This window comes from Triturus cristatus, chromosome 7, assembly GCF_964204655.1.
Source record: "Triturus cristatus chromosome 7, aTriCri1.1, whole genome shotgun sequence".
NCBI classification, from domain to species: domain Eukaryota; kingdom Metazoa; phylum Chordata; class Amphibia; order Caudata; family Salamandridae; genus Triturus; species Triturus cristatus.
Genome location: NC_140590.1, coordinates 274980799 through 275124977, shown reverse-complemented (window position 1 = coordinate 275124977; position 144179 = coordinate 274980799). Strand labels below are relative to the sequence as shown.

General features: G+C 49.0%; 1 protein-coding gene and 1 pseudogene across 3 annotated transcripts; one reads left to right on the top strand and one right to left on the bottom strand.

Moving 5' to 3' along the window:
• The first annotated feature begins 39423 nt into the window (after positions 1-39423).
• On the top strand, positions 39424-139667 carry LOC146809399 (MOB kinase activator 2-like). Of its 3 annotated transcripts, none has more exons than XM_085616240.1 (6): positions 39424-39488; positions 101459-101679; positions 111092-111252; positions 122091-122184; positions 124301-124425; positions 136938-139667. In XM_085616240.1, exons 2-6 carry the CDS (start codon positions 101636-101638, stop codon positions 137213-137215), a joined length of 702 nt encoding a protein of 233 aa, XP_085472366.1. In that variant the 5' UTR covers positions 39424-39488; positions 101459-101635; the 3' UTR covers positions 137216-139667. The 3 variants fall into 3 exon arrangements, with proteins under 3 accessions (XP_085472366.1, XP_085472367.1, XP_085472365.1); XM_085616241.1 differs by lacking the exon at positions 39424-39488 and adding an exon at positions 61321-61475 and having other exon boundaries at positions 111095-111252; XM_085616239.1 differs by lacking the exon at positions 39424-39488 and adding an exon at positions 61321-61475.
• LOC146809400 (large ribosomal subunit protein uL23 pseudogene) lies at positions 84941-85475 on the bottom strand (annotated as a pseudogene).
• Positions 139668-144179: the final 4512 nt, after the last annotated feature.

Genomic DNA, 144179 nt, shown 5'->3' with positions numbered 1-144179 from the left:
GTGCCCTGATACAGGAGGGGTGTAACACATGTGTGTGAGGCCAGAATTATCCACATGCATACTGGCTACAAGGGAACATGTCCCCATGAACTCATGTCAACAGACTCCACACACAAGTACAGTGATCACCAAGGATGCCACGATTGTCGCAGGTGGAGACATGGCCCTGCATGCATGGCCAAAGTAGAAGGGCTCCGTCACACACACAGCTCATGTAGACACAGCTCTGCGCTAAACATTGGGAACACCCTGCAGGGAAGAAAGCTGGGTACACAGAGGAAGGAATACACCCTGGGACAAGTGCACCATGCAGTAACTGCTTACATGAACAAAGAAAGTTAGCCAACACCTTGTGATGGCACACAGATCACAGGGTCCCACCAATGAGCAGTACACTACTACACATCCCACACACCCAAACCCTTACACACCACCCAAAACCATGTAGCAGCCCCACCAACACCAATACCAGCATAGCAGTAGTGTGATAATGAAAACAAAATTAAGCTTTATTCAGCATGAGCACAATGTCCGTGGATCGCAGGCAGTTCAATCTTCACAAAGCCCATAGGGCAGTCAATGATTCTCAGCTGGATGGGGGACACAGTGGGATGCGTGTCCCCTACATTGCCTGCACAGTCAAATGGCATCGTCTTCCACACTGGTGAGGGCATCAGGGGGGGGGGGAAGCAACAGGCACCGCAGGGACATCAGGGCAAAGGGGCGGCGTTGTGGGTGCAGGGATGGAGGACTCCACCACAGGGGGTGGGTCAGTGCCAAAGGCGGAGGCCAGGATGGCACTACACACCTTTGCAAGGTCCTCCAGGGAGTCCCCTGCACCCGAAGGGACCTCAGGCCCCAAGGAGGGGGGGGGGTCAGAGGGATGGGTCGCAGCGCCACCGGGGGAGGGTGGAGACAGGGGGGGAGACTCAACCACCCTGACCGGGGACCTCCTTGACCGCTTGCGTGGTGGTGTAACTGTGGGGCTCAGGGACAGAGCGGCCATGAAGGTGTCCTTGGGGGAGATGTGGCCAGGAGAGCTGAGGGGAGGGGATTTGGAGGGAGTGGACTGGGTGGAATGCGGACTCCCACTATGGCTGCGTGTCACACGTTTGCCCCCCGACCCAGTGGGTGTGCCTACCTCACCCTGTGTGTGCGTGTCAGGAGGAGTGCGGTGGACCTTCCCTGCTGGTGTGGTGCCCGTGTCCGTTGATGTGGGTGCATGCCGACGTCTGGGTGTACGTGTGACAGGCATGGGAGTGGGAAGTGTGGATGGGGCAGGGGTAGGTGGGGGGAGGTCGCGCTGCAGGAGACCCACTGCTGCAGTCAGTGTGGAGTCGATGGACCTCAGCAAGTTGCGTTGGTCAGCCTGCGATGAATGAATGCCCTCCAAGAAAGCCTCGATGTTGGTGAGGGTTTTGCCGTGGGCATGGAGGACATTAAGGATCGCAGCCTGACCAACCTGCAGTTGCCGCTGGATGTCCACAGACTCTGCATTGGCGGCAGCAGTGGAGACAGGGGCAGGGGGTGCGGTGCCTGGCAGGAAGGAGACATGCTGTGACCGGGCACGCTGGGAAGGGACACGAGCAAGTGGGAGGCGGCTGGTGGAAACTGAGGGGGCGGTGCGAGGTGTTGTTTCGCTGTCAGCTGCTGGTGCAGCCTCCGCCCACTCGGAGACATCGTCCCCGGACCTGTCAGCTTCGTAGTCTGATGTGCCAGTCGACAGGTCCTCGGCCACACTCTCCTCCGCCTCTGTACCACTCGATGTGCCAGACCCGATGTCACGGCTGGCACTGGTGCTCGGTCCCTCCGCCTGGTCTGTGTCCATGTCTCCCTCCGTGTCCCCCGACGATGCTGTGGGCAGGGTGGAGAGACAGAAATAATCAGACATCTGTACACATCTGTCACATGAGTCCAATCCACATAGGTAACATTGCATGGCCTGAAAAGGAAGATCCCTAACATCTACTGAACAGGGTACCGATGTAGGGCATGAAACACACAGTTGGTTGAGCCACCATGCCACTGAAATACCATGGAGAGCATGAGACAATAGCTAAACACAGGAAAAGGAGTCTGACATAGCACCCAGGCCCTGGGGACAATCCAGCACTGCATCTGCACCACACAGCGTTGGCGAAAATACCGATGACCAGGGACCATATCCATGAACTTGAGACACATGCTGCATAGGTAATGCTGAAAACATGCACAACATCACTGCACATTGCGTGTGTGTCCAGACACATCACACACTGCCCAGACCCAGCAAGTGGTAATCAGGATTTAACACATAGGCATTGCCCGCCCCAACAAGACCCTACACGAGGCAAATTGTTGAGACACAGGTGGCACCAACATCTCATAGTCTGGGTGATACACACAGGGGCAGGCAAAAAGCGAGATTGAACGCCAAACAGCCAAGGTGCGCCTGTACAAATAATGTGGTACCAGTGCCCATCCTCAGATGAGTATAGCAAGACACACAGGCACTGGCAACTGTGAGTATGAAGAAGGACAATCAGGTCAGGCTGCACAGTGGACACCTGTACAAAATAGCACGTCTATATACATGGTGACAGGGGACAATGGCAGAGAGCACAACTTACGCTGTAGACACTGACAGTGGCCACGTTTATGATGACACATACACCACTGAGGAAAAGGTGCCCCAGGGGACAGTAGTGGGCACGCAACTACATGCTACTGAATGGTAATGACTGCAACACACGTCACCATCCCTGCACTATGTGTATCGCACACTCATGCACATCATGTCACAGGCCACTACATGGGACATGCGCGCTGTAAGGCATGACACATGAGAGACCAACTCCCATGTCTGGAGTCAGCATCAGTGCCAACTGATATGGAACCCACATGCAGTGAACTTGACAGTGCACAGGCAATGTCCCACAACCTGTTACACACCACCCCCACACATGATGCTACAGACATTGTTCCCGTGAACAAAGCGCCAGCCTACATTACCCTGTGAAGGAGTGACTACACACAGACCAGGGAACACATTGCAAGGAGGGGAAGGGTGGCAGGGGCACAGCGCTATACTGGGGCAAACAGGATCTGCACAGCACCTTTAAACCCTGCCAGTGAATTCATGCTACTGTGCCCTTACAAATGCCGGTGACACACAACAAACACACATGTACCTACCCCCTTCCGGCTGCTGCATCGCCTGTAAGCGCCTCTCCAGGTCTGGAAAGACCACCGGCAGCACACGCCTGTGGAGGTGGCTCAGACGGCGGCGGCCGCGGTTCTTGTGGCTCTCAGGTGAGTCCCCCAGCAGGAGCCGTGCAATCCTCCGCGTCCAGCACCGGATATCCTGCCAGCGTTTCCTCACCTGGGGCAGGCTCCGCCTCCGACCATCCACACGCCTCACGGCACTGACGGCGGTCAGCCAGATCTGCTCCTTGGCAGTGGCGCCTACCTGTGAGGAAGAACAAGTGACACCACATCAATACACCAGCCACATGTCACAGAGAGACATATGGGTACAAATTAGCTGGTTACAACACGGCATGTCATGCAGCCAACGCATTGCACCTTTGTCATAGGGACATCATCCCCTGGTGAGGGGAAAAAGCACTACGTGCCACAGTGGGTACACAGGTGGAATGATGGCAATGTCACAATCAATGATCAAGGCTCACACTGTGCATCACACCCACCCCTCCTGTCTCAGGGCACTGCTGTTAGTGATAGGCACACACCCCTCCTGTCTCAGGGCACTGCTGGGAGCACACTGTTCCCACCCCTCCTGTCTCAGGGCACTGCTGGGAGCACTCTGTACCCACCCCTCCTGTCTCAGGGCACTGCTGTTAGTGATAGGCACACACCCCTCCTGTCTCAGGGCACTGCTGGGAGCACACTGTACCCACCCCTCCTGTCTCAGGGCACTGCTGGGAGCACTCTGTACCCACCCCTCCTGTCTCAGGGCACTGCTGTTAGTGATAGGCACACACCCCTCCTGTCTCAGGGCACTGCTGGGAGCACACTGTACCCACCCCTCCTGTCTCAGGGCACTGCTGTTAGTGATAGGCACACACCCCTCCTGTCTCAGGGCACTGCTGGGAGCACACTGCACCCACCCCTCCTGTCTCAGGGCACTGCTGGGAGCACTCTGTACCCACCCCTCCTGTCTCAGGGCACTGCTGTTAGTGATAGGCACACACCCCTCCTGTCTCAGGGCACTGCTGGGAGCACACTGTACCCACCCCTCCTGTCTCAGGGCACTGCTGGGAGCACTCTGTACCCACCCCTCCTGTCTCAGGGCACTGCTGTTAGTGATAGGCACACACCCCTCCTGTCTCAGGGCACTGCTGGGAGCACACTGTACCCACCCCTCCTGTCTCAGGGCACTGCTGTTAGTGATAGGCACACACCCCTCCTGTCTCAGGGCACTGCTGGGAGCACACTGCACCCACCCCTCCTGTCTCAGGGCACTGCTGGGAGCACTCTGTACCCACCCCTCCTGTCTCAGGGCACTGCTGTTAGTGATAGGCACACACCCCTCCTGTCTCAGGGCACTGCTGGGAGCACACTGTACCCACCCCTCCTGTCTCAGGGCACTGCTGGGAGCACTCTGTACCCACCCCTCCTGTCTCAGGGCACTGCTGTGAGTGATAGGCCCCCACCCCTCCTGTCTCAGGGCACTGCTGGGAGACATCAGGCACCCCCCCCCCCTGGGACCCCCCCGACAGTACATGGCATGTGTGTTACACCTGGACGCAATGGCAGGAGTCACAGTCACAACATAGGGACAGTCTGTGGCAGTGGCCTATGCACTCACCTGATACCCTGGTCGCCCATACAGCATGGGGTACTGTGGGAGGATCACATCCAGCAGAGCCATGTTCTCCTCCAGGGTGAATGGCTGTGTCCTCTCCACAGCCCTTGACATGGTTCCAGAGAATCAGTAGCAGCAGCTGGGTCGACGAATGCAAAGATGTGCAGGCAAGTGCTCCCTCATGGGACCTGGCTGCCTTATATGTGCCCTTCTGCCCAGTCTCATGCACAGGAGTACAGAGAGATTGGTCACTCACATTTGCATCCTATGTTTCCACCAATCCCTACAAACCTAGCAGTCTGTGTGTTCTCTATCGGTTTCATTCTCCTGCATGATGTCAGCCCCACAAACACATTGCAACAAAGTAGACAAATTCCAACTGACTTCTGCTGTGCACCTTCCAGAACAATTTCGAATTTTGAACTTGGTCTCCATGACAACCAGCATGCATGTAGGCCTTAATACTTGTCCCCTATGTAATTTGGAGCATCACACACAGGTACGGTGCGTGTGGGGGCCCTAGGGCACCCCAAATGCATGGCAACGGCCCGTACATGCATGCCTACCCTCTCCATCACTATGGGTCTGCACGCGTATGCGTACCCGTAGTGGTACGGACCGTACACTCGCATCTACGCTCACTATCACTATGGGTCTGCACGCGTATGCGTACCCGTAGTGGTACGGACCGTACACTCGCATCTACGCTCACTATCACTATGGGTCTGCACGCGTATGCGTACCCGTAGTGGTACGGACCGTACACTCGCATCTACGCTCACTATCACTATGGGTCTGTACGCGTATGCGTACCCGTAGTGGTACGGACCGTACACTCGCATCTACGCTCACTATCACTATGGGTCTGCACGCGTATGCGTACCCGTAGTGGTACGGACCGTACACTCGCATCTACGCTCACTATCACTATGTGTCTGCACGCGTATGCGTACCCGTAGTGGTACGGACCGTACACTCGCATCTACGCTCTCCATCACTATGGGTCTGTACGCGTATGCGTACTCGTAGTGATAGTGAGCGTAGATGCGAGTGTACGGTCCGTACCACTACGGGTACGCATACGCGTGCAGACCCATAGTGATAGTGAGCGTAGATGCGAGTGTACGGTCCGTACCACTACGGGTACGCATACGCGTGCAGACCCATAGTGATAGTGAGCGTAGATGCGAGTGTACGGTCCGTACCACTACGGGTACGCATACGCGTGCAGACCCGTAGTGATAGGGCCGTACACTCGCATCTACGCTCTCTATCACTATGGGTCTGCACGCGTATGCCTACTCGTAGTGGTACGGACAACACTCACATTTACGCTCTCCATCACTATGGGTCTGCACGCGTATGCGTACCCGTAGTGGCACGGACCGTACACTCGCATCTACGCTCGCCATCACGATGGGTACACATACGGCAGCACTCCCACAGTGATTTGGGAACATGCACAGGCCCTCTCAGCAGCAGTACGGCGGATTTTACACATCACTGTGGTGATAGGCGACACACATGTAGGAATAGGGCGGACATACTTGTCCATGGATGAACATACTTGTCCAGGAATGGACATCAAGGCATCGTCTGTGCATTACCACATGTGTGGGGCACAGGTGTCACAGGCTGTGATGTGGAACATGCCTCCTGAGTGGAGAAGGCACCAGATGTATGATGAGATGTGTACATGTGTACTGTGTGAGGGTGCAATGTGTGCCAGGCATGCCCTTGACTCCTTTGACATGTGTGCATGTGGGACTGCGCACTTGGGGTGAGCGTCACTGGCATGGCACCAACACCAACACACGGAAGTGTCCCATGATGCCAGGTACAGGGGTCATGACACATGACTTATCACTACCCACAGTGCACAATGTGACTATGCCATATATGTGTCCGGGATTTACATCAGGTTGATGTTGTAGCACCCTCAAAAGCTGCAGCCGTTGCAGCAACCAACATGTGGCTGTGTGTAGATTGTCATTGCACACTGTTCCCAACACCATGCCACATGTGTTCTCGGATGTGAGGTGCACATGTATGCAAGGGACACGGAGTAGCGTGACAAGGCCATGTCAGCAAACTCACAAGGAATGTGTGGTGAGTCATGACATGTGCACCTTCATGGCAAGGTGTGTGGGCTGGACTAGTGTAATGTCATGTGACCTGTGGCTCAAGTGTTCCGCTGCCAGTCTCTGCAATCGGCATCACACTTCTGCTGATGTGTGGGTGTATGTCACTCCTGTCTTGCGTCGGGCAGTGCACTTGCACTGGGACACAGCTATTTCCATGGCGTGGCATGGGGAGGTTCTCAATCACCGTGTGTAGCTGGGTCTTGGAAGGAGTGTCACCTTGCATCCATACGTGTCCTGGGCATGTAGCACATGCCTGACTCCCTATGTGGCATGTGTGTATTGCCAGATTTACATGTGCTCAGTAGACATGAGTTGTTCTCGTAGTGCACTCACTCTTCCTTGTCACTTCCAAATTACTGCAGAGCGCCTCCTGTTGCCCGAAGAATTCCAGACTTGGCCACCATGCAGGAGAATGACAGGATCCGGCTCTACCGCTTCACCCAACCGTTGATTCTGGAGCTGACGGCGAGACTGGCACCACACCTGCAACCGCAGCACAGGTATCCTACGGCACTGACACCCCAGCTGAAGGTAATGGCTGCCCTACATTTCCTTGCCACGGGTACCTTCCAAAATACCATAGCTCATGTTGGTGGCATGTCCCAGAGCATGTTCAGCGGTGTGCTGCATGATTTCTTGGAGGCCATGTTGATTCACCTGGATGACTTCATCAAGTTCCCAACCCCTGAACAGATGACTGAGGTCAAGCGTGGTTTCTATGCCCTGGGAGGGATGCCCCATGTCATTGGGTCCATAGATGGGACACATGTAGGTTTGGTACCACCACACGCACGGGAGGTGGCGTACCGCAATCGGAAGCACTACCACTCCATCAATGCCCTTGTGGTGTGTCTGTCCAACATGGTGATTTCACATGTCTGTGCTCGTTTCCCAGGATCAGCACACGATGCCTACATCATGAGGCGTAGCGGGATGCCTGATATGATGATGCAGCTGCGCAACGAACGAGCATGTGTTGTTGGTGGGTACAGTCTGTCTGTCCTGTATTCTGTTTGGCCGAGCAGCACTACCGCTTCGCCAGTTCTAACGATATCCATGTGCTTTCCATTTAGGGGACGCTGGCTATCCCAACATGCCTTGGCTGCTGACACCTCTCCGCAACCCCATCACGCCGGCCCAGCTCCGCTACAACACCGCCCATGGCCGGACAAGGCGAGTGATAGAGAGGACGTTTGGCATGCTGAAGAGCCGATTCCGGTGCCTCCACAAGACCGGCGGCGCACTCCCATATGCCCCGGCAAAGGTTTGCAAGATCTTCATGGTCTGCTGCATGCTGCACAACATGGCAGTTGAAAGAGCTGTGCCACTCATCCTGAATCAACATGACGAGGACCATCCACCCGTGGAGGACGAAGGGCTTGGCAATGGGGCTAGTGATGTGGAGGATGTGGAGCCGCAAGAGGACATCCGGACTCGGCTCATACGCGACTTCTTTGCTTAGTGGTGAGTACCAGTGTCTGAGTGTGCACGCCTTGGTCCCCGTGTGGCATGTGTTGTGATGCGTGTCTCCACCTGCATGTATGGCATGTGAGTCAGAGGTGTGCGTGGGTGTGTCACTGGAGTGATGGTGGCAGTGATGGTAGTATTTCCCCACTCATAATTGTGACCTAGCATTTTTTCATCCATACATGTGTCGAGTCAATGCACATGCAAGTGGCTGTGCTCTTTGTGGCTGACTTCTTGTGTGTCTCTCTTCCCCAGGTACCTGCGCATGCCGTCTTCTGGTTGCATTGTTGTGGCACTGCTATTCCTCATGGACATGGCATCGTGGGCTGACTCAGCGTTACAGGCACGGACACGTTTGGAAGTCTCCATGGGGTAAGGGATGCATCTGGGGTGTATTGGGTGTGGCAGTTGTTCACGATGTGTGCACACTGGCCAGGTCGGGGTTTGGTTCCTCTGCAGACATGTGGCATCCCCATGGGACACAACATGCAGCTGGGTACACCTGAATAGATGGGCTGCCTGGTTGTCAGTCATCAGTGATGGGATAGTGGATTGTGATGAAGGCATCAATGTGTGTGACACTGCCCTCGGACACATACGGTTAACATTGTCTTGACATGGCGTGGGACTTCCACATCAGCGGATGTATGGTGTATGGCAGTCTCTCCGTGAGCAGCTGTGGGTATTTAGCTGTTAGCCGACACTTGTGTGCCAGTTCCATGGCTATCACGCATTTGTGCTGCAGAAGGGGGGTGCCAGTGTTTGAGCCACATGTTACTCCACATGATGTGTTCATGTGTACTTCAAGTTGCCTCTGCAATCCCAAAAACATGACTATTAAAGGTGTCCCTATGCCTCCAAGGTGCCTCTTCTCAGTCAATGCTGGTGTGTTGGCACGGTGCATCCTGCATGTCTGGCATGGTATTCCCAGATTGTGGCTATGTGTCAATGTGTCGAGTGGCAAGATGCAAGCTGTGTGTGTGTGCTGAGACTGTGTATTGGGCATGATGTCCATGACTGTGTGGGTAGTGTGACATGTGCCATCCCCATGCATCCAACGTTGTCCAGGCCCCCATTCTCTGCATCCACCGGACTCAAGCTTGCAGGACATGGTTCTGCCACCTGTCTACACGTACCTGGGTGCCCCCCAGGACACGGGCCAGGATCCCTGACCTCTGCGCATGACTGTTGCTGTACTCAATGTGTCTGTCAGCACGGTTGTTCGGCCACCCCCTCAGCTGGTTCTGACCATCACGGGTGTGTATGGTGCTCCATGTCTGTCTTGCCTAATAAACTGTGACCCATGTGTCCTGTGCCAGACTCAGGCCCCAGGGTGTGGATGGTTGAAGTGAACAGATGACTCAGGCATGTTTAGACTGTACAAGACACATGTTAGGTAATAATGCTACCAGCAGGCATCTACTCTTAATAGTGTGATTTATTATGGGGGGGGGGGGGACAAAGTGAGGGGCTTTCCGGGATTAGGGAATCCAAAGTTCAGTAGGGGAGTTGGTGTCCTTGCCATTGGAAATCCTCAGAGTCCATGCCACAGTCTTTGTCAACATTGGTCAGCCAGTGACCAGCAGGGCCATGTGGCAGAGAATGTCTCTTGATGCTGTGATGCTGTTGCTCCAGTGGGCCAGGTGCCAGGCCAGGTGTCCTGGGAGATGGTGATGTAGCAGCCACCCTCACGGTCCTTTCCGTGGACGACCCGGCTTCCTGCGGGGAACCTCAGCAGCAGGCCGTGACGACGTCTGGGATGCTCCGTCGGATGTTTCCTCCTCCTCATGATCCCTCCCTGTGGGTGGTGATGTTCTCCGCCTTCTGGCACAGGGAGGGTCGGCCATGGTGTCGGCCATCCGACGGAGTTCAGCGTGAATCCCCTGGGACGCCGTCACTTGCTCAGCCTGTCTGTCCTCCATCCTCCGTTGGTGTAGCTGTAGACAGGCTATTAGCTCCGCATGTTGCTGGGCCTGCTGGACCTTGATCCCCTCGAGGACGGACACAACCTGGGCCATGCCCGTGGTGTCCTGCCGGTATGAGTCCAGGATGTTACGGACATGTGAAAATACCGGATCCCCAGCCAACTGGTCAGGCTCGCGCCTCCGCCGTCCTCCACTCCCACCACCCCTGCCCACTTGCGCCTGGCCTGCACTTGTGGGCACATCGGGTCTCCGGGACCCCTGAGGGGTGGCATTGGCGTTGTCGCCTGCCTCCTCCTGGGTGCCCGGGACACCGTGTCCCTCCTGGCGAGCCTGGCTGCATTGTGGTGTTGGGGCAGGGATCCTGGGTGTCTCCTGGGATGTGGCAGGAGTGGGGGTGGTGGTTGGCACGGTTGTACCTGACGCAGGTGCTGCAGGTGGTTGGACACCAGAGGGGCCAGGTCGGTCGGGGTCATCCGCAGAGTGGTGAGAGTGGTCGCTGCCGGTGGGATCGGTCTCCTGCAGATCCGGGTCCTGTGAGTGTTCCCCCCCAGTGTTGGGGGGTGCAGCACGACGTTGACCTGTGTGTGAGAGAGAAAATGTTAATTTTGATCCATGCAACATCCATGTTTCATCCGTTACAAAGTTGGCACATTTCCTCTTGGAATTAGGATCTGTCTTGCATTCCACTCACAGTGCACTTGTGCATGTGTGTGTCCCTTGGGCACCAATTTGGCCCCTTTAACTATGTGTGGCACAGTCTTACTTGCTGCGTCAAGTGTGACTGCAGTCAGCAGTGGAGTGTGCATGTGTGCCGAGCTATGCATTTGCGCCTTCCTTGTAGCACTGTACATGTGCACATGGAGTGGATCCACACACTCATATGATGCAGGTGGCTGTCCTTGTGCTCGTGTACAGGTTGTGACATGGCCCTGCGTTTTGCCATGATGAAGAGGGGGGGTTCTGGCACTGGCCACCCTTGTCTACATGCACGCAGTCCACCTGCTGACGAGCAGACATTCCCACACACCACAAGACTGATTTGCTCTCCCTGTGTCTCCCTCCTTCTCTGTCCCCCTCTCCCTCCCTCTCTGTCCCCCTCTCCCTCCCTCTGTGTGTCAGCCTCCTCCCTCTGTCCATCTTCCTGTGTCTCCCTCCCTCTCTGTCCCCCTCTCCCTCCCTCTCTGTCCCCCTCTCCCTCCCTCTGTGTGTCAGCCTCCTCCCTCTGTCCATCTTCCTGTGTCTCCCTCCCTCTCTGTCCCCCTCTCCCTCCCTCTCTGTCCCCCTCTCCCTCCCTCTGTGTGTCAGCCTCCTCCCTCTGTCCGTCTCCCTCCCTCTCAGTCCCCCTCTCCCTCCCTCTCTGTCCCCCTCTCCCTCCCTCTCTGTCCCCCTCTCCCTCCCTCTGTGTCCCCCTCTCCCTCCCTCTCTGTCCCCCTCTCCCTCCCTCTGTGTGTCAGCCTCCTCCCTCTGTCCATCTTCCTGTGGCTCCCTCCCTCTCTGTCCCCCTCTCCCTCCCTCTCTGTCCCCCTCTCCCTCCCTCTGTGTGTCAGCCTCCTCCCTCTGTCCATCTTCCTGTGTCTCCCTCCCTCTCTGTCCCCCTCTCCCTCCCTCTCTGTCCCCCTCTCCCTCCCTCTGTGTGTCAGCCTCCTCCCTCTGTCCGTCTCCCTCCCTCTCAGTCCCCCTCTCCCTCCCTCTGTGTCCCCCTCTCCCTCCCTCCGTGTGTCACCCTCTGTCACCTTGGCCCAGCTTCCTGGGCACACACTGTTAGCAGATCTTTGAGTGGCCCTTGGCCTGTTGATGTGAGTTTGTTTCTGATCTCCAGGCACCCATTTTGTCTGCTGTGTGTCTGTGCGCTGCTGCTGTGGTGGTGTGTGCTGCCACTCTTTCACACTGTTGGCTGTTCATTAGCTGCTGGCATGTGCAAAACAGTGCCTTCACCCCCATGTGTTGATGCAAGGCGTCCGCCATTTGCTGGCAAGTCATTCCTGTGTTGGGACACAGTGTTTGTCTGGCTGTGACCTAGGCCATATGGGCAGAGGGCATTGTTGTCTGCTTTGGAGTCGCACTATGTGATTCTTGGTGCCCAGCCTCCCGACATCCGGGTTACCGTGTCATGTGTTGTTGTCTTCTGTGGCCTGTGACTTGACATTGTCCAGCTGGGTGCATGGGGCATGGTGGCAGCAGTGGCATGTGCCTGCTCATGGAGTGTGGTTGAGTAATGCGATGGCTTGTGGTGGTTGCGTGCCTGTTATTAATTTTGGTTGTGGTTGCAGTTCCCCCATGTGAGGTGCGTTGTTTGTGTACTCACCCGGGTCTCGGAGTCCTTCTACTCCTTCAACTGCCTCCACCGGCAGTATGGCCATCACCCTCTCCTCCCAGGGATGGTACTGTACGGGTCTGCGGGAGGGCCCTCCTCCGGTGGCGTTGGCCTGGTCGTGTTCCTCCTGTCTCTTGGCTCTGACCCTCCTCCGCAGATCGTACCACCTGTTCTGGCAATCCTGCTTGGTCCTCCTGGTGTCCGCAACAGCATTCACAGCATCGACGATGGTCTGCCACATGGCTGTTTTGGCTGCCTGGCTGGTGCTTCTGACCAATGTTCCAAAGATCTGTGGCTCGACTCTGAGGATTTGATCAACAAGGACCTCCAACTCTCGGTGACTGAACTTTGGATTCTTGGTAGTGGGCATGGTGAGGGGTGTGGGTGGGGATGGTGTGGGTGTGGGGGGTGTGTGGATGTTGGGGGGGGGGATGTGGATGGTTGTGTGTGTGTGTGAATGTGATGAGAGGGTGTTTGTGAGGGTGGTCGTGTGAAGGTGTGCAAGTGTAAGATGTGGTGTCGCTTGTAGTCTGGTTCTGTGGTGTCTGGCAGCAGTGGGTCTGTTGCAAAGGCTCATGGTTTGTGTGTGTGGGCCCTTTTTATTGGTCCATGGGTGGGTGTGGCAGTGTTTGAATTTTGGGTGGGTGTGTTATAAGGAGTGGTGGTGTATTGGGCCTCTGTTTGTTTTTGACAGTTGCAGGTCAGTGATTGTGTTATTTTAGTGGTTGTTGGCCATGTTTAGTGGCTGTGTGCCTTTCGAATGGTGTATTGTTGAGTTGTTTTGTTTTGTCCTTGTTGTGTACGTGCGTTTTGAGCGTGTGTACGGTGTGTACATGGGCCATTTGGTTGTACGATTTGGTCCTTGTGTGTGGCTTTGTACGACGCGTACATGCGGTTGTGATGTTGGGGCATGGGGTGCGCTCCGTACTTAGGAGGTTGTGTTGGGGGTGCGCCAGGAACGTACTGGGGTGGGGGTACGACTGGAACGTACTGGGGTGTGGGTAGACGGGGCTATGACACGTCCTGGGGTGGGGGTGTGGCTCGCACGTACTGGGGTGTAGGTACACGGGGGGTACGACACGTACTGGGGTGGGGGTACGACTGGAACGTACTGGGGTGTGGGTGGACGGGGCTATGACACGTCCTGGGGTGGGGGTGTGGCTCGCACGTACTGGGGTGTAGGTACACGGGGGGGTACGACACGTACAGGGGGGGGGTGTACATGGACGGTGGTACGACACGTACTGGGGTGGGGGGGTGTACATTGACGGTGGTACGACACGTACTGGGGTGGGGGTACGACTGGAACGTACTGGGGTGTGGGTAGACGGGGCTATGACACGTCCTGGGGTGGGGGTGTGGCTCGCACGTACTGGGGTGTAGGTACACGGGGGGTACGACACGTACTGGGGTGGGGGTACGACTGGAACGTACTGGGGTGTGGGTGGACGGGGCTATGACACTTCCTGGGGTGGGGGTGTGGCTCGCACGTACTGGGGTGTAGGTACACGGGGGTACGACACGTACTGGGGTGGGGGGGTGTACATTGACGGTGGTACGACACGTACTGGGGTGGGGGTACAACAGGAACGTACTGGGGTGTGGGTAGACGGGGCTATGACACGTCCTGGGGTGGGGGTGTGGCTCGCACGTACTGGGGTGTAGGTACACGGGGGGTACGACACGTACAGGGGGGGGGGGTGTACATGGACGGTGGTACGACACGTACTGGGGTGGGGGGGTGTACATTGACGGTGGTACGACACGTACTGGGGTGGGGGTACGACTGGAACATACTGGGGTGTGGGTAGACGGGGCTATGACACGTCCTGGGGTGGGGGTGTGGCTCGCACGTACTGGGGTGTAGGTACACGGGGGTACGACACGTACAGGGGTGGGGGGGTGTACATTGACGGTGGTACGACACGTACAGGGGTGGGGGGGTGTACATTGACGGTGGTACGACACGTACTGGGGTGGGGGTACGACTGGAACGTACTGGGGTGTGGGTAGACGGGGCTATGACACGTCCTGGGGTGGGGGTGTGGCTCGCACGTACTGGGGTGTAGGTACACGGGGGTACGACACGTACAGGGGTGGGGGGGTGTACATTGACGGTGGTACGACACGTACAGGGGTGGGGGGGTGTACATTGACGGTGGTACGACACGTACTGGGGTGGGGGTACGACTGGAACGTACTGGGGTGTACATAGACGGTGGTACGACACGTACAGGGGTGGGGGGGTGTACATTGACGGTGGTACGACACGTACAGGGGTGGGGGGGTGTACATTGACGGTGGTACGACACGTACTGGGGTGGGGGTACGACTGGAACGTACTGGGGTGTACATAGACGGTGGTACGACACGTACAGGGGTGGGGGGGTGTACATTGACGGTGGTACGACACGTACTGGGGTGGGGGTACGACTGGAACGTACTGGGGTGTACATAGACGGTGGTACGACACGTACAGGGGTGGGGGGGTGTACATAGACGGTGGTACGACACGTACAGGGGTGGGGGGGTGTACATTGACGGTGGTACGACACGTACAGGGGTGGGGGGTGTACATTGACGGTGGTACGACACGTACTGGGGTAGGGGTACGACTGGAACGTACTGGGGTGTAGGTACACGGTGGTACGACACGTACTGTGGTGGGGGTACTACTGGAACGTACTGGGGTGTGGGTAGACGGGGCTATGACACGTACTGGGGTGGGGGTGTGGCTCGAACGTACTGGGGTGTAGGTACACGGGGGGTACGACACGTACTGGGGTGGGGGTACAACTGGAACGTACTGGGGTGTAGGTAGACGGGGCTATGACACGTACTGGGGTGGGGGTGTGGCTCGAACGTACTGGGGTGTAGGTACACGGGGGGTACGACACGTACTGGGGTGGGGGTACGACTGGAACGTACTGGGGTGTAGGTAGACGGGGCTATGACACGTACTGGGGTGGGGGTGTGGCTCGAACGTACTGGGGTGTAGGTACACGGGGGGTACGACACGTACTGGGGTGGGGGTGCGACTGGAACGTACTGGGGTGTACATAGACGGTGGTACGACACGTACAGGGGTGGGGGGGTGTACATTGACGGTGGTACGACACGTACTGGGGTGGGGGTACGACTGGAACGTACTGGGGTGTACCTAGACGGGTGGGGGTATACATATACGGGGGGTACGTGTCGGACGTACGGGGGCTGGGGGGAGTGTTGGGCGCGTATGCGGGCACATGTCTCCATGGTTGCTATAGGTGTTCGGTGCGGACGGTGTTTTTTCCATACGGTTGTAGGCTCGGACGCACGGGATGGATCGTGATTCCTCGGTCGGACTTGGATTTTTACGTTTGTAAGGTAAATCGTCCGAGGACGTGTCGGACACATTTTCCGACCCGAGGACGTGTGGGGAATGATTCCCGGTGCGGTTCGTATGGACTTTTTACCATGCGAATCGTGATTGCCAGTTCGTACGGCACTTGTACGATTCGTACGGTAAAAAGATCCGATACGAGTCGCACGGGGGAATTTTTTACCGGATCATGATCGGCACCTCTTTGTTTGCTGTTATTATTTATTAAAAAGTGATTTAAAGTTCAAAATTTTAACTATTTAAATGTAAATTTACTAAATATGTTCCTTACCTCGACTCTTTTGTCTTTTCCCTTCAAAACTTCCTCTTTCTTCTCTTTCTGATCCTTCTTTTCTTGTTCCGCGGGTTGTATATTGTGAAGCTGCCAAAATAAATGAAGGACAAATAAGCTCATAGACTTCAATGCAAAACCGTGGGAATTTTTTTTTAAAAGTAAGTACTTTTTTTCCTTCTCTTTTTTTTAATATAATATTATTTTTAAAATGCATTTTTTATTACTCTTTAAATATTTTTTAAAAAATTATCTTTGTAAATTTTTTTAAAAAATTTCTCTTAATATTTTTATAAAAAGTCAAAAAGTAATAATTATACTTTATTTTAGAAACTTAAAAATACTCTAGTATTAATCATTCTTATTACTTATTATTTTTACAATACTCAAGTATTGTTAATTTTAGTAAGTACTCTTAATGTTTTTATTTTATTAAATTTATAATATACTTTTTTTATAAAAAAAATACTCAAGTACTAAATTAATGTAAAAAACACACTTTTAAATTTTAAAAATACTCAAGTATTAATATTTAGTTACTCACTCTTTTTTTTTATTTTAAATATTAAATACTCTTTCTATTTAGAATAATTCTCAAGTATTAATTTAACTTTAAAAAACTCACTATTAACTCTAATATGTATCAAATTAAATTTAAAAATACTCTTTCTATTTAGAGAAATACTCAAGTATTAATTTAACTATCCAAAAAAACATTTCTATTAGACAAAATACTCAAGAATTAATATTTTGTAAAACTACTCACTTTTTTAAAATTATATTTTATTTAATAAAACTTAATTATACGATATATATATTTATTTTAAATAAAATACCAACATTAAAAAATGCGTTGTAATAGTATATGCGTTGTAAAAGTACTTACCATATAACATCATGCGTTGTAAATGCATGCGTTGTAAATGCATGCGTTGTAAAGGCATTTTCCAAGAATGCGTTGTAAAGGTATATGCGTTGTAAAAGTACTTACCATATAATAGCATGCGTTGTAAAAGCATGCGTTGTAAAAGTTTTTGCGTTGTAAAAAATGCGTTGTAATAGCATAGCGTTGTAAAAGTTGCGTTGTAAAGGTAGTTCCCCGTTGGACGGACCTCAAGCCACCACATGCAGCAAAAATGCCTGCATTTCCCCCGCCTTCTGCTGGGGCAACCGCGCCACCCATGCGACCGAGTCCAATTCAATCCCCAGAAACGACAGACAACAGCTAGGCCCAGCCGTCTTTTCCTGCGCCAAGGGAACCCCAAACTCACCAGCCATTCACTGAAAGTGCCTCAACGCGCCCCCGCACTCGTCCGACTGCCCGCGCCCGACGAACAAGAAGTCGTCCAAATAGTGGGACACCAGCCGGTGCCCCGATCTGTCTGTGAGAGCCCACTGCAGGAAGGAACTGAAAGTCTCGAACAACGCACAAGATACCGCACAACCCATGGGCAAAACCTTGTCCACAAAGATTGCCCCCCCAAACTGCATCCCCAGCAAAGGAAAATCCGCCGGGTGAATGGGCAGGAGGCGAAACGCAGACTTGATGTCACACTTAGCCAACTCAGCCCCCTGGCCACACGCCCTCACCAGCTCAATCGCATCATCTACCGACGCATACAGGACCCTGGAATCCTCCTCCGCGATGAAATCATTCACCGACGCCCCCTCCGGCCATGACAAGTGGTGAATCAGGCGAAACTCCCCTGGTTCCTTCTTTGGTACCACCCCCAAAGGGGATATGATAAGCTCAGGCAATGGTCACGTGTCAAACGGGCCCGCAACCCTCCCCTCAAGAACTTCCTTCCGCAATTTGGCCTCCACCACCCCCGGCAAATCTTTCGCTGACCTCAAATTCTCCGCCCATCTGCGCTCCCGCGGTCCTTGATACCCCACCCAAAACCCCTCAGTGAACCCCCAGTAAAGCTTCAGTGCCGCTTCCCCATCAGGATAATGGGAGAGCCATGGACCCATGGCCTCCACCTTAACCGGCGTAGGAGCCCTTTTGCCCAGCCTGGCCCCTGCCCATGGTAATCCGCCACTGCTCGGAGGGAGTGGCCAGCGTAAAACATTGTGCGACCGGGTGTCGCCCTCCACACTTAGAACACTCGTGTTTGAACTTACACGGGTAGCGGGTGCAGAAGCCCTTGTTAAAGTTCCAACAGGCCCCTGTGGTGGCTCCCCCGCTCTTGGCCGACTGGCCAGCTGCGCCTGCAGCGGCAGCCTGTCCTCCTGCACTCGCGACGCCACTTTGTCCTCCCCCCGCCCCAGTCGAGGCGGGACGGGACTGAAAAGGCCGATACGTCACCGGAAGCCCACTGGCCGTATGCGTGGACGCGGACGATTGTGTCGAAGACATCCACTGTACCCACAACTCCTGGTCCACCTCTCCCCAGGGCTTATCGGGATTCACACTGATCCAGGCCCGAAACTCCTCGTCATAGCTAAGCCAGGCGAAACCCCCAAAGTGCATCTGCTCTTTGCGAATAATATCCATGTATTTAAATAACGCGATAGCCCTGTCCTGATGTTTCTCGCAATAAATGCTCACGTAAATCAAAAAGGCTGACGTCCAATTCTCCATATTCACTGGCACACGCGACCATCTGGTCAATTCCCACTCCTCCTCCTTAGACCCCTCCTTAGCCTGTTTCTCCCTGTGCAACAACTTGAACACATCGACATACTCATGTTTCCAAATCCGTGTCCTCGTTTTTTCGGACAAATGCAACCCCAAAGGCATCGCCAGGCCCATGTAGGGCAGCTTCTTTTTGTGCTTCTCCCCCCCCTCATCTTTCCCATCCTTCTCCCACTCCTTGTCTGTCTGAACACCGGCCCCCACGAGCCGCTTCCCATCCCCCCCAGGTCCGTCGCCTTCGCCAGGTCCGTCCCCTTTGCCGTTGCTCCCGCCTCCCGCACCGATCCGTCACCTACCCCCACTGACCTGCATGTCTTCTTTCGCTCAACCTTGTCCCCCCCCCACACCCCCCACCACACGCCCTCACCTGCAACGTTGCCTGGCACCTCCTGCACCCTTGGCGCCTGTAAAACACCAACCTTTCGGGTTGCCGCCTTCTCCTTCACCTCATGCACCTCACGCAGCTCACCTTCCTCCAACTCCTCACCATCCGACGCATAATCCAGCTCCTCCTTGAAGTCATCCGTACACAAATCCGTCCGCACCTCACGCACCACTCGCTTCACACCCTTGCCTTGCGCACCCTGCACAAACTCATACTCCGGCGCCGACGATGCCCGCTCCCGCGATGGAGGGCAGGCCGCCGCGGACCCCCCTGCTGCTTCGCCCCGGCTTTTGGAGGCCGTCGTGCGCCCCGCCGGCCCACCCTGGCCTCTACCAGCAAACTGCGCTGGCTTGGATCCCCCCCCCCCCCTCGGGACCGGCATAGTCCGAGGGGGCCCCAGCGCCACCAGGTCTCTGAAACGTCAAGTCAGTCCTTGACTCATCCACCCATACCCACCGGCCGCGCCCCGCCGCCCGCCCCGCACTCCCCCCGCGCGCCGCCGCCCCGTCCTCCGACCGCGCCCCCCCGGCGACACGCCCCCCGCCACCCTCTCCCTGGCCGCGCACATCTCCCCCCACTTGCGCTCCGTCTCCTCAATCAACCTGCGCTGTTCCCGGATACGCTCCTCCAACGACATCCCCTCCCACCTGTCTTCCCACCTGACCTCGCCCATGCCCACTCCCGACGCCCCGCGACCGTGCCCCGCACCCCTGGACGGGCTGGGGGCCTCACGCCCCCCCAGACTCCCCGCCGCCTTTGCCGGGCCATTACCCTTGCCCCCCCGCCCCCCACCCTTCCCCTTGCCCCCACCCTGGACTCCCGGGGGCTGGTACCCCCACCCACCCCCCTCCCCCCCCGCCGACTCACTGCCAGAGAGATACAGTGCAAAATCCTCCCCTACCGGCTCCTCACTCTCCTCCCCCGGGTCGCTGTCCTCACTGTACTCAACCAGGCCCCCGCCCAAGCGCCACGGCCCCCCCCCGCTCCGCCCGCACCCCTCCCATGGACGCCCCCGTGTGACCCCCTGCTCCAGAATCGCCTGCCCCCCGCCCCCCCCGCTCCTCCCCCTCCCCCACCTCACAAACTTCTGTGGCCCCCAGCGCAGGGAGGCTCATACACCGATCCCCACGCTTCCCCCCGGATCCTGCTCTCCTGGCCCCCCCCCGCGCGGTCACCGCGTGCTTCTTTGGAGGCGGTTCCTCCATACATGCTACCACTGCCACCGCCACCCCCGCGGAGGCCGAGCGCGGCGTCCGGGTCATTCCGACCCATGCCTGGTCTAAAACCCCCGGCCGCAGGAGATCCGCTCTCTCAGCGCGGCCGAGGAGCTGCAGCGCTGCGCGCACCGCAGCGTCATCTGGCCTCTGCCCCGCGCCTACCTCCATCGTTGGTCAACCGCCTCCGCGTGCCAATATCCCCGCCTCCGACGATGTGTGCACCGCTCCCAGGCCGCCACCCGTCGCCAGACTGGGCCGCCTCGTGTCCGCCGCTCCGCCGCCAGAGGGCCCCGACACAACTCCAACCAATCCCAAAACCTCTCCCCAAAACAACCTAACTAACCCACCCTGAGGCGTTGGGGAAAGGAAGAGGAAGGACTTCCTCTCCCAGCCCCCTTTATCCTCCTAACGACCCCACCCCTTATCCCACCTCTTCCATACCCTGTCCCTCCCTTGCGCGAAATCCCCGGGGGAAGACTAGTCTGCTGACCTTTCTTCCCCCAGGGACCGCATTCGCCAGTGCACTCCACAAGGCCTCAGCATTTGCTTTGCATTCCATATATTGTTCTCGGTGCCACCTTTTTAAGGTCTCTGCTGCAGTGCACTGGTCTCTGCTCCTCTGTGGCCCGGTTCATGAGCATCAGGGGCCACTGGCTATTCGCTACCAGTTATTACAAGTTCTGCAGCCTACTGCCATGTGGACCTTCTATCCTATTCGACAGTACCGCGTCAGCGTATTAGTTGAAGCTTCTTTTGGGCATCAACTGCATGATCTCTTGGAATGACATGTAGAATGAAGACAAGCAGAATTCTTAGCAGCATGCATTATAACCTTGCTCTCTGGGTCCCATTAACCTGTGGCTCCAATGTGAGTTGGGATTGTGTTAAGGAGGTGATTCGTTGCAGCATTCTAGATTTACAACCCTCCCATTAGATTTTTTTAGTCTCCAACTAGCCAGTCTCAGCCTGTTTCCGCCAGGTTGTTTGGCACCTCAAAGACGCTTTAGCATGGGATGGCATAATGGGGTAAGTGTGTTATACTCACTCAGATGTCCCCCAGTCCCTTTTCACTGCTGCAACGTGGATCAGCTCGCCACTGCACCAATGCTTAATTCGTGAAAAAATATGTGCCGGGCCCTAGTCAGGAGGTCACTGAAGCTTGCACCACCCATTGCCCCTGCCAGCTCTGCCAATGACAGTACAAAAACAACTACTAAGCAACTCACTCCTCCAAGAGTGACAAATGAGACTATTCAAGGCTCCCAACGCTATAAGAATGGCTTGGAAGGTAGGCATTAGTCATTTTTAAAGTGTATTGAATTAATAAACAACCGTTGTTTTGCTAATCTCGATATTAGATGAACAGCGTCACCATGTGGCAGACTGTCATAAGTGCAGTGTTGACAATGAAGTACCAGTGCCGAGCACTGAAAACCACGGCTCAAATTAGGCACTCTTTTAGGGGCTGTGTGTGTCCCACATCCTCACACAGAAAGGAGACTGAAATACAGCATTGGTAAACTTCTCTGACATTAATGTCGCATTATATTATATTTGGCATTTATTTAGTGCCGACTACCCCTGACAAGGCGCTGCAGCGCTGATCAATAAAAAGACGCAAGAGGCAGGTCGACTCCCACCTGGCTCTTTGTTTAATTTCCTGTCTCTTTAGACGGGATGTCGAGACTGGACTCCATAGTTTCATTTTGTTCACTAGATCCACCCCCACTTATTCTGTCACTAGGTGGGATATCATTTAACAGCCACCACGTTCTCTGGCCGGTGACCGTAGGCACTGTACAGTCGAGGGCCCCCCACACAACGCCTTGATGACTAAAAGGAGATCAAAAATGAAGAAAGCAGAACGAATATTACAACCAGCAGAACTGAGGTCTGAGCCAACAGAAGTCACAATGAATGATTGCCCCACAACCCGACCCCGAGGTCACCATTTTTCAAGGGGCACACACCACTTCTCTCTGACAGACACACTGGCGCCCCAGTCTCACTGAATGACGCATTTCAGAGGCATGTGGTGTGGTTGCCACAGTGGTTAATTTGCAAAAAAATAAGTGCCGGGGTTCTCGCCTGGAGGATGCTTGCACCAGCCCATTACTCTTGTTAGCGCTGCCTAGAACAAAACCAACCACTAACCATGAAAGTGGGGAGAGGATGCGGCGTAATGGGCAGAGCCGCTGACTTCAGAGCTGAGGACCCAGGTTCGATAATCTCTCCATAAATTAACGTGTCTTTAACTGGTACTCATGAAAAGCGCTGGTGTTGATGATTGAGTGTGATGCTGAGCACCGAACACCACCAGCTCAAATTAAGCACTGCACTGCGCCTCTCAGCTTGGCCATAGAGGGCCAGATTGGAGTCATTAAGGTTTTTCTTGCTCACTAACTTGTTGCAAAGTAAGTTAGGTTGGCCTACCAAGCTTTTATATAGCAGCTGCAAATAGCAGTTCTCGCCATCAGCCTTCTCGTGGCTTTTCTGCAGGACAAATGGAAGAAGCTGTCATTGGTTTATGGACCAGCAGGCATATGGAGCTATTCCAAAGAAATCACAAGTAAATTAGAAGAGTTCGCACACACTTTCCTTGACTCCACAGGCTGCGGTGCGCCAATAGGACGGACGCCAGCCAATCAGAGGGGACAGTGACAATAACGTAACATCTTGACACAGATATGAGGTCATTCAGTGGTAACACTGGGGAAGGTGTTTATGGGGTGAAGAAAACACCAACTAGAGAACCAAGCACACCCCATCGGCACCAGGTAATAAAGGTAGCAAGGGTATATGAGTTCATTGAGTGGTAACACTTGGTGAAGCGATTATGGAACAAATAAAACACTAACTAGCGAACCAAGCACACCCCTTCAGCACCAAGGGGGGCACATTTAGTATAGCAGTGTTGAGTCTAGTTTGAGAACAGTTCTATGGAAGTAGAGATGCTGTTTTTATCAGTTTATTTTAAGGTGCATAAATAGCAACCACTAAGGCAGGGGCAAGTGTTTAGAAAAAAACCTCCTCAATTCCAAATGTAAATGTCAAGGTACTTATAGAGCGCACTGTCACCAGACGGCCACCTTGCAGTGTCGCCTTTTGTGGTTTCCTGGCGCTGATACTCATACCGCTGTGGAACCCCTCCTGGCTTTCCCTGTGAAGTGTCCACTCCTGGGCACCCCCAGGGTGAAGCCAGGCATCCTTAGCGCTGTTGGGGCCAGTGTGGAGGATAAGCAAGCTATTGCCCAGAGTTGCAGCGTGGGGCCCATGATTAGAATAGGCACCGAGGCGAGAATAGACAGGTCCGAGGAAATTGAGCCCAAGCCCCGCCGAGGCGGGAATCGAACCCTGGTCCCTGGCCAGAACTCTGCTTCAGGGTTTGCCGCTCTAACCATTGAGCCACACTCCTCCACGCTCTTCCAAAGCTACATATGCAGGCATGTTAAGCCCAAAGCAGAAGTCCTTGCCTTCAACAAGGCGGGGCACACTACATAGATCACAGCAGAGTGGATCGGGAATCTCAGTATTTGTAGAATTCACAGGGGGCAAAAGATGGTACGGATCAAAAGTACAGGAGTACAACATCTTAAAGCCCTTTTGTTAGAGTTCTGTCCACTTGTAAATGGTTACATGCCAAGGATTCATGCATGGATCCTGCTCTTAGCAACACTCAGTCTTAGTAAATTCAGAAAGCCAGATAACTTGTGCCTCATAGATTCCACCTTTTCATAAACAAATGAAATAAATCAGCCCCAAGAAAGGTCCAACCTTGATTAGACAATTAGACCTTTACGTTGCACAATAAGCTGTCACATATAATTCAGCAATTGGCACACAGCAGTGTAACCTTCAGATGAAACATCCCACGCACAGTTGCAATCATTGAAAGAGCGAGAGGACAGATTCACGTCCCTTCAAGAGAAAGCACATCTGATGTTTACTATTATTGTTTATCAATCAATCAGTAGATGTGTATAGCGCTACTTGTCTTTGTATGGCACTACTTGTCACCCGTGAGGGCAACCAGGCGCTGGGAAGCAGCCAAATCATTATGTATGTATCTAGCAAATACCAACACAGGGTGTTAACTTCATCATTGCTCCCCAACCCATAAGTTGGGCTGAAAGTCAGGTCACAACAGGAGCAGCTTCTCTCATACACAAGTGTTTCTTTTCAAAATACTGATTTTAATTGGCTGCAGGCCCAGAGGCAAGGTACTGTATTAGGAAAAGTCAGTTTGCTACAACATCCGATTGCAAAAAGGTAATCAGACAGAGAGGAAATGCATATATTTAGAACTTGGGTGAGCCACTTAATCCTAACTGAATACGGGGAGTTAATCTAAATATGAATCCTTAGCCAAGTATTAATTAGGCATAACATCACCCAAACATGATAATCAAGGGAATATAGTCGTTTACATCGCATACGTTGTAAACTCATGCGATAACAATGCCGTCGTTACAACGACCGAGTTGTTACATTGCAGTACCATTACAACGCAAGTCGTTACAACAACTTGCTCTAGGGGGCGCGCTGAATTTAGGAATAGTATAATTTACAATTCCAACTCCAGGGTGTGCAACAGTAACAACTTGCGTTGTAATGGTACTGCGATGTAACAACGCGGTCGCTGCAACGACCGCGTTGTAATCGCATTTGTTGTAACGCATGAGATGTGATGGCTGTTTCCCAATCAAGGACGCCTCTTCAACACCAGTTCTGGACAAGGCTCAGCAATGTTGTGAAATTGGTGTCTGGAAACCCAGAACATCATAACACACTTAAAACTTAATTAATCACATCCAGACAGTGCCATTAATATCCAGGCCCCTTTACCACTTGATACCAACATAGGACATGTCAATATGAGTAAATGTACAGTAGGCTTCTAAAGGAAGTAAAGTGGATTGGTGGCACAGACTGTCCTAACCTGCACGGTCATGTAGCTGGGCACTAGCAGGTGGAACACAGAACGATCAGAGAGGTACTGGACATCCAATAGTTATGGGACTGCAGTGAATTTTCTCAAATGTAAGACTCATTTAAAATTCCAAAGACATGCCAAATTAATGTAGCCATTGTACCTCATAGCTCTGACAAGAAGACAAAAAAAAATGAATATTTGCTTTGTAAATTTGATTTTTCAGCAATTGGGTAGCTGCACCTAGGGGGGTGCTGATTTGGTAACACTTGTTTGTTTCCTTGTCTTGTCTAGAGCAGGACCTCTGACCTCCTGGTCAGTAACCCAGCTCTACGGCCGTCGCAGCTCTGCTGATTGCGCCTCTGCTGTTGCCTTTCCACCCTTCTGCCTGGTAGGGGTTCGAGAATGCCCGGGTGCCCTATTTTCTGTTGACCTGTTTATCTTTGATTTTATTTGTCTGCTTTTATTCTTGCCTCAGTTCTGCCTTAGTTTAATTTTAATTCTCCTCTCTGCCCCTTGATCCTCTGCTACCTCCTTCTTTTCTGTGTCGCGCCCTCCGTGCATCCGTGCCCCCGCTGCCCCACTCCCCTGCTGGTTTTCCTGCTCCCGCCTCCCAGCTGCACTTCCCTCCCCCCTTCACTATTTAATGGTGGCCGCTGCTCGAAAGCCCCGCTGGTGCGCCAAAGGCAAGCCCGCCTGCACCTGTTAGCGACTCGGACCGCGACCAGCATCAGGTACCCTGATTCTCCGATCACCCACCGGTACGACTCAGCAGCCCTCCTCGCACTCAACCCGGAAGGACCAACAACTGCCAGCTGTTGACACCGAACACCACCCACGGCCAGTTCTCCTGCCGCCACTGCCGCCTTACCTTCACCACCCTCAACACCACCATGCCCGTCGCACCCACGCCGGATGCCAACACCACCGAAGCCCTGAAGTGTATCCTCCTCAATGTGCACTCCCTACACGGACATGACGTAGAGATCTGGGACTTCCTCGACACCCTCTCACCAGATGTCACCTTCTTCATAGAAACCTGGACAAACGCCGCCTCTGCCCTGACATCGCCACCGCCATCCCCGACAGATACAAGATTCAGAGGAAGGACCGCCTCCACCACTCAGGAGGGGGTCTCGCCATCGCAGACAAGAGCGCCCTCCGACTCTCCACCCCCATCACAAGTGACTCCCTCTCCAACACCTCCACCTCCACTTCCAGATCCAGACCTGCCCCAGGACCAAGCTTTGCGGCACCCTCGCTTACAGACCCCCAGGGCCTCGCGCTTCTGTCACCACCACCATAGCTGACTTCATTGCACCCCACGTCATCGCCTTCACAGACTGCATACTCATTGGAGACCTGAACTTCCACCTCGACAAATTCAGCTACGCCGACTCCACTGCCCACCTGGACAACCTTATCAACCTAAGATTGAGACAGCTCATCACTACCCCCACCCACAAGGCAGGACACATCCTGGACCCCATCTTCGAAGGAGGGACCAACATCCACTTAAGCCACACCACACAGCTCCTCTGGACAGACCACCACAGCGTGCACTTGTCCTTCAACACCACCACCGCACACAAGCCCGCCCAACATCCGTCACAAAGGAATTGGAGCAAAGTCACAGAGGAGCACCTCAACTCCAACCTCATCCTCCAACCACCCCCCTCTGCCACAACCGATGCCAACTCTGCAGCCAAGAAACTACACCACTGTATCACCAGCTGCGCAAACAAGCTCGCACCCCTCCGCCACCCCCACAGACAACGCCCCCTGAAGGCCGCCCGGTTCACCTCTGACCTCCAAGAAGCCAGACGCTCCTGCAGACATCTCAAAAACTATTGAGAAACTGAAAAACCACCGAAGACCAGACCACCTACAAGAATGCCGTGACAGAATAACACCAACGCATAAGAGCCACCAAGAGGACCTTCATCCGGAACAAAATCCTCACCAAGGCCAGCAACTCAAAGGAACTCCTCAACATCATCCAGCAGTTCACCAAAACCCCTGTGAAGCCACGGACGTCACACCGTCCCAGGACCTCTGCACCTGAAAATCAAGGCCCAATACGACAACTTCAGTGAAGAGACCCAGACACCACCCTCCCCTCTGGCAATGACAGCCAGCCCACCATCAACACCTGGACACCGGTCACCACGGAAGGTACTACCACGACCATGAAGAGCACCCACTCAGAAGCCCCCACGGACCCCTGCCCGATGCACATCTTCCACAGAGCCACCGCCCAACACCTGAAGTACGCTGCACCATTGAAGGAAGTGACCCGATTAGGGCCACCTTGGTCACTTGCAACCACCTCTCAGCCTTCCTAACAAATGAAGAGTCGGGCAGACAGTAGAGAATACAAACCAAATGTATTTATTAGAGGAACACTCGGGTGGAGTCGGTCTGACCAGCCTCCTTATATTGCTGCAGAGGGACTGACCTCTGCCAACGTGGTAACACATGATGTACATCTTCTGAACTACTAAAGATATGCCCAGACTGGAAATTTCCAGTTGGTAGCTGGAGAACAAAGGAGATACAGAAGGATGAGTTGCCATCCCGGGACCGGGTACATGCTATCTCAGCGTCAAGGTTACTCTGCCTGTGCCTGCCGCTCTAAGGGTGGGAGCAGGCCTATCTAGTGAGAAAGGTATGTGATGACAAAAACAGTCTATTCATTAGTATAGTGAACCTCAACCTTGGAGAAATACAAAAAAAAATATCGCAGCTGCTTTCTGCTAAGGCGGACAGCATGAGAAGAAGTTAGTTTCGAAAATGGCTCAAAATGGCAGCTGAATACAAAATGGTGCCGCGAATGCTAACTTAAGACATGCAATGCATGGAGAATTCAGCTAAACCATTTCTATTCCAACAGACCCTCCTTTTAGCATTTACAAACTCTTTCCACTACTGTCTAAGAGCAAATAACTTCTTACAGAATATATGGGCCACCACTACAAGATGATACATGTGTGATCAATATTTAAAAGTTCCTTCATCTATTGACATTAGATCTTGTATAACCTGCATCCTCACGACCGTGATCTTAGTGTCATGTAATGGAATCTTTGGTTTGGGTGTCAGAGTCTTTACACAAAAAGCCCAGCAAGCAGAGAAACAATGTATGCAACGGCAACAGGTGAATATATTACCAGCAATTGCAACCAGGAAGATAAGAATCTTCCAACCCCAGGATGTGACTAGACCCCAGAACCATCCAGATAGAGTCCAAGTACCATTCTCTTGATGTATGTCCGATGAGAGCCTGTGCAACTTCTGAATTGCAGCATACACATTCGGGGCGTGGTCTGGGATGTATACAAAATAGCTACTAGCAATGACGCGACAGGCCCCTCCCCGGTCATCAAGGATGACGTCTAACACCATCTGGTTTTGTAAGGCAACAAGCCTCGTAACCTAGAGCTCAGCTGTGATATTTGTCCGTATCCCTGCTGTTGTATTAATAACCTCTTCTACAACTCTTGACCCGACGAATATAAACACTATTGGACATGGGGCCCCAAAAGGGTACAATACCCTTCATGGCGTCTGTGAACTGTTGCAAAGTGGTATCTATCTGATCTATATCTTCTGTGTTAATAACTCTTCTGACTCGAGGCAGGTATGCACGTCTATGCTGCAATTGATGGTCCTTATGGTAATTGGACGGTGCTATATACACTGGGGGAAGAAGAAAAGAGGGGTAACATATACCTGACCACCTCCTAGGAAGCCAAATATAAACTTGGGATCCAAAAAATAAAATAGACATTATATAGTGGGAGCCCAGGCGGGCTACTAATCGTACTTAGCATATATGTGTAATTGCAATTACTCTCTCCCACTTTCACCTTTCCAATTCCCTGAACACAGAAACCAGCTGTTGTGTTGACTACTAACACTGGCATCGCTTTGTCCTTAGTAATATTGAGAGTTTGGAAAGATTGGAAATGTTCAATGGCATTGAACTCTTGAAAATCTAACATTTCATTTCAAAGCCATGTTTCGTTCCTTGCCTTCTCATATACATTCATACAAGCTGTTGGACACAATGTACCAGGGGTCCCTTGTTCGCCCAACCCTGTGGAAGTAAACCCTTGATGGAAACGTATATATTCTACCACAGTGCGAGAGTCAGCAGATGTCATATTTATAGCAGAGAACTGAAAGTGATAATGCACCATGGTAAACAGTTCAAACCACCCTTCACAACTTCTGAGATAGGATAATAGACTATCACTCTTATGTGTAACTGAGGGAAGCAATCCACAGATCCAACAATTCATTGTCTGCATACGTTTTTTGGTGTTCTCCTTTGTGAGGGGACTAAGTAACGAACATGAGTTCAGGGGGAGCAGGTGTTGTCCCAACCAAAGAGTGTACAGAATACCTTTCCTCCAAAAAGCAAGATATTCCCAACACAAATAGTAATGCAATTGCAATTATCGCTGCAAAAACTATTTTACTTTTTGGGGACCAACCCCGCTCTGGGCATGGAGGTGCAAATGGCTGTTCTTCCTCAGTAATGGGCCGACCAAACAGATACATTGTGGAAACAAGGGAAAATGGAATGCAACAAGACTAATGGCAAAGACAAGAGTTACCAGTGTCCGTTAGAGACTCACTGGTAGACTCCTATTGTTCATCAACATTGGCACTCTTGAGCACCGGCGATGGAGCTGTTCAATTCTAGCTCTTGATGAAATCCCACGGCGCACAATATAATGTACCCCCTCCAGGGGAGCATGTTCGATATATCCTGTCCAATGTCCGAACAATGCACCAATCTCTCCTCTCCCTAAACTACTGTTGGTTCCATAGGCAAGGTACGCCCTGACTTGCACAGTCCATCCCTACTAATCTGACTTCTCCTTTGGAGCACTGTTCCTCCGGCGGGGGAAAAAATTGTACCTAGCTACTCCAGGCAAAGAGGGGTCAGTAAAAAGGGGGTCAGACACAGAGGGGCCAGTGGAAGAAGACTCTTGAATTGCCTTAATCTCCGGGGGCACTGCTGCATTTACTATCTCATCGTTCTCAGCCTCAGTTTGGGTCCATGTGAGCTTGGCATTCGAAAAGGGGACAAATCGTGGGACTTGCTCCCACTCCGAGTCCCCTAATCCATCTTTGACCCACTGGTCATAGGGCAAGGGAAGAGGCACTCTGCAGCAATGCTGACAATGAATCCAGTTCTTTCAGCCGGTGACTTTGACTGCCATGCGGGTGGAAAGGAGCACCTGGACTGGCCCCTTCCATCTCGGCTCCAAGTTCTTCTTTCTCTGGAAATTCCGGATCAGCACATAATCACCATGCTGAATGTCATGTCCTGGCCCCTCAGGTACTGGTGGGAGAGAATCCTGGTTCTGTTGGTGAATAGAACGCAGACTTTTAGTTTACTCATACATATAACCCACCAACAGAGGATATTCAATTTCTGAAAACTGACGAGGACGCGGGACGCCCCAGACATTTGCCATGCGCCCAGACAAGACCTCGTAGGGTGACAGTTCTGTCCTAGAATGCGCTATTGTTCTTGTGGACAAAAGGGCTAAGGGTAAAGCCTCTAGCCACTGCAACCCTGTGCTCTCCTAATTCTTTGCCAATTTCAGTTTGAAAGTACCATTGTACTTCTCAACCAAACCTGCTGACTGGGGGTGATTCGCAGCATGAAATGTTTGTCTGATATGCAGTCCCTCACAAACCAACTGAATGACTCTCGCGTTAAAGTGACCTCCGTTATCACTCCAAGTCAAACGGGGCAAGCCGAAGCGAGCAAAGAACTCCTTCAGGAGTACTTTTGCAGTCGCTATGCTGTATTTTCTTTGGTGGGGTAAGCCTCAACCCATTTACTAAATGCACAAACAACCACTAACGCATATTTCAAATTGTTGACTCTGTCCATTTCTATATAATCTATCTGAAGGAACCTCAAAAGGGAAAGTGGGAGGTGCAACGTTACTAGGTGGTGTACCTTTTCCAGGATTGTGCATCATACACACAGTACAATATTTGACCAAATGGGTGGCAGTCTTTGGAATGTTAACATTTTGCCATTCAGGGTCTAACAACTTACAAATACCTTTAGCACTGATATGAGCTGGCCCATGCGCCATGGTAACTACAGGAAGGACATATGTATCTGGCAGAATCCACCTCTGTTTCCCTGATTTATCAGTCCAACACTCCTCCTCATCCAAAAGTGCTGTACTTTCCTGCCATACTGCTGATTCCTCAATCGTTGCCTCACTCTGTATCTCCTTGACGTTTTCCAGCATATACCAAACATGGTGACCTCGGGCACCCACCTAACGGGACCTCCTACAAACATCTTTATCATCTTTCTTCTGATGACATGCCATTAACTTGTCCCAATCTACCTTTCTCGGTGGATTAAGAGAGTGCATATAGGTAATAATTCGGCCAGGCAAAGCCAGTATCTCTGCCATAGGCCCCTCACCAGGCTTCCTCTCCTGGTCCCATGCTTTAATCTGATCCCAGGTACCACCCAATTCCACAACGTGGTCCTGTGTGTGTTCCTTCCCTCCAAATATTAACGGGCACCAGTAAACCAAGGAACATTCCAATATCCGCTAGCGTCATCACTGTCGTTGAAGCGGCCTCTGTCAATCCCTTATAAGATGCAGTAGGATTTTTCCTAGGGTCGGGTAACTGAGTCTTAAGGGACAAAACCTCACTCCTTTTTCATGGACTATAAACCCATTGTTCTTGAAAACTGGCCTCTACTGTTGGTCTAATAACAGTCTTCTGCTGATCCCGTAGCTCCGGTAGTTCAGGGTGATATATGGGATGGACTTCCCTCATCGGAAACTGGGATACTGTCTTCCGGCTCTACTCAAGCAGCCTACTTCGATAAGCGACCAGCGTTGCGACATTACCAAAAACCTCACCAGGTGCCATACCAGCAGCATATACATGGTCCCTAATAGCATAAATAATCTGGGGTGCTACATAATTGAAACACTGTTCCCACAGTCCAATCAAAGTAGCCGACATGTGCTTAAGGGCATGCTGCTGCACAAACGGCTCATAATCTTTCATCACATTCCACACATCTTCCACACTGTAAATGGGGTCACGAGTCCACTGACAGGCCTGATTGGCTACCACCTTTTTCTCTTCATCTCCCACATCAGATCGTTTAAATATCCGCCCCAGTCGCTCCCTAGCAGTCCCCCAGTCTCCGTCCCCTAGTCCACATATGGGCGTTCCGCTACTCAGTGTCGGGGAATGGAGGAACAGGGAAGGAGTAGTAACAGAAGGAACCGGCTCCAATGTCGCTAGTGACTGTATCGTAGGTGTGAGGGCTGGTGAGAGATATGCCGAAACAATAGGCATATCAGGGAGACTGGCAGTCATAGTAGCCACAAAAGGTGAAGTCAAAGAAAGGGCGGGAGGCGCTGTGGCTGCAACAGCTTGATCAACAGTAGAAGAAACAGAAGCAGCAGAGACAGAAGGATCTAATGACTGAGGCTGTGGGATAGCAGGATACATTTTCTGTGGGGCGTATGGGGTTGGAGGTCGACTATCTAACAATTCCTCCATGTATCATTTTCTTCTCTGGCAACATAAGACTTTTCACATTGTAACCGAAATTTCCTATCAGCACACTCTATTCTTTTTTCTATTTTCTCTCCATCATGCGCTACAGCTTTCTGAGTCACTGTCTGCATTCTCCCCTTCCGGGACTCTTTCTCTGCTTTCATTCGACTCTGTTTAGCTTCCTTTTGCCATGTTCTGAGGGAATCAAACATCGACTGCCTACTCCTTTTCGCAAACAATTTTTCCTGCAGAAAATGAATTTTCTGTTTATCAAAAGTGCCCGTCAAGGGCCACCTCAACTCTGCATTGTCCCTCGTATATTTGTGCCATAACGTACTAAACATAATAGGGCCAAGGCCATGTTTTACTACATGTCAAATTTTGGAGTGCTTTCTGAAGGCGCTGGCCAACTTTCTTCCAATCGAGCATCAGCAGAATAACAACGACAGCCCAAGCAAAACACTTTACTAAGACACAGCATTTTCAAAAGAAAACACATTTACTATGTCTATCTAGCAGATATTTACAAATATCCTCACCAAAGTCCGTTCACAAATCTCATCAAATACAAATCAAAAAATGGTACCATGTTCATAAGGAACTCAAACAAATTCAAGCGCTTGTCCAAAGACGGTCCACAGACCGTGTCAAATACAAACCCAAATGGCACCATATCTACAAAGAACCAAAGCAAACTCACCTGGTGCACACAGGTTAAACAAATTTATTCTCCACTGCCGACTCTTCCAACCAAACGGTCAGATCCAAGGGTTTCGCTGTTCAGGACCCCAGTTGGGATGATCACTGGACAAAATACCGCCTGGTCAGACAGACAGGGCAGCTGCGAGTTCAAGACTCTCTCGAGCAGGGATCCCCGATCCGCCCGTCCGACCCGATGTGGCCCTGACCCCCTCACCTGTCCGCAAGCAAGGATGGGTCACCTGATGGAGTCCCTGTTCAGGCGCCAAATGAAGGAAGTGACCCGATTAAAGCCACCCGGGTCACTCGTGACCACCTCTCAGCCTTCCTATCAAATGAAGAGCCGGTCAGACAGTAGAGAATACAAACCAAAGGTATTTATTAGAGGTACACTCGAGTGGAGTCCGGTCCGACCAACCTCCTTAGATTGCTGCAGAGGGACTGACCTCTGCCAATGTGGTAGCACATAATGTACATCTTCAGAACCACTAAAGACACGCCCAGACTGGAAATTTCCAGTTGATAGCTGGTGAACAAAGGAGATACAGAAGGATGAGTTGCCATCCCGGGACCGGGTCCTATACATGAGGGGATAGTATACCCATAAGCTCAGTGTACTACAGAAATCAGTTAAAAATATATCATTTCATTCATATAAAATTCAAAAATCTGACATATACAGCCATGATGGAGCATAAATAACATAACATACAATACAACATTATATACACTGAAATAATCAGTTGAGACACAATTTTGAGAAAATTACAAACATCTACAAAATCCCAGCCACACGTGGTTCATACCACTTGAATATATATCTTTGGTCATCTGTCCCATGGTTGTGTCGAAACTGATTATTTCAGTGTATATAATATTGTATTGTATGTTATGTTATTTATGCTCCATCATGGCTGTTTATGTCAGATTTTTAAATTTTATATGAATAAAATGATATATTTTTAACTGATTTCTGTAGAACACTGAGCTTATGTGGATACTATCCCCTCATGTATAGGACTTGATTTTCACATGGTCCCTAGTTGCTTAGGAATGTTACTTCAGTCAGAATTATTTCCCTGTCCTAGGAACTGCTAGAAATTTCAGGGGGTCCTTTATTTTTGTATTTAATCATCCCGGGACCGGGTACATGCTATCTCAGCGTCAAGGTTACTCTGCCTGTGCCCACCGCTCTAAGGGTGGGAGCAGGCCAATCTAGTGAGAAAGGTATGTGATGATAAAAACTGTCTATTCATTAGTAAAGCAAAGCTCAACTGTGGAGAAATAAAAAAATATATATTGTAGCTGCTTTCTGCCGAGGCGGACAGAAAGAGAGAGAAGTTAGTTTCGATCATGGCTCAAAGTGGTGGCTGAATACAAAATGGTGCTGCGAATGCTAACTTAAGACATGCAATGCATGGAGAATTTGCCTAAAACATTTCTATTCCAACACCATCAATGCCTCCTTTGAATCCGGCATTTCCCTCGACGAATGGAAGCGGGCAGAGGTCAAGCCCCTCCTCAAAAAACCCTTGGTGGACTCGACGGACCTGAAAAACTACCAGCCCGTCTCTCTCATTCCCTTCGCAGCCAAAGTCACAGAGCAAATAATCAACGCCCAGCTGACCACCATCATCGAAGAGAACGCCATCCTTGACTCCTCCCAGTCTGGATTCCGCAGGAACCACAGCACCGAGACAGCCTTCCTTGCTGCCACCGACGACATCCGTGTGCTTCTTGACCAGGGCCACACCGCGGCCCTCATCCTGCTAGACTTCTCCACAGCCTTCGACACCGTCTCCCACCGCACACTTGCAGCCAGACTCCACGACGCCGGCATATGGAGAACCGCCCTCGACTGGGTCCGTTCATTTCTCGCCGGCAGAACCCAGAGGATCAGACTCCCTCCCTTCCTCTCCGAACCCAGAGAGAGCAACTGAGGAGTACCCCAGGGATCATAACTCAGCCCCACACTCTTCAACAACTATAACAATATTTACAAATGGTAGTGGTGGTCTCATTGGTAGCACATCACTCTCTATGTGCATTATATATTGACATCGTAGTATTGGTGCCCCTCAAGGTTAAAAAAACATACACCCTACTACCTAAAGTGTTAGTCCACTGTGGCCCAAAGGACCCAGTAGTAGTATCAAAACAATTGGATAAACCTCAGCACTCAAATCAGTTCAATATTGTTTGATAACTCTTTTTCTATGCATGTAACTTAGAACATAGCAGCTAACAAAAAGAAGTTTTTACTTGCTGTACAGTTTAATACACATAAGGAACATACAACTTTGACCATATATTTGGAAGTAATGGCACTGTATTCCAAAATTGTAAGACTTGATACAATAATCCTCCCATCAGGCGTCAAACCAGCATCCGAAACGTGTTTCGTTATAAATAACTTTTTCAAGGCTTCAATATGTAGTAGATGAGTCCCAAAAGGTATTCCATAGAAATTCAGATCTTCTTGTAGAAATGATAAGACCCTATTTGAACGTGTATTCTGGTCCGGAACAAATTTCCGCCCCAACGTTTTCAAATTGAGCCAATATTAGTCATACTTTGGTAGGCAAAAGGTGTAGGGCTTTGATATGCCCCTAGTAGTGCGTAATCCGCCGCGTACAGGTACAGTTCCGATTTGCTGACCAAATCAGAACTGTCCCGGTACGTGGCGGATTACGCACTACTAGGGGCATATCATAGCCCTACGCCTTTTGCCTACCAAAGTATGACTAATATTGGATCAATTTGAAAACGTTGGGGCATAACTTTGTTCCGGACCAGAATACAAGTTCAAATAGAGTCTTATCATTTCTACAAGAAGATCTGAATGTATTTTTGTTTGCTGCTATGTTCTAAGTTACATGCATAGAAAAAGAGTTATCAAACTATATTGAACTGATTTGAGTGCCGAGGTTTATCCAATTGTTTTGACTCTTCAACAACTACATGGCCCCCTCGCCGCCATCGTCAGATAGCATGGGCTCAGCATAGTATCCTACGCCAACGACACCCAGCTCATCCTCTCCCTCACGAAGAACCGCGAAGACACCAGACTCAGCTTCCAGGAAGGAATGAAAAACGTTTCAGCCTGGATGAGCAACAGCTGCCTTAAGCACAACTCAGAGAAGACAGAAGTTCTCTTCCTTGGACTCTCCCTCACCGTCTAGGACAACACCTGGTGGCCCTCCGCCCTCGGAAGCCCACCCACCTGGATGGACCATGCCCGGAACCTCAGTCTCATTCTACACTCCTCCCTCACCGTGACTCACCAGGTCAACGCTGTCGCCTCCACCTGCTTCAACTACCTCCGCATCCTCCACAAGACCTTCAATTAGATCCCCCCGAAACCTAAAAAACCATCACCCACGCACTCATAACTAGCAGACTCGACTACGGAAACACCCTCTACGCTGGAATCAACAAATCCCTGCTACACAAACTGCAGACCATCCATAACACCGCAGCCAGACTTGTCCTCGGCACCCCACAACATGAGCACGTGACCCAACACCTGCAAGACCTCCACTGGCTCCCCGTCGAGAAAACAATAACCTTCAAACTACTCACCCATGCCTACAAATCCCTCCACCACATCGGACCCAAATACCTCAATGAAAGAATCTCTTTCCACGCACCCAAAAGGAACCTCCGCTCCGCCGACTTCCCCCTAGCAGAAACACCATGCACTCGTAGACCCAGAGCAGGGGAAAAAGCCTTATACCACATCACAGCCAGGGCCTGGACCGAGCTCGCAGTCAACATCAGATGCTCCCCTACCCTGTACAACTTCAAGAACAGTCCCAAGACCTGGCTTTTCGACTGACCCAGAACCCCCCCCCCCCACCTAGCGCCTTCAGACCCTCACTGGTGAGTTGCGAGCTTTAAAAGCTCCTGATTGATTGAATGATTGATTGAGTTGTTTAACACAAATACTCTCTCTGTCAGGTATGGCACTTCAACTCTGTACAATGGCTTTGAGTCAGCCTGCTCAAATAAACCAAGCTCCCGCTGTGGTGATCTGTGTTGACATCATAGGCAGATCACTATGCCTCCACTGAATGAACGATCCTCAGTTTGATCCTCTGAGGCCCCATTAGGATCACTTATATGGGAGACCAGTTTCACATTCCATGAGGAAGGTCAATAACATGGCGTGTAGGGGCTCGGTTCTGGAGGTACAGATGCCAGTCACAACAACTGTAATCAGTGTGCCAAGCCAACATGAGTTATGCTTACTGTACACAGCAGTAACATACTAGTGAACCAACGGCGAGCAAGAGTGCTTGGCGAATGCAACAAGAATTATTCAGCTCATATAAGGTTATAAGGTTACAAGTAATGTTGGGGGCCTCAGCACTGGCGGTTGCCACCCCTAAAACTTGACGGTGTTACAGGTTGACACAATGGACTTGGGTGCAAAATGCAAACACAAGAATGAACCCATAGGGGTCTTCGTGCCAATACCCCGGGAGTACATACGGCAGGGCTCCTGGGATGAAGGCGATGGCGCCCCATTATTCTCAAGGGCAGTTGTAAACCTGAGCAACTGGGGGCTTGCCGGGCAACGTTCCGCCTCTGCGCATGTGTTGCTTTCCAGATGTGGGATGAACACCCAAAGGTTTAGTAACAGATGTGTGTATTCCTGGTCCTCATTAGCTAATCAGGCGGGCAGCCAGCTTAGGTCACAACATCACTGGCTGCCCTTGGATCACCCGTAAGTTATACCATTACTCTACCAAATAAACCTACAACATAACTTGCTCTAAACAAAACTGCTGTGGTCTCAGTCATTCATGTGTGGACTTTTCCTTTGCATGCATTAATTTAGTGTACTTGCGTGCCTGTCTATGAGATATCTGTGCTATGTATCTGTGTGCAAATGATTTATTAGAAAATGTAAAGGCTGATTGGGAGCAAGTTTACGATTTAATTAATTGAGTCAGTTGAAGCTTCACAGTGACAAAGATGCATTCTTTTTGAGAGGTAATATAAGGGCTTTACCAGCGTGGTTCTGAAATGCTTCCTTTTAATGGGCGCTTACAAATAATGTTTGATCTAGGTACAGTCTTTGTATTACTTGTATATTTGGAAAAAGCCAGTTTTATCTTAAGCATTCTTTTGTACTATTGCAACAGCCTATCTTGTATTGTGGGCAACATCGTTTATGGCCTTCAACCTCTGCCGGGAACATCTGTGTTAATTCGTGGGGCGGGGGAGGGGCAGGTAGGGGAGACGATACAGGACACAGAACACAGAAAAAGTCTTGTAATCGCATGTACCTGCTATGCCAATGCGGATGGAGTCCGGGTACAGAGAAGGCCTGGCCACCGAAGAATGGGAGAACGAGCGAGAGACACTGAGGAAGTATAGAGAAAAAGAGAGACAATCGCCCGTGTCTGTTTGGCTGGGGGGTGGGGTGGGCAGAGCTGCCTGGTGATCACCTGCATGGAACGTAAGTGTAGGGAGGTGTACACAGCAGGCGTCGTCGCCTGAGCCTAATGTGCGGAGGGGAGTGGGGGCAAGTCTCTAAGCTGCCAGGAACTGGCTGGGTTTGGTCCTGGGCTGGAATGCAGGTCTCTCCGCCCCTGTCTGCTGCACAGCTCGTGAAAGGTAAAGCAAACAGAGGGGAGGAACAGTGGGAGGGAACGAGGGAGGGCGCGGGGAGCCAGAAGACACGCAGGAGGCACACATGCTACTGGGCGCCCTGAAGAGCCAGCAGGTAAGAAGGCGCTGGAGCTCCGGGGGCGTCACCCTCTGGCAGTGGAACTCTTAGGGCCATCCCCGTAACCTTCCGTTCCTCCGTACACTCACTGACTGCACTTCATTTCCCACCGTCCTCATAGGCTTTTTATCCCATCTTTGTTCTCCCTCCCACCCTTTTTTGTCTTCCCTCGCCTGTCCTCCATTCACCTTGTAGTCACTGCCCCAAGCAGTCTCCTCCACCGTACCCGCTCCGTTCCCCTTTTCACGTACTTATCTTCACCTGCTTTCTTTACCTCCTCATCTCCCTTAGCTCCTACTTTTGCCCTTCCCTTCTGCCTCGTCTCCACCTTTTCTCTTCTATCTCCCCACCCCCCCCCCGCGCTTTCCTGCCACCCTCCCTTCTCTCTCCTCCCTCAATCCTGTTCCTCTAGTTCGTGTTTTAACACGCTTTCCTCCCTGCGCGGCTGTAAAAACAAGCATGGCTCGTGCAGTTGCAGGTTGCATGGTATTCTGCGCGAGCTCACTCCTGCAGGCTGCGTTCCAAGCCTCCGTGTGAGGAAGGGTTGCGCTCCATACCTCGGTGTGACGGAGGTGTGCCTGACCGTGTAGTAATAACGCAGCCCCCTGCTGCGGAGGCGTGGGGGCAAGATCTGAAACACTGTAGTCCATGTGGTCCCTCACAACTCTCGGTAGGGGGGCATCCTATTACAATCCGTCACTTTGTGAATCTGTGGAATGACCAGAGTTGTGGTTCTGTTGGGTTTTTGTCCTTGCACCGTGGGGTAAAGCAAAGTGATAGCAGTGATGGAGGGGTAGAACCAGCCGCGGCCCGTGGAGGGAGTTCCGTGGGGCGGTAAGGCGGGGCGGGGGAGGGGCAGGGTGGGGGGGTTCTAAAAACCGGAATATGGATAATTGCAGGTAAGTAAACAATTAAATAAATAAAACGAATTATTTCGTAGAGCGCGCTGCTACGAAATTCGAGTTGGATTACACTATAGCTCCCAGCAGCTTTATGCTCTCTGCCCTGTCATGGCCGAGCTATATAGACATAGCATTGAGGTAGGGAGTAAGAGTGGGGAGTGCAGGCACTGCTCCTTCAGGTTGTGGGCTAGGGAGAAGGATCAGGAGGAGAGTCCATCTTTGAACCTCTTCTTAATGAATTGTAGGTCATTGAGGAAACACAGAGTAGAGATCGGTGACCTTCTGGCCGATGGTCAGGCCGATGTGTTGTTCCTTACTGAGACCTGGCTGGATGAGGACTCAGCGCCTGAAATCCTCGAGGCTCTCCCCAGTGGTTATGGGATTATGAGAGTAGATGGGCCTTCCGGTAGAGGGGGGGGATTGCGATTATTTTTAAGCACACTATTCAGTGCTCTCTTGAGCCGGCCGATATTGCTGAAAGTGAGGCGGGTCTTTTTACGATCAGAACGGCCACGAATTATATCGTGAAAGGGCTCCTGGTTTATAGACTCCCTGGCCCCCATACTCAGTTTTCACCCAGTCTGATCGAATGCCTTATTCAACCAGCACTTCGCTATGAGACATTTTTAGTGCTGGGTGGCCTAAATCTGCATTTGGACGACGCAAGTAATGTAGGGGCTCTAGAGGTACGCCAGGAATTGGCTACTCTACAACTTACCTTACAATTTGAATTTCCCATGCATCAGCTCGGTCATTTACTTGACCCTATTTTTGCCAACTAGGGAGTCTTAGTTGTGAAGCCCCCGCTTCCTGTCTTGTGGTCGGATCACTTTTTGATTCCTTTTTCAGTGAGGCTGCCCAGACCAAAGGTTCAGGTGAAACCCAAAACGAATATAGCACGCAGGAAGTGGCTTGGCTTCTCTCAGGAGGATTTTAATAATGCCCTTTTACAGGGTGGGCTGCCGGGTGGCCTGGATAGTGAGGGTGCCTGTGTTGCTTTGGACAGGTGGATTACGGAGGCATTGGACTGCACCGCTCCCTGGACATTTAAAAGGCCGGGAAGGGGTCAGAAGTCGGACCCCTGGTATAATGCTGCCTTGTGAACGGCTAAAGCAGATTGTAAACGCCTAGAAAGGCGATGGAGGAAAGATTTCTCTGCCCTACTGGAGAGAGAGTACAAAACCACTCTAAAGAGTTATTATGCGCTCATCAGAAGGGCTAAGGCATCCTACCATCAGGAAAGAATTGCGACGGCCGAGAATTCAGCGAAAGAACTGTTCAGGGTCTATAAAGAAATATCCTCCCTAGCGAAAACTGTAGCTCCAGTGGTTGGCTCAGAGGAGTCATGCAATCGTGTGGCTGTTTTTTTCGCAGAGAAGGTGGAGAAGATCTACTCTACCTTCCCTGTCTCTGCTCGAGTCGGACACGGGACCTCGGTCGAAGCGGGCTACACTCTGGATATAGAATGCATTGATAAATTCACCGTACCCCCCCACCCCCCAGAGATTCTAATTACAACTATTCTTAGTGTCAAGTCAGGCTCTCCCAGAGATCCTGCCTCCCCTAGGGTGCTTAGAGGGAGCATTGTGACTCTTGAGCCGTGCATCAGACATCTCTTGGAGATGTCTTTTATGGTGGGTACGGTGCCTAAAAGATGGAAGGAAGCAGTTGTTCTTCCATTACCTAAGAAACCTCACATCGCTCCAGACCAACTAGATAATCTGCGTCCTATTTCCCTGCTTTCTTAATTCGCAAAAGTTGCGGAGAGGGTAGTAAATTCTCAACTCACTGCGCATATCTGTAAACACAACCTTGTTCACCCCACTCAGTCCGGTTTTCGGGCCCTCTATTCCACCGAATCGGCTCTGTTATTCTCAATCAAGACCATCAGGAAATATGTGGATGCGGGACAGACAGCGGCTTTAATTCTTTGAGATTTAAGTGCCGCGTTCGATACGGTTGCCCATCATACCCTGCTGCATTGTTTGAGGAAAGGAGGTGTGGCAGGCAGTGCTCTGAGGTGGATGGAATCCTTCTTGTCTGAGCGCAACTTTCAGGTGGCGCAGGGATCCTATTACTCTAAAGGTATTAAATTGAAACAGGGGGTGCCTCAGGGGTCTACCCTGAGCCCTACCCTGTTTAATCTCTATGTCACGCCTCTAGCTGAGATTGCATAGGGTTTTGGAGTCACGGTTGTGTCCTATGCCGATGACACTCAACTGGTGGTTTCCCTTACACAGGCACAGGATGCGGCAGCCTTCAATGTCATGTTATGCCTGCAAGAACTGGCATCCTGGATGGCAATTCATTGCTTGAAACTGAATGGTAATAAGACCGAGGTGCTTGTGATAGGGAAGTCTCCATCAGTGTGGTCATCGGCGTGGTGGCCACAGACTCTGAGACCCACCCCCACACCCCGTGAACAGGCTAAGAACCTTGGGGTATGGCTGGATACCAAGCTATCGTTTGAGTATCATACCAGGCGGGTGGCAGGCGCCTGTTTTGGAGTCCTGCGGGGCCTACGGAAAACCCTGGATGTGCGGCCTACTGCAGCCAGGAAAACCATGGTGCATGCCCTGGTGACATCGCACCTGGACTATGGTAATGTACTGTACCTGGGTGCTACCGCTAAATGCGTGCAGAGACTCCAAGGTATCCAGAACGCAGCTGCTCGTTTGGTTCTTATCCTCCCGAGGAGAGCCTCTTCTAAGAGGGCGCTTGCTTCCCTCCACTGGTTGCCAATTAGGGAGAGAGTTCTGTTCAAGGCGCTGTGCGTCTGCCACCGGATCATACATAGGACGGGCCCCTCCTACTTGTTCGCTCTACTTACACCCTACTCACCGACCCGGCAACTCAGATCGAGCGGGACGGGTCAGGTGTGTGTTCCTACCATCAAGAGAGCAAGGATGGGTGGCCGCTCCTTTCGTTATGTGGCAGCACAGCAGTGGAACAAACTCCCTCTGAGCCTCTGGTGGGAGGTTTCGGAGGCTATTTTTTGTGAAAAACTGAAAACGTATCTCTTTCCCTCCGCATAGTCTCCCTTCCAGGGTAGGGCTTTCTGGCTGCCGAGGGCAGATTGCACCGCAGCGCGGGGACACACTAGTCCAGTGTAACCAGGCGCTTTATAAGTGGGATTATTATTATTATTATTAATATTTTTGCCCAGAGTCACATGGTGCTGGGCTAACCTGCCGCCAGAGCCGGGGATCGAACCGTGAACCCTGTGGTCCGGAGTCCGGCACCCTGGCCGCTGTGCCACACCTCTTCCTCTTATAGGCTCAAGGCCACTGCTGTGGCTGTATTGTGGACTTTGAGACTGGACACCTGGGCTGAAATCTTAGCTTCCACTTTAGGTCAAATGAAGAAAGAACTAGTTTCTTGTTCAACCTTTATGCGGCATTCCATATTTTTTCATGTTGTCTATTGTGTGATTAACATGGTGGGTTTATTGATAGTTCGGTTTGTGATTTGGCTCTTAGGGCCAAGTCCAGGCCAGAGCTTAGCTGCGGCTCAGCTCTCCTTATGAATCTGATGACGTTCCTTCCTCTAGGGTCAAAGGAGAGTGAGGTATAGCTGCACAAGTGACCTTTCTTACCCCCTTTTGGGGATTTGTTCCAGATTCAGATGAGTAAGATCCTGAGTTCTCTGTCATTCATGCCCTCCAAGGGGTGGTAAATAGATGGACTTGGTTGTATGGCCATTCATGGTTTGAAAAGAGCCATGTCTCCCCTGCCTCTCCGACCTCCTACAGTACTCTTCAGCAGAGCATCACTCGCCCATATTGCAATGTTCCTCAATGCAGCACTTATTATCCATGTCCCGCTGCTCATCTGTAGTGCAGTACTCTTCAGCAGAGCATCACTCGCCCATATTGCAATGTTCCTCAATGCAGCACTTATTATCCATGTCCCGCTGCTCATCTGTAGTGCAGTACTCTTCAGCAGAGCATCACTCGCCCATATTGCAATGTTCCTCAATGCAGCACTTATTATCCATGTCCCGCTGCTCATCTGTAGTGCAGTACTCTTCAGCAGGGCATCACTCGCCCATATTGCAATGTTCCTCAATGCAGCACTTATTATCCATGTCCCGCTGCTCATCTGTAGTGCAGTACTCTTCACTAGAGCATCACTCGCCCATATTGCAATGTTCCTCAATGCAGCACTTATTATCCATGTCCCGCTGCTCATCTGTAGTGCAGTACTCTTCAGTAGAGCATCACTCGCCCATATTGCAATGATCTTCAATATAGCAGTTGTCTATCTCGCGGTACTCTTCAGTAGAGCATCACTCGCACATATTGCAATATTCCTCAATGCAGCACTTATTATCCATGTCCTGCTGCTCATCTGTAGTGCAGTACTCTTCAGCAGAGCATCACTCGCCCATATCGCAATGTTCCTCAATGCAGCACTTATTATCCATGTCCTGCTGCTCATCTGTAGTGCAGTACTCTTCAGTAGAGCATCACTCGCACATATTGCAATATTCCTCAATGCAGCACTTATTATCCATGTCCTGCTGCTCATCTGTAGTGCAGTACTCTTCAGCAGAGCATCACTCGCCCATATTGCAATGTTCCTCAATGCAGCACTTATTATCCATGTCCTGCTGCTCATCTGTAGTGCAGTACTCTTCAGTAGAACATTACTCGCCCATATTGCAATGTACCTCAATGCAGCCCTTATTATCCATGTCCCGCTGCTCATCTGTAGTGCAGTACTCTTCAGCAGAGCATCACTCGCCCATATTGCAATGTTCTTCAATGCAGCACTTATTATCCATGTCCTGCTGCTCATCTGTAGTGCAGTACTCTTCAGTAGAGCATCACTCGCCCATATTGCAATGTTCCTCAATGCAGCACTTATTATCCATGTCCTGCTGCTCATCTGTAGTGCAGTACTCTTCAGTAGAGCATCACTCGCCCATATTGCAATGTTCTTCAATATAGCAGGTGTCTATCTTGCGGTACTCTTCAGCAGAGCATCACTCGCCCATATTGCAATGTTCCTCAATGCAGCACTCATTATCCATGTCCTGCTGCTCATCTGTAGTGCAGTACTCTTCAGTAGAGCATCACTCGCCCATATTGCAATGTTCTTCAATATAGCAGGTGTCTATCTTGCGGTACTCTTCAGCAGAGCATCACTCACCCATATTGCAATGTTCCTCAATGCAGCACTTATTATCCATGTCCCGCTGCTCATCTGTAGTGCAGTACTCTTCAGTAGAGCATCACTCGCCCATATTGCACAGTTCTTCAATATAGCAGGTGTCTATCTCGCGGTACTCTTCCGCAGAGCATCACTCACCCATATTGCAATGTTCCTCAATGCAGCACTTATTATCCATGTCCTGCTGCTCATCTGTAGTGCAGTACTCTTCAGTAGAGCATCACTCGCCCATTTTGCAATGTTCCTCAATGCAGCACTTATTATCCATGTCCCGCTGCTCATCTGTAGTGCAGTACTCTTCAGTAGAGCATCACTCACCCATATTGCAATATTTCTCAATGAAGCACTTATTATCCATGTCCCGCTGCTCATCTGTAGTGCAGTACTCTTCAGTAGAGCATCACTCGCCCATATTGCAATGTTCCTCAATGCAGCACTTATTATCCATGTCCTGCTGCTCATCTGTAGTGCAGTACTCTTCAGTAGAGCATCACTCACCCATATTGCAATGTTCCTCAATGCAGCACTCATTATCCATGTCCCGCTGCTCATCTGTAGTGCAGTACTCTTCAGTAGAGCATCACTCGCCCATATTGCAATGTACCTCAATGCAGCACTTATTATCCATGTCCCGCTGCTCATCTGTAGTGCAGTGCTCTTCAGCAGAGCATCACTCGCCCATATTGCAATGTTCCTCAATGCAGCACTTATTATCCATGTCCCGCTGCTCATCTGTAGTGCAGTACTCTTCAGTAGAGCATCACTCGCACATATTGCAATATTCCTCAATGCAGCACTTATTATCCATGTCCCGCTGCTCATCTGTAGTGCAGTACTCTTCAGCAGGGCATCACTCGCCCATATTGCAATATTCCTCAATGCAGCACTTATTATCCATGTCCCGCTGCTCATCTGTAGTGCAGTACTCTTCAGTAGAGCATCACTCGCCCATATTGCAATATTCCTCAATGCAGCACTTATTATCCATGTCCCGCTGCTCATCTGTAGTGCAGTACTCTTCAGCAGAGCATCACTCTCCCATATTGCAATGTTCCTCAATGCAGCACTTATTATCCATGTCCCGCTGCTCATCTGTAGTGCAGTACTCTTCAGTAGAGCATCACTCGCCCATATTGCAATATTCCTCAATGCAGCACTTATTATCCATGTCCCGCTGCTCATCTGTAGTGCAGTACTCTTCAGCAGAGCATCACTCTCCCATATTGCAATGTTCCTCAATGCAGCACTTATTATCCATGTCCCGCTGCTCATCTGTAGTGCAGTACTCTTCAGCAGAGCATCACTCGCCCATATTGCAATATTCCTCAATGCAGCACTTATTATCCATGTCCCGCTGCTCATCTGTAGTGCAGTACTCTTCAGCAGAGCATCACTCGCCCATATTGCAATGTACCTCAATGCAGCACTTATTATCCATGTCCTGCTGCTCATCTGTAGTGCAGTACTCTTCAGCAGAGCATCACTCGCCCATATTGCAATATTCCTCAATGCAGCACTTATTATCCATGTCCCGCTGCTCATCTGTAGTGCAGTACTCTTCAGTAGAGCATCACTCGCCCATATTGCAATGTTCCTCAATGCAGCACTTATTATCCATGTCCTGCTGCTCATCTGTAGTGCAGTACTCTTCAGCAGAGCATCACTCGCCCATATTGCAATGTTCCTCAATGCAGCACTTATTATCCATGTCCCGCTGCTCATCTGTAGTGCAGTACTCTTCAGTAGAGCATCACTCGCCCATATTGCAATGTTCCTCAATGCAGCACTTATTATCCATGTCCCGCTGCTCATCTGTAGTGCAGTACTCTTCAGTAGAGCATCACTCGCCCATATTGCAATATTCCTCAATGCAGCACTTATTATCCATGTCCCGCTGCTCATCTGTAGTGCAGTACTCTTCAGCAGAGCATCACTCGCCCATATTGCAATGTTCCTCAATGCAGCACTTATTATCCATGTCCCGCTGCTCATCTGTAGTGCAGTACTCTTCAGCAGAGCATCACTCGCCCATATTGCAATGTTCCTCAATGCAGCACTTATTATCCATGTCCCGCTGCTCATCTGTAGTGCAGTACTCTTCAGTAGAGCATCACTCGTCCATATTGCAATATTCCTCAATGCAGCACTTATTATCCATGTCCCGCTGCTCATCTGTAGTGCAGTACTCTTCAGCAGAGCATCACTCGCCCATATTGCAATATTCCTCAATGCAGCACTTATTATCCATGTCCCGCTTCTCATCTGTAGTGCAGTACTCTTCAGTAGAGCATCACTCGCCCATATTGCAATGTTCCTCAATGCAGCACTTATTATCCATGTCCCGCTGCTCATCTGTAGTGCAGTACTCTTCAGCAGAGCATCACTCGCCCATATTGCAATGTTCCTCAATGCAGCACTTATTATCCATGTCCCGCTGCTCATCTGTAGTGCAGTACTCTTCAGTAGAGCATCACTCGCCCATATTGCAATATTCCTCAATGCAGCACTTATTATCCATGTCCCGCTGCTCATCTGTAGTGCAGTACTCTTCAGCAGAGCATCACTCGCCCATATTGCAATATTCCTCAATGCAGCACTTATTATCCATGTCCCGCTTCTCATCTGTAGTGCAGTACTCTTCAGTAGAGCATCACTCGCCCATATTGCAATGTTCCTCAATGCAGCACTTATTATCCATGTCCCGCTGCTCATCTGTAGTGCAGTACTCTTCAGCAGAGCATCACTCGCCCATATTGCAATATTCCTCAATGCAGCACTTATTATCCATGTCCCGCTTCTCATCTGTAGTGCAGTACTCTTCAGTAGAGCATCACTCGCCCATATTGCAATGTTCCTCAATGCAGCACTTATTATCCATGTCCCGCTGCTCATCTGTAGTGCAGTACTCTTCAGCAGAGCATCACTCGCCCATATTGCAATGTTCCTCAATGCAGCACTTATTATCCATGTCCCGCTGCTCATCTGTAGTGCAGTACTCTTCAGCAGAGCATCACTCGCCCATATTGCAATATTCCTCAATGCAGCACTTATTATCCATGTCCCGCTGCTCATCTGTAGTGCAGTACTCTTCAGTAGAGCATCACTCGCCCATATTGCAATGTTCCTCAATGCAGCACTTATTATCCATGTCCCGCTTCTCATCTGTAGTGCAGTACTCTTCAGTAGAGCATCACTCGCCCATATTGCAATGTTCCTCAATGCAGCACTTATTATCCATGTCCCGCTGCTCATCTGTAGTGCAGTACTCTTCAGCAGAGCATCACTCGCCCATATTGCAATGTTCCTCAATGCAGCACTTATTATCCATGTCCCGCTGCTCATCTGTAGTGCAGTACTCTTCAGTAGAGCATCACTCGCCCATATTGCAATATTCCTCAATGCAGCACTTATTATCCATGTCCCGCTGCTCATCTGTAGTGCAGTACTCTTCAGCAGAGCATCACTCGCCCATATTGCAATATTCCTCAATGCAGCACTTATTATCCATGTCCCGCTTCTCATCTGTAGTGCAGTACTCTTCAGCAGAGCATCACTCGCCCATATTGCAATGTTCCTCAATGCAGCACTTATTATCCATGTCCCGCTGCTCATCTGTAGTGCGGTACTCTTCAGTAGAGCATCACTCGCCCATATTGCAATGTTCCTCAATGCAGCACTTATTATCCATGTCCCGCTGCTCATCTGTAGTGCAGTACTCTTCAGCAGAGCATCACTCGCCCATATTGCAATGTTCCTCAATGCAGCACTTATTATCCATGTCCCGCTGCTCATCTGTAGTGCAGTACTCTTCAGTAGAGCATCACTCGCCCATATTGCAATATTCCTCAATGCAGCACTTATTATCCATGTCCCGCTGCTCATCTGTAGTGCAGTACTCTTCAGCAGAGCATCACTCGCCCATATTGCAATATTCCTCAATGCAGCACTTATTATCCATGTCCCGCTTCTCATCTGTAGTGCAGTACTCTTCAGTAGAGCATCACTCGCCCATATTGCAATGTTCCTCAATGCAGCACTTATTATCCATGTCCCGCTGCTCATCTGTAGTGCGGTACTCTTCAGTAGAGCATCACTCGCCCATATTGCAATGTTCCTCAATGCAGCACTTATTATCCATGTCCCGCTGCTCATCTGTAGTGCGGTACTCTTCAGCAGAGCATCACTCGCCCATATTGCAATGTTCCTCAATGCAGCACTTATTATCCATGTCCCGCTGCTCATCTGTAGTGCGGTACTCTTCAGTAGAGCATCACTCGCCCATATTGCAATGTTCCTCAATGCAGCACTTATTATCCATGTCCCGCTGCTCATCTGTAGTGCAGTACTCTTCAGCAGAGCATCACTCGCCCATATTGCAATGTTCCTCAATGCAGCACTTATTATCCATGTCCCGCTGCTCATCTGTAGTGCAGTACTCTTCAGCAGAGCATCACTCGCCCATATTGCAATGTACCTCAATGCAGCACTTATTATCCATGTCCCGCTGCTCATCTGTAGTGCAGTGCTCTTCAGCAGAGCATCACTCGCCCATATTGCAATGTTCCTCAATGCAGCACCTATTATCCATGTCCCGCTGCTCATCTATAGTGCAGTACTCTTCAGCAGAGCATCACTCGCCCATATTGCAATGTTCCTCAATGCAGCACCTATTATCCATGTCCCGCTGCTCATCTATAGTGCAGTACTCTTCAGCAGAGCATCACTCGCCCATATTGCAATGTTCCTCAATGCAGCACCTATTATCCATGTCCCGCTGCTCATCTGTAGTGCAGTACTCTTCAGCAGAGCATCACTCGCCCATATTGCAATGTTCTTCTTTAACATAGCAGCTGTCTATCCAGCAGTGCGTGTCTGCATCATGTAATCTTCGTATGACCATGCCTCCACATTGCTGTATTCTTCATTATCTTCGGTACCACAGTACAGGTTTAATCAGCATCAGAACTGTATAGCTGCTTAGCAGATACGTGTATAAAATGGATTCTCTAGACACACTGGCACTTCCAACACCCCAACCACATGAGGAGAAACGGTGTTAAGAGCAGGAAAAGAAACAGATGTGGAAAACGTGCAGGAAATTAGATCGAAAATTAAACTCCTGCGCACAGGACTTTCCAAAGGTTAAGTGGTCAAATTTCGGTTGCTGATTGCTTTATTCGGGTATTAGGCTCGTAATATTAGCTCAGAAAATAAAATGTGTGTATTAACATGACAAATTAATACTGCTCAAAATGTGGCAATAAGCGATTATAATACGTATTTTCTTGCTGCGTAATTTAGTCATCCCTGCCCCATAATTTTGCCCTCCTGTGCTGCATAATTACAGCGGTTCTGAACATATGTAGAACTGGAGTAGAGAACCTCCCTGAATGTGGAGTCTGAAGAGGGGGGAGGGGTATATGGGACCTGTGTCCTAGTTCTCTTTGTCCTGCCTCCCTCTCCACCTGTGTACCCCACCAACACAGGTGCTGAAGAGGGGGGAGGGGTATATGGGACCTGTGTCCTAGTTCTCTTTGTCCTGCCTCCCTCTCCACCTGTGTACCCCACCAACACAGGTGCTGAAGAGGGGGGAGGGGTATATGGGACCTGTGTCCTAGTTCTCTTTGTCCTGCCTCCCTCTCCACCTGTGTACCCCACCAACACAGGTGCTGAATGTGCCAGAATCTGCACAATGAGCATTCTCAATGCAGAGATTGGGTCCCAATTGCGGAGACTCCCCCATGACTGTGGGGCTCTGCCACAAGTGCGGGACGTAGACTCTCCCATGACTGCAGGCCCTCTGCCACGACTGCGGGCCTCTGCCACGACTGCGGGGCCTCTGCCACGACTGCGGGGCCTCTGCCATGACTGCAGGGCCTTTGCCACGACTGTGGAGCCTCTCCCATGGCTGCGGGGCCTCTGCCATGATTGCGGGTCCTCTGCCATGACTGCGGGTCCTCTGCCATGACTGCAGGGCCTCTGCCACGACTGTGGGGCCTCTGCCACGACTGCGGGGCGTAGACTCCCGCACGTGTGCGGGGCCTCTGCCATGACTGCAGGGCCTCTGCCACGACTGCGGAGCCTCTCCCATGACTGCGGGGCCTCTGCCATGATTGCGGGTCCTCTGCCATGACTGCAGGGCCTCTGCCACGACGGTGGGGCCTCTGCCATGGCTGCGGGGCGTAGACTCCCGCACGAGTGCGGGGCCTCGGCCACGAGTGCGAAGGCCCTTTGTGAATCAGGCCCTGAATCTGGAAAGCCTTCAGCCCGCTGCGATCGGCAGTAAAACACTGACCTGGATCCTCTTCTTTTGATGGGGAGATGTCAGATCATCTTAATACCTCTTTTCAAATCAGCTCGACAGACGCGATATTTGACGTCGGGTCCGTAGTCGATGTTTGGATTAGAGCTGCCCCCATTTAAAGTGTGTACTTTATTTTGAATCCATGGTGTTAGTGGCTGCGAGTGACCCATCTACCTACTTTTGACTTGCACTGTAACTGGCAGTGCTGCCTGTAGTACTCGCTCTGTGGATAATGTTTGCATGATGCGGTAATGATCTACAATGAATTAAGAGTGGAACATACTATTTAATGACAAATTTGTGATGGTAACAAGAGCCTTTCTAGGATACAATTTTCTAGAACACAAAATATGATTAAGTAGGACTAGAGTCCATGCTTGTTTTTCTCTAGCTAATCACACCAATTAATTCTTTCAATGTAATGTATTGTTTACAAGTCCTGTTGTTATCATTAGAAACAAGTGAAGACCTGCAGTTCCCAGCCTGTTACAGCGCCATGCTGGTTTAGAAAATATGCAAGCATTCTCCCATCACTTTCTGTGTGTTTGATGTAACGCCCCAAGTGTCCAAAGGTATGCCCAGACATGGGTCCCTTTGTCGCTGCGCCATATGATCCAAGCCATACCTTACAGACGAGTCCTAAAAATGCTGACACTGGTCTGGGGCTGTTTGTCTTCCCTTCTGGGAGTGACATCATTTAGCAGTTCAGGGTGGACTGTTTCTATGAGGAGCAGGGTCCGTACTGATTTGGATAACGCGGGTTCTGTCTAGAGTGGAACAGGGGGTGAAAACAGTGGCTTGGAATGCCACCCACATGCATTGACAGTTGTTTTATCTATTTGCAAGCATTCACCCCACCAACTTTTCTGTGTTTGAAATTGTGGTACAGTGTCCTGTTACTTTAAAATCCCTGCAGACACCACCAGATGTTACACCCAGATCGGTCCCTTATCTGTTGCAGCGTCACAATGGTTGGATATTTTGTAGACACCACTATGGCTTAATCCTTCATCTCGCAAAGGCACTAAAAATGGGATGATAATAAAAATGCCCCTCTCAACAGATCTCCTCACTTCTCTCTCCTTCCAACCATGCCAGCTCAGGACCACAACAATACACAAAATCGCAGATTGGACAACCCAGTGCAGTAACCATCTAAGAAGACTGTTGTATGAAATACCATTAAGAGACCTGCAGAGCTGTTCAATAATACCAGCATACTGAAAACCATAAAACTAGGCATCTGTCGCTCACACTTCTTCATCCAATATACTGCTACCCGCTGCTTGCCATAAAACGATAACCGCACCTCGGTGGTCATTACGCATGACAAGGAAACGCTTCCCACGTAGGAATAAAACAAAGACAACGTGAATGAAATGCACCAGCTGTATTCTTTAGAGACAATCGCTGGCATGTGGAGTATCCCTGGGTGCTGCACTTCCTCCACTCTTCAGTGTGTTTCTTGTAATATTGATCCATGTCTTTGGGATCACCTTCTTCAGTTGTGCAGATGAGACACAGATGTTGTTCAAATGAGCAGCTAAAGCTGCATGAGATGATGTTCGTACAGCCGACCTATTACCTATCTACTCCTGGTTGTGTAACACACATCTATAGATTAGTCCAACCAAAGCGGAAATCTTGATTATGGTGACCCTAGGTGCGAGTTCTAGGCTGAAGCTCTGAGGGCATGCCTACCCTGAGGGCAACCCTTTAGGAACCTGGGAGTGATAACAAGTGCCATTGGTCGATAGGCACATAGAGATCAAAGATGGACAGCTACAGGTTTTCCTCCTAAAGTCACTGACTAAAGTCTTTCCCTTAGTAAGCTTCATACACCGAATACAGGCAGGTTCAGCTCTTGTTTTGTCAATGGTGAACTATTCAAACAGTACTTACTTGGCCCAATGTAAATACCTCCTGCTTCTCTCGCAGCGGCTGCAGAACATCTCCGCAAGATTGCTTATGATACTCAAGTGAAAGGGCTGTGTCCCCTGAGATTCACTTGTGTCACTGGTTATCTTGAACAACATAAGTACTAAATGGCCATTGCTCGTCTGGTGGACATTTAAACCCAAAGACTCCTGACTGCACATGTGCTTTAAACCTTTTATGCCTCGTGGAAGAGGCTCATTCTCGATGCTACACACTAAAGCCTGGAACGCTTTGCCGTAGACCTCAAGAACAGAGAAGCAAATTTACATCTCTGAGAAATTTTTCAAGACCCTGTAGATCCCAACTCCACTATGAATTGATTTCCACTGTACTAGTTCCACTCTCAGAACCCTGCATCCATTCAGCGCCAGGAGGCCATGGGTTGGCGATAGCTATACTTCACTAAATCCCATAAATAACTGCTGATACTAATCTGTAGCACCTGCGGGCAGGAAACGGGAGCACAATGGTAAACCCAAGGGATCACACCCTACAGCAGGTGAGAAGTCACATTCCAAAGTGACCATCCACCTGGGAACCACAGCAACACCTGAGATTGTAAGAGATGCAAGGAGAAAACGGCTGTAACCGACACACATATAGGTGACTATAAAGGTGGTACCAGGAGTGATAACACAGAATTTTATACAGGTGAACCTGTAGGCCTCACCCCAAGTTTCTAGAAACAGGATGACTCCTGTCTGTTATCTAAGCGGATGCCACAGCAGCAGCCACCCTATAGTCAGTCTGTGAGATTACTCCTTGAGCAGGAAAAGATGATCTTTTTGTATGCTCTTCGACGTAGTGGCAAATGAGAGTTTGCATCTGGAGATGGTCATATGTGTTCAGACATCACCAGGGAAAGAGGTTGCAATCGGGAGTTTTGAAGGGGAAAAGGCAGACTCGTGGCGGATGACGACCACTACACTGCGGGCCCGCCTGCAGTATTATGAGTTGGCGATCAGACCACCACAAGACCGCCGGCTCCGCCGGGATCAAGGATCCCAATGCACCGGCGGTCTGGAAATTGGCACTTATATGCTGGTGGTGCTCTGTGGCACCGCAAAGCATATTATGAGTTGCATTGCTCCGCTTATTTCATGGCGGTGAGCCCATCATGAAAAGGATAACAGGCAACTACAGGTGCCCTAACGGGGTGCACTGTCGCACCTGGGCCTGTGGGTGCCTGCAGGGGGGCACATGCATGCCACACCATGCAGGAACGTGCAGTTGGCACTCTCACAGCAGCAGTCTGCATGTTAGGTTCTCCTATGAGCCTAACATACCACCGCCGTGAGACTGCCACAGCACCGCCCGCCTGACCTGGACTCAATTCAAGGCCACAGCCTAGGTGGTTCTCCTGCAGATGGCGTGGTGACGGTGCCGCAGGAGAACCGCCAAAGTCGTAATAAGGCCTTTTTCATTTGTATTATAGTATTTGTGAGTGTTAGAACGTTTTGGTTTTTTTCTGAGTTTTATATAGCACAAGCTTGACCCAAAGGCATCAGAGTGCTTACGTGAGCACCAGTTGCGTTAAAGACGAACACATTCATTTTGTTTTGGCACAGGGAGATTACGTGATTTGCCCAGAATCACAAGATATTAACTGTCCCTGCCGAGACTCGAACCCAGTTCCCCAGCTTCGAGGTCGACCGCTCTAGCTGTTTAGACAACATCCTCTCCCCTAGGATTTTGATATGGTAGTATTGGAATCCCAGTGCCTCATAATCTGTCAGTACTTCTCATAATTACATTACCCTAGTCCGTATTTTAGAAGTGACAAGTACTTTTAACAGTACTTGTCAGTTCCACAGTCAGAGGTGTAATGCAAGCCCCTGCAGCGCAGCCCTCCGCCCTAATTGCAGGGCCTCCCCAACCCTTCAGAGGGCCACACTTAGCCCAAGGCTAATGAATATCTGTGAGATATGGGAGACTGAGGGCCCCTTTATCACATTCCGAGGGGGGGCCCATCATTTTGTTACGTCGCTGGACTCAGTGGCGATGGGAGTAGGGCTGCTGCGCCCCATAAATCCTTGATGGAGTTCAGACGGAGAATTAACAATGAAGACGTCTGCACTCAAGTACAAACGGCCTCAGTTGACCAACTGCTGCTACTTCTTGTAAAACAGAGCTGCATTTCCCTTGCCTTTCTCTAACTGCATGCCTGGGGAACTTGCTAATTTTAAGCAGTGGCATTCTGCTGTGGTATAGGTCAAAGGAGAATGGCTTAGCATTCTGGATGTTTGCTAACACATCCATAAAGATGTCGTTGCCGAGATCTCAACATGTATGTATATCAGCAGCAGGGAAAGAACACTCAAGGCACTTAAATCAAGTGATGGCGATGCCAGCACCCCCACTCTAAAAATTGTCCTGGCACCACTGACTTAACCCTCTGGGACTTCAGAGATCTCTGGGGTGCTTTGGAGGAGTATGGTTGGGGTGATGGCCTGACGATCAGTGCATTCAAAACAAAAGTGATGGTATTTGGGGGCATGAACCAGCAGAGCGTTTAGCATTTTAACAGTACTCACCTTAAGGGTTTGTCCATGTACGTGTATCCGAGCATCCTATTTGATGGAAAACATATATGGAGTTTATATCTATAGGGCTTTGGTTCAGCAATTGGCTTAATTGGCTCAGGAACACTCAGCAATTGGCTTGAGAAACTATCAATCACATCTTGGACCAACCAGTTAAGAGGATTTTATTCTCACCTTCTTTTCATTGGCTGCATCCTTTCGTTGGGTGTGAACGTTACATAGACGACAGTCCCCAGAATGTTGGCACACATGGTAAACATAACATTTTGACATGGTACTTATGAGTATGGGTTTATGCAGAAAAAAGGAACTCCAAGGATAACTAAGAGAATTGTGATTGTGCATTGGGGGAACTGCACAAAACGCAATGTGCTGCATTGTCGGCAGCCTAGTACCCCTGTTTAAGGCTTATGGCACATAGAACCATAGAGAAGCTGTGACATTATGCGATATATCTGATTGAACTTCTATTTACCGGCCTGTGGCATCGTATGTGTGGTCTGTAAGGTTGCTTACACGTCGGCCACCCACACTCCGTGTGGTACATGTGTGTTCCTCCGAGCCTTATGTTATTGCTGACCTGTTTAGGCCTCGAGCCTGCCTTGCTCTGCCTCTGGTTTTAGCTTTGGAATCCATTCCCCACCTGCTTGTTTTATGTATAGTTTTTCATAGAGCGCTATATCTACCTTTGGTTACTTCGGGGCACTGTGTGGCTAGAGTCTACGAGGTGAAAGAATTCAATCGTTGAAGGGATGGTTCCGGATCAATGTTCTTTAATTGCTACCCCTGGAGAGTGGGCCTTAGTTGAAAGCATGTTTGAACTGTTCAGGTTTTAGGCTTTTTCGGAGACGGGTGTAGTTTGATTTCGCCCTCTGGTCTTGGAGCGCACCTCTGCCCTGTGATTAAAGCCTGGCCCTGTCTTGTTTCAGAATATGAACCACAGACTCATGGGTGTCAAGTCACAAAAGTGCCAGGGATAGGGGAAGTGGCAGAGCGACTCTTGTGACCTCTTATGATATGGCAGGGATGGCCCTTTGTCCAGTCCTTATACCTTGTTATCAGGCTAAAAGAGCCAGGGGCTGCCATCAAAGGCCCTGAGACCAGAGGTGGGCAGGCAATGCCAGAGGTACCAAAGCCTGTCTGTCCCCCGTGGCTCCCCCGAATCGAGAGTCTGTCTCTATCCCTCCCTCTCTGAGGTTTTCAGCCCCGAGTCAGCCTCGCTCTGTGGTTTCAGCCTTGGAATCCGCCCACCTTTTGTCTGTTGTTTAACTGTTGGAGTCTGTCTCTGGCGCTGTGGTTTTTGCCTTGGAACACGTTCTCGTTGTGTCTGGGGTGTTAGCAGAGGAATGTGCCCCTCGCTGCGTCTCTTAGAGAACCTTTGTAGTCTGTTCGACACCCCTCCCTCCCCCTTCTCACTTTAGTGAATCGTGACTTTGAAGCCAATATACCTGTCTCTCTGAAAGTTCACTCCTGAAGTCTTTTGCTGTTACTATTAATACGCCTGCCTGCAGGGGCGTAACACAGGCCCCCGCATCCCCTGCGGTGCGGGGAGGCCCCCAAGCTCCAGCTCCAGGGGGCCTCCTCCACACAGTACTCCGTCCTGAGAGCTCCTGATTGAGCTCGGAGGGGGTCCCTCCACTTACCTTGCAGGGGGGCCCCTTCAAGTTTCGTTACGCCACTGCCTGCATGGAAACCACCTCGGGGTCTGTGTCCTGCCTCTCTGCTTGCAGCCCCTGGAGTCTCTGTGTCTGTAATATTAGCCTGTACTCTCTTTCTCGTACCCTGCTCTCTCTCGTTTCTTTCGCCTTGCAGCCTGTCACTGTCCTCTGAATGTCGACTGTTAGTGTGAAGTCCAAATGCACGTCTTTGTAACAAAAGAGGCCTGGGGTATTTTTGCCTGTTATGGCCCTATGTCTGCCTGTGTGTGTTTACCGAGGAGCCTTTCTCTGTTTCTAAACCCTCAGCCTGTCTCTCTGCACAGTGACCTTGAAGTCTGCATGTCTGGTTTTGCGTTGCAGCCTATTGTTGTCTGCATGTCTCGCCTCCCCCCGGGGCCCGATTCTTATCTCAAGGGGACAGGTTATCACTGGACAGAGTCTGGCCTCTTCTCCTGTGGTTGTCTTTCCTTCTCTGATTTCTACGGATTTCGCTTTCCTAATCCGATACATTTTCTTCTACTTTTTTCTCAGGGGTTTTGACGATTATTTTATTTCAAAATGCGCAGTATGCTGACACCAAGTCTCTTCAACGCGCAGTATTTCTTCGTTTTTCACATAGTTACTTTCATATTTTCACTATACTAATTCACCACTAATCCTTTATGTGTTCCTGAGTAGAGAGCTACTCACCGAAAAAGCCCTTCGACGCCTCGTCAGGGGTAGTAAGCGCTATATAATACAATTACTTGATACAATACGGGCGTGTAGTGCTCTCTACAGGAGTGTTTCGACCGAAAGAGGTCTTGGAAGCGCATAGGGGGCGCTCAGTAGTGCAGAGCTCACACACAGGCCTCACGTCTAGGACCAGTGACCAGGGCTGCTGTCTACTCACTTGCATGATGTGTCGTTACACGTGGGCTGGATGGTGTCTGAGCGTACCAGAGATGTGTACGGTGTCACAAGTTTACGACTTATCTCACAAACAGTGTATTGCGTAACTATGCGATACTTGCTCATCGTGCGGTGGCTTTAATGCACGACTTCCGGTGATGTGCTGGTCTATCAGCATTCTGCGCCCTGTATACGCATCGACAGAATGGCTCTTTAACCGGAAGTCCTGTTGAACAGTGCAGCTCCGGGACAGTTTATCCTATTAAGTAACAGAGTTGGCACTCACAGCGGATCACATCATAGAAGAACAGCACATCATAGGCCCATGTCAGAAGGGGGACTTTCTGCCAGTCTTTTCACAACCAATCGCCAGCTGACCACTGGGTGTGTGATGGGTCAGAATGTATTGTTTTGGAAGTGCATTTATATAGCGCCTACTACAGCTGACAAGGCATTGAAGCACTTTACACCGGTCAGGACGTTGCTCTGGAGCCCAAGGTAAGTGTCTTTCCATTGGTTATTGTTGGTTACTGGGTTTAGTCTTGTGCTCTAAGGAAACCATGCCATGGATTTTCTCCAACTTCTATGTGGTAAATTCAATTAATAGGCGTCAGGTGTGATATTTAATGGGAGGCACATTCATGCACATAACTGGCAGTATTAATAGATGAGCAACGGGAGATTAGGTATTTATTGTTAGGCTGTGGAGATATGTATGATCTTTAAAGGGGAAACTGTGACCTTTGAAATGAGGTGTGGGCAATTTGCAGAAATACAATAATGGGGATTAAGCAAACATACATGTGATTTAGAGCAGGCTGTGCTCGGAGAGGAGGTGCTCAGAGAGGAGGCGCGCAGAGCATGGAAAGTAAGAAGAGATTGATTTGAAAGGACAAAGAAAGGCAACAAGCATAAGTTTTAAGTCAAGATCATTTTTATGGGAAGACAGAGGAGGCTTGTTTGAGATGTCATGCAGTCTGAGGATTCAGAACTGTAGACGGAGACCGTGTTGTTGGCGTGTGAGATAGTACTATATTAGGTGCTATTGAAAATCACAACAGTCAGGCTAACAGTCTGTCTCCTAAAAGGCTACAGCTGGGCCAGTGTTTTTGCACAAAGCTGATCAGTACAAGAGCTGGAAGCATACCGTAGCTGGCGCATGCACATCTAACTATGGAGAGGATTAGGCTGCGCCTAAAGGCAGCAGCCACCTCATGATCATAGCAACATGAGAGGGTATAAGGGGTAAATAAAGCAAAGGGAGATTCTGTAAATCCCTGAGCAGCCTTCTTCTGATGTTCACTCTTAAGGTTTGCTGACTGTATTCATCACAGAGGCGAAATGTGGGTTATTTAACCGACTGACTCTGCCCCTACCCTACACCTATGCCTGTTGCATTGTCAGGTGTGGTGCTCTTCACTGTGTATAGCTACTTAGTGGTTACACACCTTCCACACAATTGTTCTTTTAATCTTCTTCTGTTTTTTTCCCACTTCATATCCACTTTGTTTGTTCTCTATCTTCTTTTGTGGTCCCCCTTCATCCTTTTTATCCCTATCGTCTGTTCTCTCTCAGTAGTTCCTCACTTCATTGCCTTTTTTTATTTCCCCTTTTATCATTTTCTTTCCTTCTACCCTTTTTATTTTCCTGTAGTGTCGTTTTGTTCGTCCTTTTTAAATCCTTCCCTTTCTCCTCTCATCTTCTTTTTATCTCCCTATTTCACCCCCATCCTGTTTTCGTTATTCTGTCACTCTATTCATCTTCCTTCTCTTTTACTCCCATGTTTTCTCGCACCTTCTGGTCCTCCATTCTCTCTTTTTTCCTTTCTAACCACGCACTCTTTACTTCTCACTTTTCTCTCCAGTGTCATATTTTTCATTTCCCCTCTCTCATTTCCCTTCTTTCCTTTATACTTGTATTGCTTTGCTACCTTTTCTCTCCCTTGTCCCTCGCTGTTACTATCCCTCCCCTCTTCTATTGTCTCCTACTTTCTTTGCTTCCTCTTTCTTTTACCTCTTCTTTATCCATATTTCCTCTTGGTTACATGGTTGTCCTTCTGTGATTCAACTCCCCTCTTCCGGGATATGTGCTTCCTTTCTTCCCTGTTCCCTGGCCTCGTATCTCCCAGCAGGATCGCCGGCGGTGGGGGTGCAGGATGGGGCGGTGTCATTCCCTAGAAGGCGGTGCAGCCAGGGCAGGAAGTAGCAGTGCTGCCCGCAGCTGGGGGTACAGTTAGGAGAGGGCCGGGTGCACCCCTGGTGGACAGCGTGCAGGGGGGGGGCGTCCTCCCCCAGCCTGTGTGTGAATTTGTGGGAGGTTATCTCTCCGGGAGGCGCGTCGCATCCTCGGTTGCCATGGGGACAGCCGACTCTGACTCCCTGCGATAGGCGGAGGACGGGGCGGGGGCAGGCTGGGGGCCGGCCCGGGGCGGCGCGAGCCTGTCTGAACTCGGCCCGGAGGATCCTCTGGCTCAGCAGGTTCTCCCTCTTTTGTCTGCTTCTGCACCCTGGGTCTCGGCGGAGAACGTGTGCTTCCCGACCTTGGCTGGTGGCCCCGCTGTTGCGACCCCCGGAGGTGAGTGAGGCCTAACCGCTCCGTCCCCGCGGCGATGAGACTACCCCTTCCCAGAGGGGAATGCTCCCATCGCCCATGAATGCTCCCATTGCTCTTTGTTTCGGTGGAATAGCTCGGGTTAATGCGCCTGCTGCCGAGCGCGTGAGGGAGACGCAACGTAGAGTTTGTGTGTGTGTTGGCGTGTGTGTATGTCGCAAGTAATAGTTGCGAGTGCGACCCCAGATGGTCCCATACAACTTTTTGACAACAAGAAGTGTGTTTCGTCATATGTTAGAACGTCCGGCGTGCTGTTTATGTTGTCTCTAACTGCTGCATGACAAACACTGTAGTACTGTCGGGCAGTAGTGGGTAACCCGTATGCAGAGGTGCCATGGGGGTCATGCACCTGAGGGCGTGGTTATTTCCTGAACAACATGTGATGAAGAACATGGACTCTCCACGGCCCCGGTATCTGTGTGATCTTGGGCTAGCAAGTTTCACCCAGTGACCTTGGGGCGGGGGGGGGTGGGGAGGGGGGGTTGAGGAGGCAGGGTTGAGGAGGCAGGCGGGGCACCCAAGCCCCCCTCCCCAGGCGTGTGACCTCTGTCGCATACAGTTACGGTGCACAACACCCAGGCGCCTCCCCCATGTATCTGTCCAGGGCTTGCTTTGTGTGCCATAACAGGTCCTAGTCCTGTACGTCACACCTGCAGACCACCCTTACTGTGCCCTCTGACCCCACCCGTGTGTGGCAGTGGACCACGCCATCTAAATAATTATGGGCTGTTCCCCTGTGTGTAAGGGTCATTCTTACCCGAGTTCTCTGACCTCAGCCCCCTAATATGAGTTGCCAGCACTTCCCGAGTCCTCTGGCCCCAGTCCCCTTGGAATGGATGACAGCTGGCCCCAGTCATCTGAACACAGCACCCTTCTAATTAGACGCCCTGCGATGTTACCCCCTTAGATTGTAGCGTTAGTCCTTCGTGCACATCTGACACGAGGTCCTTGAGATGTGGGGTCCGGAATGCTACACGCGCCCCCCGGCCTCAGCTCTCTTATAATTGTGCCCAGTCTCTCCTGCGCCCTCTGACCCCCGCCTCCGTATGGTAGTGCCCAGGCCTCCCTGCGCCCATCTCTCTGGGATGGTGGGCTAGCCCTTCCTGTACCCTCCGACCCCTGCTTTCTTTGAATGTTGGGCTAGTCAATTCTGTGCCCTCTGACCCCAGCCCCCTTAGGGTGGCCCTCCAATCCTTTCCTGCACCCTATGCCGCCATCCCACTTGGGTTATTTATTAATTGGGGATTGTTTAGTAGACGCGTGCCGCTTGCGATCTGCTTCGGTTAGTGAGCCGCCCTAACCCTGCTCTGACACACCACATGCGCCCTTGTGATATTTATTTCTTGCTTTCTTTCTTTGTCGGCGCTTGAAAGCCCTTTCAGTTAGTGGACTAGGCCTTCCTGTGCCCTTCGACCTCCCTTGTGAGAGTAGGCTTTTCCTACAGGGTGCCACCCGAACTACCTGCCCTGCCAATGTAAACCATGGCACTGTGTGCTCTCACTACAATACACAAAGAACTATCTTGGGTCTAAGAGTGAACAATGATCACAAGTGACAGAGGTTGGTTACGGTAAACTCCCACTAGGAAAAATCCCTTTATAGGACTGGAACCCTCACTCACCCTAGGTGACATGCTTCATCATTGAGTTCTTTCTCCCGATGGAAAACCCTAGTTCCACCGAGGGCTACAACCCCCTCACTGTGAGGGAGGAGTCCAGGGATGTTATATGTAAAGATGAGGCTGTATATAAAGGAGATCCTTTTTAGTCCCTTATGCGGTGAGTGGAGTGAGAAAACAGCAGCGCAAACAATAAGCTAATTTATGAAAAAGAGTGTGGTGAAGTTCAAACTAAGTGGTGAGAACCAAAATATTTTTATTTTGTAGGTTTCACCATCGGGGTTAAAAAGCAGTGCAAATAGAGCAGTATAGAGCTTTAAACTGCTCGATGTAAAAGGTCAACATGTTTCAGCCCCATTGATCTGTAGAGAAGTATCCGGGCTTTCTTCAGGACCGTGTGTAAACAATAAGCTGCTGCTATTTGGTGCTTAGACAAACGAAAAATAAATTTTGATACTACACCAGTAATCAGTTCATTTGTCTCCGGTTCCAGCTCAAGAACCGTCCTGGGTACCGACGTAGAGAGCGGGGGCCCCCTTCCCTGAGTTGTTACCAGGTTGAGGTGAGGCTGGATATCCAACTATTTGGATATACCCAGTAATACCGAAGACAAATGAACTGATTACTGGTGTAGTATCAAAATTAATTTTTCGTTTGTCTAAGCACCAAATAGCAGCAGCTTATTGTTTACACACGGTCCTGAAGAAAGACCGGATACGTCTCTATAGATCAATAGGGCTGAAACATGTTGACCTTTTACATCGAGCAGTTTAAAGCTCTATACTGCTCTATTTGCACTGCTCCATCGGGAGAAAGAACTCAATGATGAAGCATGTCACCTAGGGTGAGTGAGGGTTCCAGTCCTATAAAGGGATTTTTCCTAGTGGGAGTTTACCGTAACCAACCTCTGTCACTTGTGATCATTGTTCACTCTTAGACCCAAGATAGTTCTTTGTGTTTTGTAGTAAACTTGATTGGGGTATTACTATCTTGCAGGTCTATAAACTTTTCTCCCTTGGACCCTCCCCCATTGTTGTGTTTTCTACTGTGTGCTCTCACCCCAGCTCTCCAGGAGGACGCAGAACGGCCCTACATTCTCCCCCTCACACATAGTGCGTCAGCCAGTGCCCCTTCTATCGTGGGTACCCCTGAGCCCCCGACCGCCCGGGGAAGGGAGAACCATTCTTCCTAAGCCAGCTCCTCCTGTGCTGGAATAAAGGCTGCACCCCCGCCTCTGGGATATCACACACATCTCAAAATAGAGCTTTTAAGTTTTCAGTATGCATATGTGATATTTCTATGTTGCAGTCTGCGTACGCGTGACATTTGCATGTCTCATGTTTGACACTTTGAAGGACACTCGATCGCAAGCAGCTGAATAAAGAAAACGGGTGCAGAGCATAACGTTTAATTCCCGTTTTATTTTTGGAACAAAGGATATTCAGCGCTCAACACTAAGCAGTACAAGTACCAGAACTCATAGGAAGAAAAATGATTAGATTAAATACTCACACCTAATTTAGGATAATCTTGTATCACCAAAGTTGTCCCGGTTTAGGTCGCAGCCTACTTTACGCGTTGTGGCTTAGTTCACAGCCAGGGATGAAACCTCACTCCATGTCATTATTGTCACTTTCCAGGAGTGGGCTTGTGTGTGACGACCTACTGCATTCTGGGTATTGTAGTCTTGGGTATTGTCGGTGGACCTATTTTATCTAACCCTTGATAGCCCTTATTTTAGTGTGAGTAGCACAGGACTAGAAACATAGATTTTTGGGCTGGACAGGAGTCTGTGTTGTGTCTGGGTGGATACATCTTTGAGTGAACATCAAAAAATAACCTGTTTTTGTATAGTGCTTCATAACGAGTATCTTCAGTTTCTAAGCTCTGCAATAACAAGTATCACTATTAACCTAATGTTAGGACTCACTTTACTGACATCAAAAAGATGGAAGGCTAAACTAGTGTTGCTAAAATATGCACTGGCAACTTGTTGAGCACTGCCCATCATATGTTTATCCTACGAAGCCATCTTGCTGCAAACAAGGCTGTCCCTGTATCAGGACTATGTGTTTGCATCTAGAAAACGCTGCATATGGTATTGTCTGGTTTTCTGTGCCAAAAGATGCACGCACATCAACAATACTCGCCTTTCAACTATTGTGTTGCATTTCGAGTTGAGACAGATGCCGCTATTTTTAGGTCTTGCCTAAGAGCGCGTGTGCTGTCCTTTGCAATACATTTTGTTACCTTACCGTGCGTTTAGTACTCGTTAATTTCTTACCAATGGTTGGCTTCGTCGTTACACGCATTTGCTTGCTTCTCTTTGTTCATCGACTGTCAGCATCACTTCATTAGGCCCAAGTACTTGTGTCCTCGAACTGCTTGTGCTTTCGGAGCTACTTCTTTTTGTAGAAGCACCTCATGAGAGTGCATGTGTTTTCAGGCTGTCTCCCTCATGTGTTCGCCCCCTCCCTCCCAGGCCCTTATCTCTTACCTGTGTGCTTGTGCCACCCCTACCATGTTGATGCCCTTCCAGAGCAGAACTGCAACATCATTTTGTGGGCGCGTATGCATATTTAAAGCTTGCACACACCTACAAAATTACTCTGCCCAACGGTCGTACATTGTGATTTTTTTTTTTCTTTTTTAAATCTTTCCTTCAAGCTGTACAGAATCAACATTAATGCTGCATAACCTCAAGGAAAGACATTGACCGAGCCCTATTGGCTTTGTCAAAGCTTGTTTCCTGAGCCTCAAAGATAACCAGTGATCTTTCCTCGACCCCATATCACCTAGCAGAAAGAATATATGATGAATGGAATGCTGAACTAATCAAACATTCACCCCCAGTCACAGATCTGGGTTAAGTCCATGGTTTTTTTTGCTCATCCCACCATTACAGTTTGGGACCCAGCAATATGCAAATCAGTGTAGACCCTGCTCCTCATGGGAAGCCCGAACTGCCAGGACAGGTCCTCCCTGGACCGGAAACAAGCACCCTGGGACCGGTTTCGTGGTATCACATCTCATCAGCCAGGCTAGCTTGAATCGGGTGGCATAACGAGCACGGGTCCATGTCTGGGCATACCCATCCCACTTAGGGCGTCAAATGCAAAAAAGAACAGATGATGGACAGAATGTTGACTGAATCAAACATTCACCTCCAGTCGCAGATCTGGGTTGAATCTATAGTTTTTTTGCTTGCCACACCATTCCAGTTTGAACCCATCCATATGCAAATCAGTCTTGACACTGGTCCCCATGGATACAGTCCAGCCTGAAATGCCTGGCCAGGTCTTCCTTGGACAGGAAACAAGCATCCTGGGACCAGTTTTGGGGTAGCCTTTCTGGCAAAAAAAAAACGATGGATTAAACCTAGATCTGCGACTGGAGGTTAATGTTTGATTCAGTCAACATTCGAGCCTGGTGTGCACTTGCACAGAACTGGTGTCGCTCTCTGTGGCATACGCTCTGGCGAAGAGAGCGGAACTTTGGCCCTGTGGACACATTGTGGGAGGATAATGCGAACGGGACTGCGAGGACCAGCAGCCCCGTAACCACGCTCAGCTGTGCCCTCTTCCCGCCCCTGCTGACCTCTGAGCACTCTTAACGACTCACGGCCCCTGCTTCGCGGGAGCCGTTCGCAGTCGGAGGGAGCCTGGTGTGCACTTGCACAGAACTGGTGTCACTCTCTGTGGCATACGCTCTGGCGAAGAGAGCGGAACTTTGGCCCTGTGGACAGATTGTGGGAGGATAATCCGGACGGGGCTGCGAGGACTAGCAGCCCCGTAACCACGCTCAGCTGTGCCCTCTTCCCGCCCTTGCTGACCTCTGAGCACTCTGAACGACTCACGGCCCCCGCTTCGCGGGAGCCATTCGCAGTCGGAGGGAGCCTGGTGTGCACTTGCACAGAACTGGTGTCGCTCTCTGTGGCATACGCTCTGGCGAAGAGCGGAACTTTGGCCCTGTGGACAGATTGTGGGAGGATAATCCGGACGGGACTGCGAGGACCAGCATCCCCGTAACCACGCTCAGCTGTGCCCTCTTCCCGCCCCTGCTGTTCCCTGTATAAAAGCAACAAAGCAGCCCGCTACGCGGTCGCGTGCCGGGAGAACACCGGGACAAGGGCGGGACCGTTTGTGGCCGTTAGTGGCCGGGTGTGGCCGGGACGGGCCACCCCCATTGATTATTATTCACCCTGTGACACTTGTCTCTTCTGTGGCTTTGCTTCTCTACTGGTTTAATTGCAGATGGGTAAAATGGGCAGGGTAACTCCTGCAATATCTCCCCATGTCTCAAAACAAAGAAACGTCAAATCAATCATTGCCTAGTCTGACAGCAATTGATCGTATGCTGCAGAAAACTATTGGAGTGGTGACCACTGCCATAGAAAATACTGAACGCCGCCTCTCCCTCCCTGCTGGCACTTTTCCCCCTCCACTTTTGGTCAATACTTCATCTCTTACTATTTCACAGGATTCGATTTTGGCCGCATCTTTTGTTGCACTCCCAGGAGCTTATCCTATTTTTACAACCCAGGGTGCAGTTTCTACTTCAGATAATGTTCCCCCACAATCTTTATCAGCTCGATCTAGGTTATAGCTGACTCCCACCACCTTCTTGACTGCACCTCCCCCTGATTCCTCAGCTCAGATAGGGGAATCCTCTGATAATTCTATTTGCCAAATACCGACAACTCCAATCTTGGTCTCCCCTTTGTCGCTAAGTCCGGATACGCATATTCCGAGGGTAACAACAAGAGGGCAGAAGGCTAGAAGCAGTTTAAAACAAACCAACAGAGACGGAGAAAATGTAAAAAATGTAAAAAAATCAAAGCGCCTTAATGGTGGTTGTACTTATAAGAAAGCTGTTCCTAAACCTCCTCCTATAACAAGGAAAAACGTTGATAATAACTCACGTAAGTCAGCTTCTACATTAGTTCACGAAAATGGCCATCGTGTGTCACCAGTAGAGCAACCACCTAGTCTTTTGCCCACTTCTTTATCTAGTGATGGGCTTTCTGAAAAAATTGAACTTCTTATGAAGTCTCTACTGGCTCCACTACAAGAAAGGGTAAAACGCCTAGGAGAGAAAATAGACAACATGGAAACAGCCATGAAAGATTCCTTTACTATCCAAGGGGACCTGCTAAACAGAATACATTCACAATGTTTTCCTACATCTCCAACCCTCAAGCCTAAAATAATTGGATCTGATAACAACAGACAATTGCCAACTGCACCTAGGCCTGCAATAGCTATTACACCAGCGATTGCAGATCCTACTGTTAAGCCTCCTTTGGAGGCACCAGGGGTGCTTAAACTCTCGGAAAAAGTGGGGGGTGACTCATGTAGATACTCCAGCTCCCCCTAGGGATCGCCCTACGTTAGCCGCGTCAAAGATGCCACTCTCACATATTGATCTACCCCCACAATCACTACCATATACTATAGTCTTAGTTGATGTTCCAGAGCTACCATTAGGGAAAGTAGAGACCTTCCCCGAGCTAAGAAATAAAGTCGCATTTTGGTTGAACAAGAATAGGCCTCTCCCGCTAAACATTTCTGGGAAGATATTGTTTGCTAGAAGGATAAGCTGGCTGGGTCGGAGAAGAAAGGACACTATGGGGGATTGTATCGTTGTAAACTTTAGGGACAGGCGAGTTGTTCGTCATATACGTAATTGTCCTCCCTATAGTGCTAATACTGGTATTCAAGTCAGGGATTTGACCTTTTTTTACCCCCAACTTTTGTCTTGTCTGCTATCTAACCCTCCTAGGGCTTTACCAACTGTAGATCGGGCGATAGGGACTGAATTACGATACAATATCCCGACATTCAATCACTTTGAACAGCTTTCTGAACTGGAGAGAGTGGATTGACTCCAATCGGAGGTTTTGATACCAAAGTCTGAAAGTACCCTACTAATTCCTGGCATGCTTCTAGATGATTTGCCCCGGGATGGTCTTGTGATTGAAGATACCTTCTCACACGTCACCCAAATTCCCAGCCATGAGGTTTCCTCGGGAATAGCTTTGAAACCTTCGACTAACAAGGATGACCCTTTACTTAAAATACTTTTCTGGAACGTGGCCGGTCTCAGATCAAAGGTCAACAACGATGTCTGGCTTGCATTTATATGCAGTTTTGACATCTTGTGTTTCCAGGAAACATGGGCATCATCTGAAATTCACTTCGAGGGCTTTAAGACCTATTTTTCTCCAGCATTACCTTCTTCCGCTGGCAGGGCAAAGGGCGGTTTGTCTATTTTTGTATCAAATATTCCCCGATTTTCATCAATAGTCCCACTAAAATTGGCCACAAACTTTCAAATTCTTATTCTTCATCTGAACAATAATAAGGCTATAGTACTTGTGAATTTTTATAATAATCTTTCTGTGGACGAACTTATGAAGGCAATAAATGAAATATATCATTGCCTCCAAGAACTATCCATAAAAGCTCACAAGGAATTAGTTTTAATATGGGGTGGAGACTTTAACCAATACTTATGTACTGAGAGTGGGAAACTAGTCTGTGGAATCGAGGATGAAAATGGTGACCCAATAACCCACTTTTCTCATACTCTACCTGGGCAATCTCTGAATGAGATTCTGTGTGGCTTAGACCTTGCACTTGTAAATGATATGGTGAATCCTCCTATCCCTGTAGCTCCAACTTTTGTTGGTAGAGGCAGGCCAACCACAATTGATTTTATTTTTTCTTCCACGGCAGCGGCTAATGACTTATCCACTTGTAAAGCCCACGATATTGCCATCAGCGATCATTATCCTATTAGTCTCACACTAAAAATGCCCAAGAAATATGAGAGGCTTAACATTGAGGCAACGTTAGTTCAAAACAACTTAACAATAGATAGACTAAATGGATATTCTTTAAGGTGGGAAAAAGTGGATCCGAAGGGAATCACAGCATCTTTAGTTGCAAGAAAGACCCCAGCGTTTATTAATTGCCTTGATCCTGCTACTTCTCATGAGGGTATTATGGAAAACTTTGCTCTGTTGCTGGTAGCAATAAAGGAAACCTTATTTGTAGAACTCAAGAATAGTAAAACCAAACCAAGGGGATGGTTTGACTCTTCTTGTACCAAAGCCTATCAGAGCTTGAAAGTAGCCCTCCACAATAAGAGAAGAGATAGAAAGGAGATTGCAGTCCTTAGAAACCACTATAAGCAGGCTCTAAAGCGCCGAAGGACGATTTGAAAAAAGATCTCTGGGACCAATTGCACAAAACATGCGCCTTCAGAGATAGTGCTGCCTTCTGGAAGGTTGTGAAGTCCCCATTTTTAACGGAATCATCTTTAAAACCTAGTGTCGAGGTGGCGGTTGATGAACAAACATGGCTTGACTATTTTGAGCGAATTTTCAGCCTTTCTCCAACCACCACACTCTTAACTTCTCCTAGGTCAAATAAAGCTGCTTTCCCTTTGTCAATTAATATCTCTCATGAGGAGGTGGAGCACGCCCTAAAGGCCAGCAAAAATGGTAAAGCTCCGGGCCCTGACGGGGTCCTAATTGATTTTTTCAAATTTACTATGGACCTGTGGTCCCCAATTTTAACCAGGGTCCTTCAGGCATCCTGTGTATTGGGGCCTATAGATTCTTGGTCCCAATCAACTCTTGTCCCTATCTTCAAAAAAGGGGATCGCCATTTGCCTTCTTGCTACCGACCAATTTCCCTATTAGATTCGCTAGGGAAAGTCGCTGGGCGTGTCATTCTGGAGCGGCTTCAGCATTGGGCTCTTGATAATAAAGCTCTTTCCGACCTCCAGTTTGGGTTTCGTGAGGGTCTGGGTACCATCGAGCAAGCCCTCAATTTATCTTTAATAATAGGCAAATATGTCAGTGCAAAAGGGGGAGCACTTTATTTAGCATACGTGGACCTTTCTGCAGCATTCGACTGCGTCAACCACACCAAGCTGTGGGATATTTTAGAGAACATGGGTATAGAGGCGCCTCTTATAACTTTTTTGCGTGAACTATACTCAGACGCTACAGCTCGTGTGAGATATGGACTGGGGGGTGAGGTGACAAAGTCTTTTAGAGTGGAGCGCGGTGTAAGGCAGGGTTGTGTCCTGGCCCCTTTTTTATTTAACCTATATACCAACGGCTTGGAAAAAGCCATGTTAATAGGGGCACAGGACATTCCCTGTATAAACAACCGCCCTATACCGGCCCTACTCTATGCAGACGATGCTATAATCCTAGCACGCACTCCTAATGAATTACAGTGTGCTCTCACGAAATATCATACTTTTATGGCCAATCTTGACCTAAAGATCAATTTCAAAAAAACTTTTGGGATCTCTATAGGGTCAAGGAAAAAGAATAAAAATACCTTTATTGTCGATAACCAAAAAGTAGAGAGCACCTCTTTGTATCCATATTTGGGCATACTATTCAATCATAAATGCTCATGGAAAAGTGCTATTGAGTCTAGGAAACTCACCTTTGTAAGAACTATAGCTGCCCTAGTAAATTTTGCCAATAAGTTAGGCAGACGACCAACGGTCGAATTCCTGGAGATCTACAAGGCAAAATGTATAGGTAGTGTTATTTATGGGGCTCGTATATGGGGTTATGCTAAAGTCGATGAGGTCCAAAGGGTGGAAAATAGCTTTTTAAGATTTCTTCTGGCCGTCCCGCGGGCCACATCGCCCTAGGTTTGTCATTTAGAACTGGGTCTGCCCTATCTTACAGACCTGATTAGGATTCAACCCCTATTATTATGGCATCGCATTTGGACATCTAACGCCACTACTCTCTCTTAAGGGTTCATTAAGGACTGTATAGCCTTAGACCGTGCACATAAGATTGGATGGATCTCTTATATAAAGAGGTTCCTCGATGATTTGGGAATGGCACGTTTTTTTCATTCTCCCCTGACAATAGTAGAATTACCGAGGAAACAATTTAAAAAGTTGTGTATGGTTCACCTAGAATCCTTGAGAATGACTAATGAGTTCGTTAAACCAACTGTACAACACTCGTTGTTGGTCCAAACGACCCTGTCAATTCAACCCTATTTAACATTTAACTGTACGGATTTTGATTCGCGGAAATGTTGGCTTACCCCGATTTTAAAGATCTGGGGTTTCCGCAGATGTCGCCCCGCTTTTTTGGCCCTCCAATACCTGGATACTGAGCTATCTGCCAAACCGATAGTTACTTTTTTGAAACTAGTCCTGAGGCATAGGCAGAACTTGTAGATACTATTTATCCTGTCTACCCCAACAATGAAATCTTTGTTGATAAGTCTTTTTGTACTTTTATAAAATGGAAAGGTCTGCTAGTGATGTTTTTGTATTGTGGCAAGTTTGTTTATTTCTTGCTGTTTTTTAATATGTAATATGTAATATGTATGCGTGTGCACAGGAACTGGTCTCAGCAAAGTTCCGACCTTTGGGTCTCATAACAGAGGGTTTAGGGGTTTTCCCTCACCTGTAGCACCGCTAATACTGATCCTTTTGGTTTTGTTTACCTCACGTTAATTGGCGAACGACAAAGTATTTTTGTGTTAAATTATCCCCCATTTGGTTAGCATCATTTGGTCTTTTTGCATTTGCTGCCCTATTTGGGAAGGGTATGTCCAGACATCGTTCCCGTGCTCACTGGGCCACTGAATTCAAGCTAGCCTGGCTGATGAGGGGTGTTACCCCGAAAACAGTCCAATGCTTGTGTTCGGTCTAGGGAGGACCTGATTTGGCAGTTCGGTCTGGGCTGTTCCCATGGGAAACAGGGTCAAGACTGATTTGCATTTGGCTGGTCCAAACTGGGGTGCCATGGGGGGCAAAAAAAACACAATGGATTAAATTCAGATCTGTGACTGGCTGTGAATGTTTGATTGGTTCTACATTCCGTCCATCAGTTGTTTTTTTTGATCAGCAGGCACTGGCAGCACCCAAATGGCGAATATCAGAGTCCATGAGCACAATGTGGAATAACTAGTTAGTGGCACTGAACGAATCATTGCCTCTGAGGGGACCGCCCTTGCAGAATATGAAGAGGTGCGCTCCCGAGTTCCCCCAGCCTACCATAGTTCAAGATGTCCATTTTCCTTGGGCATAATGGGGGCCCCTGAGCAGGGCTGTCGCTAGGCATGGGCAGCGTGGGCAGCTGCCCAGGGGCTCACACTCAGCCGACCAGCATGGGGCCATGCACCAGTTCAATACATACCACCGGTCCTCATGTACCCCTGCTGATTCAAGTGAAAGGAAGGTATCTCCTTGCAATTGGGCCCATGAAAGGGAGGGGAGGGGGCCCTCCCTGGGCCTCTTAGGGATGGTGTCCCAGTTGCAAGGAGACGCATTTTGCAGGTTTGTCCTGTAATTAGGCCTCCTGCCCACCTGCCCATTCAGAGACTCTGTGGGATGCCCATTGTCCTGCACTTTAGAGCACCACACAGGTTTAATTCTCAGCTCCCAAGCAATTCTCTCACCTTCAGCCCGAAATGGGCTGTAGAGAGATGCTTGTAGGTGGCTGAGAGGAGGAGCTGTGGCCCAGGAGAAGTTTGAACAAAGTAGCTTCTGGAGCCCTGAATATGTCACGTATGCAAATTAGAGGGGCCTTGCACATTCCCTTTCAGCCCAGGGATCACATGACAGGTCCCCCTAATAGCCATCCTCTGTGGCAAAGAGGATGTTTCACCTGTTCACAAGAACAAGAGATTCCATCTTACTAGTACCCCATCGTGACAGCACCACATCTCTCATAAAGAAGTTAATTATGCATAATGCGGCACATTTGTGTGATAGGATAACCTCGTTATTTTGTCATTTTTACTCGTTGCCACTATCTGGGGAAAGGGTTGACCTCATTAGTACCACTTTGACACCCAAATACAGCAATAAAACCAGTCAACCTTTACGAAGGGCCTTCTGCGGGGCAACACCTGTCACCATTTAGTAACTTTTGATCCATTTTTAGCCAGAAATCGCTTTTGTTAAAATCTGCAGATTGTTCAGCAGATGATGGGTTGTGTAAAATTTTGCAAGCCACAATTATGCAGAAAACAGAGTTGCCTCAAAATTACATAATTCCACTGGTCTTAAATACAGGGCAATTAAATCAGCACCTCCCCCCTGCATGAATGTAAACCGTAGAAAGTGCTCACCTCCCCCCGTCCATATTGTAGGCTCTGCAATGCCAACTGGTACAGATCCGGAAAGAGTGGAGATAGTGCAATCAGAATCAGTGCAGATTCTGAAGGAGTGGATAGAGTGCAACGAGAACTGGTGCTGGTCTCGAAGGAGTGGATAGAGTGCAACGAGAACTGGTGCTGGTCTGAAAGGAGTGGATAGAGTGCAATGAGAACTGGTACAGATCCGGAAAGAGTGGATAGAGTGCGAACAGACTCGGTGCAGATTCAGAAGGAGTGGATAGAGTGCAACGAGAACTGGTGCTGGTCTCAAAGGAGTGGATAGAGTGCAATGAGAACTGGTACAGATCCGGAAAGAGTGGATAGAGTGCGAACAGACTCAGTGCAGATTCGGAAGAAGTGGATAGAGTGCAACGAGAACTGGTGCTGGTCTCGAAGGAGTGGATAGAGTGCAATGAGAACTGGTACAGATCCGGAAAGAGTGGATAGAGTGCGAACAGACTCGGTGCAGATTCAGAAGGAGTGGATAGAGTGCAACGAGAACTGGTGCTGGTCTGAAAGGAGTGGATAGAGTGCAATGAGAACTGGTACAGATCCGGAAAGAGTGGATGGAGTGCGAACAAACTCGGTGCAGATTCAGAAGGAGTGGATAGAGTGCAACGAGAACTGGTGCTGGTCTCAAAGGAGTGGATAGAGTGCAATGAGAACTGGTACAGATCCGGAAAGAGTGGATAGAGTGCGAACAGACTCAGTGCAGATTCAGAAGGAGTGGATAGAGTGCAACGAGAACTGGTGCTGGTCTCGAAGGAGTGGATAGAGTGCAATAAGAACTGGTACAGATCCGGAAAGAGTGGATAGAGTGCGAACAGACTCAGTGCAGATTCGGAAGGAGTGGATAGAGTGGAACGAGAACTGGTGCTGGTCTGAAAGGAGTGGCTAGAGTGCAATGAGAACTGGTACAGATCCGGAAAGAGTGGATAGAGTGCGAACAGACTCAGTGCAGATTCAGAAGGAGTGGATAGAGTGCAACGAGAACTGGTGCTGGTCTCAAAGGAGTGGATAGAGTGCAACGAGAACTGGTGCTGGTCTCGAAGGAGTGGATAGAGTGCAATGAGAACTGGTACAGATCCGGAAAGAGTGGATAGAGTGCGAACAGACTCAGTGCAGATTCAGAAGGAGTGGATTGAGAGCAATGAGAACTGGTGCTGGTCTGAAAGGAGTGGATAGAGTGCAATGAGAACTGGTACAGATCCGGAAAGAGTGGATAGAGTGCAAACAGACTCAGTGCAGATTCAGAAGGAGTGGATAGAGTGCAACGAGAACTGGTGCTGGTCTGAAAGGAGTGGATAGAGTGCAATGAGAACTGGTGCTGGTCTCGAAGGAGTGGATAGAGTGCAATGAGAACTGGTACAGATCCGGAAAGAGTGGATAGAGTGCGAACAGACTCAGTGCAGATTCAGAAGGAGTGGATAGAGTGCAACGAGAACTGGTGCTGGTCTCAAAGGAGTGGATAGAGTGCAACGAGAACTGGTGCTGGTCTCGAAGGAGTGGATAGAGTGCAATGAGAACTGGTACAGATCCGGAAAGAGTGGATAGAGTGCGAACAGACTCAGTGCAGATTCGGAAGGAGTGGATAGAGTGGAACGAGAACTGGTGCTGGTCTGAAAGGAGTGGCTAGAGTGCAATGAGAACTGGTACAGATCCGGAAAGAGTGGATAGAGTGCGAACAGACTCAGTGCAGATTCAGAAGGAGTGGATAGAGTGCAACGAGAACTGGTGCTGGTCTGAAAGGAGTGGATAGAGTGCAATGAGAACTGGTGCTGGTCTCGAAGGAGTGGATAGAGTGCAATGAGAACTGGTACAGATCCGGAAAGAGTGGATAGAGTGCGAACAGACTCAGTGCAGATTCAGAAGGAGTGGATTGAGAGCAATGAGAACTGGTGCTGGTCTGAAAGGAGTGGATAGAGTGCAATGAGAACTGGTACAGATCCGGAAAGAGTGGATAGAGTGCAAACAGACTCAGTGCAGATTCAGAAGGAGTGGATAGAGTGCAACGAGAACTGGTGCTGGTCTGAAAGGAGTGGATAGAGTGCAATGAGAACTGGTACAGATCCGGAAAGAGTGGATAGAGTGCGAACAGACTCAGTGCAGATTCAGAAGGAGTGGATTGAGAGCAATGAGAACTGGTGCTGGTCTGAAAGGAGTGGATAGAGTGCAATGAGAACTGGTACAGATCCGGAAAGAGTGGATAGAGTGCGAACAGACTCAGTGCAGATTCAGAAGGAGTGGATTGAGTGCAACGAGAACTGGTGCTGGTCTGAAAGGAGTGGATAGAGTGTAATGGGAACTGGTACAGATCCGGAAAGAGTGGATAAAGTGCGATCAGAATCAGTGCAGATTCAGAAGGAGTGGATAGAGTGCAATGGAGCCAGTGCAGATCTGGAAGAATTGGATAGAGTGCAATGTGAACGGGTGTGGATCCAGAAGGTGTGGATAGAGCACAGTGGAGCCAGTGCAGATCTGGAAGAAGTGTATAGAGTGCAATGAGAACCAGTGCTGTTCGGAAGGAGTGGATGGAGTGCAACAGAACCAGTTCGGCTTTGGAGGGAGTGGGTCGATTGCAACAGAACCAGTGCAGATCCGGAAGGAGTGGACCGAGTGCAATGCAACCAGTGCTGATGATGGAGCGGGCAGAGTGCAAAGGAACCAGTGCTGATCTGGAGGGAGTGGATAGAGTGCAATAGAACCAGTGTGGATCTGGAGGGAGTGGATAGAGTGCAATAGAACCAGTGCTGATCTGAAGGGAGTGGATAGAGTGCAATAGAACCAGTGTGGATCTGGAGGGAGTGGATTGAGTGCAATAGAACCAGTGCAGATCCGGAAGGAGTGGACCGAGTGCAATGCAACCAGTGCTGATGATGGAGCGGGCAGAGTGCAAAGGAACCAGTGTGGCTCTGGAGGGAGTGGATAGAGTGCAATAGAACCAGTGAGGATCTGGAGGGAGTGGATAGAGTGCAATAGAACCAGTGTGGCTCTGGAGGGAGTGGATAGAGTGCAATAGAACCAGTGAGGATCTGGAGGGAGTGGATAGAGTGCAATAGAACCAGTGCTGATCTGGAGGGAGTGGATAGAGTGCAATAGAACCAGTGTGGCTCTGGAGGGAGTGGATAGAGTGCAATAGAACCAGTGAGGATCTGGAGGGAGTGGATAGAGTGCAATAGAACCAGTGCTGATCTGAAGGGAGTGGATTGAGTGCAATAGAACCAGTGCAGATCCGGAAGGAGTGGACCGAGTGCAATGCAACCAGTGCTGATGATGGAGCGGGCAGAGTGCAAAGGAACCAGTGTGGCTCTGGAGGGAGTGGATAGAGTGCAATAGAACCAGTGAGGATCTGGAGGGAGTGGATAGAGTGCAATAGAACCAGTGCTGATCTGGAGGGAGTGGATAGAGTGCAATAGAACCACTGCAGATCCGGAAGGAGTGGACCGAGTGCAATGCAACCAGTGCTGATGATGGAGCGGGCAGAGTGCAAAGGAACCAGTGTGGCTCTGGAGGGAGTGGATAGAGTGCAATAGAACCAGTGAGGATCTGGAGGGAGTGGATAGAGTGCAATAGAACCAGTGCTGATCTGGAGGGAGTGGATAGAGTGCAATAGAACCACTGCAGATCCGGAAGGAGTGGACCGAGTGCAATGCAACCAGTGCTGATGATGGAGCGGGCAGAGTGCAAAGGAACCAGTGTGGATCTGGAGGGAGTGGACCGAGTGCAAGAGAACCAGTGTGGATCTGGAGGGAGTGGATTGAGTGCAATAGAACCAGTGTGGATCTGGAGGGAGTGGACCGAGTGCAATGCAACCAGTGCTGATGATGGAGCGGGCAGAGTGCAAAGGAACCAGTGCTGATCTGAAGGGAGTGGTTATGGTTCTCATTGCAGAGCCCACAACTGGAGGACCCACAGACATTGGCTGAAGAGGATTGCACGGCGTCACCTCCTCTACTGCTGCTGAGCTGGGATTAGATATCCCTAACCTCTGTTTGCATTCTCAAACAGGACCTCCTCCCTAACCCAGAGCAGGGCGGGGGAGGAAGCCGAGCATGATAATGTCAATGTGTTTTTCGGCGTGGATCTATGTATTGCGTGTGCTCTTCATGAGAATGTACAACAGGCATCAAGCTGCAGAACCAGTGCTACAGGAAAGTAACCACTTTTGTTTGATGCCAAATGAACGCACCGCTTGACGCTTGGCTCTTCTAGGAATCTCGGGACAGCAGGCCCAGGTCCCCACGAGTCACCAGTATGTTGATTGATCATGTGGGGATAGTGAATGCGAGCCCAATCACTCTTGAAGAGCCAGGCTTCAATCAGTATTGGCGCAAATGAACTAGAAGGGTGCAAGAATTCTATCCAGTCGTCTCCTATTTACTGACACCATTGACAGGCAATTAGTCAAAATCATATACAAGTAATACATTTGCTTAATGCTCCTCTTGAATTTAATTGCTTCAAGATTTAATTAAATTGAATGGACTTGAAGGTGATCAGGGAACGAAAATGGGGCACATACAAATATATTGATTTGCGTAGGATCACATAGTTTGCTCATGGGAGAGCTAGGAGCTTGGCCATGTTACCTGGCTGCAAACTGAATTGTACTATTCAGCCACTAGACAGGTGCCTTCTTCTTTCTCATATTTAACCCCAAAGACAAGATTTTGTTGTTCAATTATCTCAGGAGCCTTATTTAGTACTGTCTTGAATAGAGAAATGTCACATGTTCAGTCAAGTTTACCCTATGCAAGAAGTCCCTATAGGAAAGACACAAGGCTTTCAAGCTCTACTTCATGCAAAATGTATGTTAGTCACTCTCCATACTACAAGCAAGCGCAGGAGTAAATAGGGCGCTTTAGTGTGCTGGCAAAACCACCGCCTTCCCTGATCAAAAACTAATTTACAAGAGGCCTGTGCCCCAAATGGAGGCGATTAAACTAGCAAAACAAAGGCCACTGAGATCCCTCGGAGTTTGATCTGGGGTTTCGTGTCTTGAGAAAGATTCATTTAGGTCGGCTACAGAGAGACTTATCTGTTAGCTCTGCATTTCTCACATGACGCTGAACTCCCAGGTACCCTTCATTTGGCAGCGTTTTTTGCTTCGGAAAGTGTCTAATGGAGGGAGTGTACAGGGTTGAGGGGGTGATCTAATGACCAGCTCCACTGCCCCCAGGGGACTCAGAGCTGTGCTTGCCTCACCCAGCAATAATAAAGAGCCCCGTGCAAATCCCAGTTAACACTAACGTGCAATTTTATGTTAGGAACTAATCCCCAAATAAATGGATTTCACGACAAGGCCATGAGTTTAGCAATTAGCTAACTGGCCACAGACCTACCAAACCACCCAGCCCAGTTCCAGTCCTCCAAGAATGTCGCGTACATGCCGGATACTCGCCCGGGCTATTGTATCTTGTACCCGTGACGAACAATACTTGAGTATATGTGTGGGCACAAGATAAAACTATGCACGGTCATTGTCCTGCGACGAACAGGAAGCATCATCCAGTTTAGGGGAAGTGTCACACCGAGCGGAACAATAAGTCCAGGCTGTACCTATGGAAGTAAATACACCGATAGTGGTGGACGTAAAAGGCTCGCGCAGTCTAGAAACGCGTGGGCAGGGTTACGTTCTGCGGTTTTTGTGGGATCGTACGGTGGTTTAAGAGGTCCTGTCTGGTTTATCCAGTGACGTTGCTAGTCTTAAACTGCTTGTAGGTCGAACTCTCCTTGCGGACTCTTTCGGTTCAACCTTCCTGTGCGTCTTCTGCTACTATTGAAAATACTTCCTCATTCTGTGGCTGTCACAGCAGCATGAACCTCGCTGGAATGTGCTTAAACAAGTAAAAATGCGACTGCCTCTATGTGTGTGTTTACTGTTTTGTTTGAGTCCATTTTATAAAATGTAATGTATGAAAACGCAGTGCTAGGGACATGGTGTGGACCCGTTTCAGTTCAACAACAACGCACTCTCCCCACAACCGGGAAGTACCCCCTCCTTGAGGAAGCTCCGACTGTGGGTAGAAACTCGTTGTTGTTGGTTTCGGCCCTCTGCGTCTCTGGCAGAAGAGTATTTCTGTTTTTGTCAATAAATGAAAACAAAATGACACATTTAGTTTTGTTGCACTGGCCTCTGTGGGCCCAGGGCTGTCGCCCAAGTGACAGGTACACTTTGTGGTACGGTGTGTTCGTTGCTTGTCTGTCTGCTGCGAGCTCAGTCGGCTCCACGCGTGGCCTCGGGATGAGACCAGGGGCCAGGAAGAAAGAGGGAGAGGTGGCAGTAAAAGAAAAGATGTAAGGGCATGAGAGATGCTTCGGGAAGGAGAACGTGAGACTACAGACTAGTAATATGAGCAATATTGATAAAAGTGCATTCTTTCACACCACCACCTCCAGGCCTGTGAAGCCGTCTCTCCCCCCTCTCTCTCTCTCTCTCTCTCTCTCTCTCTCTGTCTCCCTCTTCCCCCCCCCCCGCCCCCCCCCCCCACCTCCTTCTCTCCCTCTCTCTCATAGGATTTGGGAATGTTATAGGGAGGCTGGATGCAGGTGGCTGCCTGGGATCCCTTCTCATTCCTCATTGGCTGGGGCGCGGGGGGAGGGGGGCCTGGGAGCAGTACGATTATGCTGTCTTGGGCACAGCTCTCTGGGGTGCCGAAGTGCAGGGATTTCCCGCTCTTTCTCGAGATGCAGCGGTAATCGTGCACATAGACCCTTTCTTCCTCTCTCTTCCTCCTTTTCTTGCCCCCCAGTAACCTTCCTGCTGGGCTAGCCCTTGTGCATCATCCCGATTTCTAGTGGCTGGTTCAGAAAACCGAGGAGCGAGCGGTGAGCGAGCCTTGGGGGTACGATTCAGAGAGGTGTGAACGTTGTCATTGTAGTGTAGCATTTCTACACCACTTTCCTGCCCTTGGTGGGGCTCCAACGAGCTTTATGGTTGGTTGAGTAATAATTCATTTGCTGTGTATGCTTGATAGCAGTACTTTATTTGGAAAATGAATAAGTGCTGTTGTTCAGAAGCCCGCAGCCAGTGCTGTCGAAGGTACCCCTGGTTCTTTTTTGCTTTTGCAGGTTCTTTTTCATCCCTGCTTTTTGCCATTGCCACAAGTTTTCCCATTTTTGTCTTCCTCCTTATTGTCCCCTTTGTTTTGTTCCCTCTCTCATGCCCTGGATCAAAGTTTGTTGAGAAAAATAAGTGCCGCCCCCAAAAATGAGTGACTGCGTGCCCCACCTGTAAGCACCGTCTCAAATTAAGCACAGCTTGGAAATAAGGTGTTTGTTGGGGAATCACCCACGAGTGGAGTATTTGGATGTCATGCAGGAGACCTGGAGATGTGCTCCAGTCATGATGCAGCAGCATGTGTTTGCACCTTATGTATTGTATGGAGCAGTATGCGAAAAGAGTAGGGGTCGTTTTGCGTGCTGTGTATACAAACGAATTGACTTGTGGTCTGTAACATGGTCGAATCAAGATTTTGGGGTCTGCCAGTCTTAAGTGCCTTTCTGAATTCTAGGTGGCTGTTGATAGGCCTTGGTTTTTAGGACCTTTTGCCAGAGCTTGGTGTCTGAACAAAGAAGAAGCTTCTTCCAGTGCATGTTTTGAGGGGGACAATGACCAGGAGTGGATCCATTTTGGATCTGAGGTTCTGCTTTGCTGCTCCAAGTCAGTCCATTGGCTTCCAGTTAGGAAGCGGGGGATTTTCAAGGCGCTATGTAGGGTCCACAAGGCTATACACCAGCAGGTCCTGGGTATCTGAGAGACACCTTTAACTTATATTTGCCAAACAGACAGCTTAGACCCGCAGCACTGAGAAGGGTGATCATCCCCAGGTTTCAGAAGGCTAGATGGGGCGGCCGCGCGTTTTCTGTGGCTGCGGCCAGGTTATGGTACACACTACCTATACCTATTGTGAGTTTGTGTTCTTAGCTTGTGTTTTGTAAGCATCTCAAAACATGGTTGTTTTCTCATTCTTTGTGATGCCGCTGCCGCTTCCCTTTGTTTGTTTCTCACCGGTGTTAGCGCTTTGAAGCCTGGTGGCTTTATACGCTTTATAAATTTGAAATACAAATACACGTTTCGGCTTTAAGAAGGCTGGTCCTGTCTCATCCTTGGAGGAGGGCAGGGGTAATGTGTCCCCCTAGCTCAAGTTTAGAAGTTGCTTAGCTGCCACCATCTAAATTCGTTGCAACCTTCCAATATATTTTTTTATTTTGTAAATCATGATGTTAAAGTCATTCCCCTTAACAGGCTGGCATTTGATGCTCAAATCCTGTGCGATCGGCCGAAGTAAAGGAAGATGTGTCAGGACATTCTCATTGTGAATAAAGCACTCCTGTTTGCTTTGTCACCCTGTGTTTCCAGTGAGAGTTTGGAGTCCTTGGTCACACCAGTGTTTTTAATCTCCTTTGAAGTTACCTTCAAAGTGATTTTTTTTAGCATCCATTAGTAGGCTGCCAAAAATGCAGCCCTTAGGCGGGAGGTCTGATGGGTTCTCAAGTTTTAAGATGATTCGAGTCTCATCAGCATAGTTCACGCAGGTGAGATTGAAGGAGCTGACCAGGTCAGGGAGTGGGGACAGGAATACACTAAAGCGGAGGAGGGAGTTGATTCTTGAGCAACACCTACCGTAGGGGTGAATGCACTGAGCAGAAAGGTGTAAGTGTGAGGTAGTATTTATTCCTGTCGTGGACAGTACCCTCGCTCTCTCTTTGTACCAGTGGTTGGTGGTCTGCGTGTGGAATGCTGGCAGTGGGGCTCGGAGCAGTACAGCTGGGACTCGATTCAGTAGAGTTCTGAAGGTTGTCCCAGGTGGAGGGTATTGCTGATTCCATGCCCCTTTCTGGCCCGTGGACCATATGTCAGAGAGGGATTTGTGTTGTTCAAAGAAGCTGGAGATCTGGGAGAAGGGTAACTCTTCCATTAGCTCATCTGGGATTTGTCTGACACACATTGGCATTTAATTTGTCAGGTCCATTTGATCAATCCTGTGCTTTTGATAGGATAAGTCTCATCAAGGCTACTGGAATTATGCAATTCCGCAACTGCTCTGTTTTCTACATAGTTATAGATTTGATGCACTGGCCACTTAATCTGAGCAAACACAAGGAGATGATGGACGGAGCGCTGAAACTTTTCAGGCACTCACCCCCAGTCACAGATCTGGGTCGAATCATCGTTCTTTAGGTCACTTCACCAGCCCAGTTCAGACCCAGCCATATGCAAATGTGTAAAGGTTTCTGAGACTCCTAACGTACTGTGAAATTCCTAGGGCAACTTCAAAACATATTTAAATGAACATACTGAAAAAAATATATCTGAGAAAACTTGACACTCTAATTTGGGAAAATCCAAACATATTTTTTATTAATTATTTTCTCTTAATATAATTCAATATATACTATTCATAATAGAGAAGTAAACATTTAAATCACATACATGCTGCATTCACCCACCTATCCATACATACCCATCATACAGATTTTTAGATTGTTCACATTAATAAATTGTTTGAATGTTCTTGCTACACAATAATTTTTAACCAAAAGAAAAACAATATTCCAAGTTATGGCAACACAATTGAATTTTATTGTTGATTTCAAAAAGATACACAGGCTAAAGATGTAGCAACTGTCCCATAAGATAATGGAATTGACGGGTGGTTTTCATATCCTCTCTACACGCGTTTTGGCAGAACCTGCCTTCTTCAGGAATGCCACCTCCAATTGACTTCTCTGTGGATTGAATTTTATAAAAAATGTAAAGTGTCGCTACTCTCATAAAGGGCAAAAAGCCTCAACAGTGTAATTAAAAACGAGAATCTCCACATTTAATATGCCTATCAAGTAGAATATAGGAACAGAAAAAGAAAATGTGATAGAACCCAATAACCAAACAAGTAGTGAAAGATGTAGGAAAAAATATATAGGAAAAAATATAGACTCTGAGACTCCTAAGACAGAAGTAAGACGAGCTTTAGTTTCAATCCTGGAAAAGTTGAGTTGAGACGGGATACTGTGGTGGTCGCGCCAGGTTCTCTCTTTGCTTGCAGTAACTGAAATGAGACCTTCCGGTGCTAAAGTAGCATTGAGACTGCCAAACAAATCTGCGCACACCCCAAGTGAAGTCTGGAATCGTTTATTAACTAAAGAAAAGTGTAAGAGCGGGTCAATCCTGCCAGAGGCCCACCTTGACCGGTCGGATCGAAGCGAACTCTTTACACAAAGACCAACTCACTTGTCCATCGCTCAAATGAATCTCATATTTCCCTATACTAATTCAACTCTAATCATTTCTGGGTCCCGGAGTAGTGTGCTACTCGCTAGAAAGCACTTGGATGCATCGTCAGGGGTAGTAAGCGCTAAATAAACACATTTACAATTTCATTTTTAGGATTTCGCAAACCGGTATGTAATGAAGGCATGTGGTTACAACCAAACATACCAAGTGTAAAAGTTTCTGAGACTCATAAGACAGGAGGAAGGCGAGCTTCAGTTTCAACATGAACGTAAATATTTAAGGCTGAGCAAGCAGATCAACACTTTGCCACCTGAGGAGAAGCTCAAAGCGTCCGCCTGGCTCTTCCTTTAGGCATTTGTTAGCATGAGCAGAAAAACATGGCTGAAGCGAGTTAGTTATGCTACTAAGACCATCATTGCACGAGAGTGTGGCCTGCTTCACGTGTGCAGTGAACTGTGCCGGTGCCTCCAGAGCAGGTTTGGATGATGCCAATTTTGTTGGCTACATCCAGTGCATCGTAGTCTAGAGCTAGACGCCCATATGCCTTCTTCTCGCCATCTGGCCTGATAAGTGTGTTCACGCTGGCAACATCAATATCATAGAGCTTCTTTACAGCCCGTTTGATCTGGTGCTCGTCAGCCTTGACTTCAGTCATGAAGACCAGCGTGTTGTTATCTTCAAACTTCTTCATGGCAGACTCCGTGGGAAGCGTGGAGTTAATGGTTGCAGAATGGTCAAGTTTCTACCTACGAGGAGCGCTCTTTCTGGGATACTTCGGTTGCTTCCTTAACCTCAGGGTTCTCGACCTCCTGAAAGTGGGGGCTGTCCTCATTTTCTTCTTCTTGTGACTGTGTACCCCCTTAAGAACAGCATTTTTTGGCTTTCAAAGCCTTGGACTTTGCTTCGGTTGTAACAGGGACAGCTTCCTTCTTGGCCTTCGGTGCCATGTTAGGGGTGAAAGTGATTCATGGTTAGTGAGGAGGTGGGATGGGTGCTGGTTAGTCAACCCAGGTTTAGGTGGTTAATAGTAATCCCTGATATTGACCTTAAAAGAGCACCATCCAGAGCTGGATTGTCTACGGATGGTTGATACATGGAGGACGAGAAAGTTGAAGAGGGTGAGCAGCGAACAAGCAGCAGTGCAGATTCTGGGATTCAGCATTGCTCTGTGAGGGACCTTGTAAGTTCCCATTATCTCTCTTCCGTTCTGTTTTTTCAGTGTTGGTTGCTGTACTGGGCCAGGTACCTGGCAGAGATAACCTCGTGCAGGGATAACCTCGTGCAGAACATGACAGAGAAGGGGTACCAGTCCGCACAGAAGTCTTGGAGTGGGACTGACTGGTATATGGTAGTGGTGAAATGTACTATCATGGGACAGGAACAAAGTGCTGTTCATCCCTCCGACTGAGGTCTGTCGGGGCAAAGTAAGCTGTAGAGTGAGCAGAAGAGGGAAAAGACTGATGTTCAAAGAAAAGAGGGAGTAGGAGAGACTGAAGGAGTGTAAAGTGAACATAATGTAATGTCATCAGTTAGAGGTTATGTCAATTTAATTTATAATTCGCACAAATCACCCTAGAAGGGGTATCTCGGCACAGCTCAGAACATAAACAGGCAGGCCGGACTCTTAGGCTGCAAACAGCTCAGTTTTGAGACGTTTTCTGAATTTAAAATGATCCGTAATTAACATATGTGAAGGGGAAGCTTATTCCAATAAAAAGGGGCTAAGTAGGAAAAGGACCTTCCACCTGAGCGAGACTTTCTTATCCGGGGGACTGTAAGCAAGGCTTTGTCACTGCATCCTAACGGTTAACTTGGCCAATAAGGAAAAAGCTTTGAAGACAGATAGCTTGGGCCTTTGCCACCTAAGGACTTGTATGTCAGGCAGCAAATTTTAAAAATAATTATTTAGCCGATTGACATCCAATGAAGATTGCGCAAAAGAGGAGAAGAAGTTGACTTGGGTGGAAGATTGGCAATAAGCAGGGCTGCTGTGTTGAACCACCTGCAGTTTATTAGGTCTCGCCTGGCGTAGGCTGCGCACATGCGCAGTCTCGCTGGCGAGATTTTGTGTTAACAGGGTATTTTCTGTAAGGGGCTTTAAGCCCGCCCCTCTGTTCCATTGGCCGGCTTCACCATTTATGCTAAACGGTGGCTAGCCATTGGAACAGTGGTGTCGATGACATTTTTGCTTGGCTTTTCGAGCCGTCCCATTTGGACGGACTCGCTTGCTTTGCGTCTGTTGCAAAAGGCTTCCTATCTTTATGGGGCCAAACACATGGCCCCATAAAGACAAGAAACCTTTTGGCAGGCGAGGCCGGCAGAAAAAGCCAAGCAAATACGTCATGGCGAGCGCTTGGTTTAAATGGTCCGGTCTGTGGATGAATAGCCTCCAGACAGGGCTGCGATGGAACCGCGCGCACCAAGACACGTGTCCACTTCGCACTGGAGCCGCTCGCGCTAGGGAGATAGAACGCGAGCGGCGCTGCAAGCGTGGCCGCCATCTTAGCGCAGATGGAGCTTTGCCCGGGAACGGTAAAGTCTAGAGGTAGGTGGCCCATTGAATGAGACATTTTTGTAGGTCGATCTTATTTCTCTTCGGCCGAGCCCTGCATTGAATTACCCAGGGCACAGAGGGTTCATGAAGGGCTCCAGTAGGAAATACATGGCAAATTGTATGTTCTATCTCCCAAATGAGGGCCTGTCCACCCGCCGAGAGACAGTTGAGAGAGCCAGCAGCCCTGTCATTAGCACATCAGTCGTCATGTGCGCTCTAGGCCCCCTCCCCCACAGTCACTTCATGCTTTCTTGGCTGCAGCTGGAAGGAGGCTGTATGTTTTCACATTTCAATCATTGCATCCTTCCTGGAAGGTCCCCGCGCGCGCAGGGGCTGTGGACCGGCGGCATTTTTACCATCACTGTGCGTTCACCCGGGGAATATTGGTGCCCAGAGGCTTTTTTTTTTTAGTGGTCTGGGAGAATCATATCGTATACTGAACATTTCCAGAGTCCCTGGGTGCGGTGGCGGTGAAGAGCGATGCACTGTCAGACGTGCTATACTCTTGCGAGTAGGAGGCCTCGTTTGTGGGGTCTCCGCCGTGGCGGGAGGAAGGCATGCCTCAGCAGGAATCAATAGGTCTCGCATTTACGCGAGTTTCAGCTATTGTCATTGTAAATGACAATGCCTTTTATTTAGGTTTTAAACACAAAAATAAAAGGCATTGTTATTTACAATGCCAATAGCTCAAACTTGCGTAAATGCGAGATCTATTGCATTGCAAATGCTTGTTTATTAATGTCTCATTGATGGAAGCTAATAAGGCATTAGAATAATCGAAGCAGCTGATAACCAACGCTTGAACTAAGGTCTTCATCCTATAATGTGGAAGGAGGGTGAGAACTCTCCGTAACAAACGCAGCATATGAAAATAAGTTCCTATGGTGTCATTTCAGGGCTCGGTGAGGCCCTGCCAGCACACTGGCTGCTAACAGCCAGCAAGGTGACATCCTAGGGCGATGGTTGAGGTCCTTTGGCAGATCCCAGGCTGCTAACAGTCATAGCTTGTGCCGTCCCGGGGCGATAAGCAGCCCGTGTGCCAACACCATTACCAATGCCTACGTGACAGACAGGCCGGGAGCCATTCGAGGGTGGTGAGTGATACTTTGGTCCACTCCCCTGTTGATGGCAGGTAGACAAAGTGTTGTTATAGGCACTGCGTGAGGTAGCAATCCAGCATCTGCCTATGCCAGCGTGACATGTACTTAGGTATCATTGAAATGAAAATTCTTTTTGTATAGCGCACTACTGCGCGAAGGCGTAAAGGCGCATTTGCTGCGGATGAAAAGGGGACGACAAGAGCGAAATATTGATGCCAGGAGATCATGGCATGAGGAACAAGAAAACAAAACCATTGGTTAAAAAGCCATGTTTTCAGGGCTTTCCTAAAGGCACGAAGATCTGTACATTTCTTCAGCTATACAGGACGGGAGCACTGGGTGATGCTTTGGCCAGCGCTCCTTCTGTATACAGGTAGTCATGGTGTTGTCTTAGAGTTAGATACTAGCTGGGTGAGGTGAGGCAGCACCCCCCACTGATGCCGTGCTGACATGAAGTTAGGTGTCATTCGAGGCCTCTTAAGTGACCGCCACTATAGGCTGAGCGAGGGCCCACACTCACTGTCCTTTAGTGACGCCACTTGTGGCTGAGCGAGGGCCCGCACTCTTCTTCTTATGGACCGCCATTAGACTAGAGGCTGAGTGAGGGCCCTCAATCATTTTCCTTTAGTGATGCCACTTGTGGCTGAGTGAAGACCCGCGATCTTCTTTAGGGGCCGCCATTAGACTAGAGGCTGAGTGAGGGCCCACACTCACTGTCCTTTAGTGACGCCACTTGTGGCTGAGTGAGGGCCCACACTCACTGTCCTTTAGTGACACCATTTGTGGCTGAATGAGGGCCCTGCACTCTTCTTTAGTGACCGCCACTAGAGGCTGAGTGAGGGCCCACACTCACTGTCCTTTAGTGATGCCACGTGTGGCTGAGTGAGGACCCGCGCTCTTCTTTAAGGGCCGCCATTAGACTAGAGGCTGAGTGAGGGACCACACTCTGTCCATTAGTGACGCCACTTGTGGCTGAGTGAGGGCCCCGCACTCTTCTTTAGTGACCGCAACTAGAGGCTAAGCGAGGGTCCCCCACTCTTCTTTAGTGACCGCCACTAGAGGCTGAGTGAGGGCCCCGCACTCTCCTTTAGGGGCCGCCATTAGACTAGAAGCTGAGTGAGGGCCCACACTCACTGTCCTTTAGTGACACCATTTGTGGCTGAGTGAGGGCCCCGCACTCTTCTTTTGTGACTGCCACTAGAGGCTGCGTGAGGGCCCACAGTCACTGTCCTTTAGTGACGCCACTTGTGGCTGAGTGAGGGCCCCGCACTCTTCTTTAGGGACCGCCACTAGCGGCTGAGTGAGGGCCCCGCACTCTTCATTAGGGGCCGCCATTAGACTAGAGGCTGAGTGAGGGCCCACACTCACTGTCCTTTATTGACGCCTCTTGTGGCTGAGTGAGGGCCCCACACTCTTCTTTAGTGGAGAGGTGTGGCTCACTGGTTAGAGGCGGCAGACCCGTAAGCAGAGAATCGGCCAGGGACCAGGGTTCAATTCCCGACGCGGCAGGGTCGTGGACCAGGGTCAAAACGGACTCGATAATTCTCGCCTCGGTACCTACTCTAACCAGGAACACACTCGGCAACTCTGGGCATTAAGCTTGCCTCATCTCTACAACGTCCCCCCACAGACGCCGGGGATGCCTGGTTTCACCTTGGAGATACCCAGAGAGGGACCATCTCACAGGGATAGCCAGGACGGGTTCCCCAGCGGTCTACAGCGCCGGGACGCCCCGTTGCTGGGGCAGCTGTGCGCTTTACAAGTCTACAACATTTACATTTACATTTAGTGACCACCACTAGAGGCTGAGTGAGGGCCCACACTCACTGTCCTTTATGACGCCACTTGTGGCTGAGTGAGGGCCCCGCACTCTTCTTTAGTGACCGCCACTAGAGGCTGAGTGAGGGCCCCGCACTCTTCTTTAGGGGCCGCCATTAGACTAGAGGCTGAGTGAGGGCCCACACTCACTGTCCTTTAGTGGCACCATTTGTGGCTGAGTGAGGGCCCCGCACTCTTCTTTTGTGACTGCCACTAGAGGCTGCGTGAGGGCCCACAGTCACTGTCCTTTAGTGACGCCACTTGTGGCTGAGTGAGGGCCCCGCATTCTTCTTTAGGGACCGCCACTAGAGGCTGAGTGAGGGCCCCGCACTCTTCATTAGGGGCCGCCATTAGACTAGAGGCTGAGTGAGGGCCCACACTCACTGTCCTTTATTGACGCCTCTTGTGGCTGAGTGAGGGCCCCACACTCTTCTTTAGTGACCGCCATTAGAGGCTGAGTGAGGGCCCACACTCACTGTCCTTTATGACGCCACTTGTTGCTGAGTGAGGCCCCGCACTCTTCTTTAGTGGCTGCCACTAGAAACAGAGTGAGGACCCCACGCTCTTCTTTAGTGACAGCCAGCAGAGGCTGAGTGAGAGAGTCCGTGCTCTTTTTTAGTGACAGACAGTAGAATAGAGGCTGGGGGAGGGGCTCACGCTCTCCTTTAGTGACTGACAGTAGAAGCTGAGTGAGGGTCCTGCGCTCTCCTTTAGGGCTGGCCCCTACAAGTCTCTTCTCTGGAGACAGCCACTAGGGGCTGTGTGAGAGCCCAGTGCTCATGTTATTTACAGCCAGTTGAGGCTGAGTGAGGGTCCCCCGCTCTTCTTTAGTGAATGCCAGTTAGTGAGGGTTCCGCGCTCTTCTTTAGTGACAGCCAGTAGAGGCTGAGTGAGTATTTCGCACTCTTCTTGAGTGACAGCCCCTAGAAGCCGGGCGAGGGACGCCGTTCCTGTGGTGCTCCGTCTCTGCGAGGGTGGGGTGTCCTTTCGAGCGCAGGGAGAGGCCGTGGCACAGGCGGTGTTTGTGGGTGCACCCTGCCCACGCCCGTCCCGGTGCGGGTTGCGACATGTTGGGTGGGTGCTCCGAACAGCGAGGTCAGCCGGGAGCGTCGGCGTTGGAGGCCTTGGGCCGCATTGTGTCTCCCCACGCCTCATCTGCATATAAATCGCCCCGAACTCACCAGGGACGCAGGGTCTGACAGAAAACTCACCAGCTCGAGAAACGTTTAAACGCCTTTGTTTTACCTCATTAGAAAGATGTTTTATAGTAATTAACAACCTAAAGCGCCATGAAGCACCACAGTGACCAGCCCACCTCTGTTGGCTCAGCCAAGTCACTCCCGCGCTTTCTGGGTTAGGGCCTACCTAGGACATTTTCCCATTTACTTGTAGTAACGAGGTGGGCGATTGGCTCAGACGGACAGGTAACTCACACGGGTAGAAACGTTGATGGGATCGGGAAGCGGGTTATACACTGGCAATCGGAGGGCAGAAAACTGACCAGGCCCCTTCGGGTCTCGGAGCACAGGTGCATCTGCGGAGCAGCTGGGAGGCTCACCTGCCAACCAGCATCACTCGAAAGACGTGTTTTGCAAATAGGTGAAATTAATCAGCGTTTCCTGGAACAATGACCTTGAGTATGAACCTTACTGTGTCCTGTGAAGCAGGGAGTGCTTGGGAGGGGGTTCCTGTTCAAAGGAAAACCCCTATTTTCCGGCATAGTTGTGGGAGGCAGGCTGAGAGAGCCGCTGAAAAAAACAATTAAAAAAAAGAGAGAAGGGGAGAAAAATGAGTGCAAGTGTAAGATTCTTTTTAAAGGCCTAGAAATAATATGTTGTGCAAGAGACATTATATGCTGCCTTGTAACCAGCGCAAGAAATCAAACAAAAAACCATAAGCACTGTCAAAGGCAATAGGCCTGGCTTGCATTTTGAGGCGTGAATAAAAATTAAAGACTCTTCTGCAGTGAAAAAAAAACAAAGCATAAAACGATTGCTTTCTGTATACAATGAACCTATTAGATAAAATACTTTATTGGGAGGGTTCTGTGTATTTTTGAGATGTAAAACAGTCCCTTACACTTTGTAATGCAAACAGTTTGCAGTAGGTGGTATGGTACACCACACAGTCAATAGCAGGAGATGGAAAATGCTCCAGGGTGCACAGCCGAAGTCCACTCAATGTATACTTTAAAGATTTGTGACCGTAGCTCTTCCACACAGCTGCACAGTCAAGCCAGTGCTATTAAGACTAGAGTGAGCTGCTCTGAAAACTGACATTTCATGTTGCAGCGTCCGAGAACAGGCCGGGCAGGGTGCAGAGTGGACAGCCCATGCCATGGACTGGGTTTAAGGTGAGAAGGTCCCGGTGACAGTGGGGACACTTGGTGTGATCCTGGGCAGCTAGCTAGCAATTTTGATCTGCGTTGCCTTTACCTGCCATGTGATAGGAACAGTGCGATCTGAGGGTTTGTTCTGCTGCATTAATCCTGGATTGTCGGATCTGCTGTTGAGTTCTGGAACCGTGGGGATAGCCCAGCTGTCTGAGGCCTCCTCGTGTAACTTCTGAGACCCGTAGGGTGTCGCTAGGCTATGTGAGGCTTGGACTTGTAGGTTCTGTGTGGAACGAGAGATAGCTATGCTGTCGGAGGCTTAACCCCGTATGGTCTCGAGGCTAACTCCATTTACTTAAGCCGACACCTGCAATCGTTTTGTAACCTGAGAGATAGTTCTGCAGTCTGAAGTCATAGCCTTTGAGCTCTGTTTTATGCGTGATAGCTCTGGTGTCTTTTGCAGACTCTAGGGCTCTGTGCCCTGCAGGGTAGCTCTGCCTTTTTAGGCCTGTGTCTATGGGTAGCTCTGCTGTCTGGAATGTGGACTTGTAGTTTCCGTGTCACGAGGGAAAGCTTTACTCTGTGAAGACTGGGCCTGTAAACGTTGTCTAACTTAAGCGATAGCTCTGTTGTCTGGGATCTGAGTCGTGTTGCTTATAACCCGGGGGGTAGTTCTGCTGTGTGACGCCTGTGTTTTTAATTTTTGTATAACCTGAGGGATAGCGCTGCTGTGTGAGGCCCGAGCCTATAACTTCTGTGTAACATGAGCGATAGCCTTCTTATTTAGGGCCAGGCTATTTCAGTAGTGTGTAGATCTGTGGAATGGCAGGTGCTGTAAGTTAGAGCTTGTGTGCCCCGCTGAACGTTCAGGATGCATCTGTTATCAGGCTTAAGCATGTAAACGCGGTCTCACCCTATTCCATCTGTTCTTTACATGGCAGGACCCCCTTAATGTTTGTGACGTAAGCAATACAATTCTTTTGATGTAACAAAAAAGAGCGCACATGCCCCAGCTACAGACCCAGGCCTCGTGTTGCCATAACAGAGCCCTGGGCAGAGGGCACGGTTTCAAAGATAAAGACTCCATGCACTGCACGGGCATCACCGACCCTTCTGGAGGAGGGCACCTTGTCCTGGCCACAGATCTGCAGCCTTGTGTTGGCATTGCAGAGCCCTGGGCAGAGGGAGACAGCGGTCTGGCTTTGCGCGGACATGAATGACACTGGTACATTCTTAAGAAGAGTTTAAAAGAACAAAAAGCACCCCGGCATGGACATTAGGCAGGCCCCCCGTGCAGCAGCCTATGTGAATGGGTGCGGGGGCGGGGGTGCGGGGGGGGGGCAGTATCTAAATCTTCAGGGGCCCTTGGTGAGCCCAAGGCCGCTTGTTATCTTTGAGAAATGGGAGACTTGTATTCTGCGGGGGGGGGGGGGGATTAGGGGCTTCATTTTGCTTTACGCTCTGCATCCCAGATATGGATTTATGGCTCTGCGTGACGTGAGAATCCAAGGGCCTGGCGCTGCCTTGGGGACAGATCATGATGCTACTGTTTTGGGGCAGCCATGACCCGGAGATAGCACTGGAAATCTGACGTGCCCTTACTCGGATTGCACAATACTGGCAAATCCGTTGTGTCTCAGAGCGCACCGAGCGTCTGCGGTGGAGCTGGGAGCTGTGTTTACCTCCGTCAATCATTCGAAGAATGCAATGTGTACATAGTTTAAAGGCAGTGCTTCCTGGAACGTCGGCCTTGTGTGTGGGCATTGTTGAACCCACTGCAGAGATCACCGAGGGCAGCTGTTCGCTCCAGGAAGTGCGTAGTAATTATTGGAGATGGCTCTGGCGCTACCCAGAATGCAGTGCTTTGACCACTCTGTGCCACACAGGGCACGATCATGAAAGAAAGACGAGCCATGACTCGCAGGAAACCCCAGGAGTCTCCGAAGTGCTGCTGGGAACCAATCACAGACTTTAAGCCGTCCTCCTGGAAAGCCTTTGTGAATCCCGTTCCGATGTCACTCCCCATCACTGCCTTACTTACTTTAAGATGTGCATGTGAGCCAGTCCATTTACAAGTTCAAAGCCCACGTTTTGGAATTAGAAAGCTGCTTTGGCATTCATAACTAGGGCATTTGCACATGCATACGTCTGATTTACATATGCAGATTGCTCCATGAGCGCCCCGTAGTGTAGGCGTTCTCTATTGAAGCCCACCCTGGCCTCGTGATTCACTGCTGTTTAATATATGTTTACGTAAATGGTAAAGTCTTATACATTTGTATACAGCGCCTCTAAAAAGGTGGCCATACTATCATCACATGGTCTACTACAGGCCATTTCAGTAAAGACGCTTATTTCTGATGGCTTGTTTTTTTATATAGTGCTGCAAACTGCAGTTTTGTTGCCTCTAAGCGCTTTAAACAAATGGGCTTGGTATTACTCAGTTTAATTTTACTCAATGTATTGACCGTAAAACGACGGAAAGCTCAGTCGACCTTTCCGGTACGTGATCTTGTTGAGACCTCCAGGTCACTGGGAAGTATTTTAACTCGCTGAGCCATTTTGCGGATGACACCACTGTGCTGCTTTTCACCAACGCCGAAAATCGAACAGGCCCTTCTAACATATTTCAAAGCCACTCGCCACGAATTGAAGTTAAAAGAAAGAAAACACACGCCTGAACATTGGTGCCAAGAGTTTATGATAAATCAATTAATTTCAAACGTATATTTCAAAAGGAAGTCCGTGTATCCCCTTTTCAATCCAAGCACGTGCGTTTTGTGGAATTGTCTCTCTGGGGGTTTCAACAGAGCAGGGCTAGCGGTCAAAGGAGGGCAGAATGTGTACTCGAGGGCAGGGATTATGGGAGGCAGAGGGAGGGAGGTGGGGGAGACCTTTGGAAACGCTCCCTCGAGTTCACACTATAAACACAAACCAGAATCCGGATGTGACATGGGCCTGAGTCATCTCTGATGTCATCATAAGCTTCTCTTTCTAAGGCCGGAAGGACACGATGGGGCAACACCTTTTTGGGTAGCCTGGTTCCTGGGACAGAAATTGGCCCCTGAGACTTCAGAGTGAAGGGTTTGCCCCACCTACCTACCTACCATGGAGGTGGGCGGGTGGTCCATTTCTGAGAGATGCCAATAACTTAACCAGGTGCGAAAAATCGCATGTTGCAGAATTCAGTGTATACCGCCAAACTGTGAACCAAAGGCGGAAGAGCACCAGCTTGTCTGCCTCGCCCTGGGGTGGATGAAGCCAGCTCCTCCGTGATGCTGCAGAGTGCCCCTGCGAGCTATGGAACTCATCTGCCGGCTGGTACCCAAGTGCCCACAATCGTGTGGCCGGAGTCTGGCAGCTCTGATACACTGGCCCCTATCATCACACCTGTAGGAAGATATTCACCTGGCTCAATCTGATAGGTGTCAGGTTGGGACAAGTAGAAGGGATCAAAAAACCTTGAGGAGTTGCCTCAGTGCGCTGCCCCAGAAGCACCAAATGGGCATCAACCGCAGGTGCACCAGGGTAAGTACTGTGCAGGACACAGTCATCGGTCCGCCTTGTCCAAAGCCATTGAGTAGAATCCTTCGAGTTTGTTCACGCCCCCCTGACAAGGACTCTTATGGTCCTGGCCATGCTCAGTTCCTCGAGTCCTCCTCAGAGCAGATCTAGACTGATGAACCCTGCTCTTGCCCTAAAGGTCAGTCAGCTCCTAATATCCCGTCGGCATGGCTTTGTTGAAGACCAATGCTTGTTGTCCCAGTGATGCAAGATGTGAAGCTCTGACATCTGTGTGCCGCAGAGCTCATTCTTCAGTCCAACTGAATACAAAGAACTGGTCCTGGATGATCAGTTCCTCTCTAGTTTAGGGGTCACTGGCAGAAAGCAGAGGAGTCCAAAGGGTGTGCCATGTTCAAGATACAGAAATCTGATCAGGCAGTAACAGGGACATCTTTCAGGGCATTTGCACAACAAAGTGGATGGGAGCGGCACAAAGTGTTCAAAGGAGAGTACATTTTAGGAGCGGGAGTTCAGACTGCATGAGTGGGGCCAAAGATGGCGTCAAATAATGCATGAAGGTAGTGATGGTCGATACATCTCAGCAGAGGTACCTCAGTGTTTAACAGTTCTGGCTGCAGAGCATCTCAGTCAAATCTACTCTGGTCCCTTCTTTGTTCTCTGAGAACTTTGGCTTTGCAAGATAACTGCATGGATTCCCTAATCCTTCCAAGATGGCCTACAGGGCTTGCAAGGGAAAATCTGCATGAAGTCTGTCACATCAACAAAGGCACCTTGGAGGGGAGCAGGCCGGGAATATCGAATCCCGAATATCCATGGGACAGAATATCCTTCCAACAATCTCAAGGGACACGTATCCAGGATTCCAATTCCAGGTCTGATGTTGGTGTTTCTGGGGCCACCTTTGGGTACAAGTCATGATAGCCAGGATACGCGCCTCTATGATGTATATGGGTATACCAAGGTTTATAGAACCTGAAGAGGGCACCATATGTAAGATACTCACTACAGGTTTTTGGCATTACTGAGCCCGGGGCAGATTACTTTATCCATGAGAAAGACTTGAGAACACATTTGGACGTCACTGAGCCGGTCACTGCCTTGGGTAGGGGCAGAGTATCCAGCGTACAGACTTTAATACTGGGCCTTGAAGCCCCCCCCCCCAAGCAGAAGGCCTCATTTGTTGATTCCAGGGTTAATTTGGAGATTCCAGAGCCTGGAACAGCTTACAAAATATCCTGTACTCTGTATTCTAGCCTTGTTGGATCATTGCCCAGTCTGCTAGCTTCTGTAGTAGAGTTCAAAATATCCAGGATACCGCCTCCATATGTAGCATGCTCACCTTCTGCTTGTATAACCAAAGGCTTAGTTCATAGATGACCGGCTGTCCCCCTGCATGGGTTTAGACAGGCAATCCCTCTTCACAAGTGCTTGTTCAGTTTCATCCCTGCCTCTCATTTGAACATTTGTCAACTATTTCATCCCAGACAGAGCGAGGATCATTGACACAACGCATTGCAACACATTTTTTTTCCTGGCTCATACACTTGGAGATCTTCTATCAAAATCAAGCGTGGACCATGCCCCTGCGGCGCGTCAGAGTGTTGTACAAAAAAACAAGGAAAGGGAATAGAAAAGGGACCGTATGATCCACACTGGGACATCAAAAGAATATGACCCTTTACTCCGCACGCGTTTACAACGCGTGCCATTACCCCACATTTTTTACTCCAAAATATTTTACAACTGAGGGCTTTACAACGCAATCCATTACAACGCATTGTCCATTACAACGCAATTTACTATTCTAACTCCACCAGGGCGTTGTACTGGTTTGCGGTGTAAAGCCCTGCCTTGTAAAAGATTTTGCGGAGTAAAAAATTCAGGGTAATGGACTGCGTTGTAACGCAGTCGTTGTAAAGGATGTTTACCACAACAAAAGAACCATTATGGTCCAGCCAATGTGTTTTGTAGTGGTAACCGGGGTCCCTCTGTCTTCAGATCTCCACTGGAACCTTCCTGCCACACCCGATGTGAGAACTTGGACCTGTTTCGGCTGCAGGAGCCCAGGCGAGATGGCGCGCTCTTGTGATGCTGAAGATCTAGCACGTTAAGAAGAGGCCACTTACCTTGGAAGTTAAGGCTTGAGCTTAAACTATCCCTTGAGCAGCATCGGAATAGTGTTTTCATTATTTATTTTGTCTGGGTATGTACAGAGTACGATCGTGGCCTCAAGGAAGCCTGTTTCTCAGTGTGTTCTTCCTGTTTCTCAGGTTGCTCTTCCTGTTTCTCAGTGTGTTCTTCCTGTTTCTCAGTGTGTTCTTCCTGTTTCTCAGGGTGCTCTTGGTGGTTCATTGTCTTTGGAGTGTGGTGCGAGGGTGTGTTTTGCTAGCGCCGCCAGAGGCTTTCATCTTGCTTGCCAAATCGCATGGTTTCATCCCTGGACAGACTTGGCCGATTAGACAACATGCTTTGAAGTTGATGGAAGGCGAAGCCAGTGCAATTTGTTCAGAGCGTGGGTGGCACCTTCTGATTCCTCGTGGTTTTGGATCTGATGGGCCGCTGTGTACAGAACACACTTGAGGCCAGTTGGCAGGGCGTTAACCTAGTTCATATGCGATGATGGTGAACTTTTGTGGGAAGCAAGACTTCATTTCGTCATGCGGCCTGGGGTATTTTTCTGAAATCTATGTAAAAGCGTAGACATTTGACTCGGGTTGAAGGACGGGGAGATCCGTTCCGCAGAGCCATGCCTGGACCAGACATGGCGGTGTGCTGCCAGTGACTGGAGGAAGCTTGGTTGGGTTGAGTTTAAGGGAGATGTCCTGTAGCTGTGTCTGAATAGTTTCAGGCATGATATGGACCAATTGTCAGATAAAGTTGTGTTTCGTTGCTTTCTTTGGGAACTTTGGTGTCCTCCTGGTGAAGTAACTTTGAGTTGTTCCACGTTAATACTCCACGTTGAATAACTTAAGCGGCCCTGATTGAGCCTTGTGTGATGCTTATGTGACAGGGAGAAGTGGAAAACGGGGTAAGTCTATTTGCACACTTAAGAGGGCCATAATCACAAAGTTCAATTTACATGTGTAGATTTACTCACATGTACATTTACTCTTGTATATAAGTGTAAGTTTGAGGTTTTTACTAGTCAACATTTCCCGAGTGCCGATTTACACCTAAGTGTAGACTTACATGTACCCATCTCCTCAGTTCAGAGGATGAAGACATCTAAGATAGAATTAATGAGTGTTAAGTTATTACTAATAAACTTTCACGCTTAGGCAGTGATCTTCGCCATTGGGGCGACTATCTCTCTGTAGGAAAGTATAAAGAAAATTAATAAAATTGATCAATTCTTAAAAAATGATCAACATTTTTTAAATGTAAACTGATGTAAAATATTATCAACCTTGAATTAATACAATAAAATGTTACATTACATTAACTCATCATTAAATAAATATAGAAAATATATTATTGTTTATAAAAAAACAAAACTCACTAGCATCTTAATAGTTAACAAGTGTGTATTACATTCAATGAATAGGTATATTAGTTTGTATTAATTTACCAAAATTCAAAAAATGTATTTACAAATTTAATTACATTTTTAAATAAATCAGTTAATTGTTTTCAAAATCATAGAATATTTTTTTTTTTAATCAAGATACGTTTTTAACAACACAATTTAATGTATTTCTTATTATTTCTTATTGGGAGTCATTTTATGTCCCTATCTCCATTATTTTGTGTCATAATGAGTTGCAGATCCTGAGGATGGTCACGTGTGGTAGTGGGCTTATTACAAGGTTGAGCCGGACTACATTTAATCTCGTTTTGGGCCTGTTATGGCTGGATTAACTCTAGAGGTCTCGTTTGTGAATAGCAAAGGCTTACTCTTTTGTTAATTGATCTTTATATTTGCATGTCCCTTCCTAAACTCCTCCGTACACCCCACACCACTAGGAGTAAGCATTTTCCAGACACTCCCCCGGACCCTCCCACATGTACTCCCAAAACGTATACCAACATGTACAGAGATCTCTGCATAGAGGAGGCAGGAGTGTTCGTGGTCTCCGCCAGTAGGTTTTTTAATAGCATTTTGTAGGGCAGGAGTGTTACTACTGTAATAATATTTCACATACTGCAAAATGCAGTTTATGCATCTGGCCCATGGATTTATCCGAGTGGAAGGAAGTGAAACTGGTCTGGTCAAGTGGCTTATTGGACTAATGGGCCCACTGTAGGGGCCTGTGATCGACCTCATGGGCACAGGTTCAAATCCTGGTGGGTCCACTCAGCCTTTCATCCTTCTGAGGTCGATAAAGTGAATACCATTGAGTTGGGTAACAATAAATATCTGTTATTCAGCCCCAATATATACTCTTCTGGGTAAACGTGCGCTTTACAAATACACATGCATGTATGCAGAACCCTGTCCCTGTGGTGTCCCTGCTTTGGAAGCCCGGCAGTAGTAGTGCCAGATGGTGGACGGTGTCGAAGGCCACTGACATCATGGAATAGCAGCCACATACACATAGCCTCCCTATGCCGCTGCGGCTGCAGATATCACAGTTTAAGGAAGGAAACGGGGTGACACGTACAGTGTTTGGTGTCATGAAACCAAGGCACAAATGTCTGAGCAGTGGTCTTCAAACGTTAAGTGCGTTCAGAAAGCAAAACTAAGCAAAGAAAAAGCAACTCTATGGCGGCCTTGAAACCAGCTGGAAAGGCAAAGAAAATCCCTGGTTTGTCAGCTGGCTCAGCCGCCTGCGTGGTGCCAGCCTACTGCTCGCTGGAGTTTCTCACAAAGGTAGAGTGTGGTTTCTAATGCTGGAATATCACAGCTCGCTCTGGGCACACAGCCCTGCCCTCTTTTTCCGCCCTCCTGTCGGTTTTCCACGGAGTGACTGCTACTGTGTTGTTAAATCTGTTATCTGACCCTTAGGGGCCCATCACTCCCCTCGCAGATATGATTCCTCGAATTTTTTACCTACCACTGAATACACTTTTGTGTACTTAGTAACTGGTACAGTTGGGAGCCTGCTCACTAGGAGTCGCACCCGGTGCCAATGCGAGGAATCTGCTGCTTGTTCGTCCCATAAGCACCCCCCCCCCCCCCCTCTAGGTTAGAAACAGTATATCCCCCCACCCCCCCCTCTAGGTTAGAAACAGTTCCACACCCCTCTTTCCCCCCAAGTGTGGATTGGTGTAGAGGTCCAGTAAAGGTATAGATGGTCTTTACCAGTCTGCAGTGTCTACATAAGCGTACGTTACGCTGTGTTCCTCTCTGTGCACCAACATACAGTTAATGTACAAAGGTAAACATATATAAATGTTTAAAGTTCATGCAGTTACTATCTGTTTGCAGTGTCCGGCGCAGGAACGCCCTGCCCATATGTTCAGGGAGCATTGACTCTTCCCCATGTGTTGTTGCTGTCTTCAGTTCCTTATGTAACACTGTGACTGCTCAAGCGATGTCCTTAATGAGTTTGGTGACAATCTTCACGCTACACCTACTCACACTAGTGAGTGTGCATTGCACCTGGCCCTTCCTGTCTCTGAGTGTGACTCACACCTGCTCTACCTGTCCTTCTCTTGCAGGGCTGGTCCTTCAGTGACTCTGTGTGTCCAGCAGGGTAAGCCGTGAGAGAGAGAGAGACTGCTCCGAGGATATTGCTGGACTCTGGCTTCTGCCCGCTGCCCTGCGGGTTGGGTTTGAGGCGGCTCTGCGGACTGCGCGGAGCTCTGTGCACCCTGGCTGGTGCCCATTCAGCCACAATGGTTTTCCAAGCTGTGGGAAAGCTGCTAGGCTACAAAAAACAGTAAGTCCACTAATACGTTCTCTTCTTTCAATTCCCCCCTCTGACGCAGAGTCTGTCCTCTACGTTGATGTGTTGAGACCAATCCCGGGCTGCCCCCTTGTCCCACTCCTGCGACACACATTCTCCTCCACTATGTTGATGTGCTGAGACCAATCCCGGGCTGTCCCCTTGTCCCTCTCCCGCCTCGCAGACTCCTCCCCTATGTTGATGCGCTGAGACCAATCCCGAGCTGTCCCCTTGTCCCTCTCCCGCCACGCACACTCCTCCCCTATGTTGATGCGCTGAGACCAATCCCGGGCTGTCCCCTTGTCCCTCTCCTGCGACACACATTCTCCTCCGCTATGTTGATGTGCTGAGACCAAACCCGGGGTGTGCCCTTATCGCTCTCCCATCACGCACACTCCTCCCTTATTTTGATGTGTTGAGACCAATCCCGAGCTGTCCCCTTGTCCCTCTCCCGCCACGTACACTCCTCCCTTATTTTGATGTGTTGAGACCAATCCTGGGCTGTCCCCTTGTTCCTCTCCCGCCACGCACACTCCTCCCTTATTTTGATGTGTTGAGACCAATCCTGGGCTGTCCCCTTGTTCCTCTCCCGCCACGCACACTCCTCCCCTATGTAGATGCGCTGAGACCAATCCCTGTCATGTGATTATATACAAATGACAGGGCCAATTGGGCCACTGTCGGAACCATCACAAAGTGAAAATAGTAGATGTAGAACCAATAATAAACGTAGAACACAACCAGTAATTACTGGCACATTAGAGGCATAAATCAGGGTGCATAAATCACAGTACATGAATCACATTTCCTATGCACCACATAAATCACATTAGGGCCTGGCGCCCTATTAACTTAACAGTCCCCCTGGCCGACTGGCCTTCTTAGAGGGCTCAAATGCCCTATGTCCCAAATGTCAGGGCGGCTGCCATTGCAGCAACATTCAAAAGTGCGCAATTACGCTGGGGCACATGAGTGTACCTCACTCCTGTCTCACTAAAGATGCCCCCAAAGAAATGTCAGCCGAAACGTTGAAGCTGCCGCTAATTGCCGTGCAGCTGTGAAATAGAACGTGGGCCTGGGCACTCACTGTGCCCTTTGGGTTGGTCCCCATCGGGACTCTATCATAAATATGCCACAAACATTGCTGCTGCCCGTGCTGGTGCGGCGCAGCTGGGAATAACCAAAGTGAATGGGCCCTGGCACATCTGTGCCTCTTCATCCCCACTGGGCCTCTCTAAATCAAACTGGCCCCATCGGTGCAGCTGCCCTCTAGCAAGCTGGGCAGCTGTAGACAATGGCCAAACTGGAAAGCACAGGCCCCTCTGGACCCTCTCTCAACAACTATGCCCATCGTTGGGGCGGCCCGCTCTCCCACAGGTCCGCCCAGACACTAGAACCGACACTGTGTCTTGAACGGCACCAACTGGGTGCCGAGAAATGTCCCCAAGCCCCCACGGAGACTTTGTACAGTCATTGCGGCGTCCCGCCAGAGATCAGCCCTCACTCACCGGGCTCTTTCTCGCTGCGGGACCGGCACCACTTCTCCCTGTCTCCTCTCTCGATTCGGGATGCTTCATCTGCTCTCTTCTCCGGTCTCAGGCGACATTTTCTTCCGTGCGGCGGGGGCAGGCACCTACAATGTGCCTCGGGCCCCCTCTGCCTCAATCACCACGGGCTGCTGCATGGACTTCTCCCGGCTCTTCCGTGGACGTGGGGCTTCATTCTGTGATGTAGAAGTCCCGCTCCACATCAGGCACCATGTTGCCTGACTTCCTCTCTGGCTGCGCTGCCATTGGCAGCCTCCAGCCAGTCCTTTTTACTTTCGGATCGGACCGCAGCAGTGAAACGCGGGTTGGGCTCCCGCTTCGATTAAAGATACTGGCGGGGTGGGCACCCCCCAGAACAAGCACACAAGCGGAGTGGGCACCTGCAAGCTAAAATAAAACTTAAAACTCCTCCATGCAGGGTAGGCACCCGCTGCAAACACAACCACGTGGGGTGGGCACCCGCTCCTCTTGGCACAACGCGGCTAACATTAACATAAAGCGGGGTGGGCAGCCACTCCCAAGGCATCACGGGGGATTCCCTATGATGGGGATTCCCTCTCAAAGGAGGCTGCAGCTCAGCGTTGCGCAGCCCACGCTCTTCCTCTTTGGGGGAATTAAAATACCGCGCTCACCAGGCTCTGGAGGCAAACAAAGTCCTTAGGTTCATGGGGCATAGCTGGGCCCAGGGAGGCCAGCACACAGGGTACTCCAGCAGGGAGGTAAGCCCCCATGGCGGTTCCTCCTGGGCCCCAGTAGCAGCCAGCCCCCAGCAAGTCAGGAACAGCACCACACATGGGGTCACAGCCCCAACATTTATACTCCTTTCTGCTTTGTTCTGCAGTGTAGGGTTTGGGGGAACCAGATGCAACTGGTTCAGGGGGGATTTGGAGCACTTTGTTTTCCAAGCTCCTCTTCCCCTTTCTCAGGTGGGGGCTAAGTGATCAGACACACCACAGGGGGCGGAGCCAGCATTGTATAGGCTGGGCACAGTCCTATTCAGAGTCAGGGGATTACTACTCCCAATGCAGATGTCCCATTCAGCCTAGTGCTGACTCACCCTGCTCCTCCTGGAGCCACACACACCTCCCAGCCCCTGTCACTCACAAGCCAGACATGCAATTCACATCAGACAGGCAGACACATAGCACACAGAAATTCCAACTTCTAAAAGTGGCATTTCTCAAATAGACATAATAAATCTGCGCACGGCTTTGCGCAGCATTTATTATTACAATTCCATACATACTAAACTCGACCACGCTGCAACTCCTATATCAGGAATTACCACTGACACACTGATCAGGGAATCCCCAATGCATTCCTATGGGAGGGCAGACCAATCTTACCAACTGTAACACAGAGAGCGCACACACTTTACACTGGACGGCAGTGCTAAAGTGCCCAGAGGCCTAAAACCTCCAACACCATGTCAGAAATAAGGCAGGGAGAAAGGCAAAAAGTTTAGGGAAGACCCTACAAAAAGGGCCAAGTCCAACACAACCCCCCTCCAGCCAAAACGCAGGGTAGACCATTCACCACCTTGATGGTATTCCCTGTCTTGGGCAATAGAACACGGACGTGGGCCTGAAACTGCAGAGACACCCTCCAGTTCTACGCCACTCTGAACCCAGGTGGTTCCCTCTGTCAAAGCTCTCAGGTCCAACTGGTACTACCTAGCTGTCCACAGCCAGGACCAGGCCCTAGGCCACCCAGATGTCACTGGTCCTTGCCAATCCACAGAGTGGGGGGCAGTAACCCCTGGCACATAGTAACCATTCTCCACTCTTCCTCTCATCAGGGCAGTTCCAAACTGCCACTGATCCTCCAACCTAGGGTCCGCACCCTCAGGCTGACCAGAAGTCACGGGTGAGGCGCTCCTCTCCCTACCTCTTCTTCTGGGGTTCCGTACCCTCCTCCTTGGAGAGGCACCCCAGGAACACAAATTTCACCAGCTGAAACTCCCTAACAGGAGGCCAGCTCACTCAGACCCTCGGAGACTCTTGTCTTCAGAAAAACAAAGCACACAGCACAGTTCCTCTTGAAGCAGGGGTGGGACACAGTACACAGCAAAGTCCCTTAGTCCTCTTCCTCAGCAGGAACTGCAAACTGTAGGTCAGCCCCCAGACACACAGCAATGGCGGCACTTTTCCTCAGTCTATTCAGCTGTCCTCTTTGGCAGGGATTCCCCCTCGATCACGAAGTTTCCAAGTCTCCCAACCTAGGGCCTAAACCCTCAGGTTGCACCAGGGTCAGAGGCGAGGGCTCCCTCCCTCTTCACCGCCTTCCAGAGTTCTGCACCCTCCCACCTTGGAGCGATACCCCTGGAAGCCAAAACCGGTCAGGACACTGGTTACAGAAGTCCTTCCCTCCAGGTCAGGCAGATCCTGAACCTGGCCTCCCAACCTTGGGGCTGAACACCGCGACTGAGCACTTGCCTGGCACGCCAGGACTTCTGGGGATGCACACAGTATCCCCCCGAGTGTAAAACATGACTAATGTGTTGTGTGACAGTCTGCCTGGCGCAGATCTCCCGACCCATGTCCATCTGACAGTGCGTGAAGATCCCCCAGGACAGAGGTGGTGTCGCCATGGTCACTCCTAGGAGACTCAGCCCTTCCGGCTGGGCCCTGACCCATTGGTTCTCCCACTGGGGAACACATCCCCCCTCTCAACCCTCACTCTGGACTTCTGCACCCTCCCAACTGAAGCGGCACCGCCAGACACCAGAACCGCTGGAGCTCTGCTTACAGACACTCCACGTTCTTCTGACACTAGGAGACCCTCGTCAAATGGCCTACAAGTGCAGCCTAGGCCCCCGACCTGGCGCTCCCTTAAGGAACCCTCCAGGCCCTGAGACTGGATTTCTGGCACCTTGGGACACACAATCCTACACTCAGTCCTTCTTCACTGAGACAGGACGTGAGCCCCTACACCCCTCCCACTACACTGGGACCTAGCTGGGCTACACTGAACCTCTTCCACCACACAGGACCGGAAGATACCCAAGCCACTACTTTTGGAATCACTCCCCAATGCCTCTCCAGACCCTCCGGCACACAGCCAGAGGTCTGCCTCCCGTGCAAGCTCCCTGGGATCAGAGGACTTACACCCCAACAGGTGTTGGCGCAACCCCAGAAAACAATTACTGAACACGTGCTCTCTGACAACCAGGTTGAACAGCCCTTCAAAATCATTTACCGTGCTAACCATCAACCAATCGTCCAGTGCATCACAACATTCCTCCACAAACTCCCCCCAACACTCGTGAGACAGTTCCTTACTGCCCCTGAATCTCAATCTGTACCCCTCTAACTGGGAACCAGGTACCATACACTGGGAAATGGGAATGGGACTTCCTGCACTGGACTCCATATTGCTGCCACCACTGGATCCCACCCTTACTGGTGAATCCAGACAACTCAAACTACACTCAGGGGATAACCTACCCTCCAGAGCTAGCCTCTTCTCCTCCACACTCAGCTGCGCTAGCTCCACATGGAGCCTTCCCAATGCCAGCTGATACTCCCTTTCTTCCCTCCTATCCACCCACTCCTCTGGGGACAGGAAAAGGGATGGGGCACGGACCCTGGCACTGGACCCAGCAAGGGACTCCCTATCTATGGGATCCTCCCCACCTACTGGCGTCCTCGCCCTGTCATTTTCTCTCTTCTGCCACCCAAATAAAAGAGCAGAAAACACCATTTATAAATGACACTCTTGAGGAGAAAACTAAATCAGTAGAAATAATCCACAAACGTGATTCTCTAAATGCAGAGTTTGTAGTGCAACCAGTTGTCGCTGTGGTACTGCGCAAACGCAAATCCTATCCTCACCGCTGACAACCAATGTTAGCAATGGGATTTCTGGTTGGCTAAGGCTTGCGCCAAAGCCAGACAGAAACCACCACTCTAGTCAGGGCAAGGAAGTTACACGCTGAAGATAACCCCTGCTCACCCCCTTGGTAGCTTTGCACGAGCAGTCAGGCTTATCCCAGAGGCAATGTGTAAAGCGTTTGCGCAACACACACACACACACAGCAGAAACACACTAGGCACACCACAAAAGAAACTCCACACAAGGTTATATAAAAAACAGGCTTTGTATTATCATAAACACATTAGAAACATAACCACACATTTACACTGTGCCAGCTGACACTAGACAATATTCACAGGGGATTATATACACATGACAGGGCCAATTGGGCCACTGTCGGAACCATCACAAAGTGAAAATAGTAGATGTAGAACCAATAATAAACGTAGAACACAACCAGTAATTACTGGCCAACACTGTACTATGCATTATCCTGCAACATAAATCATATTATGCACAGTATCCCATCAGGGGCAAAATATATTATGCGTCAACATCATAAGCCTAAACATATTAAACCATAGCATCCTAATCAGAGATCACATTAGGCACAACTCACAATGGAGAATAACCTCACAAGCATAAACCACAGTAGGCAAATAACCTCATAAACATAAACCACATTAGAGGCATAAATCAGGGTGCATACATCACAGTACATGAATCACATTTCCTGCGCACCACATAAATCACATTAGGGCCTGGCGCCGTATTAACTTAACAGTCCCCCTGGCCAACTGGCCTTCTAAGAGGGTTCAAATGCCCTGTGTCCCAAATTTCAGGGTGGCTGCCAATGCAGCAACATCCAAAAGTGCGCAATTACGCTGGGGCACATGAGTGTACCTCACTCCTGTCACACTAAAGATGCCCGAAAAGAAATGTCAGCCTAAACGTTGCAGCTGCCGCTAATTGCCGTGCAGCTGTGAAATAGAACTTGGGCCTGGGCACTCACTGTGCCCTTTGGGTGGGTCCCCACCGGGTCTCTATCATAAATATGCCGCCAACATTGCAGCTGCCCACGCTGGTGCGGCGCAGCTGGGAATAACCAAAGTGAAGGGGCCCTGGCACATCTGTACCCCTTCAGCCCCACTGGGCTTAAATCAAATGGCCGCCATCATTGCAGCTGCCCTCTAGCAAGCGGGGCAGCAGTAGACAATGGCCAAACTGGAAGGCACGGGCCCCTCTGGGCCCTCTCTCAACAACTATGCCCATCGTTGGGGTGGCCCACATTCTCGCGGGACCGCCCAGACACTAGAACCGGCACTGTGTCTTGAACGGCACCAACCGGGTACCGAGAAATGCCCCCAAGCCCCCACGGGACTTAGTACAATCATTGCGGCCTCCCACCAGAGATCAGCCCTCACTCACCGGGCTCTTTCTCACTGCGGGACCGGCACCACTTCTCCTGGTCTCCTCTCTTGATTCGGGAGGCTTCATATGCTCTCTTCTCCGGTCTCAGGCGGCATTTTCTCCTGTGCGGCAGGGGGCAGGCACCGACAATGTGCATCGGGCCCCCTCCGCCTCAGTCACCACGGGCTGCTGCAGGGACTTCTCCCGGCTCTCCTGTGGACACGGGGCTTCGCTCGATGATGCGGAAATCCCGCCCCACATCAGGCACCACGTTGCCTGACTTGCTCTCCGGCTGCGCTGTCATTGGCAGCCTCCAGCCGGTCCTTTTCACTTTCGGATCGGGCCGCGGAGGTGAAACGCGGGGTGGGCACCCGCCAGAACAAGCACACAGCGGGGTGGGCACCCGCAAGCTAAAATAAAACTCCTCCATATGGGGTGGGCACCCGCTGCGAGCACAAGCACACAGCGGGGTGGGCACCCTCTCGCAATAAAACAAAAAGCAGGGTGGGCTCCCGATCGAGAACAAATACTCGGGGTGGGCACCCGCTCCTCTTGGCACAATGCGGCTAACATAAACATTAAGCGGGGTGGGCACCCGCTCCCAAGGCATCACGGGGGAATCCCTATGATGGGGATTCCCTCTCAAAGGGGGCAGCAGCTCAGCACTGCGCAGCCCACACTCTTCCTCTTCAGGGGAATTAAAATACTGCGCTCACCAAGCACTGGAGGCAAACAAAGTCCTTGGGTCCATGGGGCATAGCCGAGCCCAGGAAGGCCAGTACACGGGCCCTCCAGCAGGGAGGTAAGCCCCCACGGCGGTTCCTCCTGGGCCCCAGCAGCAGCTAGCCCTCCAGCAAGTCAGGAACAGCACACCAGCATAGCACACATGGGGTCACAGCTCCTACATGTATACTACTTTCTCCTTTGCTCTGCAGTGTAGGGTTTGGGGGAATCAGATGCAACTGGTTCAGGGGGGATTTGGAGCACTTTGTTTTCCAAGCTCCTCTTCCCCTTTGTCAGGTGGGGGCTAGGTGATCAGACACCCCACTGGGGGCGGAGCCAGCATTGTACAGGCTGGGCACAGTCCTATTCAGAGTCAGGGGATTACTACTCCCAATGCAGATGTCCCATTCAGCCCAGTGCTGACTCCCTCCTAGAGCCACACGCACCTCCCAGCCCTTCTCACTCACAAGCCAGACATGCAATTCACATCAGACAGGCAGATACATAGCACACAGAAATACCAACTTCTAAAAGTGGCATTTCTCAAATAGTCATAATAAATCTGTGCACACCATTGCGCAGCATTCATTATTACAATTCCATACATACTAAACCACGCTGCTCCTCCTATATCAGGAATTACCACTGACACACTGATCAGGGAATCCCAAATGCATTCCTACGGGAGAGCATGCCAATTTTACCAACTGTTACACAGAGAGCGCACGCACTTTACACTGGACAGCAGTGCTAAAGTGCCCAGAGGCCTAAAACCACCAACACCATGTCAGAAATAAGGCGGGGAGAAAGGCAAAAAGTTTAGGGATGACCCTGCAAAAAGGGCCAAGTCCAACACCCACCATGCACACTCCTCCCCTATGTTAAAGCGCTGAGACCAATCCCGGGCTTTCTCCTTGTCCCTCTCCCGCCACACACACTCCTCCCCTATGTTGATGGGCTGAGACCAATCCCAGGCTGTCCCCTCGTCCTTCTCCCGCACATTCCTCCCCTATGTTGATGCTCCGATACCAATCCCGAGCTGTCCCCTTGTCGCTCTCCCGCCAGGCACTCTCCTCCCCTATGCTGATGCTTTGAGACCATTCATGGGCTGTCCTCTTATCACTCTCCCGCCACGCACACTCCTCCCCTATGTTGATGCTCTGAGACCAATCCCGGGCTGTCCCCTTGTCCCTCTCCCACCACGCACACTCCTCCCCTATGTTGATGTGTTGAGACCAATCCAGGGCTGTCCCTCTCCTGCCACACACACTCCTCCCCTATGTTGATGCTCTGAGACCAATCCCGGGCTGTCCCCTCGTCCGTCTCCCGCACACTCCTCCCCTATGTTGATATGTTGAGACCAATCCAGGGTTGTCCCTCTCCCACCACGCACACTCCTCCCCTCTGTTGATGCTCTGAGACCAATCCTGGGCTGTCCCCTTGTCCCTCTCCCACCACGCACACTCCTCCCCTATGTTGATGTTCTGAGATCAATCCTGTGCTGTCCCCTCGTCCCTTTCCCGCACACTCCTCCTCTATGTTGATGCTCTGAGACCAATCCTGGGCTGTCCCCTTGTCCCTCTCCCACCACGCACACTCCTCCCCTATGTTGATGTGCTGAGATCAATCCCAGGCTGTCCCCTCGTCCTTCTCCCGCACACTCCTCCCCTATGTTGATGCTCTGAGACCAATCCTGGGCTGTCCCCTCGTCCCTCTCCCGCCACGCACACTCCTCCCCTATGTTGATGCTCTGAGACCAATCCCGGGCTGTCTCCTCGTCGCTTTCCCGCCAGGCACTCTCCTCCCCTATGTTGAAGCTTTGAGACCAACCCTGGGCTGTTCTCTTATCACTCTCCCGCCACGCACACTCCTCCCCTATGTTGATGTCTGGATTCTTCTTCCTCTCCCAGCAGCGGGAAGCCTGTAAAGGACAAGCGGAAGCTAGCCACCGAGGCAGACAAGCCCTACCTGGATCCCCGCTATGTCTCCGCACGCATTGTTGACACGGACATATTGATGCTGGTGGCGCTGCCCAAGGGAGTGAACGTGGATGAATGGCTGGCTAGCAACGGTAAGTTCTGCTCTTGCAGCAGTAGGAATAGGACGTCACTGTCTCAATGGGAATTCCACTGTTTAGCGTGTCTTTGGGCTCGCAGGTACCTGTTTGAGTTTTTCGGGTTTTTATTATGATGTTGGGTTGAGAGTTGTGGGAGGGATAGCCACTGCCATGCCACAAAGTGTTGGAGAACTCTGCCTTGGTAGGAATGTTCACATGTGGAGCAGCAGGTGACCTTCATTGCAAACCCATGTGCCCGCTTCATGGGGGCGCGTGCTGTCGCTGCACTTTGTTCTTCCATGCTGTGCCACTTTCAGCTCGTGGGTTTCAATAAGTGCAGAAATTCCATGATTTTTCAAAAAACACATTCCTTGTTTTCCCATGAATCCCTGATGCAGGTGTCCATGCACCTTAACGGAAGACTGATTTTCAGGTGGACCAGAGTTTTGTGCCGTATAAGGCTTAATCCTGTAAATGGCCACTCGAGAACCAAGTCCTGTATATCATCTTTAGTGTGGTGCTGTATGTCTCCTCTGGCGTGAGCACTGTATGTGTCCCCATGTGCCAAGCTCTGTATGTCAATTCACAGCCAAGCCATCCAAATGCCACTGTAAAGGGTCCACCTTCTTGCCTGCTGGTGCTGAGTCATATAGTCAATAGTGAGCGCCCGGAGCCAAGCCTGGTATGTCCTATCGGGTGTTGGGTCCTGTTTGTGCTGCATTCTATCACCCTTCGTGTTTGCCTCCCACCCTCACATTTGAACTATGAGTATGTATATCTGATTCTACAATGGGCTGGAAGCTGGTTATGCAATCCCTCTGTTGATTTCTCCAGGAAGGTGATGTCACCAGCCGTTCCTGGCCGCACTCCAGCTGCCAGCATCCTGTAAGCACCTTGTGCCAAGCGACTCACCGTGGTGCCATTTCCCGCGCAATGCTGCCAGCATTCCACGCTCTCTGGCATAGCGGCGCGCATGACGGGTGCACGAGGACAGCGCCGCGGTGACTGCCCCGTGCGTTTCTGGGTAGTTCAGTTGTGACTGTTGCACGCACATGCGCGCAACGCCCATAGAGCTCAAAGGCTGAGACAGCTTCCCTGGCGCACACACACAGGCAGTTTTTTGGTCTGGCGTCCGTCTTATTGCAGCCGCACTCGAGTACTTCACAGGTCTTTAAAAGACCATTTTACTTGTTAACGAGGCTTCGTTATTTTTTCACCCCTTCATAGAGCCTCTGCATTCCACTCTGCCTATTGCTGGAAGAATTACCCCCCACCGCAATTTGTATTAGCCCAGCTCACCCCGCCCCCCCAACCCCCCGAAATTTGGCTCTAGTTGCGCCTCTGTGCACGCACCTCTGCATAGCTCAGCAGTGAGTCTGCACAAGCTCCCAGCGTAATCCCACAACATGTGGAGTTGATGTAAGAAGATGAGCCCGTGAGAGTCACTGCAGAACGTACCTGCTGGGAGTCGGCACTCCCCCGTGGTGGTGGGGGAGGTGAGGAAGTGACAAACCGACAGAGATGCTATGTGCCCGCCTGCCACAAGTCAGTATGAGCACCTAACCCCTGCCTTTCGATGGTTCTGGAGAACCGTAGCTGGCCTCCAGGAATCCCCTGCCAGGCAGATCTGCCTCCCTTCCCCATCCACCAACGCTGGGCGTCTTTGGATCAGGAGAGGCCGCTGCTGCAGGCGTCTGTCTACGCAAAAAGGCCTGACGTCTTAAGGGGTAAATACCCTAAATGCATCACTAGGAGGCTGGCAGGCTGCAGAGTATAATATCCACGCAAAGACGGTGGGAGGGGCGTCCTTGCTTCAATCCTGCCCAGTCAGTATCCAGTCTCTCCCTCTCTGGAGGCAGACACGGTGACCTGGTGCAGGCAACCATTTGAAGAATGCTGAACAGCGCCTCGAAGGACAGCTGAGACAGGGAGAGAGGTATCCCTGGCGATCAGAAATAGAACTGAGGACCCACGCCTCACAAGAGTACTGCAGGGGGTGTCCCCCCCCCCCCCCGGGAAAGACCACCTAGGAGATACAAAATACCACATACAGTAAGGAAAAGAAGGTCGCCGGTATGGACAGTGTTACTGGCTCAGAGGCACATGAAATATCAAACAAAATCCCGTCCATGTATTAGAATTCAGAGACTTGGAAGCCTCTCTGAAGGTGAATAAGGAATTTGGGGAGTGTCCGAGCATTCGGGAAATGGTACTAGAGCCTCCAACCCCCACCTTCTTGGAGTTCTATCTATCCTGGCTGCGGAAGATTTGGGCTACAGGGTCCAGAATTTAATGACTGCACTGCTACCCTCACAAGCCTCAATAGTGAGAAGTGGTGGTACAGATGTCTTCTAGGAACATAGATAAACTATAGGATCCTTTAAAATCCTCCTATTCCCAGACCATAGTAGATAAACACTCAGAAGGAGTTAACTGCAAAAAATTAAGAGATGCTGACACTGTGGCGAGAGGCTGGTACCCATGCGGATTCCTTGTAAAATACACTGGCACGACGTACATATTCATGGAGGCCACTGTTGTCCAGATCTTTATGGACAAAGTAAAAAACAAGACTACCCCACGGGAATGAGTCGTTTAAGGACCACCGTGCTACAGAGGCAATGTAAACCACCTAAAGGTACCCACCGGAGGTCTGCCGCTGAGTTACAAGGCTGGTACAGGGGGAGGCATGGCATGTATCCCAGGTATGAAATGAAATGTTTTTAGGTGCCCTTCTCTCTCTCTTCCTCCTTCCCTCTACTTGTTCCCCTCATGCACGCCGACATTGGGAATATATGTTTAAGGTGGAGTTATGTCTGATCATATTTGTGAAATCACTTTTAAGCGATAGCACGTGGGCGAAACAGTGTCAACCTGATTGCACATTGGCATTTTGCTGTCACAAATTATTCCAAGTGTTTTTACTTTATTACCTTTGTGACACTCTCTGCTGCCTGAAATTAGAATAGAATTCCTAGTTTTCTTTTCTTTTGCCTCATTGGCTGATAATAGGGATCTCTTGTCTTGTCCTCTCTTAAGGTAGAGAGTTCTGATCTATCCAAATTCTCATCAACTCAAAAACCTTTCCAGCTTTGCTGTTGTCATGACCCTTGTGTCTGGAAAGGCTGAACACCATACGGTGTGAAACTTAGACTAGAAAAGAAACGTAACCCTCAATCCCACGAGAAAGTGAGGCAGAAGTTGAGCGGAGCCACCATATAAGACGGAGGATAGACTTGATCTCTGAGGGCACTCAGCATGCATCAAGTTGAGGAGTGTTCTGTTTCAGCCACACAGATTTTCTAAAAAAAGGCCTAAACCCCATCACCTACACCCACACAGATTCTACGGTTATCTCTTCTAAAAAAGGCCTAGACCCCCATCACCTACCCAATATTTGAATCATAATATCTTAGCCGAGGGTGTTGAAGGTCGCTGATAGGCCCAGGAGCTTTAGTTTGGCTCTCCTTCATCCTGGATGTCAATGATGGAAGTCTGGGCATCTGAAAATGCTTCTGGCTTCACACCCGATTGCCTGTTAGTGACATTGTGGTTGCATAGTTTCCACGGTCTTTCTTTGAGAAGGAAAGGGATGTCGGATATAGGTCCATACTTTTTTGGGCCCTCTCCATCTAAGATTAAATATTATTTAGCGTTGTATGAGATTCTGAAGATTGTCATACCCACTTCCATGAGTCATTAGTAGCTCAACTTGGATGGCAGGAGACTGTCAAGGTATTCTATTTTTAAAAGATGTCTTACTTATTTGACCTTTCGGTATTAGCTGAGACAGCTTATACCAGGCCTACCCTCCCGTCTAGTATCTCTTGTTTGTTTTTTTTGACACATTTTTTTTTTTTTAAATTAAACTTTTTAATAAAGTCAACGCACAATATCATTAATACAGTACATTTGTGAGGTATCTTATTTAAGCAGTACAGTATTTGGAGTCGAACATATCACATTAGAAGGCATTATGGATCTTCAAACCTGGGCCATCTCATCGCTATATCTTCCGTGGGAGAAGTACATATTTTCCCCCTAAAGGCGTTCCACCCTCCCCATTTTTTATTCCACTTCTTGGGGCAGCCCCCACGTTTATAAACCTCTTTTTCGGCGATCATGCATTTGTCCATTTCAGCTACCCATCCTATCGTAAGTGGCAGTCTACTGGAGCCCCAGGACATTGCTACTGCACGTTTAACCAATAAGTACCCCAACGCCACCCATTGCTGCTCGACTTCCGTTAGATCGGTAGGTTCCCATATGTTTAGGAGCCCCATTCTTGGTGACAGTTGAATGTGTTTGCCCAACGCGTCTTTCATCTTTGTGGTGGCACTAGCCCAAAACGGACATATGTGAGGACACTCCCAGAGAATGTGATAAAAGGAACCATCCTGTCCACATCCCCTCAGGCATAACGCATCACTCCTGTTCCCAATTTTAGCTAGGAGTATGCCAGAGAGGTATGTTTATGGAGTATTTTTAGGTGTATAAGACGGAAGCGTGGTTCATGGCTGTTTCTCTGGGGGACATTAGGGCGGTTTGCCAGTCTTCATCATCCAATTCCCCTATGTCTGTTTGCCAGCGGTTTCTCAAAGCTTGAAAAGTGTCGGGTAGATTATTGCGGAGTTTGCGATAGGTGCTAGAAATGGCTTTCGTCAGAAGTGGTTCAGTAAGTATGCAGTCCTCTAAAGGGGAGGTATCTGGTAGGGAAGAAAGGTCGGGAATACTGGTGAGAATTGTGTGTCTGATTTGTAGGTATTGGAAGATCTCCCCTTGTGCCAGCGAGTACTTGGTTTGCAGTTCTTTGAATGTGAGGATCTTCCCTTTAGCAACTAGGTCCCCCAGATTAGTGATTCCAATAGTATCCCACCTATCAAATCCTTTATGGAAGCAGAACGACCCTAGCCGTTGCAAGGAACACAGCGGCGTGGCTTTGGTGAATTTGTCCGCCCAACCCAGGCGTCTGTTGGCCTTATGCCAAATTACCACAGTATGCGACATGGGACCTAAGTATCGGTTATTGCGAACTTTGCCATAGAGAGCTCCCATATAGCCTTCTTGGCCCGTCTGATATGTTTTCTAAGTGAAAGGCTGGGTTCGTTGGGGGTCCGTGGATCCAGTGATTTAGCATCTCTTGTTTTAAATTAATTTTGCATTTGTATTTTCTTTTTTTTTTTACAACTATGAGGTATTCATCAGTCTAATCTTTCTGACACTATTCCCCATTGTTTTAGCGCTTCTTTCCCCCTCCATCCGTGCTTTTGAGAAACAGTTCCTGTTTATGTCAGTGTTTGTAATTGCCTTTCAGTTGTTAATGACCTTATTGTTACTGGCATCGACTTCTTGTATCAGCATCAGGAGACGACGTTTCTAAAATGTGACCCTTATTATGTGCAGGTGGGCACGATATCTGATGAACCCCTAAGTCCTGAAGCAGTTCACTATCAAGGTTGGGATCTAGTGGGGATGGTAATTGGCTTCACCAACAAATGTTCTAAAGATTTTGTTTCAAGATTCTTATTACTCAAACTTGGATTAAGTGTAGATGTCTGTTTAATGCCGCTCTTCCATCTTTCCTATGGCTCTCTCCACATTAAATATGGTATAATGTTCATGGATGGCAACATGCAAACAATGTCCTTGCAGAACCGCTGTTGAATGATACAAATCGCCTCAAATCCTTCCTCCTGAAAGAGGCACTGTAGTTCATTTGTGTAAGCGCTCCTGGATCTAGCATTGACGCATTTCAAGTTAGCCAACAATTGTATTTTGTTTCTTAAATATCTGGAAGATTTCTCACAACACTACAATGCACACTATTTACTAACCAGTGCTTAATTTGTAAAAAAAAAAATAAGTGCCAGGGCCCTCATCAGGAGGCCACTGCAGTCTACACCACCCATTGCCCCTGCTCGTGCTACCACTGCCAGTACCAAACCAGCTACTAACCATCTCACTCCTACAAGTGTGACAATCCAGATTATTCCAGGCCCCCATAGCTACAAGATTAGCATGGGTTGCAGGTAATATTCATTTTTTGCGTATAGCGAATTAGTAAATAATTGTTGTTGTGCTTACTCTAAATCAGACAAACAGCCCACCATGTGGCAGAATGTCATAAGTGCCGTTGCTGCCAATTAAGGGCTAGTGATCGCACCGAAAACCAGCGGCTCAAATTAAGCACTGTTACTAACCATTCGAGGCAGGCACATTTCTTTTTAGTTCGAGCTTACTAGACAGTGCATGCAATGTTTGTTGCAAGGCAATGGTGGCTTACCAAGGACGTAGACGGGCTTGGACTCTACCCACTGAATACCACTGTTTGACTTTCCTTGTCACTTTCATTTGCCTGCTTCTTATTCGTGTCCCAGCTTCTCAACCTTGTATTTGCCCCTCCCATGGAGCATTGCCTCTTTACCATGTCTCTTTACCATGTCTGTTGTTTGCCTGGTGCCTGTACTTGATTTTAGGGTACTGCTTTTTCCTTTTTGTGTAAGCACTTACAGAGAATGCATGTGTTTTCAAGCCATCTCCATAGTGTTCTTCTTCCCCCACTTGTGTTACTGGCTGTCCCCTGTGCTTCTCCCGCCCCAACCCTGTTGCGTCCTCCCTTGTCATACTCCATGTTGCAGCCACCCCCACCCTCTGTTTTTTTCCATATTCCCCTGCCCTCCCAAGTGTTGCTTCTGTGTCTATCCCCCCACTTCTTGTTGCTTCCATGTCTCCGCCCTTCGCCTTGTTGCTAGCCCAGAGCTACTTCCAACAGCCTCGCTGCTTTGCCCCCCTCATTGCTTCTACTGTTCCTACCCGCTTGAAAAACAAAAATAAAAACTGCTTTATTGCATGTCTTGTTTTGTTTTCAGTTGCTGATCTGTCTCGGATTTTTAACAAAAAAAAATATGCAGCTGCATCATTTTGTAGGCATGCACCTGCATAGTGCGCGTGTCTACAAAATGACACAAAAAGCTGCATAAAAGCTTTTCTTGTTTTACTTGAGTCACGCTGCACAGCATCAAGATGTGATACAGGCTTTGCTGGATAGATGAATGCTGGGGATGGTATGCATGAAAAGAAAGTGGTTGAATATGTAAAGGGGAAAAGAGATTTTCCTCACCCTAAATTAGGGGGTGGAGTTGATGGGGATGCTGAGAGTGTGAGTGGTGGTAAGTTACAATGCAAGGGTAAATTGAATGCTGGACTGGGTGCTAAGGAGTTGCGGACTGGTGTGGTGGATGTTAAAAAAAGCAGAACATTTGTATTTTCCAAATGGCAGCCTGCAATCAAAAGACCTGTTCTCATCCTAGGAAGGAACAGTCATGCAATTGTCTCAAGGCATTTAAGATTTTGGGCCTGGCTTAGAGTTCGGCGGATACTCCATCACAAAGATGACTGATATCCCTCCCGCTGTATTATATTCAGTGGCTCTTGTAATATGGCGAACGGGATATCCATTACCCTTTTGTCAGAGTAACCCGTCCACTGAACTCTAAACCAGAACCTATTGGTGTGAGTGTCTTTAATTTTTCAAATAGTTCTAAATTGTTATTAGGTTTGGTGTTGGTGGAAGGAGGGGCATTTGTGGGGCTCTACTCTTGCGAGTTTCACCTCAGCCTTATAGAGAGTGTGGGGTGATCCACCCGATGAGATTCCCAGCTTCGCAGTGGCTGCCCCTGGGGGCAGCAGTTCTCTAGATGCCTATAAACTTAACAGTGTATCTATAAAAGGGTCTACAAAAGAACCCTCCCATATTTTCATTGTTGGAAAACGAGGCACCATCTGTGAGGCCTGCACAAATAACATGACTACATTTGTCCTTCACTGGGAACCAAACACCCAATTGTAGCGCCTGACTCTGAGGCTTACTCAAGGGAGGTGGTGTGGGCAAGTAATCGCCATTTGCAGGTGCACAAAAATAACAGTCAATAATTGATTGTCCAGTCTGTACTTTGCTTTATAAAAGCAAGAGTACATTTATTAAACACACACACTACTAAATACTATGCACCAATTTACAAATATACATAAGCTGTTGGAATTACTTTGTGACATTGCATAACATCTCCACCCCTCCTGCGGGGGGGGGTGGGGTCTAGTACCACCACTCCCATGTATGCACATCAACTTGCCCCCAATGCAGTTAGTTGAACATAACCTGGAGCGAGGGCCCTGCGCACTGGCACCATCCCAGTGGCGACCCACCCCATTACCTCAACAAGCATTAAAAAGGGGTAAACCTGCCTTGGTGACACATGACCCTGACTGAGCATCTGGGGTTTTCACCTAAGCGCAGCAGCAAGAATCCATGTTTACGCACACTTTAGAATGACAGTACTCATCACCTTGGTTGATCATTTGAATGCATTGCAATTACAGCCCCTAAAGGCATCACAGATGAAATCACAGGATTGCGCATATACATCCAGACACCCTAGCAGGACTGTCTGGCAACATAACCCCACTTGGCTTATGACATCTCCTTACACATGTGACTTACAGTCCCTTCAAAAGAAGTACTCCTGGCAACTACACTTCTCCTGCAGTGCGCCTCTTCACTTTAAAAGGAATCACAGGTAAAAGCATGGGATTACGTAAATACAGCCAGACCCCCTAGCAAGAAGGTCCAGCAACATAACTCCATTTAGCTTAAAATCACCTTACACAGGTACTTCACTTTACACATGTGACTTTCAATCCACCTAAAAAGAAATAACCACTAGTAAATGCATTTCGGTGCAATTACACCACTTCACCTCCAGGGGATGCACTTCTCCACACATCCCCAACTCAGCCCTTCACTTCATGATGCACTTCTCCACACACCCTCAGCTGTAGAACAAAAGTTCCAGCCTAGAATGTGTTTAAATGCTAGCTAAGCCCTTAAGGGGTAGTTTCCTTTAGGTCCCTATGACACTGAGGGTGGGACTTTTCTTCGTGCTGGGGGGGAAGACTGCGCTTCTCCAGCAGCTCCCCCCGCACCTTTTCACAAGTGAGGGTGACCCCCTTCCTCTGGGGGCCACAAAGCACCAAAACTGCAGATTTCTTCGTGCTGGGGGGGGGGGGGAAGACTGCGCTTCTCCAGCAGCTCTCCCCAGCACCTTTTCACAAGTGAGGGTGACCCCCCCCCCTCCTCTGGGGGCCACAAAGCACTAAAACTGAAGATTTCCAAATGCCCGGCGAGGCATTATGGGGCGCTTCATGCTCCTCTTTACCAGCCCCAGCCACTGGAAACACTCTCCTCCGCCCTCTCGGTCTCTGAGAGGGTAGATTCAGCAGGGTGCTGTCTTCACTGGCTCCCTGCACCAGCCTTTCGCCTGGCTCTCCTCCTAGGCCTCTCTTCTCCCTGCGCAGAGGCCACTGCTCCTGCGCTCCGGTCCTGGGCTCTTCTTCTGGTGCTTTTAGGGTCCTGGGGGCAGTCAGGGGGTCTCTCCTTCCAAATGCCCATTGTGCCAGGCTCCAGCACCTTCAGCCTCAGCAGACCACACCCCAGAAAGAGCTTCTCTTCCTGTGCAAGCACTTTTTAAAAGTTGAGTAGGGGGCTGGCAGGAAGTCCCTGTTGGTCCTATCGAACAGCGACACATCACTTTCCTGCCCCTGCTCCCTCCTTCTTGTCCAGCTTCTGTGTTTCTTCAAAATGGCGTTGTCCAGTGTCTCTGGCCACATGGCCTCTGAAACCCAACTCCTTCCCTCCTTGGTGCAGCCTGGTGCCTGGCACCTAGTGATGGATGAGCCTGTAGCCCCACCCATCATCTCTTCATGGAGAGGAGGCCCTCGCTTGTGGAAGAAAGGTTATCAATCCATCCAGCTGAGGTCAGCCCTCAGCCTGGGTCTGGTCATGGCTGGCTCAGAGAAATATGACAGTTCTGGATGACCCAAAAGCAGTACAAATATGACTTTGGACTCTGCAGAATACTTATTTTCACATTCGCTACATTGGACTTAAGTGCGTATCTGGAATCTGTAGGCCTAATGGAAGTTAATCTAGCCATGGGCCCCACATCCCCATAGGGGAAATATGAAGTGAAAACACAGTAAAACACACTGACTTTCCCAGGCATTTTTCTTTCCAGTGTATAAAGCCTATTCCATGTCACCACCCAATACTGCTTAAGTCCTGCTACACCATTCACTTTGTAGCTGCTCCTGGACTGCGCACACTAGGAATCTCCCCTGCGCAGCCCATACTCATGTGCACAAGCATGTACACATGTGTCTGCATGTAACCAGCCCGGCGTCTCTTACTCCAGCTGCTGCGCAGTGGCCTGGTCAAGCCAGGGGAACACCAGTAAAATCCCCATGCAGTCTCTTACATCTTGAGTTCACTGTGGGTGAGTCCCAATTTATGAGGCTCCCCACAGTAAAAGCTCAACAGTTAGGTGCCCAAAAAGTGAAAAATCCGGGCGACCCATAGTGTCAGAACCACCTTCTAACATTCATCAGTACCGATGACAAATTTTCACTGACGGGTCCTTCAAGACGTCAGTGCTCTAGACATATTTTCACTGACGGGTCCTTCAAGACGTCAGTGCTCTAGACATATTTTCACAGAGGCATCCTTCAAGACGTCAGTACTCATGATTATTGTTTTTTCCTGTACTGGAATTTGATTAAAAAACCTTCAGCTGATTCCGAATTTGATGAGGGTTCCTTGTATTTGAATTTGAGGAAAAGGCTCCTCTTGTACCTGAATTTGCTTAAATCCCATGTGGAAGAGACTTGTATCTGCATTTGATGAAAGTTTCTGCAGAGCATGAATCTGATTTAAAAAACCCTTTGGTGTTTCTAATTGTAAAGCCTCTTTCCTTAATTGAAGATGTGATAATAAAGGCCCCTCCTCTGCTTCCTTGCAGCCTCTGCTTTCTATAACCACGTGAGCCTGCTGTACGGCGCCATCTCGGAGTACTGCACGGCGCCCAACTGCCCCACCATGACTGCCTGGACCACGTAAGTCAACACTGTGAAGGGGAAAGCTGAGCCTTGGTATGTCCAGTGGCGGGGACGTGGGGCTACATGGAAGAGGGGGGTGAAGAGGGAAAGCAGGGTCCTCGAGGAGGGAGCAGTAGAGAGTGCAGAAAGTGGGGGCTTGGGGAAGTGTGGACTGGTGGGCGAAGAGAGGGGAAAGGGTAACACCCAGGGCGCAAGAAGCCATCCTGGCACACATGCAAACGGTCAGGAACGCCAAAAATAATGGGGTTGCCCTGTGTCCCTCCGAACCTGGGCATAGTCCAGAACACAACATTCAGGAAGAGCCACGGGTGACTTTTTGAGCCATAGGAGGAAGCTGTCAAGGGTTCTGTTTCTGGCATTGGAATGAGATACAGCAGAGGGGGACAAGTGACAAAAAAGTTAAAAGATGGCAGCACTTTAAGCTAAACGTCGAGTTTCTCCTCCTAAAAATGAAGAGTTGGTGTGTAAGTGTTGATGTGTTCAGATCCCAGCTAAAACCCGAGTGTAATCTGCTGAGGGAGACGGAAAAACTGGACAAGCTAATGAAGCTCGAAGACACGGAGAGCTGCATACCCCAGCGCACAGGGGCTCCAGAGCGCCTTGTTTACAGCCTCTAAGCACGCAGCACATGTTGACAGAGGGTTGCTATGAAACCTGCGTAAACACAAGCAGCCAAGCGAGGCCTGCAGGGTTATAATTAGCCCCAGAGGCACCTGCTCGGGGCTGCCTGAGATCATAGCTCAGCCACAACCTCAGTGACCAAGAGCATGCTGGGAGAAGAAAGGAAGGGTAGCCTCATAGGCCAGGAGCATGCTGGGATAGATCAGGAGCATGCTGGGATTGGAGCCGACCCAGAGCGTTAGAGCCCAGCCACAGCGTTGTGCTGGGAGCCGAGCTGAACCGTTGCCTCACAGTCCGAGGCCATTCTGGGGTCGGCGGGGAGCCAGAAGTCTCCTAAACGGAGAGCATGATGGAATGTTAATTTAGAAACGGCTTCATACACTGAGAGCTAGGTCGCTGGAATGGTGCAACAGGGGAATCACAAATTATGCATCAGGGTGAGCTAAAATATGTGGCAAGAAAAGGCAAATTATGTGGCATAATGCAATACATTACAATACATTTTGTGGCAGTAGATCACTATTTTGTCACCTCATTAGTATCATTTTAACACCTAAATAAAACAATCAGTCAAAGAAAGGTGGCATGATAAAGGGCCTGCTGCTGGTTGAAAAGTGTGGCAGCAGTAAAAATAACTTTTGATCCGTTTCAGCTAGAAGTAAAACTATTTGGGTAAAATCTGCAAACTATGCAGAAGATGATGGATTTTGTGACAAATCCATAATAGTGCAGAAAAAGATGAATCGCTTTATTCCAGTGTTCCTGACTGAGAGGCTGCTGGGATCCGGAATTAAACAGAACCACATAGGCCAAGAGCATGCTGGGATCAGAGATGAACCACAGCTGCATGAATGAATGGTATGTAATATTCAGAGCCCTTTGTCTCATAAAAGAAGAACATGCTGGAGTCTGTGCTGAGCCAATGCCTCATAAGCGGAGAGCATAGGGTTATAGGTGCCCGGCATAGCCTTATATTGGAAGGCTGTGCTACGGTCAACAGAGCCATCACCTCATAGACTAAGAGTAAAGTTTGGAAATAGCCGCAGGGAGATACAACAGCCTCATGTGTGGAGCATCTGCTAGGATCAGAATTGATGGACAGCTCTAGACATAGATCAGGCTAGCATCATATTCCCATGATTAGCCTCCTGAACCGAGCGAATGCTGGTGGAAGGGCTTGTGTTGACTTCTGAGTGTCCCAGAGGTGCAATAAAGAGGATTCTGGGATCTGAATGCTCAGTTTAGGGTGTTCTTCGAATCGCTTCTGAGTCCCAGGGTGCACATGGCACATCGAGAGCATTCCTCAAGGTGCATTACAGAGCTCATGAGGACACATGAAGAGTCTTGATCTTGTGAGCACAACACTGAAGTGCCGGCTAACATAAACATGCCAGGGCTCATGGGTGTGCTCAAACTGAACCCACATGGACGTACATCAAACGCCGTGGTGTCTTTCCTGACATTAACGAAGGACATGTCTCTCTTTCTACAGTCAGTTCCAGTGGACAGACGAAAAGGGCAGGAAGCGGAAGTGTTCCGCACCACAGTATGCAGATTACGCGGCCACCATCGTCCAGAAACTGCTGACTGACGAGGGGCTGGTACCAACCAAGCACTGTAAGTAACTGGCAATGTGGAGGGGTGAGTGGTAACAATCAGGGACCCTGGGTGGCCAACATGCAGGAGCAAGTCGCGGAGCACATGCATGGATCAAAGGGCGGAGCACATGCATGGATCAAAGGGCGGAGCACATGCATGAGCAAGGGGCGGAGCACACGCATGAGCAAGGGGGGAACACTGAATAACTGGCACCTTGAGGGATCAAATAAAAAACTGTTATAAACAAACGTCTAGATTTCTTTGTGAATGCATATGTTTTGGGTGGTAGATTAATATGATAACTCCTTTACAGAATAAATACCTCCAACTCCCCAATCGGATACATTTACATACCATTAGAAAAAATATTTGTAATCATGACAAATAAGATGCTGGACCATGGAAGTGAGAAAGGCAGAAGACAAGCAAAAGTCTTGGTGTCTGTATGCATTACGTTATGTTTATTTGTAGAGCACACAATCACACAGGATTGGTGTCTTTATGCATTATGTTATGTTTATTTGTAGAGCACACAATCACACAGGATTGGTGTCTTTATGCATTACGTTATTTTATTTGTAGAGCACACAATCACACAGGATTGGTGTCTTTATGCATTACGTTATGTTTATTTGTAGAGCACACAATCACACAGGATTGGTGTCTTTATGCATTATGTTATGTTTATTTGTAGAGCACACAATCACACAGGATTGGTGTCTTTATGCATTACGTTATTTTATTTGTAGAGCACACAATCACACAGGATTGGTGTCTTTATGCATTACGTTATGTTTATTTGTAGAGCACACAATCACACAGGATTGGTGTCTTTATGCATTATGTTATGTTTATTTGTAGAGCACACAATCACACAGGATTGGTGTCTTTATGCATTACGTTATTTTATTTGTAGAGCACACAATCACACAGGATTGGTGTCTTTATGCATTACGTTATGTTTATTTGTAGAGCACACAAGCACACAGGATTGGTGTCTTTATGCATTACGTTATGTTTATTTGTAGAGCACACAATCACACAGGATTGGTGTCTTTATGCATTACGTTATGTTTATTTGTAGAGCACACAATCACACAGGAGGGTATTCTGAGCAGGTGGTTCTAGCAGGGGCGCTATTCGAAAAGCCATGTCTTCAGCGTTTTTGTAGAATGCAAGAAGTGAGGAGGAGGCTCTGGCGTGTGGTGGGAGTTTGTTTCATGCTTTCCAAGTGATGTAGAATGCCCGCCCTTCAGATTTGGTTCTGTGTACGTGTGAGATGTGTGCAATTAGGCGTCCACCGAGCAGAGGCGTCTGGTAGATTTGTGAAAGGAGATGCAATTGTTAAGGTAGCCCGGGCCCATGCTGTGTAGTGCTTTGAAGGTGTGAGTGAGGAGTTTAAACTCTGCATGCTTGTGTTTCAGAAGTCAGTGAAGCTCCTCGAGGTGTGCTATGATGGGAGTGCTGCGTGAGAGGTTGAGGGTGGTTCTGTCTGCCGAGTTCTGAATGGGTTACAATCTTTTGGTGAGGTGCTTGCTGATTCTGAGGTAGAGGGTGTTCCTGTTGTCCAGCTTCCTAGTGGCAAAGACATAAGTGACAGTTTTGCAGGTGTTGCCCTTGGAGCCATTTGAAGATTTTCCTTAGCATCCTTAAGGTGTAGAAGCAAGATGCCAAGACGGTGTTGACCTGTATGGTCATGTCCAATATGCTGTCTCTGAGGGTCTTGGCAAAGCGCGGAGGGTGGATCCCATGTGATGGTGTTCTTGCTGAAGATTACGACTTCTGCCTGGTCAGAATTCAGCTTTAGACAGTGGGCCTTCATCCAGCCAGAGATTTCGGTAATACAGGTGGTGAACTTGTTCTGTGTGCCAGAGTCTTGTTTGAGAAGGAAAGTATGAGTTGTTTATCGTCAGTGTAGGGGAGTGGATAACTGTGGCTAGCTGGATCATATAAGCGTTGAAGAGAGTCAGACACTCCACAGGTGGGGTTGCGGGCATCTGAAGACTATAGGGCCGGGCAGACTGCATGAGTCCTGCCAGTAATGAAGGATCAGATGCAGCTGAGAGCAGATCCTTGGATTCCACTCCCATGTAGGTATCGTGTGAGGATAGGAAGCGAAATCATGTAGCATGCTGCGGAGTGGTCCAGCAGCATGAGAGCCGCCGTATTGCCTCTGTTCAGTAGCATGAGGCCCCTGTCCTGGATCATTACTGTGCTGAGTTTTAAACTTTTACTTCTCCCCCTCTTATCCCTTTGTTTGTTTTGCTGGCTATTTTAGTTACATCTTTTCTTCATTCGTTTCTTTGCTTTATTGGTTTTTACTATTTGTTAATAACTATTTATTTCCACGTAGCTGCTCACAATACACTTTTCTTCTTTCTGTTGCCCTTCATTCTAATATCAGGGGCTCTTCGTGTCCCCTTGCTAGCATGATGTTGTCAAACCAACTTGCTCCTCCTATAAGCCCCACTCCCTACATCCTCCCTCTATGAAGAGCTGTAGCTTGCCTGTTGCAGCGTAGATGTGCAGTAGATATATATATGCAGGACTGTGCACCTCTGGCACAGCTAAGTGAACCCCGTCTGCGTACCATATTGGTACAGGGCCAGAAATGCTGGCGGTCTGGCCCCTACAACCTCTGGTAAGTAGAAATCGCATTGTTGCTCTCCACTACTGCGCTCCGAGTACACTAGTTCCCAATGTCTTACTGAGTTATCTCCAATTCGCAAGCTTTTTTGCAGTTGTATTACTCCCTTGGCAATATACCCCACCTCTCACAAGTCTCCTCTACATGATAAGAGACGTGCCTGCTCTTTTATGTGCTTTATTGAACTCTTGCTCCCGAGCTAAGCACTCCATCAGTTTACTTGACCTATCGAGATCATGATCTCAACCAAATGTTCATCATAAAAACATGGCTAAAGCAACACACTGTGCTCCAGACCTCTGTAACCTCCAGAGTTGGCTACTGCATCACTCGCTTCAACCCTATCGCTCTGCCTGGGGGCACGTGGTGGTCATCAGCAAACCCACTCTGTCTCCACGATTTCCATTTCTCCCGCAACTAATGGAGTTATCATTAACATTACCATAACTCCTAGCTGCAACATTAAATCTCTCTTAATCTGTTGGCTTCAACCACTCAAGCAACTCAACTTACAACTCCCTTTTTTCAACTCGATCTCGTCCCTTAGATCTGATCCTTCGTGGAGACCTCAGTGTGAATATCATGGATCTCTGCTAAATCTGATGCACACCCCCTCATGAAAGCTTGTGCAGCAGTTTTGCTTGCTCAACTTTCTGTAGCCCTCACACGCTGTGGTGGACACACTATATATCTTAATTTGCTATCCCCAGCCTTCCGTCCCCCCCTCCCCGCCCTTTGGTGTGGTTAACGTCTGCGCTTAAGTTAATCCGATCCAATAGCAGGTTGACATTCTTTGACATCCATCCTCCCAGGTATGAGTTCACCAAACATGCTATCTGCCAGGCTCAGTTCAAGAGGCTGTGGTCCACACTCACCATTTCACTTCCATTCTCAATTCTAATCAATCAATCAATCAAAGACATTTATAGAGCGCACTACTTACCCGTAGGGTCTCAAGGCGCTGGGGGAAGGGGGGTGCCGTTACTGCTCGAACAGCCAGGTCTTCAGCTTCTTCCTGAAGGAGAGGTGGTCTTGGGTCAGGCGCAGGTCGGACGGGAGGGAGTTCCAGGTCTTGGCGGCCAGGTAGGAGAAGGACCTTCCTCCTGTCGTCGCTCTTCGGATGCGGGGGACGGCGGCGAGGGCGTGGTTGGCTGATCGGAGGTGGCGTTTGGGAGCGTAGAAGTTGATTCGGTTGTTGAGGTAGCTCGGGCCTTGGTCGTGTAGGGCTTTGTGTGCGTGGGTGAGGAGGCGGAAGGTGATTCTTTTGTTGACGGGGAGCCAATGCAGGTCTCTCAGATGTCCGGAGATGTGGCTGGTTCGTGGGATGTCGAGGATGAGTCTGGCTGAGGCGTTCTGGATCCGCTGGAGTCTCTTCTGCAGCTTGGCGGTGGTACCGGCGTAGAGGGCGTTGCCGTAGTCCAGTCGACTGGTGACGAGGGCCTGTGTGACGGTCTTCCTGGTCTCGGTGGGGATCCACCAGAAGATCTTTCGTAGCATGCGTAGGATGTTGAAGCATGCCGAGGAGACGTTGTTGACTTGCCTGGTCATGGAGAGGGAGGAGTCCAGGATGAAGCCCAGGTTGCGTGCGTGGTCTGTCGGTTTGGGTGCGGTGCCCAGGGCTGGAGGCCACCAGGAGTCGTCCCAGGCGGAGGGGGAAGAGCCCAGGATGAGGACCTCCGTCTTGTCTGAGTTCAATTTCAAGCGGCTGGTCGTCATCCACTCGGCTACCTCTTTCATCCCTTCGTGCAGGTTGGCTCTGGCGGCGGCGGGGTCGTTGGTCAGGGAGAGGATCAGTTGGGTGTCGTCGGCGTAGGAGATTATGTTCAGGTTGTGTTGGCGTGCGATGGCCGCGAGGGGGCTCATGTAGACGTTGAAGAAGGTGGGGCTCAGCGAGGATCCTTGAGGGACGCCGCAGATGACTTCGGTGGCCTCTGACTTGTACGGTGGTAGGCAATTTCAATATGGACGCTAACAAGCGTGCCAATTTTGTTAACCTCTGTATTAATATAGCACTGGATGCTCCTATCCCTTGGAAATCAGCAACTCCTCGCCATGAGGCGCATACAGGCTAGCAGCTACCAAAGCGAGTACAAACGCCGTGAAAGAATTCGGAGGGTTAGACAGACAGACAACTACCAATGGAACTACGTCAATACAAGAAACTCCTTAGACTGGCGTTCTGTTACTCTTGGATTGAAAATGCCAGTAACCCTACCAAGGACGTCTTCTCTAATCCGGATTCCACCTAGGTTTAGTGCAAAAACCATTCTAGCTTCTGCATTCAACAACATTCATTTGCTCTGTCCTCATTCGCTTGGTCAGCTCGGCAGCCCTCAACATGGTATCCCACAGTACAGCATGCAACCGACTGGCCACTGTAAGTATTTTTATAACAGCCTTATCATGGTTCTAGTCTTTATTGAAAGGCCACTGTCAGGCCATCACTCTTTTCCAGGTCTTGTAATGCCTATTTGTACACTTTCCTACTTTTAAGAAAATGCACATTGGTGGTACACAGTCAAACATGGCAGTCACTCCCTCCCAATCCTTACTTCCCCAAACTGCTTGAAACTCATCTCTTTTCCACTCTGTCATCGATTAGCTACTGTTCTGTCCCTGCCGACTACTTTCTACCCTGGAAATGGTTAGAGATTTACTTCAGTGTAGGTCTGGCTTACCTCCCTTTCCAGTGTAGGATGGAGAGCAGATCACCCCTACATTTGGTGGGGAGGGAGGGGTTTAAGGAAAGGCTTTTCACGCAGAGAGAAACGTTTCCCTCCGAGAAAAGAAAAGGCATCGCTTGCACAGAGTGGCGTGCTCCATTCCCATCGGTGGACTTCTCCGCTATGGAGAGCTCTGCACAGAGGGAATAGAAGGCGTACCGTTTTGGGATCTATGCCTGGAACCCTGCACCGGGTGCAATTTTCCAGCGTACTTTTGGGAATATTTGTGAATTTGAAAAAAAACATAAATCTATGATTAGGTGAAGGTGTAAATCGACACCCGTACTTCCCATTAGTTGTAAGCATGTGACATTTTGTATACATGACAGTCAAATGTTTATACCACAGCAGAAACGGTGCAGGCCAGTGGAATCAATGTCAATCCCTTTTCAATTCTGTGCCAAGAGATATAAAGCCACACATTCCTTCCTTTCCTTAAATATCCAGTACAACATCCTGTCTCTGGGAACAAAATAGCAGCAGAGTGCTGCCAGTGTGTGCTGGGAGCGTCCAATGTTCGTATTGCATCCAGGGGTGCGGCTCAATGTGCCCAGGGGTTTCTGAATGCATCAGAATGCTGCACAGTGAGCCTGCGGCACGCGTACCGCGGAGTATGCCTTCGACTATGTCTGCGGCACCATCCAGCCTCTGGTATACCTCACTGATATTTTTACACAGGCGCCACTCACTGTGCATGTGGTGCGGCTCGGTGTGCATGTGCAGCCTCTCCGTAAGCTTGTGGCGCCTCACGATATCTCTAGGTGCCTCTCAGTATATGTATGCTGCTAACAATGTGCCATTCAATATGCAATAGGGCTGCCCAGTATACCAGGGTACCAGCTGTTATAGAAGCCAGGGCGCTTCTATTTTTGTCTTAAGCCATCGTTTCCACCCTTCCCAGAACTCCAGTCACTTGGTTGCTTCCGCTATTGCTTCTCCAGCCTCGAGATCTTGGCTTGTCTTCCATAACTGGGAATGTGGAGATAGTTTCAGGAGGAACTAGGTCAGTGGTCGTCAAACTTTTTAATGCCGTGCCTCCGCCAGTGGAAAAAAAAATCATCGCCCCCTTCAAAATTTCTCACCATTGTTCTATTAAACTGCCAATGTTTACATATGTCTAGCCTTATTTAACCATAGTAACGTGTAAAAGTATCCGCAGTGTGATTATTGGAAATGGGGGTGGGAGTTTTGACGCCTTCTCCCAGCTAGGATATGAAGGACGAAAGATGTTCGTGATATTCCATTACAGAGCGGCTTACTGCTGCTCATTGTTTTCCACTAAAAGCAAAGCACTCTTATTAGCATAATGCTTCTTTTGACCAAAGCCTGGCGCCTCCCCTGGATCACTTGAAGCCCCCCTAGGGGCCCACCACCCAGTTTGAATACCTCTGCGCTAAAGCAAGACTCCCCACCAGCAGTGCCTGAACACACTCTGCAAGATGAGGGAAACAGAAGATTTCCGGCGTGAAAGCTGTTCTCGGTTCACATGCCGTGCATTATTGGGCTCTTCAGTCTTTCCGTAAGTAACGACATAGGCAGGGTCAGAATGACCCACTAAATCGATGTCCAGCAGGTGAATCCAGAAGAGCATTCATACTACAAAAGAAACCAGTTGTAGAAATGTTTTTCGAGCTTGAAGCACTTCTGATTCGTACGGAGCCCTCCCAACTCCCAAGTGAAGGCGGTGACGGGTTAAAAATGTAATAAAATAATTTTAAAACTCGTCATATTAGAGGGCATTGCGGGATTACAGTTGTCATGCTGCCTCTGCCTGTGAGTTTTACTCCGCTGAGTTCCCCCAAAACTTTGCGAGACTCCGCCGAGTTCCGCGAGTGGCAGAGTTGTGGCACGTCCCGCTGCTTGCACTGATTTGTAGCGCAGGGAGCTCGTCCCACGCTGTAAAATCAGAGGGCACTGCTTCTTTCTACCGCTCAAGTAGATTTTCTACTTGAGCAGCTCCTTTCTCACCATGAGTGGCAGCTTTGTCAACGCGAGCAGTAGCAACCTGCCCCGACCGCAGAGTTTACCTCCCACCCCTAGTCAACAACAATCATGGGGAAGAAACAGTTCGTAAATAAACAATTCCAAAGCCAACCACTAGATAGCTGAATAATGCACAGCATGTGAATCGAGATGAGCTTCAAGCTGCAAAACCATTCTTACAGTTCAATAAGCTGATTTCCTTCTAAGAATCTTCCTAATCAGTTTGGTAGCAAGGCACCTGTCTAGAAAACTTTGCATTACTAAGTCTTTTATTATGAGTAGCCTCTTCATTCCGACGGGGCCGGTAGTAGGTGTTACTAGCCCCGTTGAATTTATAAGATCCGTAGGAACACTGTGGATCTGTTCATATCTGCATTAAGATTTTGGCTGGCGACAGCAGCTGAAATTCCCATGTGAAAAAAAATGAAAAATTGAGAAATCTGTCCTGTAATTTTGAATCCCTGGTAAATTCTTATTTCTTTGGGGATTCTTTAGGCCTCACTTGTATTCCTCCATGAAGTCTAGTCCTCTGGAGCTACTGGTACCCATGGACCAGTAACTCTGGGAGACCAAAGTTACCAGGAGGATTACTGGGCCATTTGTAATGAATTGCAGACCTTACTGAACGTGAAAGCAATCTGCTGATACTTCATCTAATTGGAATAGTTAAATTATGCTTATTCTTGAATTCAGAAAAAAAATTATATAATTAATATGAAAGGCAACTCCTCAAAAGATTATTAACCTGAACTAGTATAAACTATTTTGGCCAGGAGGCTTAAATATCCTTACACGAAATGTTGTAAATTGATAGAAAAATTGTGTAATATAAATTCAGTTCTGAGAAACCAATCAATAAACACCTCAATTAGTGGTGTAACAAATTAATAGAAATATATTTTGATGAAAAATAATTGGTTCCACTACATGCTAAGAACAGTTAAGATAATTTTACGTTACGGGAGAAAAAATAAAGTGTCAGGGAAAAAAACCGCGAAGAACCCTTATCAAATCCCAGTTAGGGAACATAGTTGTAAATTAAAGTTGAAAAAAAGAGGAAAGAAGATAAAGGAAGAGGTAGGTAGGTTGGAGAAAGGGTAAAGAGAATGAAGAATGGTAGTACAGAATGGGGACCCCATAAAAAAAGAAGAAGCGAAGCATGGGGAGGAAAACATGTAGAAAGTGTAAACATGGGTGAAAAAGGGAAAGTAAATTAGTGTTCAGCAAAAACAAAAGGAGGGAGAGGAGGAAGTGGAGAGGCCGAGAAAATGAAAGTGGTACAGAGATCGCAGTGGGATTTGGTGGGTAATCACCCCCTCAGCTGCGCTTCCCCCTGTGCCAAATATGTTTTTTTTTCTTTTTTTTTCCGGCTTTTTCTTTAGTACGTCTTAAACAAAACATACAGATCAACTTGTCCGAAAGCAGACCTGCAGGTCTAGTGACCTCAAATAATCTACTTGACCTAATTATAATGCTCTTTACCCATAAACTGGTTTCAGATTTCTGATCCTGGGCAAGTATTTTAATTCACTAAGACCCAATTTTCTTCTTTGTCACATATGAGAGCACCTTCAAATATGCGGGTTCAGCATGTCTGCTGTTCAGAAAACTCTTTTGTTTTATTTAATAGACTAAACGTTTGCTCTTCTCTTTTATGCTACAAATTTAGCCACATATAGTATACACATGACCGCTGACTTGTCTCTGTTCATTAACTGCTTTGTCTTCAGTGCGGGGCAGGAATGTTTCTCAAATCATGTTTAAAAACGGTCACATTTAATAAATACATAACTAAAGCATAAAGTAGCAGCACACTGGAATTTGCAATGAGCAGATTTTGCATTGAAATTCCGACAGAATCTCCCACTGACATTTGGTTTTAAAACTATATTGTGTACAATGTTTGGAAATCGAGTTTCTGCAAATATTTGTCATTTGCACATCACCAATGAAAGTGTTCTGATTTGTTTTGCTCCTATGTAAATCTTTGTTTGCTTCACACTTCGTAATTACAAAAAAAGTTCTTTCATAATTCCTGATATATTTTGAAATACCTGTACTATTCATTTACAAGCTGTTTAAATGTTGTGTTAGAAAAAAAACTGATATTTTGCAGTCTTGTTTCACAATTATTGTCAGATAACTCACTTGACAAAAATTACTAACTATAATAAGAGAAAAAAAAGAAAACACCATTTTCCAGGAACAGATTAGCAACAATTAGTAAAAAGACAAACGGACATTTGACCTCTGTCCTTGAACAGACAGCAAATGTGTCAAGACAAAAACAAGATTTAAAAGCATCTTTATTGCTCATTTACTTTTTGAATGAATAGACCACCTGTTACTTCCAGCTTAAGTAAACTCGCCAGCACCGACAAGTAAGTGCTAAAAACAGCTCGACCTGATAAAATCTCACTTGCCGTTGCGAGTGGATTTTTCAAGGCCTGAAGTATATGCATTAAGTTCCATGATAGTATATATTAATCCCACCAACACATACCTTTCCACAATTGATAAACTCAGTGTCTTTTTTTCTGGTTCTTTCCTCTGTATACTTATATCCGACCACTTAGCCAGTCAACTTCAGGTCTCTTCTGCTCAGTCCGTCTGCAGCAGGTAACAGCGGAACGGGGCCCAAAAGTCCCTGAGACGGGTTGCCTCAGGGAGGAGCTCATAGTATGTATAGTTGTTTGTTGCAATAGACCATGTCCGTTAACCACGGCTTTTCCTTCGGCTGTCGCCTTCTCCCCATTTCTGTGCCACCAGTCTCTTGGCCAACAGTAGGGCCAAAAATACTAATTTGCGCATGGAATTCCGGATCATCTGTACCTGCCCCAAGAGGCCCATCAAAGTGGTTGGAGGCCACCGGCTCCCCTCTATGTCCTACAGTGTGCTGAACACTTCACTCCAGAATCTATAAATGCAAGCACAGGGCCAAGCCAAATACATATTTTTTTTAGCCCCCTCCATCCAAAATTGGGTCCATCTAGAATCATCTTACAGCCCCCATCAGTGCAGCACTGCTGGTGTATACTATACTCTGTAGAGGTAATGGAAAAGAATCAACTGTAATCATCTACTAGGCAGCAGTTTTCTCGTTTGTGTACAGCAGTATTCCCATATGTTGTCTGTCAGTGGGCCTTTATCTGCCTCCCAACTAGCATTGGCACTGCTAAAGCTCCTCAGTGTATCTGATTGTGCCGCTTGGTAAAATGTTGTGATAAGTTTTTGGAGGATCGTGGCGCCTGCCATTGTCTCTAGGGACCTGAGTCGGCTCGGTTCCTCAGGGAAGTCCGGCATCACTTGTTTGCTTTCAGCCTGTAGTATAGAAGTGTGCCAAGGGGGTAATATGGGGGTGCTATTGTACGCCCTCTAGAGTAAGAAATGTGCCCTGGAAATACAGGCCATGTCATGCGCTTAAGCTTCTACAGCTGTGCTTGTGCCTCCTTTGCCGACGTGGCAGGGATCAAGGGGTGCCTGGTTAGTGGGGCAAGAGGGGTATATAGTGGTTCAGCATTGGCTTTTTTTCCCATCTCGCCCCATGCTGCACATGTACATGCCTGACAGGCCTCTTCTCCCACTATGCAATCTGTAAGGATGTAGGGAACAGATGTCTTTTTGCACAGCAAGTGAGTCATATATGTGGGTGGGTTAAACCAAAAGTGTGTATGTTGTGCTTCTGCACACATAGTGCAATTCCATACTGGAGACGGCAAATCCACCTTTGTGGTACGGCAGGATATGGGCACCCCATGCAACCCTCGGCTTCCTTCCTGCCCATGCAAGTTTGATTGATAGGGAGTGTGCAAAAAGAGCAACTTTTCAGTCTAATTGGAATATTCACAAAATGGTTGAGAAACTTGGGGAGTACTACCATTTTAATGAGACTAATGCTGCCCACCATGGACCATTGATCCACCCTCTCCTCCAGAGATTTTATCACCCGGCCATATAATTCAGGGCCATGATTTCCTCCACATCCCGGCTGATCCAAATCCCTAGGTATTTAACAGGAGTGTCACACCATTCTAGGGGATATTCCGACATGAGTTTAACTGTAGTTGCCGTCAATGGGATGAGCGAGGTTTTGTGCCAGTTTAGTGTCACACCTGACAGGCCTCCCAATTTAACAAATGTGGGCCCCTGGCATACAAGGTTAAGTCATCTGCGCACATTGAGATGAATAAGGACCTGTCTGATAATCTCAGTGGAGAGTTGGCGTGGTGATATCACAACTTAGCAGCCAGGGGGTTCCACTGCCAGCGCAAACAGCTCAGGTGACAGTGGGCATCCCTGTTTGGTTCCCCTCTCTGTTTAAATCAGTGGTCATCACATATTCTACACTATTTCCAACTCCATTCTCACTCATTTGCTACAAAACAATCTAAAGAAGGAGTTGATGCCCATGCGCGCTGTTACCAAAGGGAGGAGTCACATAGCCTCGTGACTCAAAAATAATTCTTTGAAGAAAAACAACTTGTAATTATCCGAGCCCAACACTAGATTACAGACTTATGCAAAGCATGTGAATCTACAGCCCTACATGCCAAGAACAGATGCTTACTTGGTAAGGAACATAAAACGATTCCACCGAAAACTCTTTTGCCCCACCCGTGCCAAATGTAAGGCCCATCTTGTGCATTCCTGAACCATTCGGGTCTGTAAATCACTGTACACAAATCTACCAGGGTTGGCTTGTGCTCAAAATATGGAATCACACAACTTTCATCTGCCCTTACAAACTTCAATCTGCATAAATTGTTGTTTCAGGCAGTAATTGTGCCACAAAAATACAATGTAACAGCATACCTGCCAATCAAAATGACTGAACGGTACATCGACCAATGGAGATGCTTAACACCTGAGAAATATATCTGAAAGACATCCCTCATCTCCTTCTATGAAGAGTAGCATAGAAGAAGTGAGAAGATACACATTTAAAAAAATCACTTTATACAAAGTTCAATTAGCAATTGCTACAGACGTTTTGTACCTTTGTAAATAACAAGTGTGAGTGTAATATCTGCATGGGTTTGTGTGTGTTTGTGCGCTCGGGATCACGTGCATTGAAGTTGGTACCTAGGTCAGAGAACATAACGTACACATTCTCACCGTAGCAGCAGGGCACTTCTGGTTTCATGTTGGAGTCTCATGTTGCTCTCTTCTTTCCGCAGGTCAAGAGTTCCCAAAAACCTTCCGGCCTGCCATCCAAAAGGTGTTCCGCCTGCTCTTCCACCTCCTCGGACACATATACGCTTCTCACTTCAAAGCTGTGTTGAAGCTGGAGCTGCACCCACACCTCAACACCCTCTACCTGCACCTCCTGCTCTTCTGCGCGGAGTTCCACCTGTTGGACTCCAAAGAGATGGCTCTAAGTGAGGAGCTCACTACTGCCCTGATCCGCTCGAGTCCGCAGCCAAGGAACTCTGGTATCCAGCCAAGGAAGGCCTGAGGCAACTGTAGCCCAGATGACAATGGGCAGCATTTTTCCTTTTCTTCTTCTGTATTGAGAATACATATTTTCAGTCCTACCTTTCGGATTGGACTTGGATGGCATGCCACGTTTCAAAGGAAGCCGATGGAAAATGAATCTGGGTGGAGCGGCCTGCAGCTAATTTCTTTGCACTATTTCGCCTTTCTAGCAGCAGAACATGACCAAAATGCTAGCTTTGAACATTTGACGCCCTAAAATCAGCATGCTTATCTCTGAAAAACCCTGCCATGCTGGAATATGTGGACACAGGTTAATGCTCAAGTTTGTGGTGCATTGGAATGATTGTGGCACCATGGATGGGTCCCTGGCACCAGAAAGAATGGAGGCCATTCTGTGTAAGAACCTATGACATTCTGAGACCACTGGCCATCATTTATTTTAGAATCCGTGCCATGCTGGAATACGTGGACATGACTTTATATGAGAATCCGTGGTACTCTAGACCTCATGGGCACAAGCTGATATGGAATATAATCGTGTTCACGAACCAGTGCAAATGGCTTTTATTGAGAAACATGACGACCATTGACCCTCACTTGGAAACTAAATCGGTGGGACACTGAAATTTGAAGGGAAAGTGATAACAGAGAAGACATGGCACTCAGAAATCTGGGTCCAGTCGAATCGGAGTATTGATGCCACGCTGGAATTCGTGGGCATTCGATTATTTGAATCTGTGTCGTACTGACATTCAGTGGTTGAGGTAGCAATATGTTGCACGCTGGAATCAGAACTGTTGCTTGCAAGTCTATAGCATAGTAATGACACATGCAAATAAGAGCAGTTTGTAGTTCCTGAATGTGGCTGGCAAAAGGTTCTGTGGCATCAGTCTATTTAGAAGAATGTGGAGGTTTGCAGGATCCTGAGCCTCACAGATGTGGTGTGTCAGGAACTCGCTCATCCATGTTTACTTACCACAATGGAAACTGTGTGGGAGATTACACGTGCCACGTACAGTCAGAACAAATGTAGACATGAAACAGAAAGAACGTGGAACTAGAGATTTCAGTAGTAAATCTTTATAACCCCAGAGGGAAATGCTGCCAATTTGCACAGTGACCGGATTGTATTTCTAGTGTTTGCTTTTTTACATTTTATATACATTTTTTTATGTCTTGGTTTATATGTTGATGGGGGTATTTGCAGCATCACTGCAGAGGTGTGGCCGGATAGGTGGGTTGCATTCATAGCAGAGCTGGCCATCGTTCATGCTCTTCTGTCGGCTGGCACGCGCTGAGCATGAATGGGAGGGATGCGAAAGGGGGTGGGTACCAGGCTTGCTTGGGTAGTGGGCAGTAAATAATAATCAGATCTTTAGATGTTCCCAAAAAAAGTGAGTGGCAGAAAAAAGGCGTGGGAAAGGGAGCCAAGATGAGTGAGATGGCAGGATTGGTGAGCGGAGATCCTGAAGGGATGTAAATACCACCTTATTTTTTTCCTCTGGCTAGAGCAAAGTCATTTCTGAGCACGGCCCTTTTGCTCTGAGCTTCATTCAGGCCTCAATGGTTTGGAGACTCTTGGCCTGTGAGCTTCACACTTTAAAAAATGTCCTTTTGTTTTGCTCCAGACTAGCATATAAGTTTGTGCTGAGTTTCTGCCCAGCTCCCTAGCTAGGGTGGATTCCGACGAATGGCGGACTAGGACTATGAGATATGGCAGACCTGTGTGTGCTGTTAATTCCAGTTCCTCTACTTGTCCAGTATATGTTTAGTCCCAGAAACCTCCTCAGCATTCCTAGTGAAATGAGACAAACTCACTTTTAGAGTAGTTAGAGTGATAGCAGCAGGGTGCAGAAAGGCTAGGTCAGGCAGTCCCTGTGATAGGCCAGAGGAGCTGAGAAGCCAGGCCTGGCAGCTAATGAAGCCATAACCAAACCCTGCCGTGATGATCCACGCTCCCGCTACAGAGGGCACTGACATCCACCTACCTAGACGGGAGGGATTTGTTTTATAATTGTTTCTTTAGCTGCATCTAGGGACATGTAGTCCTGCCTTTGGCCCACTCTGACTAGATCTCTTCCTCTTTTCAAAGCCATGCTAGACCCACGGCGGATGAAACAGTGAGAAACATAGACCCCTGAGGCTTCGATGACACAGCCTATGCCCAAAAAGGAGGACTTGTGACCTGAGACACCCCATTTGAATGGTTAGGTGACCTCTTAGCCTGAAATAGTCCATGTTTGTGGTGCAGAGGCTTCTTAGTGTAAGACTGGCCATTGTGGAGTTTGAGAAGAAGGCCTCTTGGAGTGAGACTGCCATTCTAATGGTTAGATGTGCGTCTTGGCCTGAGACTGCCATACACCAAGAGCTCGACGAGTTAATTTCTAAAATGCTTGTTTTGCGCTTAAAAAATCTATTTGTAACTTATTCCTTTTTTCAGTAAAACCTATAACCCTGAGTTTTGATATGTATCTATCTGGTTTTGTTTCATTGTATTTTGTTGTGTAAATGTTTTACATGGCATCCTAAGGTGTCAAAGTGCTGTGATAAGCGTAGATCTGATGTGGTATTGTAATTTATGTCTGAAGAAAGCATACACCAGTGGATGTCAAAGATACAAAGACAGATTGGTTTACATTGGAGTTGCCTAGATCGAGAAACAACTCCTGCCAGGTCCATGTCATTTACATCACTGGACAAGAAGAAGAAGAAGAAGAAGAAGAAATGGTTTGATGTTTGCAGGTTAAGTTTGTTTCATAAGAAAAGTGTTAAAGTGCCATAGATCACATAGTGCACTGTACAAAAAATTGATGAGTTCTATACGAAGCCTGTGTAGTGCTGTTAGGCAATGGGATGTAGATGCAAATTTCCTTAGATCCAGAATTGTTCTAGCAGTCCTAAAGTTTGGTAATAAGGTTTCTTGGTGCAACCAAACATACAAATAGCAATCAAGGTGGGAGAGGGTGCCCTCTGGGCTTAATGCAGAAAGGAATGCAATCAAAAAGAAGTAACAACATTGACCTGTGGCAGCACAAAAAGTTCTAAATCAAATCTAAAGTCAGGGTTGCAGACCATCTCCATGGATAGAGCGTAGCCACCCATCGCCAGTAGTAAGGGAGGTGGCCTCCTAGATTGTCCTTCTTGTCCCACTGATTAGGGGGACACCGCTAGTTTTTAAAATCACTCTCACCTACATATTTCTATGTGGCATCCTTTATCTTTAAGTCCTTGTCCGGTATAATGAAGAATACGAGGTGGGCTCAATCACACTTTTGGGGGGAGCACTTTGATGTTGTGAGGGATCATAATCTTGTGACCGGGAAAAAAAGTTCAAACACCTCTGGGTTTCCCCTTTGTAACAAACAGTTCTACAGTTGAAATCAGACACAGGTGTGGAAAAAACTGCATGATTATCTAAATTAAACTTGATAATCTCCTGTTTTTTCCCTGAACTGTTATAACCAGGAACTCCCCTACAGCCAAAATCCGGTATCATAAGTGTGTGCATGGTATGAGTGTGGCTAAAAGAAAAGGGCGAATCTAGCAAAACACTGAAGTGACCCAGTAAGTCCTGAGGTCCTGATGAAAGGTAAATAAGCATTATAGGTAGTGATAGCAACCAGCTGAAACATGTTGACCCATGGATGTAGGAGACACTAGAACTTCATAGACATCCTATCTTGTTTTTAACCTGTACTTTGGGGCCCCACGAATAAATCATTGTGAATATAAAGTGGCACTTGGAAGCATTTTAACTTTTTTTCCTGCGCCTAAGATCGTGATGCGTCAAAGTGCTCCCCACAAAAGTGAGGTTGAGCCCGCCCTGCATTTTTCATTATACCAGACGAGGACCCCATGGTAAAGGCTGCCACAAAGAAGTGTGTAGGTAAGAGTCTTTTTGAAAAAACTGAAGGGTTTCCCTCATCAGTTGGGCAAGAAGAACAATATACAAGACCAGCTTCCATTTTGGCGAATTACAGTTAAATTGAGGATTTGATGTACCCCTCCTAAAAAAACCCTCCTCACTCCCTCGTCTTGATAGAACTACCCATCGCCATTGACCAGAAGGAGGAGGCCCAGAAGAATCCCATACCTCCCACCCGTGAAACCCCAGCTTTATCAGAGTAAAGCTTTAGTAGTTTGTTGCCCAGCTATTTCCTGCACTTTCCCAAAGGCAGTAAAGTCAGGTCTTACAACTGTGGGTGTGCTATCACTTAGACATTCTGCATGATAGTGGCACCTAGATTATGGGATCAGGTACTGTATTGACCTTAAAAACTATGAGGTAATGTGTCCCTAGAGACGAGATTCAAAACAGTATTTCAAAATACAGTCACTAAGAAGGGATTGACCCAAAAAGAGAGTTCAAGATCACAAATTTGGAAAACCATGAAGGTTTATTCAAAATTAAAGTGCAATATAGAAAATAAAAAATGCAAATGCAGCAGCAAGCTCATTGATTTGTTGATTCAATATAGCTACATGAATAATGCAATAATAAGCAAAAGCAGAAAAATGCCTCAAAAGTGCATCAATTCAACAGAAAATCGGACATCTCTAGCAAACCCCAAAGTCTCGGACTCATCACCAAATCCAGGGTTTTATGTAGCCAATTTCAGCACAGAAGGTGATGGAAACTGCAAAGGAAGCATGCTGTGAGCAAAATTATCATAATTTCAACAAATCACACTGCAATCTTCCAAAATGTCAGATAACCCTACCATCTAAGCACTAACCCACTACATGAATATTGATTCACCACTTCTGACCTAATGTGATCCGGAGGTGTCAGAACAAACTAGTTACATAAATAACAGAAACAATAGTGAATTATTGCAATACCGTATGCGAGCAGGAAGAGGCTTGGAAAGTAGAGAAAAAGTCTTCCATTTCAAGTTCTGCGAGAACAATGTGTCATAGTAAATGAACAGTGCTCATCTTGCTGCGTGTAGCATCAAACGAGAAATATGAACACATAATCAGCATGATGATACAGCAGCCATTTTTAAAAGATGGAGTTGCGGCCAAACTGAGGCCTAGATTAGCCTAAGTCCGAAAAGCACACTAAAGTACATAATAATGATTTAGCTTCAATTGCAATAGCTTAATATTAATACACACATATAAATTCAAATATGAAATAACTAATAATTGTGCACATTTATAATTCAAAGGTGGAATAACATTAAAAAAATCCACCCTCTGATGATTGCATTATCACTGAACCCCAAACTATTTATAATACAGTATGCATCACTGTATGTCTTTTGCATCTTACTTACTCCAGCAGCTTAAGGCTGTTACTCATGTTTGAACGTTTTCCAACTCTATTTGTTTACACTTCCTCTTAGATGCTGATGACCCCCTCTACTTACTTCAACAATTTAGTCCTATTTCAAAGAATTTAAATAAAAGAAATAAAACAATTACACAAATTAACACAATAATTTAGGGTTAGTATAGTACGCTGCATGCACCCACCACCAAGCTATAAAACCCTTCACAAACCTTTTTAAAACCCTTTCGGCTCTCAACAATCCAAGAACCCAATTTATTCTCACAGACTGCACTCCTTAAAAGCTTTTACTTAAACTAACTATTATCTAGAATAACGATACAGCCCTCTTGTACCCTAAAAATCAGACACTCTGCCCTCCTTCGCAAAAATGATGTCTGACTCAAGCCGGGTCTGCATAATCATAGGATAAGTGACTATTAGTTCCTGAATAATCTTAGTTAGTGCTTCTGTAGTGTTGAAAGCAAGGCAATCTAAAAGCACAATATTCTAATTTTCACATTATTCATTGCCACACCGATAGATGGAATAATAGCATTTAACACATCGTATTCAATGTATCCAAATCCACTCTTTATTGTTTTTCAAACCAGTGACTTCATTCATTTCATTCACCCGAGGGAATACCAATTAAAGTTTGGATGCCGGAGAAGATGGCGGCTTAGCGCGGCGCTCCTCCCGTGGCAGTGAAGCACGGAGCAATTTGGGAGTCACTACCAAAGCTGTGACTAATGAAAAGGATGAATATGGAGATCGGAGGTTAATGCCTACCTCTGGGCTGATTCTGAGACGTCTAGGTGACCCTGAAGGGCGAGTTCTGGACAGGAGTCCTGGAGACCGGAGACCGATCACAAGCGGTGATTACGAGCGGTGCCCGCAGTCGTAGGATCCTGCTGGCCCCCGGCGGAAGCTGGCGCTGTTGCTACTGCTACCTCCTTGGAGGATCAGAGGGGACCATGCCGTCCCCACACCAAGAGTGAGTGGATTGAGTATGGGGCTGAATAAGGTGGAACATGTCACCCCCGACACGTTGGGTAATGCAGAGATGTAAAATGGCAGCGGTGGGAGTATCGGAGATCCTTGCATGATTGCCGGAGCGCGAGACGGACGTTACTGTAAAGGGAGGTCGGCGTGGGAGCACCATCGGAGCGCAGGAAGAGTAGAATACTCTATGGCAAGCGTACATATCACCCCCAACACCCCCAACGTACGGAGTATTGCCGGCAATCACCGATACATGGACGCAACAAAATGGAGGCTGTAGGGGCTTCCGAGGGTTTCTGAGGCTCCTGTGTGCTCGGTACGAGGAAGGCTGTAATAAGGTGGGTGGCCAGCACAGGAGTGCCAATGGAGCGAATGGAAGGTGAAGGATTTTAAGATCAATGCTACAAATGGGTGCATCATATTACAAGTAAGGAGCTGGAGTGATGTATGGGGTCGATTCTTCATAAAATGGCGGCAGCGGCGGTGGTTATCGGGCTCCTCTCGGGTCACTGTAATCAGCAGTTGGTCATTTGATATTCATTTATGCGGCGCATGAGCGCGACTGGAGCGCATAATGAGTATTACAGAAGGCAAGTTGTACTACACAATGGAGTTCTGGTAAAGCCGGTGACACGATGCTCTGAATGCGCATTTATGCTGATTGTGCGGCTAATGTGGATCTGAGAGAGGATGATAATGAGGG

Coding starts and splice junctions, on each gene's coding strand:
- LOC146809399 (XM_085616240.1), top strand. CDS start 101,636: ATGGTTTTCCAAGCTGTGGGAAAGCTGCTAGGCTACAAAAAACA. Junction 101,680..111,091: donor CTGCTAGGCTACAAAAAACA/GTAAGTCCACTA, acceptor TTCCTCTCCCAG/CAGCGGGAAGCCTGTAAAGG. Junction 111,253..122,090: donor TGAATGGCTGGCTAGCAACG/GTAAGTTCTGCT, acceptor GCTTCCTTGCAG/CCTCTGCTTTCTATAACCAC.